Below are 144,179 nucleotides of genomic sequence, written 5' to 3'. Positions count from 1 at the left end.
AGATTGTGTTACCAGCGGACGCCCGACTCCTACTCAAACCCCCGGCGGCAGCCGGAGGACGGAGCTCACTCCGTTTTCCGGGTCCCGCAATGCACTATGGGAGTGACGTCATGACGTCACTCCCATAGTGCCGAGGAGCGGACGCCGGGGACGGAGCTCAGGAATGAGCTTTGTCTTCCGGGTCCTGCAGTGCACTATGGGAGTGACGTCATGACGTCACTCTCATAGTGTCGAGGAGCGGGTGACGGGGCGTTCGGCGGCTTCACAGGAGCGGGGATAAGGTAAGGTTTTTTTTGTTTGTTTTGTGTGTGCGCACGCGCCCGCATGCGTGGGGTGGAAGTCACTGGGATCTCACTACTGGGGGCATTACAGAGGGCTCACTACAGGGGGCTCACTACTGGGGGCAGCTACTGGGGGCTTACTACAGGGGGCTCACTATTGGGGGAAGCTACAGGGGCTCATTACTGGGGGCAGCTACAGGGCTTCACTACTGGGGCAGCTACAGGGGGTCACTACTGGGGGCAGCTACAGGGGGTCGCTACTGGGGGCTCACTACTGGGGGCAGCTACAGGGGCTCACTACTGGGGGCATTACAGGGGGCTAACTACTGGGGGCAGCTACTGGGGGCTCACTACAGGGGGCTCACTACTGGGGGAAGCTACAGGGGGTCACTACTGGGGTTTCATTACTAGGGGCAGCTACAGGGGCAGTTACTGGGGTCTCACTACTGGGGGCAGCTACAGGGGTCACTACTGGGGGCTCACTACTGGGGGCAGCTACAGGAGGTCACTACTGGGGGCAGCTACAGGGGGTCACTACAGGGGGCTCACTACTGGGGGCAGCTACACAGGGCTCTCTACTGGGGGCAGCTACAAGGGGCTCACTATTGGGGGCATTACAGGGTGCTCACTACTGGGGGCAATTACAAGGGGCTCTCTACTGGGGGCATTACAGGGGGCTCACTACTGGGGGCAACTACAGGGGGCTCACTACTGGGGACATTACAGGGGGCTCACTACTGGGGGCAACTACAGGTGGCTCACTACTGGGGGCACTGCGTAAGGGGCACCATTACAGTGGGCATTGCATAAGAGGCACCATTACAATGGGCATTTAATGTTTTAGGGGAACTACTGTGGTTATTGTGTAAGACCTAAGTTAGGGGGGGGGCCTTAAAAATGTTGCTATGGGGCCCAAAAAGTTCTAGTTACGCCCCTGACTATAGGGATGTACTAGTACCCTTAATAGAGCTATTATGGGTGCTTAAGTTCTCTCATTTCAATCCTTTTAGCCACTTTACATGAGTGGTGAAGAATAGCATTATTTATTATTGTTAAGGAGAAACTAACTAGTCCCAGCAAAATAGGGGTACTTTAAAATGGGTGCTCGAATATTTTAAAGTTGCTAAATTGTACTTTTAAAAAACATAAAAAACGCAGCTGCTGAAAACACCTGCAATCCCATAAACACCTGTCCCATACTTGGGGACCACCCAGAAGCCTATTTTGCTAGTTTTTATACTCCTCCCCCAAATTGGTACTTTTTGGCCCAAAAATTAAAATTGTTTTTTTGGGGTGATTGTTATTTATAAGTTTAGTGAATACTAGTCAGTATATCAATACACTATTAGTAACGTTTAATACATGAATTTTTTTTTCCACTCTGCATGTGGAGAAAAAAAACAGGTAAAAGTACTTTGAAATCGGCGATACTTTTTCACCTGTTTTAAATTGAATACCGAACAGGCGAAATCTCATCATTTCCTATGGGGAATGGATGACCAGGCGAAAAGTCAAACCAGTGAAAAGTTTTCGCCGGATTTTTTAGTGAATACGGAATTGAATAGGGCAAAAAGTTTTTTTCCTGTTTCCAGCTAAAAGTTTTTACCAAAAACACGCAAAAATGGCTTTTCGCCACAAATTGAAATCGGGCCTTATTTGGTATCTTGCAACATGTTTCACAGCTGCTTCCTCACAGTGAAACATGTTACATACAGTAAGTAGGACCTTTTAATAAATGTTACATGCATTGTAAAAATTTAAAGTTTACATTATTTAAATATGTATACAAACTTAAATGTTAAACTGCTACAGTGTGTAACGTATTGAAAAATTAACTTAAGACATTTTTCTCAGACAAACACAGGTGTATACTAATAATGCCAGTAGGTGGAGCACCAATCTAGGTTACTGTATATATCAAAACTATAAATACGTTTTTAATATTATTAGGTACAGTACATCCGGAAAGTATTCACATCGCTTCACATTTTCCAAATTTTGTTATGTTACAGCCTTAGGGCCTGGTTCAGAGCCGGACGCTATTTGCACTCGCTCGTTCAGAAAAAAGGGGTGGCTATTCAAATGAACCATTCACTCTTTCCAGTCTGTTCACGCCTCTCTGTCTGAATGAGCGAACAAAACTTGCAGTCGTTTTTTGGGAAACTACGCCCCCTGGCCGCTCGCATCCTACGTCATGTCCGCTATTTATTAGATTAATCGAGTACATCGACCAGCGTATGAACTGCTCGCTATTCTTGTGGTTGGTTTTTCCTACCGCAATCATGCAAGCAGTTCTGACTATAAAATAACCAAGTGACGTGGTCAATGACGCTGCTGTATTAATTATGCATACCCATAAAATGCACGTTTTGACCTTTAAGCACGCCTGCGTTCTGATCTCCACTCCTCGTTTTCAAGCACCTTCCCCTGTTACCACCCACATACGCCTCCTCCTGTCACTCAAAATAGCAGGCATTCGCTATTTAGTGAACAAACGATTTTCGGCCGCATCGACTGGTTTTTGCATGTGTATTCCGATCCATACGCATGCGCAGTTGTGCAAACATCGCTCGGAACGAACGAGCGGCCGCTTACGAGCGGCTCTGAATCAGGCTCTTAATCCAAAATGGAATGAATTCATTTTTGTCCTCAAAGTTGTACACACAATACCCCATAATGACAACGTGTAAAAAGTTTTTTTGAGATTTTTGCATATTTAATAAAAATAAATAAACAAGAAATCGCATGTAGATAAGTATTCACAGCCTTTGCCTTGGAGGTAAATTCAGTTGATTGGACATGATTTTGAAAGGCATACACCTGTCTATATAAGGTTCCACACTTGACAGTGCATGTCAGAGCACAAACCAAGCATGAAGTCCAAGGAATTGTCTGTAGACCTCTGAGACAGGATTGTCTCGAGGCACAAATCTGGGGAAGGGTAGAAAAAAATATCTGCTGCTTTGAAGGTCCCAATAAGCACAGTGGCCTCCATCATCCCTAAATGGAAGAAGTTCGGAACCACCAGAACTCTTCCTAGAGTTGGCTGGCCACCTAAACTGAGCAACTGGGGGAGAAGGGCCCTAGTCATGTAGGTGACCAAGAATCCTATGGTCACTCTGTCAGAGCTACAGAATTCCTCTATGGAAAGAGGAGAACCTTCCAGAAGGACAACCATCTCTGCAGCAATCCACCAATTAGGCCTGTATGGTAGAGTGGCCAGATGGAAGCCACTCCTTAGTAAAAAGCACATGGCAGCCCACCTGGGGTTTGCCAAAATGCTCCTGAAGGACTCTCAGACCATGAGAAACAAAATTCTCTGTCCTGATGAGACAAAGATTGAACTCTTTAGCGTGAATGCCAGGCATTATGTTTGTAAGAAACCAGGCACCGCTCCTCACCAGGCCAATACCATCCCTTCAGTGATGCATGGTAGTGGCAGCATCATGCTGTGGGGATCTTTTTCACCAGCAGGGTTGACTAGTCAGGACAGAGAGAAAGATGAAAACAGCAATGTACAGAACCGTCCTGGATGAAAACCTGCTCCAGAGCGCTCTTGACCTCAGACTGGGGTGACGGTTCATCTTTCAGCAGGACAACGACCCTAAGCACACAGCCAAGATATCAAAGGAGTGGCTTCAGGACAACTCTGTGAATGTCCTTGAGTGGCCCAGCCAGAGCCCAGACTTTAATCTGATTGAACATCTCTGGAGAGATCTGAAAATGGCTGTGCACCGATGCTTCCCATCCAACCTGTTGGAGCTTGAGAGGTGCTGCAAAGAGGAATGGGCGAAACTGCCCAAAGATAGGTGTGTCAAGCTTGTGGCATCATATTTAAAAAGACTTGAGGCTGTATATATATATACACATTACATACACAAATCGTGCATAATAATAAAAATTGGAAAAAATAAACTATAGATTATAGTGAGCTATATAAAATACACACACACATATATATATACATATACATACACGTACACATAGACCCCTAAAAGAATAAAAAGTCACCAGATTCAAAAACAAATATACCACCACCATCAAAAAGGTTTAAATAAAAAAACCAAGAGGATTATGCTCATTAAGGCCATGTGGAGCCACAGTGTCCAACGCATATATCCAGAAACACTCCTTTTTCTTCAATGATGACAGTCTATCACCACCCAACTGTGGTGGGGGAATCCAGTCTATAAGTTTGCACTTTAAACTTGCCAATGGATGCTTCTTCTCCATAAAATGTCTGGCCACTGGTTTGTCTGTGGACTTAGTTTGAAGAGCAGCCCTAATTGAAGAACGATGGTTGGCCATACGATCACGGAACCTTCTTGTGGTCAGACCGACATAATAAAGCCCACAGGGACATATCAAGATATATATAAGATGATCTAAATTACAATGCAACCGATAATTAATTTTGATTTTACGGCCAGTATGAGGATGCGGAAAAGTTGGACCTGTGATCATAGAACTACATGTCACACAATTGCCACAGGAGTAGGAACCGGGTTTTTTTGTCATCAGTTCTATCTTCGTACATTTATACGTGGGAAATAGTGTTGGTCTCATTAATAATTGTTTCAAATTGGGGCCTCTTTTATAGGCCATCATCGGGGGACCCATTTTCTTAAACGGTAAAAGTGGGTCTGAAGTCAGGAAAGGCCAGAATTTATTCAAGGATCTATTGATTGAATATATGAACACCTGTTTGGTAGATATATAGGTTCATGTATTTTCAGATTCACATCAGGTGCTTGCATGACCATGTATGCACGTGTTCACATATATGGGTATATACATGTACATTTATATTTGCATATATCTTCATTTGTTCTTTATAGGTGATGTTAACACGTCCATATCCTCATTGTGCCAGGCAGCGTTTCTGATACAATATGTTGAACATACATATGATTTTGACGTATGTAATGATTATTTGCTCATTATCTTGTAGGATGGGGCCAGATAGACATTGTCACCATTTCACTTATTATGTTTTTTTGTTTATTCATTTGTAGATCTATAAACTTGTGATTTGAAAGACACCAGTCTTGAAAAAGGTCATAAATTGGACCGAAACATCGACACAACCAAATATGGTGTCTGACTTTAACGTCTAAAAGTTTTTTGAAGAAAAATGTCTCAATAAAATCAATATATATATATATATGTATATATATATATATATATAGTTTGGAGCCTACAGCAGTGTCCCCCCCTTTCTCACCCCTCAGGCAAAGTCCACCTTCTCACCCCCCTGCAGCACCCAATTAACAGTGACTCTGCCCATCATACATTAGTGTTCCCCCGTCACAAACCTTTTACCAAAAAAACTCCCATGCGCACAGTAGTGTCCACTCCATTAACTAACTCCTCTCAGTACCACCTCTTCTCACCCCCTAGCACAAATCATCCCCCCACTTTTCAGCTAATACACATACAGTTGTACTTTTAACATTTATAACTGCTACCAGATTCTGTTCCAATAAATCTATATAAATTTTGGAGGAAAAAAAAAATTGTGATACATATGATCTACACCGTTTTTATAATCATACATTTTATTTTGCACACAAAAAATACCAGCAAACATTCACATATTTTATTAAACAACAATACATGAATTGGTAAGTATATTACTGTTTCTGAAGGGGACATATATACTTATAACAGGTTAATGTATATATATATACACACTATATATATATATATATATATATATATATACTTGCACACATACAAACAGACACACATATAAAAATACTATCTCAAGTCACAATAATATGAACTTGTGTCTCCACATTTCATGTAAAAACCACAAACACATATATACACAATGGTAAATATAGATATAAATACAGACACACATACACAAACACATATATATGCATACATATATACAATTTGGGGTTGTATTCAATTTTTTGCAAGCCCACAAAAAAAATTTCAACAGCCACACTTTTCGCCTATATTATGTGTTTTATGTAGATGAAAAAGTATCGCCTGCGCCCCCACTTTTGCCCTTAATCAATTGCTAAGGACGCAAAAACAACATCCGGCAAATTCAAAATAGGCGAATAATGATGTCAGAAATGGGGAAATCAGTCTGGATGCCCCCAAAAAATCACTATAATAGGGAATCACTATAGGCAGTGGCATAACTATGGTGGGTGCAGGGGGTGCGGTTGCTATGGGGCCCGGCGGCTTAAGGGACCCGCCGGCCCAGCGATCGCACCCCCTGCACTTTCCATATGCCGGGCGCCCGCTGAGATTGTGTTACCAGCGGACGCCCGACTCCTACTCAAACCCCCGGCGGCAGCCGGAGGACGGAGCTCACTCCGTTTTCCGGGTCCCGCAATGCACTATGGGAGTGACGTCATGACGTCACTCCCATAGTGCCGAGGAGCGGACGCCGGGGACGGAGCTCAGGAATGAGCTTTGTCTTCCGGGTCCTGCAGTGCACTATGGGAGTGACGTCATGACGTCACTCTCATAGTGTCGAGGAGCGGGCGACGGGGCGTTCGGCGGTTTCACAGGAGCGGGGATAAGGTAAGGTTTTTTTTTTTTGTTTTGTGTGTGCGCACGCGCCCGCATGCGTGGGGTGGAAGTCACTGGGATCTCACTACTGGGGGCATTACAGAGGGCTCACTACAGGGGGCTCACTACTGGGGGCAGCTACTGGGGGCTTACTACAGGGGGCTCACTATTGGGGGAAGCTACAGGGGCTCATTACTGGGGGCAGCTACAGGGCTTCACTACTGGGGCAGCTACAGGGGGTCACTACTGGGGGCAGCTACAGGGGGTCGCTACTGGGGGCTCACTACTGGGGGCAGCTACAGGGGCTCACTACTGGGGGCATTACAGGGGGCTCACTACTGGGGGCAGCTACTGGGGGCTCACTACAGGGGGCTCACTACTGGGGGAAGCTACAGGGGGTCACTACTGGGGTTTCATTACTAGGGGCAGCTACAGGGGCAGTTACTGGGGTCTCACTACTGGGGGCAGCTACAGGGGGTCACTACTGGGGGCTCACTACTGGGGGCAGCTACAGGAGGTCACTACTGGGGGCAGCTACAGGGGGTCACTACAGGGGGCTCACTACTGGGGGCAGCTACACAGGGCTCTCTACTGGGGGCAGCTACAAGGGGCTCACTATTGGGGGCATTACAGGGTGCTCACTACTGGGGGCAATTACAAGGGGCTCTCTACTGGGGGCATTACAGGGGGCTCACTACTGGGGGCAACTACAGGGGGCTCACTACTGGGGACATTACAGGGGGCTCACTACTGGGGGCAACTACAGGGGGCTCACTACTGGGGGCACTGCGTAAGGGGCACCATTACAGTGGGCATTGCATAAGAGGCACCATTACAATGGGCATTTAATGTTTTAGGGGAACTACTGTGGTTATTGTGTAAGACCTAAGTTAGGGGGGGGGCCTTAAAAATGTTGCTATGGGGCCCAAAAAGTTCTAGTTACGCCCCTGACTATAGGGATGTACTAGTACCCTTAATAGAGCTATTATGGGTGCTTAAGTTCTCTCATTTCAATCCTTTTAGCCACTTTACATGAGTGGTGAAGAATAGCATTATTTATTATTGTTAAGGAGAAACTAACTAGTCCCAGCAAAATAGGGGTACTTTAAAATGGGTGCTCGAATATTTTAAAGTTGCTAAATTGTACTTTTAAAAAACATAAAAAACGCAGCTGCTGAAAACACCTGCAATCCCATAAACACCTGTCCCATACTTGGGGACCACCCAGAAGCCTATTTTGCTAGTTTTTATACTCCTCCCCCAAATTGGTACTTTTTGGCCCAAAAATTAAAATTGTTTTTTTGGGGTGATTGTTATTTATAAGTTTAGTGAATACTAGTCAGTATATCAATACACTATTAGTAACGTTTAATACATGAATTTTTTTTTCCACTCTGCATGTGGAGAAAAAAAACAGGTAAAAGTACTTTGAAATCGGCGATACTTTTTCACCTGTTTTAAATTGAATACCGAACAGGCGAAATCTCATCATTTCCTATGGGGAATGGATGACCAGGCGAAAAGTCAAACCAGTGAAAAGTTTTCGCCGGATTTTTTAGTGAATACGGAATTGAATAGGGCAAAAAGTTTTTTTCCTGTTTCCAGCTAAAAGTTTTTACCAAAAACACGCAAAAATGGCTTTTCGCCACAAATTGAAATCGGGCCTTATTTGGTATCTTGCAACATGTTTCACAGCTGCTTCCTCACAGTGAAACATGTTACATACAGTAAGTAGGACCTTTTAATAAATGTTACATGCATTGTAAAAATTTAAAGTTTACATTATTTAAATATGTATACAAACTTAAATGTTAAACTGCTACAGTGTGTAACGTATTGAAAAATTAACTTAAGACATTTTTCTCAGACAAACACAGGTGTATACTAATAATGCCAGTAGGTGGAGCACCAATCTAGGTTACTGTATATATCAAAACTATAAATACGTTTTTAATATTATTAGGTACAGTACATCCGGAAAGTATTCACATCGCTTCACATTTTCCAAATTTTGTTATGTTACAGCCTTAGGGCCTGGTTCAGAGCCGGACGCTATTTGCACTCGCTCGTTCAGAAAAAAGGGGTGGCTATTCAAATGAACCATTCACTCTTTCCAGTCTGTTCACGCCTCTCTGTCTGAATGAGCGAACAAAACTTGCAGTCGTTTTTTGGGAAACTACGCCCCCTGGCCGCTCGCATCCTACGTCATGTCCGCTATTTATTAGATTAATCGAGTACATCGACCAGCGTATGAACTGCTCGCTATTCTTGTGGTTGGTTTTTCCTACCGCAATCATGCAAGCAGTTCTGACTATAAAATAACCAAGTGACGTGGTCAATGACGCTGCTGTATTAATTATGCATACCCATAAAATGCACGTTTTGACCTTTAAGCACGCCTGCGTTCTGATCTCCACTCCTCGTTTTCAAGCACCTTCCCCTGTTACCACCCACATACGCCTCCTCCTGTCACTCAAAATAGCAGGCATTCGCTATTTAGTGAACAAACGATTTTCGGCCGCATCGACTGGTTTTTGCATGTGTATTCCGATCCATACGCATGCGCAGTTGTGCAAACATCGCTCGGAACGAACGAGCGGCCGCTTACGAGCGGCTCTGAATCAGGCTCTTAATCCAAAATGGAATGAATTCATTTTTGTCCTCAAAGTTGTACACACAATACCCCATAATGACAACGTGTAAAAAGTTTTTTTGAGATTTTTGCATATTTAATAAAAATAAATAAACAAGAAATCGCATGTAGATAAGTATTCACAGCCTTTGCCTTGGAGGTAAATTCAGTTGATTGGACATGATTTTGAAAGGCATACACCTGTCTATATAAGGTTCCACACTTGACAGTGCATGTCAGAGCACAAACCAAGCATGAAGTCCAAGGAATTGTCTGTAGACCTCTGAGACAGGATTGTCTCGAGGCACAAATCTGGGGAAGGGTAGAAAAAAATATCTGCTGCTTTGAAGGTCCCAATAAGCACAGTGGCCTCCATCATCCCTAAATGGAAGAAGTTCGGAACCACCAGAACTCTTCCTAGAGTTGGCTGGCCACCTAAACTGAGCAACTGGGGGAGAAGGGCCCTAGTCATGTAGGTGACCAAGAATCCTATGGTCACTCTGTCAGAGCTACAGAATTCCTCTATGGAAAGAGGAGAACCTTCCAGAAGGACAACCATCTCTGCAGCAATCCACCAATTAGGCCTGTATGGTAGAGTGGCCAGATGGAAGCCACTCCTTAGTAAAAAGCACATGGCAGCCCACCTGGGGTTTGCCAAAATGCTCCTGAAGGACTCTCAGACCATGAGAAACAAAATTCTCTGTCCTGATGAGACAAAGATTGAACTCTTTAGCGTGAATGCCAGGCATTATGTTTGTAAGAAACCAGGCACCGCTCCTCACCAGGCCAATACCATCCCTTCAGTGATGCATGGTAGTGGCAGCATCATGCTGTGGGGATCTTCTTCACCAGCAGGGTTGACTAGTCAGGACAGAGAGAAAGATGAAAACAGCAATGTACAGAACCGTCCTGGATGAAAACCTGCTCCAGAGCGCTCTTGACCTCAGACTGGGGTGACGGTTCATCTTTCAGCAGGACAACGACCCTAAGCACACAGCCAAGATATCAAAGGAGTGGCTTCAGGACAACTCTGTGAATGTCCTTGAGTGGCCCAGCCAGAGCCCAGACTTTAATCTGATTGAACATCTCTGGAGAGATCTGAAAATGGCTGTGCACCGATGCTTCCCATCCAACCTGTTGGAGCTTGAGAGGTGCTGCAAAGAGGAATGGGCGAAACTGCCCAAAGATAGGTGTGTCAAGCTTGTGGCATCATATTTAAAAAGACTTGAGGCTGTAATTGCTGCCACAGGTGCATCAACAAATTATTGAGCAAAGGCTGTGAATACTTATGTACATGTGATTTCTTAGGGCTTTTTTAAATAAAATTTGCAAAAACTCAAAAAAACTTTTTACACGTTGTCATTATGGAGTATTGTGTGAAATATTTTCAGAATAAAAATTAATTTATTCTATTTTGGAATAAGGCTGTAACATAACAAAATGTGGAAAAAGTGAAGCACTGTGAATACTTTCCAGATGCACTGTATATTAATAATCAAATAAAAATCTAAAAAGTGTAAAATTAGAATGCAAGTAAAAAAAAATGGCAGACTGGAAGAAAGTGTTTATAATTAATAAAGTTTTACTAATTGTACCTGTTGAAGGAAAAGTTTTGCTATAAAAAGATTATTTCTTTGTAAATTGACTTAAAAGTTTTACAGAATTAGGTCAATATAAAACAGTGAGAGAAGCAATATATGTCTAAAATATAAAGAGGTAATAACAAAATAAAATTCAGCAAACTAAAAAAAATGCATAAAATACATAATTGTATTTGAATTTCTATTTATATAGATGCATATACATAAACATTTTAGTACTGTACTTGCTAAAAACCTAAATATTCATTACATCCTCAAAACATGTACAGTATATGATATATGTTCAAAAGAATGCCAACTTTATTGTTGTTTGCATATTAAATTCCCTTTATACTTCTTAATCTCTTTAATTTCATGAACAAATGGATTTTGTTCCATCACCAATAAACCAACTGAAAAATATTTTACTGGCATCTTCAATTGGAATCAGTTTACATGGATCTAATACTGCTTGGGCAACTCCCCATGGCTTCAATGCAGACTAAAACTTTTCCCTCTACATTGTGATTAAAATAAGGGGACATGTGTGATTGTGAGTGGCAAAAAGCAACAGAGTAGGAAAGTCTACATTTTTTGAAACAACTGATATCTATATTCACCTAAGTTATAAATGAACTATATCAATAAAATAATATATTCTGTTTCTTTGTGTTTATGTAAGATATAAGTTGTTGAATCCAGATGATGATTATATAAACAGATGCAGTAGATCTATTGAGATCATATGGTAGTGGGGGAACTACAGTAACTCCTGTATTTAGGACATGGTAGTGTAATTTAACTAGTTCTATGTAGAATTTAGAACTGAATTTTATTCTGCATAAATTATTAATATTCATTTTTTTTTAATAACTCTTGAGATAGATTTTTTGCCGATGGTCACTGGACCTAGTTATTTTGAAGTGACTGTCTATAATCATATTTTTTAGGGGAAGAGGAAGAGCTTACAATCATGAGAGCATGACAATTGTACTTCACTAACAAGGGGTTTTTTTTACATTTAAGTACAAAAAGCATGTGTGGACACTGTTGTGTGTGTCTGTCATACTGTGTATTTAAAATTAAAAAGTATGAAGACTGAACTAGTTAATTTAGAATTAACTTTCTGAAGAGCAAATAATTATAATATTTATATGGAGTAACCAAAACTGTGTTTAGTCTCAAGAATAGTTCCAATTTATGAAACAGTTTTGGGGGTTATTTACCAAACAATTTACTTCTGTTCCATGGCCAAATGGTGATGCTATCATGGAACTATGAATTTATAACAAAGGACAGGGAAATACTTATATCTATCTGGATTTTAATATACAAACATTTGCTAGTTAAACTCAAATCAACTTTATAACTTGTTAAAAACAAAGTGGGCTATGACTGATTTGTGTATATTAGCAGGATCAGTGTATTAAATTTTTAGCGAATTTGGTGTAAATGGACCGAATGTAGGTATACAATCATTATTCATTGTTATAATAATATATGAAGGAGTTATATGAGGATGTTATATTTAAATGTATTTCAGATGTTTATATTGCTTGTTCCACTTATATCATTTTAGGAGTTATTAACTTATGTAATTTTTTGAATTATATATATATATATATATAGTCATATATTGTCAGAAAGTTGACTTTAACTTGATTTAAAGAGTAATATCCATATATTATTCCAGTAGTTAAAATGACTAGTGGCCCAGTTCTTTGTTGAATTATAGGATATATGGGGAGTTCTTTACAGTATATAGCAAGTGTGGTATTTGTTATATGGGAAAGGTTTAAACTACATAGATTTGTATATACTGTTTTTACAATACAGAATATCCTGTAAGCACTATTTTGGAGTAGTTTTAAAATACATGAAATTGTATAAAGAGGTTTTTGGCTAATTTTAAGCTACATAGATTTGTATAGGTAGGTTTAAAAATATAATATCCTGTGGTTGCCATCTTGTACACCACAAAGGTTATAAATTGTCATTATGGACGGGATGCATCATACATCGCATTGTGAATGTGATGCATCCTGCCACTGATTGCATGCTTAGTGTTGTGTATTAATACTGAATGCATTAAGATTTCAGATATGATCTGTACTTGTGTGGTGTGAGGAATTCCAGGTTAATGACCCAGTTGTCCTTCTGCATATGCACAGCCATCTACCAGCATATGCACAAGCCACGGAGGACAATGGGGAGATCCTATTGGATCCCTCTTTGGTAAAGCACAGAAAAGAATCACAGAGGTTTCTATTAGGAAACGATGAGAGTAAAGAGGGGGTGTGGATTTATAAAGTGAAATTTATCTCCTCAATGGGCTTTATATTGGGCATCAGAACTACATCTAATAACCACATCATCTAATGTCTAAAGTTTTCTTCTGTGTTCCATAGGATATATCTGTCCAGTATCCATTCAAGGAAGGGAGGAGGTTGGTTAAATTCAATAATAAAGTGTATATCCAGTTTAAGAAAGTTGTCTAAAGTCATAACTATCTGTCATTGAACAAGCTACTGTAAGTATCATCTGGCTTATTTTTTGTCTGCTTAGTATTAAGAATACAAATTGCAAATTCAAACTTCATGATATCCTATTATGAGCACTCACTGACTATTTTGTTTAGTTTGGTATTTGGAAACTGAAAAGTGAGTCACAAGCCTTGGAATACTTGTGTCTACCATTCCATGAGAGTTTACGGCCAGAATTGTCTGCCAGACTGGGTAAATTTTAGGCTGGGGGCAATTACAAAACAATGACATGTGAACTGCTGCCTTTTAGAAAATTTAATTGTTCTGTAGGTATAGAATTCAGGGCTGAATTATTAAAGGGCAAAAATTCATTTTGCTGGATAAACAGTTATTATTGTCAGTCAAAAGGACTTGTTCTCACTTTGCCTTATATTATCATGTGGTTAGAGCTTTTGATAAACCCTGTTTATGGAGCATATGTATTTAGCATTGAAGCTGTAACCATGTTTTGTTAAAGTGATCATTAGACTCCTGTATGACCAGTACCATAATAGTGAATAAGCCTTGATGAATACTATGCGTCCAACTTGAAGTCAGCCCCGACAATCAATAAGTGTCTGGTCTTGGGGCACATGCCCCTTGTCACCTGGCCTCTGCTCCCAAATTAACTGATTCAAAGACAATACTATTAAGGCTCAGTGAATAGATATCATATAATGGAGCACCAAATAATTTATTCATGAAAGTTATTTTTTACCTAATTCTGTTATAGCTATTGTTCCTCTGACTCTTTTATAAACACACAATATATAGTTGGAATTGGAGTTGGCACTTTAGGAACATTTCCAATTGAAGTCTGATCTAACTATCAGTAATATGCACTCTAAAGTATATTGTGTTTGAATCTTTAAAATTGGTTTGTATTATAATAGCTTACATTATTTCTAAATTGACATCTGTTCTTTCTTGTAAGCTGTAAGAAATGCAAACTATATATGTAAAAAATTAGTCTTATAGTATGTTCAACTTTAGCTCATGGAATTCTCTATAAGATTGTTTCAAATTGTCATTTTGTTAACTTAGTGTGATTCAATTATTATGTGTGATTCATATCTCTTCTAACTCCTATTCTACTCTATGTCATGACTTATGTAATCTTCCCAGCACACATACTATATGCCACACTTATGCTTTTAATGGGACCTGTGCTGTGCTGTTCTTTTCTATTGTACTCTATTTAAAATTTGAAATAATAACTTATACTTCAATGAATAATAATATTAGTATGGATTAAAACAAGGAACTGCTATGCATACTTCTGGACTATAGATTAAATTAGCTGTCATCATCTTAGAAAATTATTTGAATTGCTAAGATGTCTAGCCAATAAAAAAGGCTTTACTCACTTTTGAACAGCATGAGTAATGCATTTTACTCTTCTCTCTTTTGTATCATAAAAGGCTGGCACTTATTCATAAGAAATTATGTTGCTGCATAAAATATACATGCTTATTTTATTAAAATAACACACAGCTTGGTTTGCATCTTAAATCACAGTACATTGTACATCCATCTGGTGATTTTAAGTGTTTATGTTGAATCAGGGTTAAGCATGCAAAGAAGCTGAGTAGTGATTATGTACCGCTTAATTATACATGCTTGATTTATATTTTCAAAGTAAAATTAATTTAAAAAAAGTTGTTTGAGACTTTTGCACTTTAACATCCCAACCTAATTGGTATTAGAGGGCATTGCAGATATACTAAAAGGTTTCTTTTCAGCTGCAGCAAATAAATAACTACCATTTGTATAATACAATAAAATTTATATATATAGAAATTTATTGGGTCTCATTCAGAGGTGGACGCAGTTGCAAATGCGTCTTTTGCCACAGTGCAAATTTATGCTAATGCCATAGCCAATGGGCTTCCTACTGAGACACCCATTGGTTGCATCGTAAATCTACCACTGTGCGTACAAATACACACCATCAGTCACATATTGGGTGCACCATTTGACACTAGAGCAGCCATATGAAGGTGCAGAATGTCCACTGTAACATGGCCACTGATGCCAGTGCAACTGTATATTTGCACACAGTCACTGGCCATGACATGCTCACATCTGACTAGCTGACACTGTTACCTAACAGGAATGCCCACCAAAATTGCCTCTCTGTGTCCAAATTTGCTCTGCATCCGCCAGCAGTAACCATTGGGATGCATGTGCAGACTTAAAACAATGGCCGCTTGTGACTGAATCATTGTTGCACCCACCCTCTGAATCAGGCCAATTATATATGTGTGTGTATATATATATATATATATATATATATAGTACAGGTTGAGTCTCCCATATCCAAATTGCTTGGGACCAGGGGTATTTTGGATAATGGAATGTTCTCTATTTTGGAATAATTGCATATCATAATGAAATATCTTGGGAATAGGACCCAAATATACACACATAATGCATTTATGTGTTATATACCCCTTATACACACAGCCTGCAGGTAATTTTATACTATATTTTCAATAATTTTGTGGCTCAAACAAAGATTGTGTACAGAAACTAAATTACTTTATGTTTCATAAACACCTTATACACACAGCCTGAAGTTAAGTTTATACAATATTTTAAAAAAATGTGTGCCTTAGACAAAGTTTGTGTACATTGAAACATCAAAAATCAAAGGTTTCATTATCTCAGTCAAGCCAAAATAATTCCGTATTTTGGAATATTCCGTATTTCGGAATATTTAGATTTGGGAGACTCAACCTGTATATGCAAAGTTAATTGATTTACTGCTTTTTCCTACCATAACACCATCTAAAAATTGTGTTAACTTTTAGAGAAAAGTTTTGAGAAAAAACAGTTTCTCTTCTCCATAAATAGCATAACTGATCACTCTCCATTCAAACATTGTATCACTAATAGATGAGAAAAGATAACTCTTCTATATGTAGGGAGAAGAGAAAAACTAATCTTTTCTCCAGCTGAAAGCTGAAGAAAAGAGGATTTTGGGGCTTATTTATCATACCTAAAATGGCCTGTTAACCTTGAGGAAATGCTAGTTTCCACATATTTAAGGTAATGGGCCATTCATCATCAGGGGTCTAATAGGGCCACCTGATATGCAGCAAACTTTAAGTTTTTTAGTTTGCCAGCGAGAACAAATGTCATCTTCAGATGGCCCTTGTTATTGGAGCCCTGCTACTTTGTATGGGAAGGAGCTCCGGGGATGTGAAGAGGGATCTGAGAAGGTCCCTCTGCCTCCTCCTCATGGCCTTCCCAGCGGGTTTGGGTATGCATGACCTCAGATCACACATGTGCAGAAGTTGGTGATGGGAAGAGGTATGTAATGCTGCTACTTCTGTAACAATGCTACTAATCATGGTGACAGCTGCTATTTGGAACAGCTGTCCCTGCATCGGATCAATGATTAATTGTTCTGGTGATAAGTATCCCCCATGGCAAGGTGGATACTTAAGTATCCCCTATTAAACCATAAGGCCCCTAATGCTGAATAGAACCCTTTATGTTTACTAAATAGAGTTCAAAGAAGCCTATTCACTATTGGGGGCTCAATAAGATATATAAGTGTCCAACTGCAAATACAAGTGGTGGATACATAATTACCAAAGCAATTCAACATTTCTCAAGTGCAGATGCAGCTAATCCAAAGATCAGATCTCCCCATGATCCTTATTACTGCTACTTCAGTAGCACTGAAAACTTAGCACTGCTGAATCTGACTTGTTAGTGCGCATGCACGATCTTGGGTTCACGCATGTGCACAATGTACTCTGTGCCTGGCAGAAGGAGTTGAACAAGCACAGGGATTTGAAATGATCTGTCTTTGCAACCCAGGACTGGGTCCAGGAATCAGCATCATCTGAAGGTGGTGAAGGTTCCTGCTGTCAAGTTCTGAAAATTTTGCATTTTTGGAGCTTGATGAATTTAGGTCCCCAGCGGGCCAGATCAGGATTGAAAGGTAAGCAGGAGATGTCCATGAAGTCTCCTGTGTTACCTTTATATTGAATAGCCCTGATGCTTACCTATTTATGTATAAATTAAGGGATAATGAATAAAATCCGTTTTAATTTCAAAATCACTGTTAGAGACAATGTTTGCTCTGATGTGGCTCCGACACTGAGATAGATAGATAGATAGATAGATAGATAGATAGATAGATAGATAGATAGATAGATAGAAAAATAGATAGATAGATAGACAGATAGTAACAAAGCATAAATAACGTGTATCCACACCAATTCAATGTAAGATTCTTCTTTATATAATTATTACATCAGCAGGGGATTAAAAATCATCAGCATATTGATATCAGCCAGCCAGAGACAGTATGCTTGGGCATCAATTCTAAAAGCTTATTATCTTATTACAACAGTTGCCTTATATATCATAGCTCATTACAATACTCATGATTAAATAGTGCCAACAATCTAATGAGTATCTACAGTGTTCGCTTCTTAGGATTTAAAGTGATATAACTTAATTCCTATTACCCCTATGCAAATGTTCTGTGCTTTAACTTATTGTCCATAGGTCAAAAGTCATCTTGACTTCCAGGAATAGTTCCTTCATCATGAAAAGAATAGTGTCTGTAGATTTGGCTTCTCTCCACAATATCAGTAATTGGTATTGCTGGTGACATATGGACCTTCATATATATAACCTGTGATCTTGTACAGCAAGAAATCATTGCAGGATTATTTTAATAGCTTTAATTCACTTCACACAAATGCCTTTACTCATAATATAAGGAAAATCATATTCTCTCCTAAACAATATAGCTGATGTGAGAACCTGTGGCACCATTCTATGGTCAGCAGAGAAAGATAGATAGACAGATAGATAGATAGATAGATAGATAGATAGATTATATTAAAAAATATCAAGTGAACAATAATTACAAAATTAAACAGAACTTACTTATAACAATGTTTAAAAAGTGTACTTATTAATTGATACATTTTAGGGTTTCTTTCTATTTGAATAAACATATATCTGAATGTCAAGCTTTAATTGGAAAAAAGAAAAAAGTACAATTAAAAATAAAATAACACTATTATTATACAGTATATTAGATTATAAAATGTCTCCCCTCCATTATAGCTAGGAGGAGTGGTTAACAAGGTTGAAATAAGATATTTGGCATCCTAAAACTAATGTGCATTACATCATAGAGAAAATGTTATTGATACCCCTTATTTCCTAGCATAATAAAAATTAATCTACAGTAAATATATTTACTTGATTATCATGCCAAAATAAAAGTCACATTTTTTAATAAATAATTAGTAACTTATAAAATCTAAAATACTGTATCATGAAAATGCTAAAGAAAAATAGGGTGTATGTTAGATATAATTCTGGCATCAAGAAGGTTAAAGCGATGTTTTAATTTACTCAGATTAGTTTTTTTTCAAGAGGTTATTAAATTGTAAGAAAAAGCATGTGTTCTAAGAGATGGGTTTTACATTGTTTTTGTATAGGGCTTATCTACTTATGTTTTGTAAAACCTTATTGGATTAGAGAGTTTTAATTACAATTCTAGTGAGGGAATTTCATTAAGATGTAGATAGGTTATATTTTCCATTAACAAAGAAACAGGGGGTCCAACTGTTACTGTGAGTAAAAGAATATTTTATTTAATACCCATTGCTTTGTATGGTTCACGCTGGCAAGGGAAATGGTTGCCATCTGCCCTGGGAAGAGGTTTTATTCTATTGCTTTTCAACATGTTAAAACCTACCTAACTATATTTAAGACTCCAGATTTACTGTTATATTTGAGTCTTAAAAATAATTGTCTTCACAGTATCAAAATGTAAATGTTAGAAAAATAGATGTTGTGGATTTCAGTGGTTTCACAGACTAGATATTTGAATGTATTTATTGTATCTCACCTTTGTTTAATCTGAAACTTGCTTTGTTAACTACACAGCATTTTCCCAAGGAGAAAGTCATAGGTATTATCTACCATAATAATGTGGCTTAAATAACTCAGTATAAAAAAAATCTAATTCCAATAAGGAAATGTGAACATATTTGGTGATTAGTGCAGAAATTTACATTTCTCCCATAAGGTGATGTGAGAACCTCAGATCAGGTGGCACCATTCTAGGGTCAGCATAGACATGCTGATCACCATACAGTACCTCCTGACAGCAACATTCTTATCCTGACCCCTTGTCCCTCTGTTCACTGGCTGCTTATTATGTAATCAAAAGAGAACAAGGTATAGGGAAAGGAGAGAGAGATGATGCATTCTTCCTGTTCTGCTCATACTACTCTCATTGTGTCAGTTACATTTGCTTTGCCTCATAAATTCTGGTATATGTAGCAACAGGATTTGCATAGTACAGTGACATTTATGGTGAGTGAAGTGTACTGAACACCACTGATTCAGGGGCAGGGCCGGAACTTCCATTAGGCAGCTGCCTAAGGGTGCCGGGACCTGAGGGGAGCGGCTCGCGGAGGCTGTTGTGGAGAGGGATGACAGGATCTTGCTTCTCCTCCTTCATATTGGTGAAATGTGTTTATCCCAGCAGTGGCACCTGTCTACACCTGCCCCCCACCCCCCCACAGTCACACTGACACACATAACTAAAAGCCATGGGTCTCTGAGTCTGCAGCAGCTGAGTCCGATGCACTGTGTTACCTGCCAGCCTACTGCTGCTCCACCTCTCTCTCCAATCTGACAGCGGTCAGCATGCCACCATCTCAGCTTCACAACATGCTCTGCAGCTGCCAGACCTTGCACCCTCTTCTTATCAAGTACTGTGTGCTAACCCCTAAACCACAGGCAGTCCAACCTAAAGGTCTGTCCACCATGGGGTGCCACACATAGTCAGTGGGACATCACCCAGAGGTAAGTAGGCTGGGGGAACATAGAAGTCTAAAGGGTGCCATATGTAACTAGAAGTGTGTATAGGTGTATATATATATATATATATATATATATATATATATGGATTGGGGGGTCTTAAGGTGCACCAACACAATTTGTTTGTAATAGTTCAATAACGCCTTATTTGTCCTTAGGCATTTTTTAACTATTATAAACAAATTGTGTTGGTGCACCTTATGACCCCCCAATACATAGAATTTTTTCTTCCTGTCCTGGCAAAGGACTTAACTTGGGGTAGCAGCCTATACTAATATACAGAATTTATTTAATTATTTTGTATAATTTTACTATATTTTAAGCGCATTGCAGGCATTGTGATATATATATATATATATATATATATATATATACATGTAGAACCACACAAAGGCGTCACTCAGAGACTGTGTACCAATGGTATAAACCCCCTCCTGGGGTGTGTGTATTCAATGTTTTGGGGATTGAATCCCCTTCCTCAGGAAACAAACATACTGAACAATGCAATATTCCATGCTGAAAAGTACATATGCAATAAAACATCACACTTACCCCCTCCCCGTGGGTCCACGTCCCATCAGCCGGCATGCCTGACACTCTAGGAAGGCACCGGAGCAGGATATTCATTTGGATATGTGAGTGCCTGCGTTTCCCAAACGTCTATAGATACTGTATATGCATATATATATATATATATATATATATATATATATAGTGTATGCATATATACATATGTATATATGTACAGTATGTGTATATATATATATATATATATATATATACACACATACTGTACATATATACACATGTGTGTGTATATTTAAATATATACATGTGTGTGTGTTTAAATATACGTATGTATGTATATCCATATGTGTATAAAATATATATGTGTTGTGATAGGATCACTGGTAAAGTGGTCTGTGGCAGGGACATTTATCCCAGATTCCCGTCCTATGTGTTTAAAATCCCCAGGAGAAAGTCTGCAGTGTAGCAGGCTTGAGTTTCGGCTTTTTGAAAAGCCGATTTGGGACCTGGGGGTTGTGGGTGAGAGGAGAGGGAGGGCTCCACCCACGGCCACTACAGGTTTTGGTTCTCGCAGCCTGGTAACAGGCTTGATTGGGTTCCCACCTGAGGGTGGCCAATATAAGCCTAGTGTGTTGAGGGCTGATTGTCTCACCTGGGAGAGCAGACAGGGAGTTTGCTCAAAGACACTTGGAAAACCTATCTGTGAGTACTGTGCTGTGCTTTGTTGCTGGTGAGGGTATTAGGCCCTGCCAGGTTCTGGTAGTGAGGGAACTACCTGTGAAGTTAGTGCCCCGACAGGGCTAGGATTTACGTTTATGTTTTCTTTGTGTTATTTCTGACATTGTACAATAAAGACTGGCGCCGACCAGCTTGTACTTGCATCCAGACTGGTGTGCTGCTTCCCTCCTGCTGTGTGTGTGTGTAAGGAAGGAGTCCTCTACCCAGGAGAGGGACCCCCTAACCTAACTGTGTCACAGTGTGTATAATATATAAATATGTGTGTTCTATCTAAGAATAAGAAGTGTGTATTGGGGGGAGTAGACAGAAATTTGGCCCAGGGTGACGATAAACCTTGCCCCGACACTGTTAAGGGGTCTATTCATGTAACTGTAAAATGCAATTTATCAGTGATAACAGGGCTTTTCACTGCTATGTCCCATTCAGAGAAGGGGATACCATGGAGAAATCTCAGGTTTCTCCAGCGGTACTACTGATTAGTGTACATATTACTTCCACATACAGCAGTATGGGGAGAGTGATTCAGAAAAGCTTTCTGTTTTTTCTTCTCAAAAAAATGTCACCAAATCAGTATGGTGTAAAGAGCCTCCTGACAAGAGAATAGCTGTTATCCTGCATCCTCCCAGTCCTCTCCCCCAAACCCCGCTGTCCCGTCTGCTTCCACTACTGATCCAGACTGTTGACTGCACTCACCCTGGTGGTGACTCACTGCCCCATAGCTGATCCAGACTGCTGACTGTTTAACCCCCTCTCTTCCCTCTGTCCCAGTCTGCCCCAACTGCTGATCCAAACTGTTGACTGATGCAACCCTTCTTCACTTCTCCCACTGACCCAGTCTGCCCCCACTGCTGATTCAGACTACCTCCAACTGATCTGACTGCTGGGCTACTCTTCAACCCATGGCACTGCTGGCATATGTGCAGTGATACATATTGGACTGCAGGTAGCCATTTCTGTATCAACATGTATATACCCCTCTGAGTCTTGTATATATTTTTATTATTAGTAATAACAATAGTAATAATAAATGTGAGGAAGGCAGGTGTAGCAATGTCGGCAGGTGCAGCAATGTCGGCAGGTGTAAAATGCTAATTTGAGAATTATATTTGCTTTGGCAGTCCAATTGTAAACATGATGGTAATTCATCATTGTTATAGTTGTTCTGAAGGTGGGTGTAAAATGCTTTATGTAGATTTTTACACTTGCTGCCATTATAGTGTGTACCTTTCAGGGTCCAAATAATGCTGGTCAACATTTTGTTTGTTGAGAAGCACAATACACCACATAACATAGATTAAGGATTATTTTTTACTTATGTAAACTAATTTCAATTTTTATATATATAATCCAGATATTTGACCAGCACTCCAATTACAACATCTTTAAATACTTGGGTGCCCTACTGGGGATAGCTATAGCTTCCAAACACAACAGCGGATACATGAGGCACTCCTCGGTTTTTTCAAAAGAAATCATCACTTGTGGTCACATATCAATTCCAACATTTCAAATGCTTTAATTACATTTCTCATCAGGGATTGCCGCCTGTATTTTAGATTCCATTAGCAGCTCTTACACATATGTCTGTGGTCTCTCCGTGTCCCCGCATGGTGCCCCCAGTGACATCACTTGTTAGTGCCCCCGGGTCAACGGCAGGCGGAGGCATGGATGGTCCTGCAAGTATTTAGGTAAGCACGTTTGTTTGATTCTTCACTTGCACCCTGACGAAAATACCACAATAAAGTATTGAAACGTTGGTCCACCCACAAGATTGAGTCTAATTTTTTCCTGAGTGCCGCCAGCTGGAATATGTATGTGGGGCAATTGATTGATCTTGTGGAATACCTTGGAGGACACCTGCTTGCTGCTTATTGTGATTTATTAATCTATTGAGGAGTACCACATCTTAGAACAGTTGCTTTATACACCTGAGTGCTGGACTGTGGATACTTGTATTTCACAAAGGTGATAAAAAAAATAAAAAAATTGTGCGGTGGCTACACTCCTTGAGAAGAATATATGGGAGGATGCCTTAACCCTTTAATGGATCCAGGATGTCCAGAGTCCATAAATTGTAATACAAAAATCTGCGGTCCGGCAGTCCTCTGGCTCCAGTGCCCTCAGCAAAAGTTCAATTCAAATTGTGGAAAAAGGCTGTGGCACTCAGAGACTGATATCAAATAAATATATTAACAAGTGTCACAAAAAATACCAATGTTTTGGAGCACTAAGCTCCTTTGTCAAGGTGTGAACAAATGAATGTGTGTGAAACCTACCTTAAATAGTGAAAAGTGACCACCCGCTGTGCATGGAAACAAGACCAGCTTCTCCATCTTGATCCATTCCCCGGGGCTTCTGGAGTCACGGACTGATGATGTCACGCATCGCTGGTGCTGGGTTGCCTTGGTTACACCAGACACCATCAGACTGCTTCCCACTACTGCTTCCATCTACTCCTCCTATCCTGCCCCCTGCTTCCCACTACTCCTATCCTGCACCCTGCTTCCCACTACTCCTGCTATCATGTGCCCTGCTTCTCACTACTACTCCTATCCTAAACCCCTGCTTCCCACTACTCCTCCTATCCTGTGCCTGCTTCCCACTACTCCTCCTATCCTGTGCCCTGCTTCCCACTACTCCTCCTATCCTGAACCCCTGCTTCCAACTAGTCCTCCAATCCTGCCCCCTACTTCCCACTACTTCTGCCATCCTGCCCCCTGCAGTGCTTCTTACTACTCCTCCTATCCTGAACCCCTACTTCCCACTACTCCTCCTATCCAGCCCCCCTGCTTCCCACTATTCCTCCTATCCTGTGCCCTGCTTCCCACTATTCCTCCTATCCTGAACCCCTGCTTCCCACTACTCCTCTTATCCTGCCCCCTGCTTCCCACTACTCCTGCCATTCTGATACCGGCAGTGCTTCTTACTACTCCTCCTATCCTGAAACCCTGAATCCCACTACTCCTCCTATCCTGTTCCCCTGCTTCCCACTACTCCTCCTATTCTGCCTCCCTGCTTCCCACTACTCCTCCTATGCTGCCCCCTGCTTCCCACTACTCCTCCTATCCTGCCTCCCTGCTTCTCACTACTCTTCCTATCCTTCCCCCTGCTACCCACTACTCCTCCTATCCTGCCCTGCTTTCCACTAATCCATCTATCCTGCCTCCCTGCATCCCACTACTCCTCCTATCCTGCCTCCCACTACTCCTCCAATCCTGCCCCCTGCTACCCACTAATCCATCTATCCTGCCTCCCTGCTTCCCACTGCTCCTCCTATCCTGCCTCCCACTACTCCTCCTATCCTGCCCCCCTTGCTTCCCACTAATCCATCTATCCTGCCTCCCTGCTTCCCACTACTCCTCCTATCCTACCTCCCACTACTCCTCCTATCTTGCCCCCCTGCTTCCCACTACTCCTCCCATCCTGCCCAAAGCAGCCACGGAGTGTATGGAGCTTGTGCACCAAGTGCTGGCTCTGTTGGGGGGGTAATAGGCTAACTAACCCTACCTCCTGGCCCACCCTAACTACTACATCTGCCTACAAAACATACCTGTAACCCGTCTTACCCCCGCCCCCCTATATATACAGTACCTCCAGCCCAGTGACATACAGTACCCTCCCCCTCCCTGGCCCCAGAGACATACTCTGACCACCACACCCCCAGCCCCGGTTACATACACTATCCACCCTACGACACCCCCACCCCAATAGCTAGGGACATACACTTTCTACCCTACCTCCCCTTGACCCCCCCAACTCAGGGACATAAGCTATCCACACTACCCAGCCCAATTTGCTTGTTTAATTTTTATTTCTGTGGGGGCTAATGTCTTATATTTTCCTGTCGGGGCTAATGTCTTTTATATTTTCCTGTAGGGGCTAATGTCTTTTATATTTTCCTGTGGGAGCTAATGTCTTTTTTATTTTCCTGTGGGGGCTAATGCCTTTTATATTTTCCTGTGGGGGCTAATGTCTTTTATATTTATTATATATATATATATATATATATATATATTTTTTTTTTTTTTTTGTCCTGTTGGTCAATGTGTTTGTTTTTTTGTTTTTTTTACTGTGGGGGCCAACGTGTTTTATTTATTTTTTCTTGTGATGGCCAATGTGTTTGTTTTCTGTGGGGGCCAATATGTTTACTATTTTCTGTGGGGGCTAATGTATGAGTTTTATCTCCTGTGGGGGCCAATGTGTTTATTTTTTTATTTTACAATGTTTTTTGTCTGCGAATGTGAGTTGCACCATGCATGCTTCGTGCATCGTTGCAGTACAGGCACATGCAGTATACTAAATATGTGATTTTGGCAATACTAGGCAGCTACAGGGGGTCGGCTAAGCAGACGCAGTTGTAATGTAGTATGGGTATGTTGATGACGTTGATTGTGTTCAGTATACAGACACTAAATTGCTCACATTGGAGGCCATAGTCAGGCAAGAGATAGAGATTTTTTTTTCCATGGTAGCACTTTGAATTTTTTTTGGGGGGGGCACCAACACTTATCTTGCCTCCGGGCAACTTGATGAAGTGAGAAATGATTCATGTGTCATGGCATTTTTTTCAACAACTCAAAGGAGGCACAATGGGCAGTAATGGTGCACCGTCATATGCAAATGTATATATTATCCCCCTCATTGCCCAATTCATCTTAGTATTTACTAGGTACATACAGTAGATGACCTGTTCATATTATGTACAGGTGGCGAACAGACATATGTTTCACTTATGTCTAAGATCAATGCTGCTGATTCCCCAATCAAATTTACATATCAATTCAGCAAGATTACTTTTAATTACCTGGATGTCCAGGTGACCCTTATGGATGGCAAAATCCACATTGGAGTGTACTCCAAGCCAACAGATTGGAACATGCTACTACTGGCAAGCAGCTACCACCCAAAGCCGCTTAAGAAGGGATTGCCTAAATCTCAGATATTAGAGGTTGCCAGAATCTCCAGAATTAACAAATAATTGGAAATTGAGATTAACAAAATTTTTGATAGATTTGTCTGCATGATTTATCTACCCTAAAGAAGCAAAAGGAAGAGGTCCTATCCCTACACAGAGAGCATCTGTTGCACCCTTCCCTGAGAGAGAAAAAACAGGTGAAAACAGGTGATACCTTCGAAAAAAGAATTTCAGACAGCAAGTGGTGTAGTTCAGAGGGCTACAAGAGCATTTTGGCCCTTAGTGACCACTGATAGAGCCATACCATGCTTTCAAGAATAAAATACCAATAGCCTGTTACAAATTGGACCACAACATTAATGTCCTAGTCGTTCATACAGACTGCACACGATTTGACCCTGCATTTCCCACCTAATCAGCTTTCCTTAAAAGACCACCTGGCTGTTACAAATACCTACATTGTATGACTTGTAGCCACATGCTAAAAGGAATTTTTTTTAAACAACTGCATAAAGATAAGACTTATAGCATTAAATATGTCTTGATGTGCACCTCATCATATGTTGTATACTGTATGTCACCATTAGCCCATGTGGGTATCACTATGTAGTTAAAACCACCAGAACACTATGTGAATATATGGTACTTCATTGCTCCTCAATTAAACTTATGCTCTCCACAGACCTGCCAGTTGCAAGACATTTCTTAGAATTAGGGCATCCACTAACTGCCTTGAAACATATAATTAGTGACCACATTCTGCCCTCTTTGAGGGGTGGTGAAAGGGGTGGCTGCCTGGAGGTGAGATGGATTCATATATTGTATACTTTGTCACCTCATGAACTTTTAGGGCCTGATTCAGAGTTGGGAAAGGAGTAAGAAATAGCAAGTAACTGTGGGACTGATTCAGCAAGGAACGCAGTTTCTTTTATGCATACAATCGGTTGATTAATTTGCACTGTGCATGCATCACAGTGCACGTGTGCAAGCCAGCCACTACATTCGGAACTGCAATCACAGAGGCTACACAGACCCATGGCAAAGTATTTAACAGGAAGTGCCATTTGTGGGTGGTGATGGGGGGGTGGTTGGGCGAACTGAGACTGACCACCCTCCATCACTGAGAGTGAGTTTTTATTCAGAATCAGATGACTCCACAGGATCTGAAAATTTTTCTTTTTCAAAGAAGTGGCCTTCACATTCAATCCATTTTTTGCAGCATTTCAAGAATGATTTAAAGGTGTGCAGTAGACTATTTTGTGACATCTTTTTTAGTGTTGCAGCTGTGGCATTTTTCACTTCATCATCTGAACTTCTTTCCACACAGCTGTCCAATTAATTTCATTCAGTGTTGCCAATGTAACAGCAGCAACATGTGGTCAGGAATGGTCTTGTAGCTAAAACCATTTTTTTTTTCAAATGTGGGCTTTTCTTCCTCATGGCTCCATGCAAAACGACTGTTTCTTCTGCAAATGTGGCCTTTTCTTCCTTGTGGCTTCTACCTCATGACTCTACAGTTTTCAGGGCATTTGCATAGTAGTCACCATTAATTGTCTGTCCACGGGGAACCCAGTGATGTAGGATTATAGGAATCACATGGAATTTTTTGTGTGTAGGAGAATTTGAATGTTTTCATACACTGGACTGTTGTGTGGAATCTGGATCATAATGACAAATCCATGATTCATCACATGTCACAATGAATGTCAGGATATCCTCTCCGAAATTCAAACATTTGTGTTCTTGCATGATTAAACACTTTGTCGCATCTGCTCTTCTGCCGATTACTGTGTACTCACCTGGCACACACACAATTCATTTTCTGTTCCTTTGTCACAATATGCATAACCCATTCGAATGAGATACCAAGTGAAGCCAAAATTTTGCGTAAAGTTACATTCTGTCATTTTGCAACATCTCCACAGCTTTAGTAATGTTGACATCTATAACCACAGTGTATGATTTCCCAGAACATGCTTCATCGGTCACTTGGATATTACCCTCATTGAAGTGCTTCCACCACTGAAATATTGCAGCATGGTTAATTTTTTCTCTACCGTATGCTTGCCATAACATTTCATGAGTTTCTTTCTGCTTTTTCCATCTTTAACACAAAATGCAATCACATATGTCTGATGCAATCTCACAGACGCATCTTCTTAATCTGCCATGACAAAATTTACAAAGATCTTCAACTCGCTGTGACCAAACAAAGTAGACTATGGCAGACCCAGGGGGAATTATCTTTGCCTTCCACTGGATGGATTTGGACAACATCATATTAGGATGAAACTAATGCAAGGTGGTTCAGTTGGATGCTGAATAGGTTTTAGGTGGGTTAGGGTACCAGAAGGACCTCCCATTGGGGTGTGGTGTACACACACACACACACATATATATATATATATATATATATATATACAGATATATGTTTTTATGCTATATAATTTATTTATAAGATCTATGGTACATAATCTGTTTCATTTACTACAGTATGTGATGTTCACCATGGAAACTGGAATATTTAAGTTTTGCCTGAAATAAGTTTTATACAGAGTATAATTTCCATCAGTGTTTTATCCGCTAAATTACAAAATTTATCTTCACATTTTTTATAAATATTGTAAAGCAACAATTTTCTAGTCACTATTTAATTTGGTCTATTACCTCTCTCACCATGCATATCCATCCATACCTGCACTAATGCACTAAAGTCTGGAAAAATACATAGTCTAATTCTGTGTCACACTCTGCTGCAGCTGTTTTAGCATCTTTTGCTGCTGATATTTCTGTGGGCGTAATTGAATTAGGTGCAAATTACAAGCGAGTAAGTGCAGCTAGATGCCACACTTATGATACCTCCAGACTCACACATTTTGTTAACAACACCATAGAGCTGTGTACAAAATGTTGCAAGTCTGGGGTGAGATCAGGCTGCAAGGTGGGTGCCAGTGTTTCTATGCCATTGCAGTGGAAAATTCCCGCTTTGCACCTAGTCAAGTCCTGTGACTACAGATGTGTCATCATAAACCAAGCCTCATTACTCCATATGATATTAGATGCCTGGTGTGAGTGAACCACTCTGAGCAATGTAGAGTCTTTTTAGTAGCTTTTTTGCTAGAATGTGAAACTTAGTTGCAATCCAATGTGACTAATCCACTTCTCGAGACCAGGGGCAGATTTGGCCAATGGGACAGCGGGAATGTTCCCACTAGGCCGGTTTCATATTCCCTTCTGCCTGGCTGGCTTACACTGCAGGCCAGGTTGGCGTACATCAGCCGGCCGGACAGGCTCACATCAGGCAGCTGCTGTACTTCCAGGATTTGCATTCCACTGTGGAATGCAAACTAAAAACTGTCATCTGCTCTAGCTACCGGTCACTTATGGGTGCCACTAGCTGGGAGCAGTGGAATATTGTGCAGAGCAATCTTTAAGCACTGATCATCCCTGTAGCTTTGTCAGGGCAGTTCACGTCATCACACATCGTTCCCTGCCCATGCACAGTCCCTGATAGAGACAAACTGCAGTAATGAGGTGAGGGTCTGAACCAAGGATAATGATTTGAGGAAGGGTTGAGGAAGATGAGGAGGGTCTGAGGAAGGTGATGAGAGTATGTGGACTGAGGAAGTTGAGGAGGGGCTAAGGAAGGTGATGAGGGCTGAGAAAGGTGATGAGAGGCTGAATTAGGTGAAGAGGGACTGGGGAAGGTGATGAGGGATGGTGCACTGAGTATGGTGATGGGGGCTGAGGATGGTAGAGAGGGGCTGAGAATAGTGCTGAGGATGGTTATAAGGGGCTGGTTATGGTAGTGAGCGCCTGATGATGGTTCTGAGGAGCTGATGATGGTTTTTATGGAATGAAAGCTGAGGATTGTGATGAGGGGCTGAGGGCTGAGGATGGTGATGAGGGACTGAGGATGATGATGAGGGCTGAAGATGGTGTTTAGAAGCTGTGGATGGTGGTGAGGAGCTGAATGGCAGAGAATGTGATAATTAGGATGGTGATGAGGGGCTGAGGGGCTGAGGGGCTGAGGATGGTGTTGAGGGGCTGAGGGGCTGAGGATGGTGTTGAGGGGCAGAGGATGGTGCTGAGAGGCTGAGGGACAGAACATGTGTTGCGGCGCAGAGGATGGTGGTGAGAGGCTGGGAGCTGATGAAAGTGATGAAGGGTTGGGGATGGTGGTGAAGGGCAGAGAATGGTGCTGAGGGTAAGAAGATGGTGCTGAGGGGTAAGCATTGTGCTTAGAGGCAAAGGATGGTGCTAATGGGCAGAGGATGGTGCTGAGCAGCAGAGGATGGTGATGAGGAGCTGGGGGCTGAGAAAGGTGATGAATGTCTTAGGATGGTGCTGAGGGGCAGAAGATGGTGGTAAGGGGCCTGGGGCTGAATACAATGATGAAGGGATAAGGATGGTATTGAGGGGCAGAGGATGGTTCTGAGGGGCAGTGGATGGTGCTGAGCAGTAGAGGACGGTGATGAGGGGCTAGGGGTTGAGAAAAGAGATGAAGGGCTAAGGATGGTTCTGAGGGGCAGAGGATGGTGCTGAGGGGCAGAGGTAAGTGATGAGGGGCAGATAACTGAGATGAGGGGCTGAGGGCCGGGTAGAGTGAGGGAGCAGGACCAAGTTCCAACCCACTGGTCTGGTCAGTACTATCTGGAAGTAGACACTCACTGGTCTGAATTTTCTGGAGTGAATGGAGTCACTCACTGGTCTGGAGGATGGTTTCCTGCAAATGGCTCTGCAGTGACAGAGGGGACTGGTGGAAATCAATGTTTGTTTGATTTATTTTTTTCCTGTAGAGGCAATCATTGAATTAATGTGTTTAATGTGTGTTATTTTTACCTGTGGGGGCTTTTGCGTGTTTCTTTTTGAGTGGGGGCCAATGTTTATTGTCCTGTTGGGGGTCAATGTGTTTTTATATTTTCCTGTAGGTTCCATTGTATTTGTTTATTATCCTATTAAGGCCAATGTGTTTCTTTGTTTTCCTGTAGGGGCCAAAGTGTCTACTTTTCTGTGGGGGCCAACATTTTTTTGTGCAATATTTTTCATCTGCACATGCATCTGAGTTGCACCGCACATGTGTCCCGATGGTGTTTGTACAGAGTTGCAGTACAGATCCAGATGCACACACCAAATAGTGTAGTGTTTTAGAAATGTGATGGGCATTCTTAGGCAGTTACAGGATGTTGGCTAATTATATGCTGATGCAACTTAGTATGGACATGTTAATGGAGTGACATGGGCATGTTGCCAAAAATGGTTGTGTAGAAAGATGATGATCTGAACCTAGCATAGGGCTGGTGAAAGTTTTAATAGTCTGACCGATGGTGGTTTCTAATTATGCAGCATCTGAAGACACTGACCATGAGCAACTCAGTTCCTACATAGTTGGGCACACATAGAGCGACATCAGGGAAGGGCATTGTAGTAGCATTAGGATAAAGTTGCAGAAGCAACTGCAGCCAAAGAAGCAAGAAATGGTGCAACTGTGTCCAACTCAGAATTTGTTTTTATGAGGAGGGATCTCACCCCCTTGACAGACCCCGCTCTCATTAGAACTGCTTGTATAAACATTCATGGCTGGTTTTCTGTCACAAACCACATGAGATTGCACGGATTAATTTGTTATGCAACATTGGATATCTGTGTGTGACTGAGTCTGAATTTGTATACAAAGCACAACAGAACTTGGTGTGAAAGAAAGCCACGCAGTACTTTATATACAGATTTTGACTTCAGGGCTTTGCACAAAGATATACAAGTCTTGCATATCAAATTAATCAGTGAAGTCTCATGAAGCAGTTTGCAGCTTAGATGCTCATTCAAACAAAAAAAATGTGAGTAAGACCTTCGGCACAAGTGATGTTGCATGAGACCTGGCACACCGAGAAGGGATGTTTTTTGTGACTGCAGTAATATTGTAACTGTAGTGGGTGTAAGGGGTGTCATTGCTATGGAGAAATGAGACTTATGGGGTCCCAGACTTACCTCATAAAGTTCCTGAAATTGCCTGCTAAGAAATTAGGTCTGGCCATTGCCTGGGCCTGAAAAGGGGGGATCATTAGTGGCAATCTCTGTCTCGCCTTCTCAGTAAAGCTCCACACTAATATGATCCATCTCCCACAACCCTGTTCCATGCTCATAGATATAGCTGAGCTAATTAGTAAGCCCAGCACTTTCGGAGGCTAGACTTCTCCTCATTTACAGCCTTTGTGCAGGTCGGAGGTGGGAATTGAGCTCTGAGATGAGGACTGTCCCAGAAAGGGAAACATCCCCTTAGGAACAAGTTGTTTGGTCCTCACCGCCTGTGTGGCATGCTGTGAACTGGAGGCACTGTGTGGCTTAAATGTTCTGGCAACAGTGCAATGTGGCATATTGTAAACTGTGGGAACAATATGAACTGGTGGCACTGTGTTGTATAGTGTGAACTTTGCGTCCTACGATGGTGTATAAAATGAATTAGGGCAATATTATGGAGCATAAAATTAACAACCACTGTGGAGAGAGGTGTCTCTCTAAAGCATTGTGGAGGACCCCCTTGAAAATGTTGCTATGGGACTCACAAAGTTATGGCTTTGAATCCTTCCTGCAGCAATAGTGTATGATATGTATATGCTAATGCTAGTTAAAGCCCTTCTGGTGGACAGTGCAAGTGTGCATTTGAATGTGCCCACTGTGAGTGTCTTAAGATGCTGTATTACATGTTGCTTCTTTAGAAACTTGCACCAGCACTATAAACTGGGGCATTATGTGACATTATGTGAACTGTGAGCATTGTGTGGCATAATGTGAACAGGGTCCATTGCATGGTACTATGTAAACTGGGGCACTGTTTAACATAATAGGAACTGAGGATATTTTGATGTTATAATGTGAACTTGGGTAACTGTGTGACATAAAAAGAACTGGGGATATAACTTTCTAGAAGAATGTTGGACTCTTGAAAATGTTACAATTGGATCCACAAAGTTCTAGTTACTGTAGAGTCCACAATATTCTAGTAATGCCACTAGTTAGAAAATAACTATATATATATATATATATATATTTATACATATGCAATACTGAAGAATGCAGGGGCACCACATTGTGCTTCAGCAGGATAACATTTATTAGCAAGAAAAACAAGCAGAGCGTGCGTACCACCACAAGCGGTTAACCACTGTGGAGTTTGACAGCAGAGTAATGGAATGGTGCTCACGGCTGGCATCCTGAACGTCTCCAGAACCTCTTCACCAGAGCACTAAACACAGAAAGACAGATAACCAGGCCACACCCTTATGCATTTCGTCACTAGGACTTCATCAGAGGCTGGCTGATGATCAGTTGAGCAGTTAAATAGGACTCATGAACCAATAAAAAATATGCGGCACAACATTATCTCATTACATTAAATTAATTTGTGATATTCTTCATTTATACATATAAAAACATATGCACGCATATAAAAATGCATATAAACGCATAAAATAATACAAATACAATGATACAATGTTTCCATTATACAATCCATACAATAACATATTAACATAATTTTAGGAATAGTAATAAAATTAAAATTAAAAAGGACATATTATGCGGGACACTTTTAGAAAACTAGATAGTATGAATAATGCACTGGGTATAGAAAAGAACATAGAATCATCTATTCCAGGGATTTCTTCTCACATAGTTAGTCTATCTAGATCATAACATAAATTGCTAGAATATAAATTGGTACAATAAAAAACATAACATAATACATTGATACAATTTACAACATAACCAATTTATATGGTACTGTAGCAAAAAACATATTTTAATCTTAAGGAGGCTGAGCACAGAACTTACCTATTAACGTTGGTCAAAAGGTATATTAACTCTTTGAATCTTTAAATAGTAGGAATATTAGCTTTTTAGCTTTTTAAAAACTGAGTAATTTCAAACCCCTCATTAAGTCCATGGGGGTACACAGTATTTAATGTAATAATTCAAAAAGTCTCCCGTTTAGCCAGCAGGTTTTCTTTCTCTTTCTCTTTTTTATCCACTTTAACATGTTCAATGCCCAGAAATCTCAAATTCGCTGGATTACTATCTTGGCAATGCCTGAAGTGTCTAGAAAGACTATAATTCTCAATCTTATTTCTAATGTTATGCAAATGTTCTAAAGTTAAAATTTTTAATAACCTCTTTGTTTTCCAAAAATACATTTTTCCACATCCACAAATCAACAAGTAAACTACAAAAGTGGTATTACAATTGATTAACCCCTTGATTTTAAATTATTTTTCATTAATACTTTTAAAGGTTTTTTCCCTTTTAAACCGTGTGGACAAACATTACAGTTTCCACATGTAAAAATCCCTCTATTGGATTAAAAAAATGATTCTTATTAGAATCCTCTATACTTGGCAATAGACTTGGAGATAAAAAAAGATTTAAAATTTCTAGCCCTTTAAAAAATATCTCTGGTCTATCTGGTATATGTATGGACAGGATTGGGTCCATTTTAATAATATGCCAGTACTTCTCTAGAATATTTTTAACCTCTTTGTGTGAGTTGCTATACTGAGTGATAAAAGCACAGTTAGAAAAAACACTATCTACTGTTTCCTTTTCCTTATTTTTCTGATTCTGATAAGATAATATCTGTTCTCTGTTTAACCCTCTTGCTTTTTTAATCACAGCATCAGTAAGGGAAGACGGATAGCCTTTTTCTCTAAATCTGTCTTTATACTCTATGGGTTGTTCATTGAATTTTTCTAAAGTACTACAATTATGTCATAATCTAATTAATTGAGAGAAGGGAATTTGTTTTTCCATTTATTATGATGGCAACTATTTGAATCTAAATAGCTGTTACTCTCTACTTTTTTGAAAAATGTGTAGGTTTCTAATTCTTTACAGGTATCATTGCACAGTTCTGCACTCAGTACCAGGTCTAAGAATTCAATTTTATTCTCATGAAAATTGGAGTAAATTGAATGTTGATAAGTTAGTGCGCATATTTCGACTAATAACCAAAAGACACCTGTCTGAATTCCACTTGCACAATAGGTGAAAGTCTGTTTAGCCAATATATAGCAACAGAATGTCCCATACATGTTTCACAGCACTGGCCAGTGTAGTATTGTAACCTGACATTTTCCCTGTAATTACCCAAATCCAGTTGGGAAGTATCTAAAAGCAAAACAGAAGAATGCAGGGGCACCACATTGTGCATCAACAAGATAAAATTTATTAACAAGTAAAAACAAGCAGAGTATATATATATATATATATATATATATATATCACTCTAGATAGGAATAAGGCACTTAGAGACTTTCAATGTGATGTAAAAAAGTATTAAGGCAACATTTCCGGGTTCAACCCCCTTTCTCAAGCTACCACCAACACAAGGGGCAGAGGATAGTGGCTTGAGATAGGGGGTTGAACCCCAAAACATTGCCTTAATATACCAAACTTTTTTGCATCGCATTGAAAGTCTCCTAGTGCATTATTCCTATCTGGAGTGATGTGTTTGTAAAATCGAAGCACCGGGGCGTATTACTGAAGTTTGCTGGAGTGCCTGAAGTTTTTTGTATAATATATAAATACATGAAGGAACACATAGATGAGGGTCCCCTCATAGAGAGCTCATTTCATTTTACCTTAAAAATGAACTATGTAAAGAGTTGTTAGTGAGAGATTTATATAACATAGCACTAGTAAAATTTAAGAATAAAAAAATGATTTTTTTTAAACTTTGCATTTACTCTATCCCAAAAGTGCAAATAAATATCCATATAATGATTTTGATTTGATAAAATGCAAGTTTAGTTTGGACTGTTATATTGTACCCTGGGAACCATATGATACATTTAGTATTTTATTCTAAGTAGCAAACCTGCTAAAGTTTCTAAAGAATTGACTACAGGCAGCTCTGACTTTCACCTAGAGACCATATTAGTTTATTTTTTAATAAATACTATAGGCCAATGTGACATGGTCTCAAATGTAGACATGTTTAAAAGATGCTTTTCAAATATTTTATGAATGCATGATGATGTCATTGTGATGTTGGAAGGTTTAATATATAGGCAAAATAAATTTAATATTGATAAATTATGTTTTTGCTCTGTAGATTTTTTTAACATTCTAATGTATATATTTCACTTTGCAGAACTATTAAGTCTGAGATTTATCTATTTTACAAAATGTTACTATTTTACACAGTATACAGGTTTATTAGAGTTTGGGTTTTTGTTTTGTTTTATTGGAATTTAAATATTTGTGGTGGTCAGCTTCGTACAAATGTAATATTTTAAAATATTTTTGGATTGCATCATAGTTAATTATAAGTGAACCAGAAACATACTGTACATTTGTACTGTCCCACTAACAGAATGCTTTGAGTTGATATATCTTAATCACAAGTACCCTATCATGATTTTATACATACTGACAAAATGCCACAACAACTTGTATAGGACTATGTCTCTTTCCCAGACAAATAGAAACATATGTAGTAATGATTTAAATAATTTTCAATTCATGTAAAATTAATTGAAAATTAATCAGAAAAATACCATATATGAATAGAAGTCATCTTTCACTTTGTGTTATATCAGATACTGTAAACCCTATTACCCAAATAATCAAACAGAAAATGTGTTCTAAATTTATTAATAGTGTAGAAATTTGGTTCTAAATTTACTAATACTGTAGATCAATGTAAATAGTTGAAATATATTTCAATAAGACAAGTCATCCAATAAGATTTCTTTCATGCAGCATATGTATTGCCCATTCAAGCATAACTGTGCTGCATAAAATAGTGAGCAAGAATAATAAACGCGATTTAGAGTATTGTCCACATCTTGGGAGTGTGCTATTTGTCCAGATGATCTCTAATTGGAGATTGTAATAAGTCACTTTTTTCAAAGCCTGCTATGAAAGCATTAAAGTACCTTGACCTCAAATCACCAAAATCAACATAATGAAAAAATATACAGTAGAATAAGACTCAGTTACATTAAACCTGGAGAATTAAACATCCTAATATAGTCTTCACTTGCACTGATTACTTTTGTGTATCCTTATATTTTTAACAATGCCAATTTTTTCTGTCATACAGTAAATCCTATATTTGTTTATTTTGCTTTAGTTAAAATAGTTACATATTTCAAAATGGCTATTTTATGGCTAAAGCATAATCAACACCTGCCAAAGTCTAGCAATATTTTTAACTTGGAGATGCCAGTGTCAAATTTAATTTAGTGAGAAAGAATGAAACATAGTGTGACCTGGTTATCCTTTACTGAGAAAGTCACAGCATTTACAGTAACTGTATATATGTGGCCAGAAGATGTTCTTAAGTGTACAATACAGCAAATCATTTTGGGCAGCCACAAACTGTTCACATGGATTTATTACGAAGTAGTTTTATAGCTTTGAATAGGCAGGAACTGCTTCCAAAAAAAACATTGACATAGTTTCTTATCTGACCAATATAGGGAATTTATAAGTCATATCAATTTCTCTACAGCCATCATGTTTTTTGTTACATCATCTACTAATGTTGGAGCATGAGTACAGTGAAAGCACACATCAATTTTGGCACAGTTGGAACTGGTAATGCTTATATATATATATATATATATATATATATATATTTTAAAAAAAAATATTATTAAGAAAAGGGATATGCAGTGAATGTCAGCGAGCAGGTATTATTTCTTTTTTTTATAATTCTTTATTTTAAATGGTCAAATAGAATACCATATAAGACAAAAAGGAGAACAAATACAGGGTCACAAGAATGCCAATACAGGCCATATTTTCAACAATGATAGACAAATAAAACTATTCAAAATAATGCTTGGTAAGAAAGAGGTGGGGTAAAAAGAGGACAGGTGGAAGGGAGAAATGAGGGGGGGAGACACAACATATCGTCTAGAAAATTAATATATCTCAGATATTTTCCGGAGTGTAAACCTCAATCGTTGCCCACGGGTCCATGCACCAAGTGTGTGGAAGGAGAAGGGGGACTGCGCTCAGTGAGCAGCCAGGGAGCCCAAACTTGAGAAAAAGCATGCCCTCGATCATGGAGGTAATAAGTTATCTCCTCCATGGTCGCAATATGCCAAATCTGACTCTTAAGTACAGAGAGGAGTGGGGGGGAGGTCTTTTTCCAATTTAGAGCAATAAGAGACTTTGCTGTTGCTAATATGTGTGCAACTAACTTTTTGGAAAATTTCTCAATATTCGGCGGTGGGTAACACAGTAGAAATATCCAAGGATCTTTTGAGATTGGAGCTTCCAGAAGGGAATTTAGTAGATTATGGACAGAGTCCCAGAAGGGAACAATAATTGGACAGGTCCACCAGATATGGACCATAGTACCCCTACAGCCACAGCCCCACCAACAATCGGGTGAGGAGGATGGGAACATTTTATGAAGTCTCTCAGAAGTATAGTACCATCTGTAATAAATTTTATATGCATTCTCTTTAATTTTGGTTGCAATAGAACTTTTGGCTATCCCCAGTCTCATGTCGTCCCAGGCCTCTGGATCTGGAGGAGAGCCAAGGTCTCACTCCCAAGCATTTTCATGAGGGCTAAGAGAGGGAAGGGCAGCGTCCAAGAGAAGAGCATAAATCTGGGAAATTAGACCTTTAGATAAGGGGTAATGTCTACAGAGATTTTCAAAAGGAGTAAGGTCACGGAGGAGAGATAGTGGAGGTAATGATCGTAAAAAATGGCGAATTTGAAAAAAATTCGAAAGGGTTAAGCATCTGGGATGGAAGTTTTAGTTGTAACATTGGAAGGGATAACCATTGACCCTGGTCAGAAAAGTCAGTGGGGAATCTAAGGCCTGCATTAATCCATCTATGGGACCTCAAAGTAGAGGAACCAGGAGGGAACAGGGGGTTATGCCAGATAGGAGTTAGAGGAAATACCGGAGAAGAAAGATTCATTTTGCGTGAGTGGAGACCCCAGAGTCTAAGGTCAAATTTAATAGTAGGGAGTAATTTGGATGCAGAAGGTCGGTGTGCGGGTAGTGTGCCCCATAAAGAAGTTAAGTCTGGCAGTGTAATATAGGCTGATTAAATATCCAACCATGAAGTAGAACCTGGAGGAGATTATGAGGCAACAATATGGGAAAAATGGGAGGCGAGATAATAAAGTTTAATATTAGGAAGACCTCTCCCACCTCTTACAACCGACCTTTCCAAAATTTTAACCGCAATTCTCGGGGGTCTGTGATTCCAAACAAAACGAATCAGGGCTTTTTGAATATTACTTAGAAAAACAGCGGGAACCGTTACAGGGAGAGTCTGAAAAAGATAAAGCCATTTTGGTATAACATTCATTTTGACAGCTACAATCCTACCCAACCACGAGATAATAAGAAGATTCCAGGAATTTAAATCGGGGTGCATTTTAGATAGGAGGGTTGCCACTTAAAATTAAAATTAATTTTTAGGTTTTCAGCATCTCATGGGGAAACATGGAGAAGCATGGCCTCTGATTTGGAGTAATTGATTTTATACCCAGAGACAGTGCTATAGAACCGAAGAACAGAAAAAAGGTTGGGGAGAGAGATTGCTGGTTGGGTCGGGGATAAAAGGATGTCATCTGTGAAAAGAGAGATCTTAGGCTCCAAAGTGCCAACTTGAACCCCCCGAATATCAGGATGGGATCTAATATGGGAGGCCAGCAGTTCAATTATGAGGGCGAACACCAAGGGGGATAAAGGGCAACCCTGCCTCGTACCATTGCTAATATTGACTGGGCCTGAGGGGGTACTATTAATCAGGACCATAGCAGAGGGGGTAGAGTATAGTGCCAGAAAGCCAGTGAGAAAGTAACCAGACACGCCATAAGCTTCGAGAGCGGCTTTCATAAAAACCCAGGAGATCCTATCAAATTCTTTTTCAGCATCTAGAGAGAGTAAAATAGTAGGGGATCTCCTGGAATTTGAAATATGAATAAGATCAATAGCGCATCTGGTGTTATCCCTCGCCTGGCGCCCCGGTATAAAGCCCACTTGATCGTAGTGAATCAGGGAGGAGAGGAATGGGTTCAGGCGATTCACAAGGATTTTAGCAAATATTTTCAAATCCAAATTAAGGAGGGAGATAGGCCTGTAGCTAGCACAGTTAAGTGGGTCTTTGCCTTCTTTGGGAATCACCACAATTCTGGCTTCCAGCATTTCAGAAGGGAAAGGATCGCCCTGAAGAACCTTATTAAAGAGAGTATAAAGATTGGGAATGCGTAAATCTGAAATGTTTTTGTATTATGCCACTGTAAATCCATCTGGGCCTGGGGATTTTCTGTTTTTTTGAGATTTTATAATATGTTCAATCTCCTCAGCTGATATCTCGGAGTTAAGGAGTTCTATAGCGGTAGAAGATAACTTGGGCAAATTGGAGCTAGCAAGAAAATCAGAAATCAAGTTAGACTGAGATAGAGGAGATGAAGTGGCTGGGGGAGGGAAATTATACAGATCAGAGTAGTAAGATTGAAAGGCATTTCTAATGGCCGCAGGATCATAAACCAGATGGTGGTGAGAGTTACAGATCGAAATAATATTTTTATGAGTCCTGGCAGATCAAAGACGAGATGCAAGAATTTTATCTGCTTTATCCCCTTTCTCATAAAAGGATTGGCGAAGCCATTTAAGATGTTTTGCCACCCGTTTGGAGAGAAGCAAATCCAATTCTGATTTAGTTGTTTAAAGTTCCGACAGGATAGTAGGATCAGGAGATAGTTTATGTTGCGACTCTAGAGGTTGCAGTTTGATGTAAAGTTTATTAATCTGGGTGAGAGATTCTTTTTTATTTTTGGAGGCCATGCTAATCAAATGTCCCCTCATGACTGCTTTATGTGCCACTCATAGGGTAGATCTGGAGATATCTGTAGTATCATTTAGAGCAAACTAATCAGAGATTTGTGCCCGTAGTCTGGATATTATCTCAGGATTATGTAGTAGGGAGTCATTTAGATGCCACGTCATAGGACGAGGATGAGAGAGTAATCCCAAAATATCACAGGATATAGGCAAATGGTCAGACCAAATAAGCGGGTGGATAAGGGCCGAGTGGAGATTGAGAGCAAGCTCATGGCTGAGCAGGATCATATCTATACGAGAGTATGAGTTGTGGGGTGAAGAATAAAATGTATAATCACGAGCGGAAGGTTTTTTCACTCTCCAAGAATCACACAGGAGCTGAGACTTCATGAGATGGAGGAGAGACTTAGAATGTTTGGAAGCCGATGAGGAAGAGGCTGAGGCAGCAGGAGCAGAACGATCCAAAGTGGGGCAACAATGAGTTCCCCTTGACGCACTCGAGAAAGAAGAGAGTCCAACTTGGCAAAAAATAAATTTTGGTGTTGATTGGGGGCATAAATATTTACTAGTGTACATAAAGTATTATTAAGCTTCCCAACCAATATGAGGAAACGGCCTTCTTTATCAACATTGGTATCAATAAGTTCAAAAGTGAGATGGTGAGCACATAAAATTGCTACACCCCGTTTCTTAGTGTTATGATCACAGGCATGGTAAGTATCTGGATATGGCTTACAGCATAATTTGGGGTGAGAATTATACAAAAAGTGGGTTTCTTGAAGAAAAACCAGGTCAGCTTTATGAAGCTTAAGGGTAGTAAAAAGTTTCCCATGCTTTTGGGGGCTGTTGAGCCCTTTTACATTAAAAGAGAGAACACGGAGACTCATGGGCAACCGGCAAGGGCAATATGCAAACATTTTTATATTAGAGACCAAGACATGTTGTGATCATAAGGGAAAAAAAGTAAAGGAAGACAGAGGGAAAAAGGGGAAAAGAGAGGGATCGGTTGGTCAACTGGCAAAATAGGCCAGGACCAGTGGCGCTGACAAAGGGGAAGGATACTACATGTCTGAGTGACACCTAGGTCAGCTAGGGGGCTGAAATCCCTGGAGGGGCACGGCAAGGCATTAAAAAAAGCCATCTCAGTGAAGGTAAGGACAGATCAAAGATCTATCCCTCTTGGGAAGCCTGAGGGAAACAAAAAAATAGAAAGAACACAATACTAAAGGGCAAGCAGAGCAAAAAAGTAAAGGGAAGAAAGGAGAAAGAAAAAATAAAATAAATAAATAAATAAACCACAGCATATATAGTAATCAAAAAAAATACACAAAACTATCCTAAATAAAAAAATAAGAAGTAAAGTAAATAAAAATAAATCCAACTTCCAAGAACATAGTAACAAAGAGGGAAAAGGCACCCTAAAATAACATAGATAAACATATCATAAATTTAGATCATGCAGAAAATTAGTCAGGCAAAAATAATGACCAGTGAAGGTCATTGTATCACCAAAAATTACTGTATGAAACAAATAAGAAACTTGGGGTCGAAAATCAAGTCACGGGGGGCGGAGTTGAGGAAGCCCGTGAAGAGGGGGCAGTGGACAACTCCAAATCAGGAGGAGTCTTCTTCGGTCTCTGCGGGAGTGCAGGTGTTGTACAAGAATCACTATGTTCCTTGTGGATACCCAGTTTAGAGAGCTGAGATTGGGCTTCGTTGGAATATCTGGCAGTGAGCATTTTCCCCTGATGCCACACCAGGATGTTGAAGGGGAAAACCCACCGATATTTGATGTTGTTCTGGCGAAGCAAGGAAGTAATGGGTCTAAAATCTTTGCGTTTGGCTAATGTGATTGGAGAGAGGTCTTGGAAAATTTGTAAGGTGGAATTATCAAAGGATATAGAGTCAAGTCATCGGGCTTCCCTCATGACTGCCTCCTTCGCAGTGAAGTAATGCATTCTGAGAATGACGTCTCTGGGTTGAGAGGTATCTTGTGAACGAGGGCGTAGAGCACGATGGGCACGATCCAAAAGGAGGTGATCCTCGGAAGTTTCAGGAGATAGTTTGGTAAAGAGACGTTTAAGGTAAAGTTCAAGGTGCGCTTGTTCAACCTCCTCTGGGATCCCTCGAATTCTTAAATTATTCCTCCACGCCCTATTGTCCTGATCCTCATGGTCTTCTTGTAGTTGGGATATGTCTTGGCGCATTTGTTGGAAGTCAGTCTCCAAAGATTGCTGGAACGATACCACCTCCTCTACTCGTCTTTCAAGTTGGTCAGTTCTGCCTCCAATTTCTGCAATATTGGCTTTCAGTGAGTGAAGGGCGTGAACCGAGATCTTCACCTCTTTAACTTCTTTAAGTAGGGAGAGAAAGTCTCATCGGGTGATGGGCACACAATCATCCTCCTCAGATTCCGAGCCTAAGTGGTCATTAGAGTGTTCAGGTTTGGTTGGTCTAGGGTGGGCAGAGGTGCTTCGCCTAGTGAGGAATGAGGTGAGGTCACCACCGGGTGTTTTTTTATTTCCTCTAGGCATTGTGTGATAGAGCAGCAGGGGTGGTCACAAAGAAAATATAGAGAGTGTTGCTCCGCAGGCTTAGCTCAGGGCCAAGAGGGATAAGAAATAAACTTTAAAAAAAACATTAGGAGACCGGAGGTCACCATTAGAATAAGATCACTTAAAGCAATTTTAACAACACTGGAGAAACCTTCTGCTTTAATCAAAATACTGGAGTGTAATTACAGAAAATGGACACAAGAGGTAGCTCCAACACCAAAGATGAGCAGCAAAGGCCAGTTACAGATTCTTTGAGGGGGAAGTAAAGGGGCAGGAAGCCCACAAATATAGGGATCTAAAAAAAAAATAATAAAAAAATATATATATATATATATATATATATATATATATATCTGTACAAAAAGTCCGGCACTCTAGTAAATCCACCATCAAAACGGTGCTCAGGTGCCTCCTAATGAAGGAAAATATACTGTATAATGAAGTGGCACTCTGAGACTTAAAAGCAGGTAACGAATGTTGTTTATTCCATAAGCTGGAAAAGCGACCAACGTTTCGGGGCCACACCGCCCCTTTGTCAAGGTGAGTATATATATATACACATACACAAAATAATAAAATAAAGTAATCTTGATAGGAGAAAAATAGTGGGCAGATGAAAGGGAATGTTCCCACTGTCCAGAGGACTCACCACTCATGGCTTATAGAGCAGCTGGTCAGCCATAGTGTAACAGGTGGAGAGGAGCATGCGCCAAGCAGGGGCCAGGCAGGTGCAGGAGCCTTGACAGGAGAGGACCCAGAGAGCAGGTGATTGGGCTCTGAGAAGGGCAATACTGCAGCAGCGTGGACAGTGAGGCTGCGGGCGGACACCACAGGAGGCGGCGGTTCCACACTTCCGGCCGCGTGTATGGGGACAGAGCGCTGCTATGCGCAGGGAGCCAGAGTCCAGCTGGAGGGTCGGCAGCAGCGGTAAGAGGGTCAGCGGGTCAGCGGGAGGCTTGTTGGGGGATGTCCAGCAGAGTTTTCGGAAGTGCCGGCGGCGGCTGGGAGCACGCTGGGCCCAGAGATAAATCAAGGCCCCGGCTTCAATAGGATGTGAGGGCCTCAACCCGGCAGGGGCACAGGATATGCCCCCCGATTCTGAGGGTCACAACACTCAGGGCAGGGAGGTGGCAGGGAGTCAGCAGGGTCAGGTGTGAGTCACCAGGAGCGGGTAGAGGAAACAAAAAAGGGGAAGATTTATGGATGCCAGTTGGGAGCTCTGTAAAGGCACGTCTGCATCCGATGCCTACCAGGCCACACCCCCATGCAGGTATTATTTCTTATGTATGAACTTCACAAAGATGTCAAACTTTCTCAGGACATAATCATTTTCTTAATTTCAAAATATGAGATCAAAGTTATAGTTAGCAACCCCATTAACAGGCATTATTCAGCACTGCAGATGTGTCCACATACACCTATCTTCAAATCGCACAAAATAGCCCCACTTGGTGTGCCACATACTTTGCAACTTTTGCTTAAAATAATCATTTTAATCTGTGACTTTATACCAATTCCTTTTAGATAAAAACACTAATGCCAAGTACCTAGTACAGTACATTATGATACAAAATTAATGCAAAATACGCAATCGCTGTGCCTGCAACTTTATAGCAACTTTATAGCAATTTCTTTGCAACAAAAATACTAATATTAAGTATCTTGTACACTAGGGTGTAAATGTACTAATTGCTAGTTTTTAGAAGTGGAGATGTTGCCCATAGCAATCCACCAAATTCTACATTTATCTAGCACTGAATAGAAGATAATAGCTAGAATCTGATTGGTTGCTACGGGCAACATCTCCACTTCTAAAAACCCGCCCTTTAGTAAATATACCTCTATTTGCAACTTTGTATGTGACTGAGATGCAAAAATTAAGAAAAGTTAGGAAAAAGCATACAAGCACGGGAGTCTCTACCCATAGTGGATCATCTAAGTCACACAAGACATCTTGCCACATGTGGAACAAAAAGGCTAGGTGCATGAGGACACATCTGTATATTCAAATTACTACAGCCTATTCTAGAACAGTACAATAAAGTCTAGCATGATGATGTTGTGTTATGAGTACATGTTCATTGATATTTGTAAGCTCTAATGCTGTTGTAAATAGTTATTAATTATGTGACTATTGCCACATTGTGTCATCTGTCTGCACAAAAAGATCTTCATCTGTAGGTCAACTGCACTTTCTTTGTGTGTAGAGAAATAACTGCAGACTTTTTACAACATGCAGAGTGTTATTTATTTCTAGGACCAGACCACTTCTATTCATACACTAAATTTCATGGCAAGCTTGCGCCAGCTCTATTTCTCAAGCAAAAGTTTGAAGAAATCTCTAAAGCCAATAATAGAACCACAACACTTTCAACATGTCCTCACTAATTTTAGCCTATGTGTGAATGGCCAATTGCTGCCCAGTTACACTCCTTCAGAAATAAGTTGAGATGTGATGAAGTTGCATACAGTATGCTTGTCTCTGCAGTATTCACAGTACAAAAACATGATGTTATGATATCCAATGCTTACGCCATGTGAAAAGTCTAGAACCAGGCTAGCGAAATCTTCTGCCAAGAACAACCGCCTGTTGCTCCCTTTGAACTGGGATATGGTCACTGGTATTTAGGCGGCCGCCTGGACATATTGCTCGAGGTAGTAGAATTCACATGGAGTAGCAAAAAGAATCGATGGTCAGAGCAACAGTAGGAATGGAGTACAGTTATAAGAGTCGAAAAGGTGGTCATGCTGAATAGTTAGATAATTGATTTAGCTTCGAGAGCAGTTGTTGTGACTTGGAGCCCATGCTGAGGAGAGGTAAATAATTGAGTTGGCTTTGAGAGCCGATGGTGCAGCTTGGAGCAGATGCTGAAGAGTTTGACAATTGATTTGGCTTTGAGAGCCGATGGTGCGGCTTGGAGTTGATGCTGAAGAGTATGACAATTGATTTAGCTTTGAGAGCTGATGGTGCGGCTTGGAGATGATGCTGAAAAGTTTGACAATTGATTTGGCTTTAAGAGCCAATGTTGTGGCTTGAACAGTGTACCAGATACAATGTCCTGATAATTAGTATACAGAATTGAGTACTGGTTTGTGTTCAAGTTAGTGTACAAGTTAGTGTACAATAATAGCGTCCAAAGTCCAGACAGAGAGTACATAAGTTTAAATGCAAGCCTTTTTTACAAGTTGTGCAAGTTTGTGTACAGGGTAGTGTACAAAGTAGCATCCACAGTTTTGATGGAATTTACATAGGTTGGAGTACAAGTTTGTGTACAGGTTGGTACAAATTAGCATCAAAAATCCTGATGGACAACCACATAAGTTAGAGTACCGGTTTGCATACAAGTTTGTGTACAAGTTAGCGTCCACTGACCTGCCGAGAATGCCGATTTGGCTTAGAGGGCCATTACTTCCGGTGCAGCTAGGAAGCCACAGGTGGGATTAGGAAGCCAAAGCAAAGTAAAGGAGTTGACTGTGCAGCTACGGAGCCATAGGAGAGGCCACAGGAGCTGGTTGCAGTTGGGAGATAGAACTGTGGGGACGGAGATCCTTACAGCAGAGTCGACAGGATACTGCTAGTGCCGCTGAGCCAAGTGAACCTTCAGGAATGCTATAGTCGGTGAGGTGGCAAAAGTCCATTGTGTACAAATAGGAGATGGAGCAATCATGCTGCACTGAGGATGATACATCACTACCTGAGGCATGCCAATCGCCTAGCAACAGAAGAAACTGGAGTAACCCTGTTATGTCTGGGTAATCTGCTTGAAGGAGACAAGTCATGACCACGACTTGTAACAGTTCCCCCCTTGATGTGGGGTTGAAGAACCCCCAGAACCCGGTTTGTTTGGGAATTCAAGGAAGAAGAGTATCCTGGGAGCAGGTAGAGCCATTTCAGGAACCCAGAATGTTCCTCTGGACCATAGCCCGTCCAATGGACCAAGAAACACAGATGACACCTGGAAATCTTAGAGTCTAAGATCTTTCTACCATGAACTCCTGTTGACCATGGACCAGAACTGAGACAAACCTATATGGGAACTTATGCTTAAACTTGTCGGACCTGAGGACTGGTTTGAACAATGAACAATGAAAGGTGTTATTGATGTGGAGAGACTTGGGTAACAGAAGTTTAAAGGCTACTGGATTTACCTGTGAAATTATGTGAAATGGGCCATTGAACCTTGGGCCCAACTTCTGAGTGGGCTGGCGAAGCTTAATATTCTTTGTGGAGAACCAAACCAGATCACCCTTCTTAAAATTGCATGATGTCCGATGTTTGTCCACAGCCTTCTTGGAGCAAATAGATACCTTCCAAAGGCTTTGATGAACCTTGGTCCAGATGCGACGGAGTTGAGAAACAGAGGGCAACGTAGAAAATCCAGAATCAAAAGAATTGACTCTGGGATGATGGCCAGTGATGCAGAAAAATAGGGAAACTGAAGATGCAGAATGACATGAGTTGTTAAACATGAATTCAGCAAATGTCAGATGGGACACCCAGTTGTTATGACACTTGGACACAAAGCAACGTAAGTATTGGTCCAGACACTGGTTGACTCACTCAGTTTGCCCACTGGACTGTGGATGATATCCAGAAGAAAAGCTGATGTCAATGCCAAAGGAAGCACAGAAGGACCTCCAGAACTGTGCCACTAACTGTTTCCCACGATCCGAGACAATATCCCTGGGTAAACCATGCAGAAGGAAGATATGTTGAAGAAATAGATTATCAAGTTCTTAAGCAGAGGGTAACTTGGGCAAAGGTACAAAGTGCGCCATTTTACGAAAACGATCCACCATCGCCCAGATGCTGGAACATCGATCAGAAACTGGAATATCGACGATGAAATCTATGGCAATGTGAGTGAAAATCCAATAAAATAGATCTTTTGAACCTCTCTGGAACAAAAAGAAGACCAGCAGATCTTTTCGGAGGTGCCTCTGACTGACAGTCACAAATTAGTTCGGCCAAATTTTGGGTGATTGCACAGTGGAAAAATGTATCCGGAAAAATGGGAACCGATTACATTGGTTCAAAGCATCTGGAGAGGGCATCCGCTTTGATGTTTTTTGAACCTAGATGGAAGGAAATTATGAACTTAAACTGGGTAAAAAACAGTGCCCAACGTGCTTGCCAGGAGTTCAACCTCTTAGCAGACTGGATGTAGGAAAGGTTCTTATGGTTAGTAAGAACTGTGATCCGGTGTTTGGCCCCCTCCAGCTAGTGCCTCCAGTCCCCAAAAGCCCATTTAATTGAGAGCAACTCCCAATTTCCTACATCATAGTTATGTTCTGCAGAAGTAAACTTGCGAGAAAAGTAGGCAATTTGTTATCAACAGGATCTTTCTGTGAAAGAACGGCTCCGGCTCCCACTTCAGATGCATCTACTTCCAGAACAAAAGGATAATCAGGGTCTGGGTGATGGAGTACTGGTGCCTGAGTAAATGCGAGCTTGAGTGTTTCAAAGGACTGAACCGCTTCTGCTGACCAATTTAAGGTATACACTGCTTTCTTGGTCAGTTCAACAATAGGTGCCACAATGCTTGAAAACGACTTTATGAATCGGTGATAATAATTGGAAAAGCCAAGGAATCATTGGATTGCCTTGAAAGAGGTTAGCTGGACCGACTTCAGTATGGCCTCAACTTTACCAGGATCCATTGCAAATCCTTGGGGCAAAATTACGTATCCTAAAAAAGAGATCTGGGTGACATCAAAATCAAATTTTTCCATTTCGGTGTACAATTGTTTTTTTTGCAATTTTTGAAGGACCAAACGTATTTGCTGATGATGTTGGTCAATCGATTGGGAAAAAATGAGAATGTCATCCAGATACACAATGATAAACTTCCCTAGAAAATCTTGAAGGATGTCATTAATCAGGTCCTGGAAGACTGCTGGGGCATTGGATAGTCCAAAGGGCATGACCAAATACTCATAATGCCCCGAGTGAGTACTGAAGGCAGTCTTCCATTCATCCCCACTCCTGATATAAATCAAGTTGTAAGCTTCTCGAAGGTCAATTTTGGAAAATATGTTAGCCTGGGGCAGCTGGTAAAATAGTACGGAAATAAGAGGCAGGGGATATAAATTTTTTATGGTGATGTTATTGAGGCCTCTCTAGTCAATACAGGGATGAAGGGTCCCATCCTTCTTTTCCACAAAGAAGAATCCAGCAAACAATGTTGATTTTGAAGGGCGAATGAACCCTTTAGCTAACGCATCTTCAAAGTATTCTCGCATGGCCTTATCTTCAGGTATTGACAGAAAGTATAACCAACCTTTACGTAATTTAGCACCGGGAGCCAGGTTGATTGCACAATCATAGGACAGATGAGGAGGAAGAAAAAACAGCATAGTCGCGGTATTGGAGAGGAATGGTGGGAGATGGTTCAGCAACCACAGGAAGAATTGATCGGACTGGAATGGCCAAGCAATGAGCATGGCAAGCCGGACTCCATTTAATCATCTCTCTGGAGGACCAGTCGATGATGGGATTATGATCCCTTAACCATGGGAGACCCAGAATGACTGGGGCCAAAGGACAATGGAGAAGATAAAATGACAGTACTTCCGAGTTTAGAACTCCAACCATCATGTGGAGAGTAGGTGTTTTGAATTTGATATGACCACATGAAAACAAACTCCCATCCAGTCCACAGACCGGGATATCCTGCTCTAAAGGAATAGCGGGAACACCCAAAGTTTGAAAGAAATGAAAATCCATAAAATTACAAACTGCCCCACTATGTAGAATTGCAGACGTGGCAAAAGTGACAAAAGTGGATTTGAGGAGTTGGACAGTAACCAGGACTAATACCAAATTTTTGGAGGAAATTAGAGCTAGGCCTTAATGTAATTCCCCCTGAACATTTAGGCCTTGCCTTTTACTGGTCTGAGCGGACAGTTGTTTACAATATGTCTCTTGTCTCCACAGTACATACAAAGGCCCAGGGAACGTCGCCTGCATCTTTCATCAGGTGACAATCGGGACATGACAATTTGCATAGGCTTTTCTGGGTCGGATGCCAGAACCCATGAAAGAGAGTGGGGTGACCTTGTGGGGAGCTTTTGTTCCCATCTACATCCCCAGAGACGTCGGTCAATCCTAATAGCATGAGGTCATCCAATGTGTCAGCAGGAGGATGTTGGATGAGGATATCCTTAACAGTGTCAGAAAGGCCCAAATTCAATTGACTGTGCAATGCCGGATTGTTCTATCCAGAGTCAGTAGCCCATCTGCAGAAATCAAAAGAATAGTCCTCCTCTGCCTCCTAACCCTGTTTAAGGGAATGTAACTTGGACTTTGCTAAAGCAGGTTTACCGGGGTCCTCATATAATAGACCCATGGCAGTAAAAAAGGCATTAACTGACTGTAGTGCTGCATGAGTAGAGGGCAACCTGAAGTCCGAAGTTTGTGGATCTCTCTGGAGTAAGGAGATAACCAGTCCTACATATTGTGATTCTGTCCCAGAGGAAACAGGACAGAGCTTGATATATAACTTCCATCTTTCACGGAAGTTGAGGAATTGCCGGTGATCTCCGGTAAACCGATCAGGTAAATTAATTTTGGGTTCACTGGGAGGAACAGATACTGTAGAAGGTCGACTTTCTTCAACACGTAGAGAAAGATCCTGGACCTTCTGGGTTAGGGTTTGGATTTGAGCGGCGAGTGCCTGAGCAATGCCCTTGTTCCATGACTGTACTCTGAAACTGTATTTTTTAGGCCGACTATAATATTATGACATCCAATGCTTACTCCGTGTGAAAAGTCTAGAACCAGGCGAGCAAGATCTTCTGCCAATAACAACCACCCGTTTTTCCCTTAGAACTGGGATACGTTCCCTGGTACTTAGATGGCTGCCTTGACTTATAGCTTGAGGTAGTAGCTATTCACATGGAGTAGCAAAAGGATTCAATGGTGAAAGCAACAGTAAGAATGGAGTATGGTTATAAGAGTAGAAAAGGAGGCCTGAGGCTGAAGAGTTAGATAATTGATTTGGCTTTGAGAGCTGTTGCTGTGGCTTGGAGCCCTTGCTGAGGAGAGGCAAATATTTGACTTGGCTTTGAGAGCCAATGTTGTGGCTTGGGCAGTGTACCAGTTACAATGTCCTGATAATCAGTACACAGATTTGAGTACTGGTTTGTGTACAAGTTAGTGTACAAGTTAGTGTAAAATATTAGCATTCAAAGACCTGACGGACAGTACATAAATTTGAGTGCAAATTTGTATACAAGTTGTGCAAGTTTGTGCACAGGTTAGTGTACAAAGTAGCATCCACAGTTCTGATGGAATTTACATAGGTTGGAGTACAAGTTTGTGTACAGGTTGGTACAAATTAGCATCAAAAGTATTGATGGACAATACATAAGTTAGAGTACCGGTTTGTGTACAAGTTGTGCAAGTTTGTGTGCAAGTTAGCATCCACTGACCTGCCAAGAAAGCCGATTCGGCTTGGAGGGCCATTACTGCCAGTGCAGGTAGCAAGCCACAGGTGGGATTAGGAAGCCTAAGCACAGTACGGGAGTTGATGGTGTGGCTAGGGAGCTGTAGGAGAGGCCACAAGAGCCAGAGGCATCTGGGAGATAGAACTGGGGAGATGGAGATCCTTCCAGCAGAGTCAACAGGATACTGCTCGTGCTGCTGAACCAAGTAAACCCACAGGAATGCTATAGTTGGCGAGGCGACAAAAGTCCAGTGTGTACATAAAGGAGGATGGACCAATCATGCTGCACTGAAGATGATACATCACTTTCTGAGGCGTGCATATCGCCTAGCAACAGAAGAAACTGGAGTAACCCCGTCCTGACTGGGTAATCTTCTTGAAGGAGACAAGTTTTGACCGAGACTTGTAGCACATGACAGATAACATCTACAAAACTTGTGTTCATTTCCACATCAGCTCCCCTTACAGTAAGTGTTTGATTATTTGCTATCATTTAGTGAAAATTATGCAAATATATGAAAATGATAACAAAATATGCCGCATAAGCAGCAACGTATGAGTTGCATTATACTCTAAGCAGAGCAGCATGAAATGGGTCATACTTCCAAACTAAAGAAATGCTGACTATGAATGTGAGCCCTAAAATCTGGACTGTCACTCTGAAATCGGACATTTGGAGTAAATTAAATCTGTTAATATAGTGGGTGTCAGCTAAGGATTAGCATCACTGCATCAGGATACTTCCACAAACCAGAGTACTGAGTGAACCAATGAAAATGGAAATAGAAGTCTAGTAAAGAGTAGTTATTGATAGTATGGAATTCAGTTATTTGTAAGACAGATAGAGTAATTTATCAACATGACCATAAATGTGTAACCTAATGTTCATTTCAATGTTACATGTTTCATATAAATACCAGTAGCGGCTCCAGGCATGGGCACCACTGTATCCGGAGGGCACAGGAAATGCCCACCACCCTCCCGGAGGTAGAGGAAATATATGAGCTCATGGGGAGGGAGCGGAGGAGGGAAGGGGCGGAAACTACATATGGTGCTGGGCACAGCACAGCCTAGTGCCGTCCCTGATAAATACCAGTGACAAAATTAAGAGTTTATGGAAGACCCTCAAGAAACCATCAAGGGTAAGGTGTAAAAAACTGCAATAATTTCAAAACCTATCATAATGTAAATAATAATTGGACCTAACATCTTTATAATAAATGGAGCATATCATTTGGCAATCTAAAGCTTCAAGGGTCACATCAATGAAGGTAATGTGAATCCTATTGTTGGTGTAAGTAAACTGTAAATTAAAGGTGTTAGTGTTGAGAGAGGAAACACAAATTAATACTGTGTCGGGATCCCATTCCAAATAATAAACAGATCATCGTTATAGCAGCCATAATAGACCAGGTTCTAACCAAACTCGCTTTAAAGATATTTTATGTCTGTGGACTAAAACTTTATTAAACACAGATGTTGAATATTAGCTAATAAATGCACATGTATTTACACAGTTCACTGTCAGTGTAGCACTATTACCTCAGACCAAGCCATGGATTGACAACAGGGAAATGCATTTGTTTTGTTTTGTAAGTACTATTCCAGGATACCATATACACGCCACCGAGGCTTGTGTATTTTTCCAGTTTATAATTGGGATTTTACTGTACATCCAGATTTTCCAATCCAGAATCATTCAGGAGCCACTTCATCAAGCAAAGGACATCTTTGCATATGGAACTCCATTTGCCCATATTATGGTAATTTCATCCTTTACCATAATGCTGGATAAACTTAGTCAAGCACAATATTGGTTTCATAGCACTGCATGCATACTTTCACTAATTCCACATATGTGGTAAATGTGGTAAACATTGTGTACATAATTATATCCTGGAAATTCCATCTGTGTACCTGTCTGTTTTGCTGTGACAATTAGAGCATGCTAGAACATAATATTATGTTTTTTTATCAAATGTTAATATTACATAAACTTTAAATTTTAACTGGTCTGCAGAAAGTATAATTTTCATAAATCTAACATAATTACCAATCGCTCTGCTACCCAATTTTTATTATGATGTACTGTAAATAAAAATTATATTTTAACTATATAAGTTGAGTGCCCCTAATCCCGAGAGTACTTTGGGCCTGATTCAGACCCGCTCACAAGTGCATAGCGCTCGCAAGCGGGTTGATGGTCAGCCAGTGCGCAATGCACAATGTGTGTATGCGAGCCCCGGAGCAAGTGAGAACTTCACTCACTTCGGGGCTTGCTACAAAACAGGGTGGCTGTCGATGTTAATTGACAGCTCGCCCCATTTTGTAGGCAGGGAGGGGGGGTGGCTGGACAAACGGAGGCATTCCCGAAGGAACACCGGACGTTTGTTGGCGGTTCTACTGACATCATTCATGATGTCAGTAGTGAACTTCCTGCTCTATTAGACCATATCACAAGTGTCTCGTCACAAGCCCAATGGTCACGATAGTCATGACCATCACCAGGCTACTCGCAAAATCTGTGGGTGGTCACCCACAACTATGCGAGCAGCCTGGAGGTGGATTTTTTTTTTATTCTTGCCTGATTCAGAGCGAGCGCTCACAAATAGCAAGCACCTCTGAATCAGGCCCTATATTTTCTTATGTCATTGCTTGAAAATTACAACTATCCAGCTGTTTCTTAAGAGTCTTACTCATAAGCTTAATTTAAAAGTTGGAGCAGTAGTTGTTCTACAATAAAAACTAGAGCAATGTCAACACTAGCCAAGCCCATTGCAATTGCACTAGATTGCTTGTCCAGCAAATTATGTCACAGTTGATTGACTGTGAAGTTCTTACAGGATCTTCAGAGAAAAGTAGAGTATTTGTCTTTAGAAATTTACTGACACCAATGCCCCTTTCACATCTCCAAAATAACCTGGGTTATTGCCATGTTGAGGCAGCTAAACCCAGGTCGATGTGCAGCCTAAATGCACCACTTTGGAATAACTCGGGTCAAGTAACCCGGCATTTCAAACCAGGTTATAAGCAGTATTAAACACGGGTCAGACTCGGGTCTATGTGCACTTAAAAGTGTCTGACCTAAGTTACTCAACCTGGGACTCAGGGAAAAGTGCTGATTAGATGCTTTTTGTAAGCCTTGATGATGTCAGCAGCCTGAGCCCTGCCAGTGTACTACACAGAGAAAGAGTGAGTGCTCAAATTTTCAGCACCATGGCAAATTGGAGTCCTGATGAGGTGAAGGAGCTTCTGAGAATTAAGGGTGAGGCAGAGATAGCCAGACAGCTGACAGGAACTGTACATGATTCTGTTATATATAAAAATATAGCACAATTGCTGTAGACCTCAGGCTTCCACAGGACTCAGCAGCAGGTAGTAAATAAATTAAAATCACTTAAGAAAAACTACCTAAAATTTTGATGACCGCAATAAAAATAAAAGTGGGGCAGCCAGGCTTGAGTGGGAATTTTTTGACCTTAGTGCTGTTGTTTTTGGGCACACAGCTCTAACCATGCTGTTAAGCCTTTATTCCAGCCTTGCAGCCAGGGAAAGCAGCCAGGCATGTGCCACCTGCCAGCTCTGCCATCCAACCAGTCCCCACCCCTCTCCTTTTGTTCTATTCTGACACCTCATCTTTCTGAGCCTAACAGTCCATTCAAAATGACATCCATGGAGTTTTGTAAAAGGGCCAACCTGGGAATAACCTGGGTCAAAAGTGCAGTGAAAATAGACCAACCCCAGAAGAACCTGGGTCAAAAGTGCAGTGTGAAAGGATTTGACCCTGGTCAGACCCGGGTTCAACATGCCTGGTCACAAGGGGCACAAGTGACCTAGATCTAACATCTTTTTTAAAGCAAAAACAGTTACAGATCAGACATTCTTTTGCAATGACTCACAATATAATTAAACCTCCATATTTTATTTGTTTAGTTACAGATACTCTTGAGGTTCAAATTTTTCATGCATTTTGCTCACTATATGGCACCAAACACCCCACAAATGACTTGCCAGGAAAATTCTGATGGAATTTCTGAAGAAGTTGGGGTGCATGAATGTCTGAAGCCTTGATCCAACAATGCACCTCAGGACAATACCCCTTCCAGTCTGCCAAGAACTGAACAGATCCCCTAGAAATCCTGGAGTACAAGATCTGCTTCACTTCATATTCTTCCTGATGGTCTACAGAAATTTCAGAGGAAGGATTACAGGATGATGAAAATGAATTAAGCACTAAAGGTTTTAAGGAGTGACACATGAAATACATAGGGTATCTTTAGAGTACCAGGGCGTTCAGATGGAATGCCACTGGATTAATCAACTGAAGAATCTGGAAGGGACTGATCTATTGTGGAAATGAACTTTATTGTGGAAACTCTTAATCTCAGGTGCCTGGTTGACAGCCAGACTTTATCACCAGGCCTCAACAATGGAACTTTCCTTCTCTTCCTATCTGCAAACATTTTATACCTTGATGAGGTTTTTCACAGATTCCAGATTTTAAAGAACCAGTTTACTGTACCATGCACAGCTGGAGGCGACACTGATTGCAGACTTGGGACTCTGGTAACATAGGATGCAAACCGAATATAGTAAACAATGGAGAGTGCCCCAGCGCCTCATGATACAGATTATTGTGGCCAAATTCAGCCCATGGTAACAGAGAGATCCAGTCATCCTGATTGGCAGAAACATACATTCGAATGAACTTCTCTAAATCCTGGTTTATTCGCTCTGTCTGGCCATTACTCTGGGAATGGTAGCCTGAGGAGAACCTCAGATTGATGCCAAAACACCTGCATAATAATATCCAAAATCTAGATGTAAACTGAACCCCACGGTCAGAAAAAATGTCTTTAGGAAATCCGTGCAACCTAAAAATGTCTCATAAACACTTTTGCCAACTTCGGTGCTGAAGGTAGACCTTTCAGAGGAACAAAGTGGGCAGTCTTGGAGAACCTATCCACCATCACCAGGACAGTGTTATACTCTTGGCATGAAGGTAGATCCATCACAAAGTCCATAGAGATCTGAGTCCAAGGACAATCAGGCACTGATAGTGACAACAGAGAACCTGATGGAGAGTGTGAGGGCACCTTGTGCTGAGCACAAATTTGACAAGTTGCCACAAAGTCCTTAACATCTTGATGGACTGTTGACCACCAATACCCCCTGAAAATTAGCTCCACAGTTCTTTTGGCTCCTGCATACCCACTAAAATGTAAGGAATGTGCCCACTGAAGTAATTTGGACCGGAGTTCAGGTGCTACGGATGTTTTCCTTGATGGAATCTTGACCTTGGTGGTAACAGCCATGAAACAAGCAGGGTTTAAAATTGGTTTGTCCTCCTTCAATTCCTCCAAAAATATCAGGATATTGTCCAGATATACCACTACGTACTTCTATAACAAATCCCAGAAGATATGATTCATGTATTTTTGGAAAACAACTGGGGCATTGCTTAATCCAAAATGCATGACTAAATACTCATAGTGGCTGTCACGGGTATTAATGGCAATCTTCCACTAATCCACAGACCAGATTCTGATTAGATTGTAGGCCCCATGAAGATCCAGCTTTGTAAAAATCTTTGACCCCTTTACTCAGTTAAAGAGTTCAGAAATCAGAGGTAGGGGATACCGGTCCTTAATGGTAATTGCATTCAGGCCCCAGTATTTGATGCATGGTCTCAAACCTCCTTCCTTCTTCTTAACAAAGAAAAGACCAGCTTTGGTGGGTGATTTTGACTCCATGATAAAACCACACTCCAGATTTTCCTTAAAGTATTCAGTTACTGCCTGGGACTCAGGAAGAAAATAGGAAAAATTCTTCCACGGGGCAGCACTTTCCCAGATAGTAGCTCTATAGAGCAATCTCACTCCCAATGCAGCATTTTTACTAAACATGTCTCCAAAGGACTGATATGAAACTGGAAACTGGTTTTCCGGAGAGATGACTGTACTTTTAATGGCACGGTATGGAGGTGTAACAGATGATAAACAGGACCCATGGCATTGGGAACCCCATGACAAGATTTGTGGTTCTTCCCAGTCTAGAACAGGGGCATGCTAGCGGAGCCAAGGAAGACTCAGAATGACCAGACTCTCAGCTGAGGGAGAATGTAGAATTTTACCAACTCTCGATGAAGAGCACTTATTTGTATGGTGATCTCTGTTGACCGTAGGAAGTTTATTTCCATCCACACCAATGATGCAATGAAGGTTTCACAGCAGCACACTTGAGATGCCTAACTCTTCAACCTTCTTGGCTGTAATGAAATTTCCATCGGCTCTCAAGGCTAAATAGCCTTGAGAGGAATTTCCCATGACTAAAGTTACATTGATGGAGAACTGGGAAGCAGCATTGTCTTTTGGGGTGTGTTGAAAGACACCTAATCTGACTACACCTCAATCAATTTGGCCAAAGTACAGACAAAGTTTATTTTTGAACCTTCTTTCCCTTTCTACTGCAGGAAGGTGAGACTTCCCAATCTGCATTGGTTCCTCTGAAGGCTCAACTGGTGCCATGAAACATGGAGTGAGCTTAAAGGTACAGTGGTAAGATTGTTCCTTTTCTTGTGCTCTCTCTCTATATTGAAGATCTATCCAAATACACAAGGAGATCAAGTCATCCAAGGAAGTTGGCAATTCCCTGGATGCAAGGACATCTTTAATTTGATCTGACAGTCCCTGCATAAATGCAGTGACCAAGGCTCCATTGTTCCACCCTAACTCTGAAGCAAAGGTTCTGAACTGCACTGCATACTATTCTGCAGATTATTTCCCTGTTTCAGATGCAAAATAGCTGACCCTGCAAAGGATACTCGCCCTGGTTCATCGAAGACCTTCCAAAAAGCTTACAGGAACTTGGTGTTGTTGTTGAACAGAAGATCATTCCTTTCCCATAATGGAGAGGTCAAAGACAATGCCTGACCTGACAATAGCGAGATCATGTAAACCACCTTCGTCATGTCAGAAGGAAAGCTTGCCGCCTGGACTTCAAACTGAATCGAGCACTGGTTCAGGAATCAACGACAGCCCTTTGTTGGATTCAGAATCCATAATGGCACGGAAGCACCTGCAGCTTGTACAGTCACCGTAGGAGATGGAACTGGTTGTACTGGAGGTGCCTGAATGACTCTGACTTGCTGCATTAGTGTCTGCAAACATTGCATAATCTGAGCCTGGTCTTGTTCTTGCTTCTTGACTCTGGTGAAGAGGTTCTCAAGCAGGTCGTGTAGTGACAAATTACCAGCAGCATCCATGTTTTAGGGCCAGAGTATTCTGGAACAACTATCGGGTGAATAGTGGATGCAACTCATATTTAGGGATTGGCGTGACTTATTTCTGAGGCGCAGAGTCTAATGTGCCAGTGGTATTCACCAGCAACCCTCGCAAGAAGGTATGGACTTGGCTGCATCTGACACACAGGTCACAGTCCTCAGAATAGGTTCCCCTATAGAGATGCTGGTGTACTCTGGAAGGAGCAGAGAAGATATTAGCATAGTTGAAAGGCTGGGTCAGAACCAAATGAGCAAGACAGTAGCAGGGAGCAGACATATGCAGGTCATGGAGAATAGCCAAGGTCAGAACCAGATATCAAATGCAGTACCAAGGGAGCAGAAAAATTCAGGTCATGGAGGATAGCCAAGGTCAGAACCAGATATCAAATGCACTGCCAAGGAAGCAGACAAATGCAGGTCATGGACAAAGCCCAGGTCAGGAACAGGTAATAGGTAAATCACAGGAATGCTGGAGTAAGTAAATGGAGCCTATACTCTGCCACAGGAGTGCTCTAAGGGACTTCCTAATATAGGCAGGGCTAATAGGGTGCCTTCTGAGATGTCACCCAAAAGTGTGTGTGTCTTTAAATATTATCAGGTTGTCATACACTCCCACAGGGAGCCATGGCTGCCTGTACCATGCCACTGAGTGGAGATACACTACATGGCAGTTGGTCCCAGTATCTCCCTGCCTGCTGCCTTGCCATGGACCAGTGCTGCCGGACTTGGGAAATGCATGCCAGTGTCCAGCGCTGTGACAGTTATATTATAGAAAAAGTTAAAAATGTTAAAAAAATGTGTAGTGTGCCATTCAAATAAAGACAAGACATAGACAAGCCTTGTTATAGTACTTTATTATATTCCCCCTCATTTTCCAATATAATACTCACAAATAACAATGATCACCTCCTCTTTGTTCAATGTAGGCATCCAGGACCTTTTGGTCAAAAAAACAGCCAACGTATTAGCTGTTTGCACAGCCATGATAAAAAGATAGGTCACTTGCAGACACTGCATTAGAAATGAATGTGGACACACTGATTGGCTGAGAGCAGACACTGTCATATAAACCATCCCCACACTGTAAATACAGGAGTGATACATGATTTGGGGTTTGAATAAATCTTTGAACTGTGCAAAGATGAATAAGGTATGCAACTTCAATTTTTAGACTTTCAATAACATAAAGTGCCAAAATTGTATTATTTAGAAGAAGCTTTTAATGTTTAACATGATGAGTGCATTTCACCAGTATTACTGCGCCAAATTACACAGTCAATTATAGCTCTTGAAAGCTTGCTCATGAAGGCATACAAAGTTGAGTGCATTTATATTGATAACTCATGAGGGAAATTAGTACCATTAAAGATCAAAAATGCCAAGAATTATCTTTCCTGGGATGTTGCTGGCTAATGAGCCTGTGAAATGACTTAAGGAGGGAAAGCTATGCATAGTGTCGCTTTTCTGTGCATAGGAATTATATATAGCACATCAGCATGTTAAAGTTTCAAAGTCATTTTATCCTATGTGCATTAAAATTTTATTATTTTTAATTATGGGGGTTATTTAACAAAAAGACTAACTTTATAGTAATGCCATAATGGACAATAAAATATTATTTTTATTGACTAAGAAAACAATTACTATTAACCCTGCATCGGGCACACCTCTGGGACTACCAGGTTCGGGCGCAGTGTGCCTGACAGGCACCTGTTATAAAATCATGATTAGCGCCTAATTAACTCAATTCTAACACTCCAAAAGTGATCAGTGACCTTCATTAGGATGTACAAAGAGATAATATATGGAAACCTGATTCACAAAACCACATTTGTTAACCTTAAAGCAAGTAAAACAAAAAACTACAAAATTTTAACAGATGCAGTGTGCCTAAGAGGCCACCCTGGACAAACCTACATATTTCTAGTTTGTAATTTACATTCATAAAATGAGCAAAATACACAAAATTGTGAGAAAATAAAAAGAAATACGTACCTTCAAAAGTTGGACGAATACGAGCGCAATGAGCCTGAGAGGCCATAAAGGTCACTACTGCACTCCACGCATGTGGCGGGAAAACTGACTAGGGGGGTTTCAAACAGGAGGGGCAGGCCCCTGCGCCATCTTGCGGCGGAGAGGTGAGCAAAAACATCTTTGTGGCGCCTGTCAGGCCAGCTGCGCCCGACGCAGGGTTAAGTCCAATTATTGTAATTACATTTCATGTGTATTGAAAAAAATTATATTTAAGCTACTACATTATATACAGCAATAGTAAATTCTGTACAACAAAACAAATAAGTACAATTTTAATATGAAATAGTATAACATGCTTGCACTCAAATATATTTTCAGGGAGTATTACACAGAAAATTATTTAAATGACATAGATGAGTAACTATCCATATACACTAAGCCAATAACTCTTTAAATATATTTAATATTTATAGTTGACAACAATTTATTCCTTACACTGTAGTAGTAACAATACACCTATAATTCTTTATAATATACAAGTTTTTTATATGCACGCTGAAGAGAGAACATCACTACTTACCTATTAGAAGCAGCAACATACAGTAATTGATTGGATACGTATTCTGATGGCTTGTGGATATTACATACAATATATACAATGCATATGTTTTAATTCTTTAATTATCTTTAAATGTGTTTTTTATCTGCCATCATTGTTCACATTTCCTTGTTTAAACTTTAAAATCTTTGTTGTAGTTTTCTTAAGGCCCCAATACATGGCACGATATACGTGCCAATCCGTCAGCAGTGACAGCATGATCCGTTTGCTAATGGATTGGCAGTCGCCCTACACGGTGCATCGCACCGTGTATGGGCACCATTAGTACTGCTTACTTTATACTGTAAATTTGACTGTTTGGGGGCTTGTAAAATAAAGTGCACAGTTCCATTTATTTATCAGCACATATTTTGTATTGTTGTATTTCTGTCAAATTATTCAATCCATTAGTAGATAAATAGTTGTGTGATATACAGCTATGTTGAAGAGGCCTTTCTTTATAAAAATAGCATTCACATCAAAAATATGGAATCCTTTAATTTGTTTTTCTCTCTGATTATTGACAGGGTGTAATTGATGAAGCTTTTAAAATCTGCAAAAATTTAAATCTCCAGAATAGCACAAGCAGATGGTCAAACTGTAAACTTGAATATTTTAACAATATTTAGCTACTACCGCAGACGACTGTTTCTCTTTCATAAATACATTTGGAATGCTAATTGGAGAAAATTCATCTCACTATTTGTGCTATAGTAAATAGAGAAATATTGTTATTTGTTGTATTTTATTTAAATAAAGATTAAATATTCTATTTATTATATGCAATATTCAGAGCCGTAACTAGACATTTTAGTGCCCTGTGCCAGAAAGAGCATTAGTGCCCTGCTCATTTTTGAAAGGGACATAATGCACCCAAAAAAGGGCCATGGCTTCATGGGGAAGGGCCAGGGAAGATATAGGGGAGGCCAGGAGATGCTGTGGATGAAATAAGAGGAAGCTACAAGCAAGAATGATAATAAACTGAAATTTGACAGGCCCAAACTGCGCCCCCTGACTTGTGGTGCCCTGTGCAATGGCACCGGCCGCAATACCCTAGCTACGGCCCTGGCAATATTAATTTCAAAGTATATAACAACTCTTATCATGATATAAAGATGTATCCATTGTTATCTAAAATACTGTCTGATTAATTTACTTTGTAAAGGAGAATTAATTAACCTGACAAATGTGAGATTAAAGTTTCTTGATATGTAACCCATAAAATTACAGATAATGCAAAAACTTTTCTCTTTAAACAGAAACTCTTCAATTGTTTATTTACTGTATGAATCACCACTTTTTGAGTTTTTAATTTTCTGGTAACAGTTTTTGCTTATATTGTTTTTAATTATAACATAATTGCTCTGTTACATGTATATCTATACTAATATTATAAAATGTTGTGTCTATTTATTCCAAGTTGGCACAAAACTAGTGAACATGCACTTTATTTCATCTTGATCTGTCAAATTAAAGCTGGGCAATAACATAAACTAAATTTATTGACATCAATGCAAGAGACAGGTGTGGCACCATGTGTGTAGCCGATAATGGGTGGGAGAAGTGGTGCTTTGGGCCCACGTTCACTTAAAAAGGATAGACTACAAACTGTGTACAGGGTACACAGTGACATTGGTGTGAGCGGTGGGTGAAGGTGCTGGTCACATGAGCCACTCTTGCTCAGGGCCCCTATGCAAAGCAATACAACCATAACACTTCAAATAACAAAAATCTGTGCAGAAGCAATTTCATTGTGGGTGAAGCCGTGGACAACAGCTAGTTGTAAATAAATATAGACCATTTGGCCTCATGCTTTCAAATTAAACTGAAGAGTTTTTTTAATACCTGAAAATTGCACAAAAAAGTGATCACATTTTTTAATGGCAATTCTGAAGAAAAGAAGTTAAAGCTGGTGAAGCAACTGGTAGGTCATTCATTATTTATATTATACTAATATTACTCTTGACAAAACGATGTGCTTATGGTCCAGAACAGTAAAGCTAATTATGCCACCTCAGGGTCAATACATTATGAACAATATTGTCTCCTTGACTGAGTCAGTAATTGTACAGTTTTTTCAATAGGAACAAACCACACACTATCCACTCTAACACTAATTCTAACACTAAAAGAGAATCAGGGTCTTATAAAGCAGTGCACACTATTGCTGAATGCAGAATCACAATGTTCAGGAATCTGCGCAGATGCCTGACCCGTACTGAGCATTAGCAATATGGGTCCTGCATGTTATCACTCAGAGCGGCAGCAGAACTTCAGTAATTGACAGTCCGCTGCCATATTTCAGCGTGAGGGGTAGCAACAGCCTCCATTTCCTGAAACAGAGACATGCTACTGCAATTGGGGGGGAGGGAAGAGGCCAGGATCTTCATCAGCTGATGGAGATTTCCTCATCTCTTTCTCGCATCTGGCTGCCCAGCGCCATCCACCATGGCGACCATCGACCACCGATGGTAGCGATGATGATCCCAGCACTGCAAACTCCATTGCAGTGCTGAGATCGCAAATGCAGCAGGGAGTATCATACACCTTCTGCTGCAATTGCATTATTACAAGGACGCAATTGCAAAACTGCCTGCGTGCATACATCATATCTATAGCCTGCGTGCAGCTTTGCAATTGCGTTTCTTGCTGAATCAGGGCCAATGATACTAGCAAGCAGGACTCAGTCATTAAGACTTGATGTTGTTATCCTGGGCTGCAGCACCAATAGTATAGAACTCAGACATCTGCTTTATTCATCCATTGTGGTATGCTGCTGATGTGATTGTGCTGATCCCATACATATTGTTTTACATGTTTTATATGTTTTACATGTGTGTCCCCTGTGCATTTTGGGTTAACAAATATACCATATTTCTATTTCTTTATCTTGTGGTCATATGGATTTTCGCACATATTGAGAGGAAGCATATCTGAATCCTTATCCACATGCCATAGAGGTGAAAGATACCATTATATGAATTGCTGCATGAATGAGAATGTAAGTTTACCTTTGCAAGATTTATAAGGGACTCACGCTGTATAGAGGGTGTTGGAACCACAGAGGATAAATAAAACTTTATATTCAGGCAGGTCTGAACACCAATGTAAAGAGTCCTATCCACTAGGCGACCTGAAAGACTGAACATCCAGCTTTCAGACCTACAGGTCGCCGAGGTGCAGTGCCCATACTGAACTGCGTTCACTGAATGTCATTCAGTGAAGGAGCCCGACCTACTATCTCTGAACATGCCAAACCTGATGAGTGTCGTCAGGTTGATGGGAATGTTTAGTAGATAGTTAGGGACGGCATGGACCCAGTGTGTATGTGCATCACTGGTCCTTGCCAGCTATCCATTACCCGACTTTGTGAACAATGCGACCAAAACCTCTTGGTTTTGGTCGGATTGTTCACAAAGTTGGGTAGTGGATAGGCCCCTTAAGTGTCAGGTAACAACAGTACTCATTGATTTGTGGAGACATTTTTATATATTTTTATGTATTCTTATCCCACTATAATTTGGAATTTTCAGAAAATCTAGAGCTAGTTTCACACCACCCCTTTGTTATATATTGATGCTCTAGGGTGGAGTATGCCCTCACAGGTGCAAATTAAGCAGATATTTAGGGTTGTCTGAAGCACAGGCTTTAAAGTTTACTTCTCACCACTGATTGCAAATTAGTTTGCAAAAAAGTTTTACATAAGTGAATTAAATTCTAAGAGAACCATAAAGCAGAAATACAATAACAAAGCTGAAAAGGAAACAGGAAATATTCACTTTATGTAAAACTAACAATGCTCTTTGTCTTGTGGTCCACACAGCAACTTATGTAGTCTCAGATATATAGTCCCTTCTAGTATGATTCCATGACCATACTTACATTGCACTATGTTATAACATTGCCCCAGTATTATACGATACATTACACAGTGTTTAGTGTAATATTCTAGTGGTTTTAATCACTTTATTTATTACTTTGTGGACACTGCCATACACATCACTCAGTAACACTTTGCACACTTTATCTTTCACTCTTCATTCCCAGTCAGCCGGACAGCGCACAGCATCCAGGTTGCCATAGATACGCCACACGTCATAACGGCAGGATGGGTCCGGGCTTTCCCCATTGGGTGCACCAGCTGGCATCTGGGTGAGACCAACATGAGTACACGCGCCAAGCAGACAACCTATACACTATTTAAGGTAAGACACTTTCATAGTTTCACTTTATATACACGAATCCTGAGGAAAAGACCCACCATGGTCTTGAAATGTTGACACATATTGAGTATCATGTAATTGTTTCAATATAAATTTTTTCCACTAATTGGAGTGCCGCCTATACTTTTGCATTGGGGCTTGCATAGCTCCTAAGAGAAAATACACTATTTAAAATCTCTACGGGAAAGGCACCCATCTTCTCACTTTATTATCTAAGTGCCATAATATATATATATATATATATATATATATATATATATGTCTGGCAGTGTCCCGGCACTCACTGGTGGATAAGTGTATAGTTGCGCAGGTGCCTTCCTAGGAACAAGGCTGCTCCAATACATTCAAGGAAAGAAGGACTGGTGACACTCAGCGTCTAGTGAAAAAGCTTTCTTTTAATCCAACAGCATTTCAGACGTATGACCGTTATCAAGGATACATACAATGTGATGCTCAATCCCCTTAAATACTCCACAGGAATAACAATTAGGTCTGCGATCATACTCACCTGCTCAGCGCGGTCACCCGACTGTTCCCGGCGATACGCCTCATAGTCACAGAGGCGCATCCTTGTGATGTCATTAGCCGAACCACTCAGGTGACCACGATCACAGCCTTCCCTTTGTTGCCATAGCAACCTAATAACAATAACAGGACATGACATTCAATTGGCTAAAGCCTAACACTTATTTTTCATATATATTTGGAGCTTTGAAGCCTTTCTCTGACATAATCATTAACAATATGTTTATCTAACCAACCTATTACAAATAGTTAATGACAAGTTCATAACATAAATGTAATTTGTTGTGTTACATACTGTATGCATATTCATACTGTGTTTATACAAGAAAATGTGCAAGCACCTAAGCAGAATGAGACACAGAAGCATAGAAACATAGAATCTGATGGCAGATAAGAACCACTTGGCCCATATAGTCTGCCCCTTTTCATGTATCCTTTAGGCAACTTCAACCCTATTTACTCCTTACATCTCTCAAGGATATTATTATGCCTATCCCAAGCAAGTTTAAAGTTTTCCACCATTTTTGCTCCAACCACATCTGATGGAAGGCTATTCCACTTATCATCTACCCTTTCTGTGATATCATTTTTCCTCAAATTTCCTCTGAGCCTACCACCCTAGAGTTTCAGTCCATGTCCTCATGTTCTTGTACATCTCTTCCTTTGAAGAATGTTTCCCGCCTCTACCTTGTTAAAATCCTTCATGTATTTGAAAGTTTCTGCCATGTCCCCCCTTTCCCTTCTCTTTTCCAAACTATACTTATTAAGACATTTTAGTCTTTCTAGGTAAGCTCTGCGCTGTAGGCCATGCACCATTTTAGTTGTCCTTCTTTGTACCATCTCTAATGTGTCTATATCCTTCTGGAAATATGGCCTAAAGAACTGAACACAGTATTCTAGATGAGGCCGTACAAGGACCTATACAGTGGCATTATCACTTCATTTTTCCTGCTACTGATTCCTCTCCCTATGCAACCAAGCATCTGACTTGCCTTCCTCATTGCTTTGGTGCATTGCTTGCCTGCCTTCAAGTCATCTGAAATGGTGACTCCTAAATACCTTTCCTCCTCTGTATTTTCTATTATAGTGTCCTTGATACTATATTTAGCCTTTAGGTTATTGGGACCCGAGTGCATGATTTTGCATTTTTTTACAGTAAACTGTAGTTGCCATGTTCTTGCCCATTCCTCTAGTCTACCCAGATCCTCAGTCATTTGTTTCTCCCCTCCTGGTGTGTCTACCCTGTTGCATACTTTTGTGTCTTCTGCAAAAAGGCATACTTTCCCTTTAATATTATTTGAAATATCACCAACATAGATATTAAAAAGCATTGGCCCAAGAACTGATCCCTAGGGTACTCCACTGGTTACCTTTACTTCCTGTGAATACACTCAATTTACTACAACTCTCTGTTTCCTATCCTGCAACCAAAATCTTATCCATTCAACAGTCATAGAATCCAATCCCAAGCTTTCCAGTTTGTTTATCTTTCTGTGATGCAGGACCATGTCAAAAGCCTTACTAAAGTCTAGATAAGCTACATCTATGGACCCCCTGGATCTATTACTTTGGTCACCCAGTCAAAAAAGTCAGTAAAATTTGTTTGCCATGATCTTTCCTGAGTAAATCCATGATGTTTTGGATCCTGTAAATTGTTGGATTGGAGATATTCCACCACTCTTTCTTTTAATAGTGTTTCCATAATTTTTCCCACTACTGATATAAGGCTTACTGGTCTGAAGTTACTTACTTCTTCTTTCCTGCCACTTTTGTACAGTGGTATTACATTTGCTCTTTTCCAGTCCTCTGGAATCTCTCCTGATACTAGCGACTGGTTGAATAATTCTGTTAATGGTGTTACCAGGACCCCTTTAAGCTCTTTTAGTATCCTTGGATGTATCCCATCTGGACCCATTGATTTATCCACTTTCAGTTTAGAGAGTTCTGTTAGGACCCTCTCCTCTGTAAATTAAATTTTATGTACTTCATTTTTATGAATGCCTCTGCAACTTAACTGTGGCCCCTTCCCCTCTTTTTCTGTAGTGAATAGTGAACAAAAGTAATTATTTAGATGATCTGCTATTTCTTTGTCTCCCTTGATCATGTACTCACTCTATGTCTTAAGTCTTATTATTCCTCCATTTGACTTCCTCCTTTCACTTATATACTTAAAAAAAGTTTTGCTCCCTTTATCTACTGATTTGCATGCCTTATCACCTTCTTAGCCTCCTTCCTTCTGGCAAAATACACCTCTTTCTCATTATTATTTTGAGTCTGCTTATATTTCCTAAAAGCCATCTTTTTTAATTTCACACTAGTTAATACCTGTTTTGTAAGCCACACTGGTTTCCTTTTCCTGGTGCTTTTCCTAACTGTTTTAATACAAAGGTCTGTAGTCTTCAGTATTGCATTTTTTATTTTTACCCACCTCTCCTGCACTCCTTCCAAGTTCCTCCAATCTGCCACTGACTCAGTAACACATCTTTCCATCTCTGTAAAGTCAGCCTTCCTAAAATCTAACAGTTTTGTTTGTGTATGGCATGAATTGAACCCTGTCTTTATACTAAACCATACTGCTTGGTGATCACTGGATCCTAGGTTCTCACCCACATTTACATCCGATATTCTGAATATCAAGTCCTGAATAGCATTTTTGCAAGTGGGCTCCCTCACTAATTGTTTGAGAGATGCTCCCTGCAGAGAAATTAGAAAGTGGCCACTTCTAGAAGAACTTGCAGCAGACACCTCCCAGTTTACATCAGGTAAATTAAAGTCTCCCATGATTATGACCTCTCCTTTTAAAGCCATTCTAGTAATGTCCTGCAATAGGTACTGACCCTGTCCAGGTGGTCTATAGATCACCCCAGTGTGAATTATGTTCTTGTCCCCCATTTCTATAGTCACCCAAAGGGTCTCAGTTGTTGCTTCAACATTTTGTATTATAGTAGCATTTATGCTGGTTTTCACACACATAGCTACTCCTCCTCCAATCCTCCCCATTCTGCCATTTCTAAATAGATTATAGTCTGGTTTAGTCTGGTATAGATATGTCCCAGGCATGATTTTCATTACACCATGACTCTGTAATTGCTACAATATCTAGTTCATCCCTTGTCATTATTGCAATTAGTTTAGAGATTTTATCAGCTATGCTCCTGACATTTGCACACATAGCACTAAGAGTGTTGCTGGTGTTTATTTTTTTCCGAGACATGGTTTGTGATTATATTACAAAATAACAATGGGCAAGATGATTTTTTGGAATTACCTGGTCTCAGATGATGGTCAATGTTTTCAACTGTTTTTTTTAAGTGTTATTTAAAATGTTTCTACACTTATAGAGGTGGAATAAGGGAAGGAAGGGGTAGTCTAGAACTGTGGAAGTACAATAAGAGCATTTCATGTACCATGTTTACTATGTAGATGTGAAAATGCTTCTTAGGAGCTAAATCTGTTCCATATGTTTTACACTTGGTGATGATGATGGTCATCAGGATGGACATTGCTAGTATGTCAATTAAATTAGTTAAATAAATTAGTAAAAGCACCCCTCCCCAACTGTCTAATGTCAGACCATGGAAAAGCCACACAGTAATAATTATACATGATAATCCATTTCTTTATAAGGAGTTTTTTTCACTCAGATATTGTTAGGATGAATTTAAATAAGAGTGCTTGGATACATTACTATGTCAGATTCTCTATAAATTTTAGGGTTATGAGAATACCAAGTAATGTATTTCATTGTCAATGCTTTTGTTTGTTTTGTATGACAGTGAATTATTTCATTCATTCATTCATTCATTCATTCATTCATTCATTCATTCATTCAAGCACCATTGATTTGTTTTTCAAATGTTACTGTGCTTGCCCTACATGTATATCCAAAATATCAAGCCAGCAGCAGTCATAAATACTGATGTGCCCTCTTGCATCCTTGCCGCTAGAGGTGCAAACATGCGCATGCATTGTGCCATGTGATTTGCTGTGGCTGCATGCAACATGGGTCGTGGGTGCGAATGGAGTGCACATACCCATTCCTGGAGGCATGACTCATGCCATGTGTGTGGAGATTTGCCGCACAAGCGGCAAAAATGCAAGTGGCCATAACCGTAGCAGTATCATGCTTATATGCATTGATATAAACATGTGAAGCCCCTTTTCTGGGGATACACAGAGCTACTGTAGTATCATCATTTATGCAGAACAAACTAACTTAGTACTAAGGGCCTGATTCAGACTTGGGAATAGAGAGAGATATTTCTCTCAACTGATCATCTAGGTAAAACCATGCTGCACTGCAGGTGGGGCAGATTTAAAATGTGCAGAGAGATTTAGATTTGGGAAGAGTGTTTCCAATCTGGCATCTAAATTGTAGAGTAATAATAAAACTATTTGTGGGCTACATGCAAAAGCAGCCAGTATTTACCCTACATGTAAAAAATTTAAGTATTTACACCCCTTGCATTGCAATATGGTTTGTTCAGGTTCACAGTTGAGAGAGATCTGTCTCTCTATTCCCAACTCTGAATCAGGCCCTAAGTCTGCATCAGCCTAATTATATTTACAGTATGTGCAAGATTTCCACTTACCGTTAGCAACAAATCAGAAATGTGCTTACATTTTGTAAAACTGACTTAAACACAAACTGTAGTACTAAACAAAATAAAAACAAAAACTTTTAATTAGTTCACTCACATTTTAAAACCTTAAACTTGTCACAGAGCTCGGTCACATATAGTGCCAGCAATTAGGAAAGTATAAATTCATGAGATATTAAACTAAAGTTTATGTTTTGTCTTTTACAAACAAATATAAGCAAAATTGACAGGGAAAGATTAAAACAGTAGAAATGTGCATTTTCAAGGCAGCAACATATTTTGAAGAATAGGCACTGAAGTTAAAGCAGTTTTATAAGGCAGGGAAAAGCTTATCTTTGGGAACATACAATAGGCAAGTGCTCACAGCTGGAAACTCCTCAAAATGACAGAACATATCTATAAAATTGCTAACTTCATGCTATTTTTTTGCTTACAGAGCTTTTCTGATTTTGTTTCAGAGCCATCAAAGATACATAGAGCTGACACGGCTTCCACTACATTTTCTACCATGATAAAGTTAAGAAATTTAGGACACCAACTGCATAGCATTGTAATAATTAAACCAGTATTTATTCAGATATTAAAGCAATACACAGGTACTGTATACAGAAAAACACATAAAGGGAAAATATTAAAACATAGTTCCTCTTATACTAAACATGTAGTCTTGGCAGGAGGTAAAAGAGGAAAAATGCACAACTAAGTTACCTTGGTTACTTATTGTTTTAATTTGAACTTTTCAGCACATCAGCAAAACACGCGATGTAAGGGAATGGAATAGCTACAAGGTATGGTTGGTTAGAGGGCTTTGAGATTATTCATGTTCACAATTTAGGACCATTCTATTTTGGCTCGACTACTGCAGTTTACCTGCCCTTAAACAGTGACCCTTGATATTGATTTTGTGTTTAGACATTATATTTTGAATTTTGGATTCACAGCTTGTAGGTAAAGCAAATATCATTAACATAAGCTGTAAAGTGTTGCCTGTTTGAGCATAAATAGCTACATTTTATTGTATATTTTTTAAATTTAACAATTACAATAACTGCAATAAAGTTTGACATTTAAGGTTCAAAGTTCACTTGAAACACCTTGAAAATATTTTATGGGAGCTGTGACTTGTGAGCCTATGATGGTCTCCCAGAGCTTCAACAGTGTTTGAGGCAGCTGGTCTATTGCCAATTGCCAAAGTGCCTCAACGGGCATACCCAGACTCACACTTAATAAGTGGTGAAGTGCATATAAAGGTTTCTTTCACATCACAGTTATCAATCTTAATCACAATTGACTCCTTATAGATGTCTATCAAAGATTAAAAATAGGCATATAAAGGTTTCTTTTACATGTGCAGAACTATCAGAGGTAGATACTGTAAGCATACCATCACTCACAGGATCATGGATGGTGCAATGCACATAAAGGTATCTTTAGTCTGGTCATCTATGTAAAAATCACAAGTGTTGTAAACATATCCCTATTGTGTAAAAATCAATAAAATCCAGTGGATAATATTAAAAATGTATTGAAATATAATCCAAAAAATAAACAAATATTCCCACAAGTTTGAACATAAATAGGTAATGATGAAAGTGAAAAATAGTGAAAAAAATAAATACAATAAAACTCTATTTAAAAAGAAGATCATCCAAAGATTGTCCATCAAAGCATAACTTATCTAAGGTGTAAAAGAAATAGAGTTTGGATGTTCACACTCCTTCCAATAGACACATTTTAGTCATAAGCTGACCTTTATCAAGATGTGGTATATGTGGAAAGCCAGATATTTAAAGGATCAATCAGAAATTACCTCATTAATTACCTAGCTCATGTATAGTTTAATGCTAAGCATGTTTAAAATTAATTGAAATGTGCATTATACATGATCCATAGTATATTGCCATCAAGGATACACAAAATAAATTATATAAACATAAACAAACATCCTATTGTTTAACTGTTGCCATGGCAACACGTGGGCTTTAATACAGAATGATAACTCCAATTGGCCAGCCATGAAAGGTTATCCTAAATGCACAAGTGTCATTCTAGGAACACATAAAAAGTCCATGGTTATAAACCCTAGAAACAGACTCTTTGAACTGGATTGTACTCTGAGATGCTGACAAAATATCTATTGTGACTTGCTCTTTCCCCTCATTAACCAATTGGTAGTTCACCATGGTTTATTGTGCATGCATCTTTACTCCCTGCCTTTCCCACTTATCCTGCACTCTCTTTTCTGTAGTTGAATATATTATTGTTATCATGGCATCCAAACCTAAAAATTATGTTGCCAGCACCACTGCTCCTATCTTCATGAGAAATCAATCTCAGATCATTCAAGCTCCAATCATTCCCACTCTTCCAGCCTTGGCCAAACTGACCATCTAGCAGTTCTGGCAAATGTCAGAATTACCGATGGCCAGTTGAGTTTGTCCTGGCAGTGCCGCGAGGGGGTCATGGGGGCAGCAGTGAGGCAACACAGAGGTTTAAGGTGCTGCCAGATTGACCTTCCTGCCAGGCCCAGAAGTGAGAGTGACACTCCGTCACCTTGTGGAGCGGCTCAACCCCGGAGCTTCTGCAGCTTCTTGACTACTAGATGGGAACTATGGCTGATGTCCTTCCAGTGCCCCCACCTGCTCAACCTCCAGCTTAGCAGGGCCTGCTCCTCTCAGCTGCCCTCCTGTAGCTCCTCCACAGTGGCTAAATGGTCATTTGAGCCAGCGAGAATGAGTCAGAGAAATACTGCTAGTTTGTGGTAATCTGGCTCTGCATGCTTTGAAGAGCCAGATTACCACAAACTGGCAGTATTTCCCTGCCTCTCTGGATCGCTCTCACCAGCTGAGCTCAATTGACCATTTGACTGCCCTGAGGGAGCGACAGTATAGGTCTCGAAGGATGCTGCATCAACATCTCACGAGACTTGCATCCAGGACTCTGTGCACTGCCTTCCTCCCTGCATCCCAAATCCATCTATTTCCTTCCCTTCACTGAACCCCAACTTCCATCTGCAAACCCTCCTCCCCCTGCAGTTCAGCACAAAATAATTCCCACTGCAGACTGAAACCCACTTTCCCTATGCAGCCAGAAATATAGAAAGTTTTGTATTTTACAGTTGAACTACTAGTGCCAGCATGCCTGCCCTTTGGCACTTGTGGAACTACAAGTGCCAGCAGGTTGTTGGCACCCGTACCTCCACTGTAAAATAAATAGTTTAAAAAACACAGTACACACACCATCTAAAGTAAAACTTTATTACATTCACCTACCTCACTCACACATACTTACCTGCTGCCAGTTGATCTGTCCACTTCTAAATGTAGAATCCAATTGGAGTACCTGAAATAAAGATGCCATAATCACCTCCTTCTTGGCATTGTTCTCTGTTGCATCCCCGTACTTGGTAAAATTACAAAAGAGTGAACCAATCCAAGGTGGACAGGTGTAAGTATATGTTGTCACATATACTTACACTACGCAAAATGACAGATAATCACTATCATCTGTATTTCACATGGACTGCTAGCCAATCAGTGGCCGCTTTACATGTAGTGGCCACTCATTGGCTTGTTACACGTGGGAACTGTCAGGAGCCAAAGCCAATCAGCGGGCACTCTACAGTTAGGGGCTGCAGATTGGCTGCTGGCTCCTGACCATTCACACTGATCAGTCAGAAGCCGGGTAGCGGTGTATATGGTCACACACATACACCGTTACAGTAAGTATATGGATTGGGTTTTTTATTTTGGATGCCACGGAGACCAGAGTGAGGATGGAGGTGAGTATAGGATCTTTATTCCAGGTACTCCAATTGGATTCTACATGGGAGAAGTGGACTGACCAGCTGGCACAGGTAAGTATGTGTGAGTGAGGTAGGTAGCTGTGTAATAAAGTTTTACTTTAGACGGTGTGTGTGTGTACTGTCTTTTTTAACTATTTATTCTACAGTGGAGGTATGGGTGCCAGCCTCCTGCTGGCACTTGTAGTTCCACAAGTGCAAAAGGGCAATAGTTTAAAACTATTTGACACATTATTACCCCTGTGCCCACAGCCCAGGAGTGCTGGGAAAAGCATCGGGCTTCAGTCTAAGCCTGAAAAGGGGGACTCATTCTTGGGGAGATCCCACCTCCCCTGAGATCCCCAGCTTGGGATGACCTGCTTGAGGTGTTAATGCTTTGGCCATGGAGACATGGTGATAGGGTCTCCTGGCTGTGGCATTACACTCTGGTTGGTTTGGGCCTAGTGTTGGTTTTTAATATAGGGGGAACCCTACGCATTTTTCCCCCATATATTTAAAACCAGGACTTGCCCTGCAGCCAGATGCTGGTTACTAAATTCCAGGGGAACCCTACATGTTTTTTCCCTGTCATTTTAGGAACCAGGACTGGCTGGCCAGGAACCAGGACCAGGACTGGCTGAGCAGTCCAGGGCTGGTTTTGCTTTTGGGGGGGACCCTACATCATTTTTATAAATATTTAACCCTTTTATTACAGATATAACACAAGCAGCCTTTACATATCCTACTGATATGTGTAGACTGCTTGTTCGGCAGAGTTAGGCAAAGAGAAAACACTGCAATCTTGGGTGAGTAATCTCCTTCAAAACTTGCTACTCAGGGGAGAAATCTTGATCTGCTTAACCATCGGCCAACTTACTCTCAGCTAAACTCACTTCTTAGTAAATTTGAGAGTTTCACATGCCTCGAATCACCTGAGTTTTGGCAAGGTTAATCGAGTTGAAAAAAAAACTTGATCAGACTCGATTCTTAGTAAATTTAAAACCTAAAAGTCTTAAGCTGGGTACACACTAAATGACTGTGTACCAAGCGATGCAATCCACAGCACTGACAGGCCAACATACTGTATCGGGCAGTACATACACACTGGGCGATCCGGTGCACTGCCGCCTGATATGTTGGCCCCTGCTGCAAAGTGCTGCATGGGATCATCAGCTGCATCGCCTTATTTTACTGCATGCACAAAAGATCAGGTGATGCGGCTGATGACCCCACAGGAGCCGACACACTGCACAATATTGACAATTTGTCATTCCGATGCAGCGAAATTGGCCAAATTGTTAACAATATCGTGTAGTGTGTACCCAGCTTTAAGCAAAGTCAGTACATTATTGGTCTAGCATACCAATGTGTTAAGACCAGTTCTGTGTGGCTTTGCTTAAGACTCTGAATTTCACCATATTTTTTCCATTCTCTCTCACATAATATATATATATATATATATATATATATATATATATATATATTATTAAAGAAGGAATAGGCGGCACTTGTGTGTGCAACTAGCAGGTTTCCTGTTCCTTATTTGACAAGTCATCACGAGTGCCGCCCGTTCCTTGTTTGTTTATTTCTCTTGGATGAAGAGTTAATTTTGAGGGCACCAGACAAACTACAAATTCAACTAGCACAGGAGTACTGGCTCTACATGATATACAGTCAGGTCCATAAATATTGGGACATTGACAGAATTTTCAGATTTTGTCCTCTATTCACCACCACAATGGCTTTGAAATGAAACAAACAAGATGCGATTTAACTGCAGACTTTCAGATTTAATTTGAGGGTAATTAGATCCAAATCAGGTGAATGGTGTTGGAATTACAACGGTTTCTATATGTGCCTCCCACTTTTTAGGGGGCCAAAAGTAATGGGACAAACTAAACAATCCTAAATCTAACTTTCACTTTTTAATACTTTATTGCAAATCCTTTGCAGACAATTACAACCTGAAGTCTGGAACGCATAGACATCACCAGACGCTGGGTTTCATCCCTGGTGATGCTCTGCCAGGCCTCTACTGCAAAAGTCTTCAGTTCCTGCTTGTTCTTGGGGCATTTTCCCTTCAGTTTTGTCTTCATCAAGTGAAATGCATGCTCAATCGGACTCAGGTCAGGGGATTGACTTGGCCATTGCATAACATTCCACTTTTTAGCCTTACAAAACTCTTTGGTTGCTTTTGCAGTATGCTTCGGGTCATTGTCCATCTGCACTGTGAAGCGCCGTCCAATGAGTTCTGAAGCATTTGACTGAATATGGGCATATAATATTGCCCGAAACACTTCAGAATTAATTCTGCTGCTTTTGTCAGCAGTCACATCATCAATAAATACAAGGGAACCAGTTTCATTGGCAGCCATACATTCCCACGCCATGACACTACCACCACCATGCTTCACTGATGAGGTGGTATGTTTTGGACCATGAGCAGTTCCTTTCCTTCTCTTCTCTTCCCATCACTCTGGTACAAGTTGATCTTTGTCTCATCTGTCAATAGGATGTTGTTCCAGAACTGTAATAGCTTTTTTAGATGTTTTTGGCAAACTCTAATCTGGTCTTCCTGTTTTTGTGGGTCACCAATGGTTTGCATCTTGTGGTGAACCCTCTATATTCACTCTTGTGAAGTCTTCTCTTGATTGTTGACTTTGTCACATATACATCTACCTCCTGGAGAGTGTTCTTGATTTGGCCAACTGTTGTGAAGGGGTTTTTCTTCACCAGGGAAATAATTATTTTGTCATCCACCACAGTTGTTTTCCATTGTCTTCCGGGTCTTTTGGTGTTGCTGAGCTCTCCGGTGCGTTCTTTCTTTTTAAGAATGTTCCAAACAGTTGATTTGGCCTCACCTAATAGTTTTGCTATCACTCTGATGGGTTTGTTTTGATTTTTCAGCCTAATGATGGCTTGCTTCACTGATAATGACAGCTCTTTGGATCTCATATTGAGAGTTTACAGCAACTGATTCCAAATGCAAATGTCACACCTAGAATCAACTCCAGAACTTTTACCTGCTTAATTGATAATGAAATAATGAGGGAATAGCCCACACCTGTCATGAAATAGCTTTTGAGTTGATAGTCCCATTACTTTTGGCCCCTTAAAAAGTGGGAAGCACATATTGAAACTGTTGTAATTCCTACACCGTTCACCCGATTTGGATGTAATTACCCTCAAATTAAATCTGAAAGTCTGCAGTTAAAGCACATCTTGTTTGTTTCATTTCAAAACCATTGTGGTGGTGAATAGAGGCCAAAATTTGAAAATTCTGTCAATGTCCCAATATTTATGGACTTGACTGTATATATACATATATGAAATATATATATATATATATATATATATATATCTCAAATGTGTCCTGCTATTAATATCGCTGAGTGCCCGCACAGCACATAACACAAAATATCCACAAAGTGCAGCACTCCAGTCATACAAATGAAACTCAGACTGCAGTAGTGTAAGCGGCAACGTTTCAGTGCCTATGTATTCGTGGCACTTTCATCAGAACAAAGAAATACAATAGTGTCTTACCTTAAATACATACAAGTATAGAAAACTTAGGCCCTAACCATCTATTGACCAACATCCTAGGGACATTATTGTTCAACTCTACTACTTTACAAGGAAAATATCATGGCTGTTGTGCAGATCTCGTACATTATTTGGTTCCACGATATGCACTTGAAGATTTTCCAAAATTTGGCTCCATCACTATTCAAAAGTACAGAGCTCTGCAACTGATCACTAGGTTCCTATGTCAACATGATTTTGAATATCATTGGGATTTCACCCTATTGACTTTAACTATTTGCGGGCAATACATCTCATTCTTTAAAGAAGATTCATCAGGGTCAAGAGCTTCCTGCTTGTCTTGGAATCATCCCTATACCTTTTCCAACTCCCAACTTGACCCTGTGCCTAAACCTCAACATGTGAAGACACCTGCCCCTGAGTGATCTAAAGTTGACTGCTGGGGGATGCAGGATTATGACCCACCCAGGGCCAGATTAAGGTCTGTGGGGGCCCCTGGGCAACAAACTTGTTGGGGGCCCATATATACCACCATCCCCTATAGTAATGCTCCTTATGCAGTGCCCCCTGTAGTGGTCCCCCTATGCAGTGCCCCCAATAGTGGACCTTATATAGTGCCCCCAGACCCAGTAGTGGTCCCCCCTATGCAGTGCCCCTTATATAATGCCCCAGTAGTGGTCTCCCTATACAGTGCCCCCAGTAGTGCTTCCAGACCCAGTAGTGGTCCCCCCTATGCAGTGCCCCTTATATAACTCCCCAGTAGTGGTCCCCCTATAAAGTGCCCTCAGTAGTGGCCCCAGACCCAGTAGTGGTCTCCCCATGCAGTGCCCCTTATATAGTGCCCCTAGTAGTCCCCCCTTATGCATTGCCGGCAGAAGTAGTCCCCCTTATACACTGCCCCCAGTAGTAGCCCACCCCTATGCAGTGCCACCAGTAGTTGTCCCATGCATTGCCCCCAGTGCCCCCATGAAGCACCCCCCCTATGCAGTGCCCCTTACACACACAAAAGAAACACAACTTACCTGAAACCCCGCTCCAGACACGACCGCCACTGTCCGCTCCCACTCCTCTTCTCCTGCAGTATGGGAGAGACATCAACGTCATGACGTCACTCCCATCTTCACCCAGGGGGGAGCTGGCTCCCTCCGTTGAAGCAGCAGCCAATGAGAGTCTGTGTGACTCTCATCGGCTGCTGTGACAAACACACAGCTGCCGACGGTGGCTGTGTGTATGTCACTGTGTATTATGGCCACGCTCACTGCATGGTCTACACTACACTAGCGGCGGGGACACTAGCGGCGGGTAAAGCCACCGCTGCTAGTGTGGGCCCCTCTGTATGTGGGGGCCCAGGGACGACCGCCACTGTCACCCCCCCTTAATCTGGGCCTGGACCCACCATGACTGTCATGTTAAGTTTACCTTAAGGCCCTTCTTTTATTACAATGTTTTTTAGTCAAAATACCCTGGATTACATACCAATTTGCAGGTTATTATTGCTCCACATAACCATTTTTTTGTTTTATTATTTTGTTTAGCTGGATTACATCTGTAGCACTGCAGGTTTACTTGGGCCCAATTTTGCACTGCTTCCATATTGGTATCCATATTGCTGGCCACATTTTTTGCTATTTTTGTTGATTCCCAGTCTGTGTTAGTATCAAGAACCTCCTTTTTCCTCATCCTACTTTCCCTCGCCTCCTTTCCTTTTCACTTTTACCTCTTCCTCCCTTTTATTTATCTTATGCATATCCTATAGTGAGAGTGATTTAAAAATAAGATTCAATTATCATGGCACAACATAATTCTTTACCTTCTGAGGATCTCTTTGCTCAGATGTCAACTCTTAAAAGCCAGCTGAATACTCTTTTTTCTCGCAAAGTGGCCAAGTATCTGAAGAAGTTTTTCAGAGGTTTTTTGACAAGGCTGACACGTGGACTCATGGCCTGATTCAGAGCCGGACACTCTGGCAGAGCGCTCGCTCTGAATCAGGGCCGGCCCTCTTTTTTTTTTGAGTGCCTTCCTGGCAGCTCGCATAGCTGTGGGTGACCACCCACAGCTATAGCAAGCAGCCATGATGATGGTCACAATGGTCAAGATCATCGTGCCCATCGGGTTTGCAATGAAACCCTTGTGGTAGGGTCTCATTGCCGCAAGCCCAAGAGTGCTTTTGGCTCAAACAGAGCCGAAAGCACTCCCACTGACATCACTTGTGATGTCAGTGGGGCCGGCCCCAGACGGTAGGCATTCCCATGGGAATGTCCTTGGCAGCCATGCCCCAGGCCTGCCCGCCAAAGTGGGCATGCTGTCACTCAACATCGACAGCATGCCCCCTTTGGTACGAGACCGGGAGCGATGGATTGCCCATCGCTATCTTGGTCTCGCGCATGTGCACGATGGAGCTGGCTCCGTCATGCACATGCGCACTGGGCCACCATCGACCCGCTTGTGAGCACATAGCACTCGGAAGCGGGTCTAAATCAGGCCCTCAGTGCTGGCAAGTAATCAAAAAAGTTTTTTTGGCCAACTCACGTAAGACCTATCAAAAATAGTTGATTAATTTAAGAGATATTGCAAATCACTGTATAACATGCATCCGCCTGTGCCACTCCCACTTGCAGCCAAATGATCTTGACCCTTTCCTCACAATGTTTTCTGTAGATGGAATAATAACAATCAAAGAAGACCAGGCTGCGATCAAAAAGTTATCATCAGCTCCCTACCCTGAAATACTCAAGAGGTATTGGTTCCATTTCTAAGGGATTTCTTTAATAAAATCTTAAATGAGTCCACATTTTTAAAGTGCGAAGACTCTGGTCAACATCATTGTTCTTCCCAAACTTGGAAAGGATCCTACATAATGTTCAAATTAACACTTCATGTCCCTTTTAATTGTACATTATGTAAACAAAAGTGGACACTGACAGCAAATAGATCAACCTGATTTTAGTGAAGTCATAACTTTGTAGGTCCACCATGTGCAGTGATTACTACAGACCCCATTCTTGACAAACTGTAGACAAGTTCCTGTACAACAGTAGGTGGTATGTTTTGACACTCTGCCTTAAGTTCAGAGACCAACTGTGACACTGAAGTAGGTTGAGTCGGTCTAGAATGCACCTGTCGCTCCAGTTTGTCCCAGAGGTTCTTAGTGGGGTTAAGATTTCTACTCTGTGCTGGCCAGTCCATCCAGGTATCCAAATTTTCTGTAAACAAGTCCTGTTTTGCTTTGGAAACATGACAGGTGAGACTGACGTCCTGATGAAAAAAATTGTTGTTTCCATATAAATGCAAGTACATGGGCCTCCCTATGAAGTGTTCTTGTTGAAACTGCCACATTAGCAGCCATTTGGAACTGTGTGCAATGGTATGCATTGTTTGCCTTTTGCTTGCGCAAGGGTGTCCAATCACTTTTTATCCAAAAATATATGGGATTATACATTATGGTTGGCTTTCCCCTTTCTCCCAGAAAAGTGAGTTTTTGTGTTTTGATGGGTAATACTAGGTGTGTTGTAGACCTCATCCATTCTATATATCCATTCTAATAAAAGCAACATTGTCCTTTGTTAATTACAGCATTAGATGCAGATAAAGCTTTTATACTGAATTTTGTGGTCATTTATATCAGGAGTGCTTGGGTTAATCTGCTTCCTTAAATATGTTGTCACCAGTATGCAAGTATTATATCATTCTTCTATCACTACAGTTTTGACCAATGGCTTTACATCCCTTTTTTCGAAATTACAAATTGTACTCACCAGGGTTGTCCACTTTCCCTGTGATTTCTGACTTCTTTATAGAGCCATTTGCAGCTGGGCTACACTGTTGTGCTAATTCTGGTTATACACTTAGGGCCTGATTCACTATGGATCGCAATTCTGCTTACACGCACGCAACTGCATTGCTAATATCAGTGGTGCTATGTAACTGTTTTGCATTTGTATTGCGATCGCAGCCTGACATAAGGATGCCCATTTCCCAGGGCCAGCCCAAGCCCAATTTTGTAGGTAAGCGAATAGTTTTTTCCGCCACCCCGAGGGGTACTGTTGCGCACACCAGAGGCATGTGACCAAAAATACAAAGAGGCGTAGTCTTGTGGGAAAAGCCGTTACCATACCTAAAGCATGTATTCTGCTCCCCCATGTCTCAAATTGACTTCTCCCAACCATACAGTATCTTGTATTGTACCCCCATGTCTTTTATTATTCTCTCCCCCTCTGTTTTATATTGTCCTTTACCCTCTCCATGCCTTGTATTGTGTTCCTTGTGCCATGTATTTTTCTTGCCAACCACCCACCCTCTGTCTTATATAGTCCTTCTCCATGTCTAATATTGCCCTATGTTCCTTTCATACCTAGTATGGTCTTTCCTTTCTAATGTTTTTTCCACTCTCCCTCACTCCAGCTAATTTGCCACTGCCTTCAGTCCTCTCCATGCTGCTCTGTCTCTCCCATCACTCTTCAAGGTACTACAGAGCCACAACAGCATCATTATGTAATCACTCGGTGCTGCTGCCTGGGTAGTGTCTGGAGGGTGCATATCTGCGCCAGTGGTCATAATGGGAAATCTGAAGTGGGGTTATGGATGCTGCCTGTGTGTGTGCCATTGGCGAGTGTGCAAAAGAATATGTGTGGCCATATGTGACAAGGTGCATGGCCACTCAAAATGGGTTTGTGTCAGCATTTTCTTAATGTTTCATGCCACCCCAGCTCATCTTTCTCCTTCCTTTACTTACCCCTTGAACCACTCATACTCTCTATCCCTCTTTAACTCTGCACTTTTCACTCCCTGCTTCTGGTGAGGAAAACAGGGGTGGAGGGGTACACAGAGGAGGTGAGTTACACAGGGTTGGTGGGGTACGCACATAGGGACAGTGAGGAAGGACAACGCACATATTGGAGAAGTTATGGAGGACAGGGGGACAGGTAGGGAGGACAATGCACACAGGGGGACAGGTAGGGAGGACAGTACATACAGGGGGACAGGGTGGGAAGACAGTACACACATGGGGACAGTGAGGGAGGATAGTACACACATGGGGACAGTAAGGGAGGACTGTACACACATGGAGATGATGAAAGAGCACAGTACACACACAGGTACAGTGAAGGAGCACAGTACACACATGGCGACAGAGAAGGAGGTCGGTACACACATGGAGACAATGAATGAGGACAGTAGACACAGGAATAGGGAGGGAGTATGGTATATGCACAGGGAAACAGGGAGAGAGGACTGTATATACACAGGGGGTACAGGGAAGGGGGAATGCATATACACTGGGGGTATAGGGAGGGAGGAATACATATACATGGTGATAGGGAAGGAGGACTGTATATACACAGGGGGGCAGGCTTTACATATACAGGGGGACTGGGAGGGGGACAGTGCCTGTACAGTAAGTGATAAGCCTGGGATATACATATATATGTCACCTTTTTCCTCCTCCTGCTGTGGCTTCTACCAGTCACTCTCCCATGGCTCTGCTCCATCCTCTGGCTCCTTGTAGTCCTGGCTGAAGTCTATGCACTGCAGCAAGTGGGCCTAGTTCTGGGATATGGATAGCAGCTGCACATAGGTTTCTGAGCCATCCAGCCCAAACTCCAGCTTCTCTGCACAGGACGCACATAATTCACACCTCTGAAATGCTGAGCCACCGGCGCTGTGGCCCCTGTTGTTCTGCAGCTCAGCTGCCTCTCCCCTGCTGGCAGACGTCCAGGTCCATTACCTGAAGGGGAACTAGGCTCAACTGGCAGGCATCAATCCCCATGTGGGTGGCGGTAGCAGCAAGTGACGTCACATGTTCATCCTGCTGCTCCAATCTCTGTGCCAGGATGCACTGTGTCTGTCAGTGTGCAGATTCTGCACACTGTGGGAAGACCAGAAAGGAGGGGAATCAGTCCCAGCCATGGGCCGCCGCCTAGCACTGTGACAGTGCAGCTCCATGCAGCACATACTTGCCCTCAGGGTGCCAATTGGGACAAGTGACTAACCCCCTTGTTATGACTGCTGTGGTGCCCTCCTCAGGTTGGCACTCTACGCAGCCGCGTACCCAGTGTATTGGTCTGGCTGGCCCTGCCACTTCCCCTTACTCACATCTGTATACTTTGTCAACATAAGGAAACAATCGATAACATCAGACCCATACACACAGTTAAGGCAGGTCAGACCTCACTCAGGGATTGCTAACTCCTGTGCACACTATGAGACCTTAGGCAGCATCTAAATTCACAGTGGCTAATTTATGCATGCCCATGCAATGGTGTTCTGAATGTAGCATCTGGCTCACGTATGCGGACTGCTATGCATATGCATACGCAGTGTGAATTAATTGGCTGATTATGTGTGTATAAGCAACTGCGTTCCTTGCTGAATAAGGCCCTTAATTATCATAAAACTAAAGTTCTTTATTTATATCTTCCTGATTCTGATAAATTTAAATTTGTGCAATACTTTCCTATTTACTGGTACCTACTGAAAAGAAAAGAACATTTCGGGGAGTTATCATTATTTAGTTGTTTCATGCTAACTTTCCCTGACTCATTTTTGATCAGATCTTGACAACTGGGATCACCACTACATTTCATGGTTGAACGTGGTCAACAAATTATTTTACCATATGTTATCAGTCACCAGTTGCCAAATTACTGTGGATTGCTGAAGTGCACACCTCTCTCAGAACAGACGATTATAAATCATACATTGTATGCGTTTCAGAAGGAGCATATAACTAGCATTTTGCATAATTCGGCTAAGTTCTTTCCTAGGGTTTGGGAACCATAGTCTGTCTTGCCATTGCATTTATATCCCCCTCTCCTGCTCTTTTCTCTATTCTCTACATTCCTTCCTTGCTGCTTGCCACACCGTCTCTTTCTTTTTCTCTTCTCTCTTTCCTTTAATTTTATATTTCTATTCTTCATAAATTAAAATGTGACATGCAAACTTATGGTATCTTGATATGTTTTATTTTGTCAGTTGATTTTGCTGTATTCCAGTCTTGTTTTTTGACACATTGTTTGTACTGCTTTGTCATTTATACGTCCTCTATAATATGTATAGAAAGAAAGATGCTTTAAATAGGAGAACAAGGTTTATTATATAACATAATAATGTCTGTTTATATCATAAAACAATATATACCTATATTTACATGAATTAAACATTCCACTAGTAATAGAAAATAAACACACATATATCAAAAAGTTAAATGGCAAGCACATATAAATCAACAAGACAGAAACTGTTATTCGATCAACAGTATATAAGTCACCCAGTGGGTTTATTATTACATATAATTAACCTAAACATCTAACTAGAAATAGCTACACAGACAACAGAAATACAATTTAAAGAAGTTACAGTCACTTTATTACATCAGATTGGAATTGGAATTATGTAATGGTGGCAAGTAAAAAACAGTTTGAACCTCAGCTACAGCTCAATAAGGTATTTAAATAAATGAAGTGGTATCCACACCAGCTCAATCAGTATTGGGCAGTACCACTCCTCCTTAACTGGCATAGTGCAACATCTATTGTGGCAAACAATGGAGAACCTTTCATTCCCTCAAAGTGGAGGGTAGAATATGGTCATGAGGGGCCGTTCAAGTCAAAATTACAGCTTTCTGGATATCATATACCTAAATTATTGCTTTCTGGATATGACGTATGCTGAAATGTATATGACGTATGCTGAAATGGATATGACGTATGCTGAAATGGATATAACATATACTGAAATGGATATAAGATATACTGAAATGTATATGACGTATGCTGAAATGGATATGACGTAAGCTTAAATGGATATAACATACACTGAAATGGATATAACATATACTGAAATGGATATGACGTATGCTGAAATGGATATAACATACACTGAAAAGCACATGACAGTGCCAGCCAATCACAGCTCTCCTATATAAGCAGTACTCCTGAGAAGGAAGAGCAGGAGAACAGTGTGGCAGAGCTGTAAAGTGGAGGTGAGTGCTAACACTATAGTCAGTGGTGTAATAACTTTTGCTGTGCTGATGATGGTAATGTAACACATAACTACTACTGCATGTACTATTAGTTATAGCTGCAGATAGGAGACTGTCTCTTTTCAGCTTGTTTCTCCTGTGAGGATCGTGCTCCTGCTGCAGGCAGGTTATGTATAAATGTTACTTTCACTTTCCTTTCTGTCCTCATTCTCTCTCATCTCAGCTCTTTCTTTACTCTCCTTTCTCTTTTTTCTCTATGTCTGATTTCTTGACAGTGCCCCAGGTCCCTGCTCATGTTAGGGAGTGCCCAGACTCCCAGCAAGATGGCTCCTTCATAATCCAGCAGGTGGGGTAGGATTCTCCTGTTGTCTGGCAAGATGTACTGTTACTGTATGCAGGCTGCTGGGTCAGACAATCGGCAGTAGGCTGTGGTTTTCACACCCCACACGTGCCAAGCATTATTATAACCATACCACCCAACTGTCCCACATTCAGTGGGACAGTCCTGTTTTTTTGGGACTGTCCCGCTGTCCCACCCATGGGCTGCAGTGTCCCGCAGTTGGGGGGGAGTTGGGGAAGCATACACTGCTGCTCTGCATAACAAAGCAGCATGTACGCAGAGCGAGAATAGATGTGCGCATGCGCACAGTATCTTTCTACTTCAGGGTCCATAGGGTATCCACAGGATACCTTGGGGTGTAGGTGGATGATGTCAGACATTGGGCACCACAGAGTTAAAGTTTTCAGCCTCCCAGGATGCACTGGGATCCCCCTCCTATACCCTGCTCTGAGCCAAGACAAACTAGTTTCGTAGGTGCACGGCTCGGAGTCGGATCACCATTTAACAGAGGAGGGCTGTAATGGCCCCTGAAGTTTTTCAAGGCAGCTGTGGCTGCTCAAGATGAGCTGCACAGCATAGACAGTCAGTACTGACATCTATGCTGTTGCTTCTTCACCCCGCCAAACCAGAACGCCGGTACTGATCCGGGGATGCTGGTGGGTGTCTGGGGTCACAGCTAGCGGTGACCCCGAATTATCCAGAATGTGGCCGGAATCAAGGGGGCAGGTAAGTGGCGGGGTCCCTTGGATGGTACACGCTGAAACACAGTCCAAAGTCCCCAGGCAGGGGACTCCCTGGGGACTGTCTGCACGTGGAGCCAGGTATTAACTTGCGCTTCCACTAGACAACCAGGGACAGCGGGCCGCGGCTGAGCGGCAAAGGTCTGCATCCCAGGGGTTAATTGCATGTCAGGGGAGTGGCCTTCCCTGTCTCACAGCTGGCGCCTCCCCTGCTGCACAGTGGCTCCCCATAGCGGTCTGGCGGGCTGTGTCAGCACTCCTCCCCCTGGCCCGCCTCCTCTCTGCTCCTCGGCGGCCATTTTCTAAGAGTGTGCAAATGCTGCTGGACGCTGAATTCAAGGTGGCATCGTGGTCCGGGTCCCCCCGCATACCTCTCCTGCGATTAAGGTCAGAGTATGCAGCACTGTTTCCTACCAGGCTCTGTGTCTGTGTAGTTGATCTCTGTGCTGGTACTGCATGTGATTTATTTCTGCATAGTATGTGACTAACTGCTAACGCTGCTGCCTGTACTTTCACTTCTGACTGTCAGACATTTTACTATCCCTGTTCTTCCTCTGCTAAAGCTCTTGCGGTGCGGTGTTGCAGGGTGTTCATTGCCTCACTGTAAAAGCATTTATCTGTGAGGGGAGTCACATACACTACGGGTATACAATCGGGAAGCAGGCTGCCGAAATCCCGACAGCCGGCTTCCTGTCTGCTTTATCACGGCATGGGATAAATGACCGTTGTCTATATCTAGATGCCTGTCATTTTCCCGATGCCGGGAGACTGGCGCCCGGTATCCCAATCAAAGGGATGCCAGGAGCGCCACAAGCAGACAGCCGCAGGAGGGGAGGGTTAGGTTTAGGGTACCCGGGGGGGACTTAGGGTTAGGCACCCCCGGGGGTCTTAGGTTTAGGCAGCGGGGAAGGGGAGGTTAGGGTTAGGAACTTGGGGGGGAGGTTAGGGTTAGGCACCCTAAAGGAGGGATAGGGTTAGGGGGTTAGGTTAGTATAGAATATACTTACCTTTAGGATGATCGGGATTTCCAGCGCTGTCAGGCTTCCTCTGCCGGGCTCTGCTAATCTTTCGGCCTGCCGATGTCGGGAATTGAACTGCCAGCCATGCGGCCGGCGGTATTTCATACCGATTCCACACTACATTACACTCATCATGTCTGAGAGTAAACGTGATTTTCCTCTTCAGCTAATGTGTACCACATGTAATGTACCATTAGCGGAGGGTGATGGAAACACTGAGGGGTTATGTAGGGCGTGTTATCTTATATCACACCCGATTTCTGTCACTGCACCTGTGCAGGAACCGCCCTAGGCTTGTTTTGCTAAGGCACTTACAACCCTTGTGGGCCAGCTAGTGACTCCCCCTACATTCCCTTAGATGGGGTTATCACAGCAGTCGCTTGTGTTGTCACCCATGCAGGGGTTCCCCAGGCAGTTGCTGGTACCCCATTGTCTCCCGCTTTCGCCCCCCAGGTCTCGCAGGAGCCTGCATGGGTGAATTCATTGTCCAATACGGTGCAACACCTGTCGGATGTTTTACAGGGGTAGTCATCATTGCAGCCTCCTAAGCTGCCTTTAGTGTCTCAGATGGCTCAGTATGATGTTGTCTGATGACAATGAGATGTTTGACTTTTTAGACCAGGAGCCTCTCCATAATAATAAGGCGGAGTCTAAGTCTAAAGTGTATATACCTGGCCTTATATGGGCAGTCCGTGCGGCCTTGGTCATTGAGGATGATAATTCCCCCGTGGCTAAATCTAAATAAATCTTCTTTAAGGATATTAAGGGAGATGCCACTGTATTTCCTCTATCTGGTCAGTTAGTGGATCATTTAGAGGAGGCGTGGAAAAATCCGGGTAAGCGGTACCAGCCTTAAAAACATTTGGCCTTTCCATACCCTTTTGCGGATAATTATTTTTTCAAGTGGGAAACTCCTCTGCAAGTGGACTCTCATGTCACATGCCTTGTGAAGAGTGATACATTGCCCATGCCCTCCATGTCCTCCTTAAAGGATGCTACAGATCGCAAGGTGAGAATATGCCTTAAATCCATTTATTCCCTTCCTGGGGGGTGTCCAGACTGGCTATGGCTGTGTGCTGGGTGGCCAGAGCCATGGAGTGTTGGGCTGATAGCTTGGAGGCATCTCTGGACACTGACTCTTCACCTGAGCAGGTGGAGTTAGTGGGTAATCTCAGAAACTCAGCCACGTACATTAATGAGGCAGCCTCAGATATAGGTCTCCTCACTTCCAGAATCTCCTCGGTAGTGGTGGCGGCTCGCCGCACCCTATAGTTGTGCTCTTGGAAAGCCGACACAAATTCCAAAAAGGTTTGGAATGCTTGCCTTTTAATGGACAGGTCCTGTTTGGCCCTGATCTGGACAAAATTGTGGCCACTCTGGCAGCAGCTAACTCCGCATGTCTGCCATCGGCTACAGTCCCATCAGGGTCGGGTTCTTTGTCCTTTTGGCCCTATAGGGCCCTGGGTAAGTCCAATGTACAGTTCTTTCAGAGACAGTCAGGGGCCAATAAATCTGCCAAGCCTAAGAAGCAGGCTTGGAGTACAAGATGTCCTGCTTCCAAATCGGATGATAAGCCTTCCGCCTGACAGGATGGGCCTCTCCTTGGGGGATCCCAAAGTGGGAGGCCGGCTTCTTCAGTTCACACAGTGCTGGTGTCTCACCACCATGGACACTTGGGTAAAAGAAGTGGTCTCTCGGGCATACGCCCTCTCCTTCCGGCGGAGGCCACCCAGATGATTTTTCACCACGGGCTGTCAGTCTGATCAAGACAAGGCCCTGGTATTCTGGAAGGTGTTACACTCTCTGCTCCAGGCTGGACTTATAGTGGCGGTTCCATTGTCCCAGAGGGGATCGGGGTACTACTTCAATCTTTTTCTGGTACAGAAACCCAATGGTCTTACTTGCCCATCCTCAACCTAAAATCCCTCAACAATTCTTGAGGGTTCCTCTGTTCTGGATGAAGACCCTGCATTCCATCATTTTAGCGATGGAGCCTGGGGATTTTATGGTGTCGCTAGATATTCAGGACGCTTACCTGCATATCCCCATTGTTTCAGCACACCAATGTTTCCTCAGGTTTGCAGTGGCTGACCAACACTTCCAGTTTCAGGCACTGCCCTTTGGTCTGGCCACGGCACCTCGAGTGTTTACCAAAGTCATGGCAGTTATGGCAGCCCACTTGCGGATGCAGGGGGTCCGCTTGTTGCCCTATCTGCACGACCTGTTGTTGGCAGGGTCTCCAGAGATACTTCAGTGCCATCTCCAACTGACAGTCTCTGTGTTGCAGACTCATAGCTGGCTGGTAAACTGGAAGAAGTCCTCCCTGGTTCCCTCACAGAGGATGCTCCATATCGGAGCCCTGTTGGACTCACAACAGAGGATCGTTGTGACAGAGGAAAAGATCTCTGCATTACAGGCAAAAGTACGCAGTTGCCTGCAGAGTTGCTGGGTGTCTAATCACTCGGCAATGAGGTTACTGGGATCCATGGTGTCGATGTTTGACATGGTGGAGTATGCCCAGTTTCACTCCAGACCTCTGCAGAAGTTGATCCTCTCTAGATGGAATGGGTTTCCCCATTGGATAAAGACACAGACAATGGTGCTTTCCCCGGAGATACGTCTGTCTCTGGCCTGGTGGCTGCACACTGCTCACCTGAACAAGGGGCACCCCTTTTGGATTGCAGACTGGGCCCTTCTGACAATGAACGCCAGTCTCCGAGGCTGGGGAGCGGTGATGGGTCTGCACTTCTTCCAGGGAAGGTGGATACCAGCAGAATCTGTGCTTCCGATAAACATCTTTGAACTTCGGGCAGTATTCAAAGCTTTCCAGCAAGCAAGACATGTCCTGCACGGAAAACCCATGCAGGGGTAGTCAGACAATGCCACCACAGTGGCTTGCATAAACCGCCAAGGAGGGACCTGCAGTCAGAGAGCCCTGACGGAGGTGTCACGCATTCTAGCTTGGGCGGAAGGCAATCTCCCTGCCATTTCGGCAGTGTTCATACCAGGAGTCCTCAACTGGGAGACAGACTATTTCAGCCATCAAGACGTGCATCCAGGAGAATGGTCTCTTCACCAGGAGGTGTTTCAACTCCTGGTGAACAAGTGGGGCCTTCCAGAGATAGACCTCATGGCCTCCCGACACAACAACAAGCTACCTGTGTATGGGTCAAGAACAAGAGATGCAGAGGCACTTCTGGTAGAACCTCTGTTAGTCCGGTGGACCTTCCAGTTTGCGTACCACTTCCCTCTGTTCTCCCTTCTTCCTCAAGTGATTCGCAAATTCAAGCAAGAAGGTGGCATGCTGTTGCTGATAGCTCCAGCTTGGCCCAAATGGCACTGGTACTCAGATCTTCAGAGTCTCTCCTTAGACACTCCAATGCTGTTGCCTCTATGTCCGGACCTGTTGTCTCAAGGTCCTTGCCATTACCCGGACCTGGGTCATTTGTCTTTGACAGCATGGCTGTTGAGACTTAAGGTCCAGGGGTTTTTCCAGGTCTGTAGTTAACACCATGCTCAGCGCTCGGAAGCCTGCGTCTGCAAGAATTTACCATCGAGTATGGCATACTTTCTTTGAATGGTGTCACCCTAGAGCCTTTGATCCTCAAGTGTTCCGGATATCCAGGGTGTTGGCTTTCCTGCAGGTGGGCTTAGATCACGGTCTTCGCCTTGCTTCTCTGAAGGTGCAGGTTTCTGCCCTGTCAGTGTGGTTTCAGCATAGGATTGCTACTTTTCCTGATGTCCGCACCTTTCTGCAAGGTGTACTTCGTGTTCAGCCTCCCTTTTTTCCTCCAGTGGCTCCTTGGGATCTTGCTGTGGTCCTGAGGGCTCTCCAAGGACCGCAATTTGAAACACTGGGCTCAGTGGATTTGAAATGGCTTACAGCTAAGACTGTATTTCTTCTGGCCATTGATTCAGCCAGAAGGGTTTCAGAATTGGGGGCTCTCTCATGTCGGCCTCCCTTTCTCATTTTTCATAGGGACACTCGCCCTGGTTTTCTCCCAAAGGTGGTATCTAGTTTCCACATTAATGAGGAAATCATAGTGCTGGCCTTTAATTCTCCAGACCTCTCGGTTGGTGAGGCCACCTTAGATGTGGCACTGGCTCTAAGGTTTTATGTTGACGCTACCAATTCTTTTAGGAAGTCGGACTCCTTGTTTGTCCTCTATAGCTTCCGTAAGAAGGGAGGGCCTGCCACTAAGCAAACTTTGGCAGGATGGATTTTCATGGCTATTTCTAAGTCTTATATTCATGAAGGCCTTCCTGTTCCATCCTCTGTTAGGGCTCATTCCACTAGGTCTGTGGGTCCTTCATGGGCAGCTCTATGTGGTGCCTCTGCTGTTCAGCTTTGCAAGGCAGCCACGTGGTATTCTGTCCATACCTTTTAAGGTATTATGCATTCGATACCTTCGCCTCTCAGAATGCTTCCTTTGGGCGGTGGATTTCCCTTTCAGCACAGGAGCATCCCCTCCCTTAAAGGATACTGCTTTGAGACATCCCCAAGGTATCCTGTGGATACCCTATGGACCCTGAAGTAGAAAATATGAGATATGGTAAGAACTTACCCTTGTTATCTCTATTTCTACAAAGTCCATAGGGTTCCACAGGACTCCCGCCCTGTCTCACCTGTACTGCAGATGGGCTTTGTTCTGGTCACCGGTTTTTCCATCTCCTTCTGGTGAGAATGTGATTCTTGTGTGTTCCAGACTTTTTCTCCTCCTCCGGCCTATGGCTTGTTACATAACTGGTTTGCCTTGGCTTGGGGGCGGGGTATAGAAAGGGGATCCCAGTGCATCCTGGGAGGCTGAAAACTTGAACTCTGTGGTGTCCTATGTCTGACATCATCCGCCTATACCCCAAGATATCCTGTGGAACCCTATGGACTGGGGTCCCCCTTCTATAACCTGCCCCAGAGCCAAGGCAAACCAGTTATATAACAAGCCATAGGCTGGAGGAGGAGAAGAAAGAGAGAGAAGAAAGTCTGGAACACACAGGAATCACATTCTCACCAGAAGGAGACAGAAAAACGGTGACCAGATCAAAGCCCATCTGGAGTACAGGTTCGACAGGGCGGGAGTCCTGTGGAACCCTATGAACTTCGTAGAAATAGAGATAACAATGGTAAGTTCTTGCCATATCTCATATTATTCACAGTAGGGGGGGAAGTCCGGGGGCAGCCCAGCATCTCGGAGATGCTGGGCACACCCCTTAGCAATGTAAACAGGGCATGCTGCTAGGTCACGCCCTTTTTTCACATAGGTCACACCCCATTTCAGGAAAGCTTTGCCGCGTAGTTGTCCCGAGTGGAACTCTGCAAAAGTTGGGAGGTATGTTATGACACATACATGGCTTTGTGTGTTTATTTAGTGCATATACTGTATAGGTACTGTATGTGCATGTCTACATGCAATTCTATGTCTAGGGCTTTATATTGTGTATGTATGTATGTATTTATTCTTCTGCTACTTGTGAGTGGCAGAATAAATACATACATACAGGGCCGTAGAGAGCCTGGCCAGTCCCGGGTAAAGGAGGGGGCATGGCCTAATCGCTGGACGCATGGCCACGCCCCCTTGGAAAAAACACAAAAATATATCAGTCCAGCGCTAAGCAGGGGGGGGCGTGATCAGTGTGATCGCTCCCCCCCACAGCCATAGGAGACTGCTCTGGCTGCTGCAGCAGCTGCAAGCAGTCTCACACTGCAGCCGAGCACAAGCTGTGTGCTGAGCTGCTGTGAGGGAGGGGGGGGCATGCCGGGCTCCTCTAGCAAGCCCAGGCCCAGGTAAACTGTACCCACTCCCCCCCTCTCATTGCCCATGTATACATACATACATACATACACAATATAAAGCCCTAGATATAGAATTGTATGTAGACATGCACATACAGTACCTATACAGTATATGCACTAAATAAACACACAAAGCCATGTAATTGTTATAATAATGCTGTGTATGTATGGGGTGTGAAAACCACAGCCTACTCCCAATTGTGGCAGACTATAAATCTCAGACCCAGCAGCCTGCACACATCTAGCCACACAATAGAGGAATCCCACCCCACCTGCTGGATTATGAAGAAGCCATCTTGCTCGGAGTCAGGGCACTCCCTAAGATGAGCAGGGACCTGGGTCACTGTCAAGAAATCAGACATAGAGAAGAAGAGAAAGGAGAGTAAAGAAAGAGCTGAGATGAGAGAGAATGAGGACAGAAAGGAAGTGAAAGTAACATTAATACATAACCTGCCTGCAGCAGGAGCACGATCCTCACAGGAGAAAAAAGCTGAATAGAGGCAGTCTCCTATCTGCAGCTATAACTAATAGTACATGCAGTAGTAGTTATGTGTTACATTACCATCATCAGCACAGCAAAAGTTATTACACCACTGACTATAGTGTTAGCACTCACCACCACTTTCCAGCTCTGCCACACTGTACAAGTAAGAGGGGTGGGCTGCGCTTCAAATTATTATTTATATTATTATTAATTTATTTATATGGTGCCACAAGTGTTCCGCAGCGCCTTACAAAGTACATAGACAAATAAGTAACCATTGACTTACAATACAATACAATACAATACAGGACATGGATAAACATTGCTATATTAGCAACCTTTATGCCCGCATAAGCAGCCAAGTGTTAGTTGCCCTAGTGGGGAGTAAGAGATAAATTAAATTACAGTAGGGAGTAGCACAAGAGGGTAGAGGGCCCTGCTCGAAAGAGCTAACATTATTTAAGGGAGGGGATGACAATCAGGAGTGACACAGATGGGGTAGGCGGGGAGGAAGGAAGATGTAGCAGCAAGTTAGGATGAGAGCAGGAAGGCTTTAATGAAGTAGTGGGTCTTAAGAGCTCGTTTGAAAGATTGTAGAGAGGTTCAGAGTCTGATGGGGAGAGGGAGGGAGTTCCAAAGGTGAGGAGCAGCATGGGAAAAATCTTGGAGGCAGGAGTGGGAGGAAGTAATCAATTGGCATAAAAAGTGGCGTGTACTAAGTGAACAAAGAGGGCGGACAGAAGAGTGAAGGGAGATGAGATCAGAGATATAAATGGGAGAAGATTGGGTGAGGGCTTTGTAAGTGAGTGTGAGAGCCTTGAATTGGGTATTGAAAGGGAAGGGGAGCCAGTGGAGGGCTTGAAGGAGAGGGGAGGCAGATGTAGAGCATTTGGAGAGGAAGATGAGCTGAGCAGCAGCATTTACCACAGACTGGAGAGGAGAGAGATGGGATTTGGGGAGGCCAGCTAGGAGAAGGTTACAGTAGTCCAATCTGGACATGACCAGTGAATGTACAAGGGTTTTGGTAGCATCCTGGGTGAGAAAGGGTCTGATCTAGGAAATATTCTTGAGATGGAAATGACAGGACTGTGAGAGGTTCAGAATGTGTGGCTTGAAGGAGAGGGAAGAGTCCAGGATGACTCCAAGACAACACACTTTGGGACTAGATGAGATAGTTATGCCATCTATTAATAAAGAAGTAGTGGGACATGATGTTATGTGGGAGGGTGGGAAGACTATCAGCTCAGTCTTAGACATATTAAGTTTGAGAAATCGCTGGGACATCCAGGAAGAGATAGCAGAGAGACAGTTAGAGATACGAGTCAGTAGAGAGGGGGACAGATCAGGTGAGGAAAGGTAGATCTGAGTATCATCAGCATAGAGATGATAATGGAGGTCAAAAGAGCTGATGAGTTTACCTAGAGAATACGTATAGAGAGAGAATAGGAGAGGTCCAAGAACAGAACCTTGGGGAACACCTACTGTAAGAGGCTGTGGGGGGGAGGAATTGTCATGAGAGGAAACAGAGAAGGAACGTTCAGAGAGGTAGGAGGACAGCCAGGAGAGAGCAGTGTCACGTAGACCAAGGGAGTGAAGAATATGCAGCAGTAGAGGGTGGTCCACAGTGTCAAAAGCAGCAGAGAGGTCAAGGAGAATGAGCAGGGAGTAGTGGCTCTTGGATTTTCCAGCAAGGAGGTCGTTGCAGACTTTTCTGAGGGCAGTTTCAGTGGAGTGGAGAGAACGGAAGCCAGACTGAAAAGGGTCAAGGAGGGAGTGGGAGGAAAAAAATGTGGTGAGGCGGTTATAAACAATACGCTCAAGGAGTTTGGAGGCAAAAGGGAGGAGAGAGATTGGTCAGTAGTTAGAGAGAATGTTAGGATCAAGGTTAGGTTTTTTAAGAATGGTGGAGACAAGGGCATGCTTGAATGCAGAAGGAACAGTGCAAGAAGAGAGGGAGAGATTAAGGAGGTGGCCAAGATGGGAGCAGGCAGAAGGAGAGAGGTAGCGGAGGAGGTGGGAGGGGATAGGGGAAAGTTGGAAGGGGGGGAGGACTGGATAAGGGCCTTAACTTCCTCTCCAGTCACAGGGGAGAAGGATGTCAGAGTCGGTAAAATGGATGGGATGGGGTGATCCAGGAAAGGAGGAGGTGGAGAGCTGGGGGACTGGATGGATATGATGTCCTGACGTACAGAATCAATTTTAGATGTGAAATATGTAGCAAACTCAGTGGCAGAGACCAAGGAGGGGAGGGGAGGAGGGGGTGGGCAGAGGACGGAGTTGTAGGTGGAAAAAAGACGCTGGGGATATGAGGACTGGGAGGAGATGAGATTCTTGAAATATGACTGTTTAGAGAGGGAAAGGGCAGCACTGTAGGATGACAGCATGAATTTGAAAGTGAGAAAATCTGCCTGAGAGCGTGATCTTCTCCACTGTCACTTGGCGGTTCGTGAACATTTTTGCAGGGTATCTGGTGCATTTGGAATGCCAGGGTTGAGGTGTGGATTTGCGAGGGTGAGTAGTGATCGCCAGAGCAACAGAGTCAAGAGCATAAGTAAGGGAGGCATTGTATAGGGAAGCAGCTTGTTCAGCACAGGAAAAAGAGAGGATAGGGGAGAGAAGTGAGTCAAGTAGGGAAGAAAAGAAAGCAGTATCAATAGCTTCAATGTTACGCTTAGTGATGGTGGCTCTGGGAGGTAGAGGAGGGGAAGGAGAGAGGGATCGGTTAATTGAGAGGAGGTGATGGTCAGAGAGGCGGAATGGGGAATTGGAGTAGGCAGAAATATCACAATGGTGAGTGAATACCAGATCAAGCAAATGCTCACTCGCATGGGAGGGTGAGGAGATCCATTGGGAGAGTCCAAATGAGGAAGTGAGGGTGAGTAGTTTGGAGGTGGTAGATTCTGTGGGGATATCAATAGGAATATTGAAGTCAACGAGGATAATAGAGGGAAGGTCTGAGGAGAGAAAGTAGAGGAGTGATGGGGTGAGGATTGGGGACTGGCAGGAAGTGGACAGGTTCAGCAACATGCTATTAACAGGAGTACCAATGCCTGCAGGTAGAATATGAGGAAAAAGGGGTACACGTACGCTCCTGCTGGGTGTGTGTGATACAATGGTGTGGGGGAATTGGCTGGGGAGGGGGGGCAAGGGGAATGTGGGGAGGGGAGATGGAGAGGAGAGGGGTTTGTATATTGGGGCTAAATGGAGGCTATGTTAGTGGGTGTGTGGGTGAGAAAAAATGAGGCAGACAGTAAGTGTGGAATCTAACCTGTTTTATTTGGTAAGACACAGTGCTTCCCTATGTGGTTCCATTATGGGGTGTGGGGATGAGCAGATGGCTCTGTGCAATCCTCGGTTGGGGAGTGGGTAGACCATTTGAGGGGGCTCCTATCCGAGCGGTCCTTACTCCTGCACATTCCCCTGCTGGACCTATGGTCACAGTCTTCCAGAACCGGGATGCATGGGGTGTTGTTCAAGTCCTGTAGCTTGTGCAGTTGGCGGCATCCCGCACTGTCTCTGGGACCTGTTTGACCTACTGGTAGGTGGAGTGATGTCTGTTGTGCTGTGCAGCGCAAGCTGTGGTCCCAGATGCTGGCCAGGTGTTGCGTTGCACCTCTGCGAGCCCGCGGGGTGCCTGGCAGATGGGCGCCCATCGATGTCCTGCTGTGGGCTGTAGAGTGATGCGGAGAGCTGCGGTGTTGTGCTGCCCCATGGTCCCGTGGAGTCAGTCTACTGTGCTGTATGCACAGCCAGGGCGGGCAAGGGGGACCCAAGGTTTGCTGGGTTGTACAGTGCTGGATCCTCTGTGGCCTGGATTCGGTGCAGCAATAAATGGTTGATTAAAGTTCTTGTAGTGGTGGTGAGTGTGGGTGGCTTGATCTTCAACGCATTTCGGCCTCAGTGCCTTTTTCAAGGAGTCATTGAAAAAGGCCCCGAGGCCACCCTGGCAGTGCATATAGCACAGTAGGCTGACCCCACGGGACTGTGGTACAGCACCACACTGCAGCTCTCCACATCACTCTACAGTCCACAGCAGGACATCAATGGGTGCCCATCTGCCAGGCACCCTGCGGGCTTGTGGAGATGCAACACAACACCTGGCCAGCATCTGAGACCACAGCTTACGCTGCATAGCACCACAGACATCTCTCCACTGACTGGTAGGTCAAATAAGTCCTAGAGACAGTGCAGGATGCCACACTGTACTCCTGCTTTTCCTTCCCAGCAGCCCTGCTTATATAAGAGAGCCGTGATTGGCTGGCACTGTCATGTGCTTTTCAGTATATGTTATATCCATTTCAGCATATGTCATATCCATTTTAGCATACGTCATATCCATTTCACTATATGTCATATCCATTTCACTATATGTCATATCCATTTCACTATATGTCATATTCATTTCCCTATATGTCATATCCATTTTAGCATATGTCATATCCATTTCAGCATAGGTCATATCCATTTCAGCATAGGTCATATCCATTTCAGCATAAGTCATATCCATTTCAGCATTTGTCATATCCATTTCAGCATTTGTCATATCCATTTCAGCATTTGTCATATCCATTTCAGCATTTGTCATATCAATTTCAGCATAAGTCATATCCATTTCAGCATAAGTCATATCCATTTCAGTATAGGTCATATGTCATATCCATTTCAGCATACGTCAAATCCATTTCAGTATAGGTCATATCCATTTCAGCAAACGTCATATCCATTTCAGCATACGTCATATCCATTTCAGCATAAGTTATATCCATTTCAGCATAAGTCATATCCATTTCAGCATAAGTCATATCCATTTCAGCATAAGATATATCCATTTCAGCATAAGTTATATTCATTTCAGCATAAGTCATATCCATTTCAGCATACGTCATATCCATTTCAGCATACGTCATATCCATTTCAGCATACGTCATATCCATTTCAGCATACATCATATGTCATATCCATTTCAGCATACGTCATATCCATTTCAGCATACGTCATATCCATTTCAGCATAAGTCATATCCATTTCAGCATAAGTCATATCCATTTCAGTATAGGTCATATGTCATATCCATTTCAGCATACGTCATATCCATTTCAGTATAGGTCATATCCATTTCAGCATAAGTCATATCCATTTCAGCATACGTCATATCCATTTCAGCATAAGTTATACCCATTTCAGCATAAGTCATATCCATTTCAGCATAAGTCATATTCTTTTCAGTATACATCATATCCATTTCAGCATAAGTCATATCCATTTCAGCATAAGATATATCCATTTCAGCATAAGTTATATTCATTTCAGCATACGTCATATCCATTTCAGCATACGTCATATCCATTTCAGCATACATCATATGTCATATCCATTTCAGCATACGTCATATCCATTTCAGCATACGTCATATCCATTTCAGCATATGTCATATCCATTTCAGCATACGTCATATCCATTTCAGCATAAGTCATATCCATTTCAGCATAAGTCATATCCATTTCAGTATACATCATATCCATTTCAGCATAAGTTATATCCATTTCAGCATAAGTCATATCCATTTCAGCATATGGCATATCCATTTCAGTATACATCATATCCATTTTAGCATAAGTCATATCCAGAAAGCAATAATTTAGTTATATGACATATCAAGAAAGCTGTAATTTTGACTTGAACGGCTCCTCATAGATTTCGCAAAAATGTTTGCAGGAAGCACCTTTACTGTAACTATACAATTTATCCCTCTGCAAATAAACCTTATAAGCTCCCAGCTTTTTAATGGATTCACTAGAGGACTCTGCAAGTGCCACATAAGTGGCAGCCCCAATTCTAAATTAGTGTTTACCATTATAAACTATTGACAAATCTAATGCACTCAAACACTTCAGAAAAATACTAGTCAACTGAAATTTGGTCAAAGGAAGCAATCAACATGAATTGGCCAGTGAAACTGGCTAGCCCAGGGATGCAAAAGTGACAGGGCAAACTAGTGAATCAGCATGCAAAAGAACTGACACCTAATGCCCCTCCCAAACTGATCCATCTTGGACCTATGAATTTTACAAAACACAAAATCAGATTTGACTACAACATTACTAATTAGCAAACCTGATGAGACAGAACATTTAATGGTCACAAGTCCCAAAATCTAAATGCCCCAAAAATACCAATGAGAAACTTAAACAAAAAAGTCCATCTCATAAACAGATGCTACCACTCTAGAAACCATATCCACCAATGCCTTCAAAAGGCTTAAGTCAATGGGTTTATGGGTATCCCCTGATAACTCCAGTTCCCTGACCCAACCTTTTAAGGCCTTCATTAGTTGGAATGACTTTGTTGGCTCTGCCAACTCATAAAGATTGCAAAAATAGGATATGATCACCAAAACCCTGGTCATAGCTGCTTTTGAATGGCCAAGCTCATGCCATAGCCAAACATATGCCAACATGGACTTTACGCCCTTAGCCAGTGTTCTCAAGGACAATTTTCCAGTCCCCCCAAGCTACCAAATCAGTCCACTCTACCTGGAGCCCTAAAATGATCCCACTAAAAATTAGATATAGCATCCACTATCTAATTTTTACTCCCAGTACATGTTCAGCCTAAAAATCAATATTCCTCCAATGGCAAAGCAGGACTAGATGCCACAGCAAATTGAGAGCAGGAGCAGATTCCAATCATTGGTTATTGATAGCCTGAACAATGCCCATGTTATCATCAAAAATAAATGTGTCTATTACTAAGGTTATGCTCTCAAAGCTTGACAGCCATCACAATGGAAAAAACTCCAACAGTAGCATGTTAGTGGTCAATCCTGCCTCTTGCCAAGCATCCAGCCATGGTTGAACACACCACTCATCTTCAAGAAATGTGCCAAAATCTGCACTATCCACAGCATCAGCTGCAGCTCTGAATTTGCTACCAGCTTGGAAGCCAAATAAACACACAGTTGAATGACTCCAAAAAAATTGCCAAAACATGCAACTATAGGCAACTTCTATGCTTGCATCCAAAATGCTGTACTAAGTAATCCATAAATTTGCAGTGCTTATCTAAAAAACTAGAGAAGTTGCTGGTATCACTAGACAAAAGCAGGGTGGACAGGGGGAACAAGTTGCTTATTAGAGCTGGACTTAGATGGATCTGCCATATAAAGAAGCCACAGCTAGTTGGCTGGGTGCAACCATCTCAAGGCCATAAATTGGGGGGCCCTGCTGAGAAAAATAATGTGACCAAGAAGGTGATATGCATGTGGTGGGGTAACTGCAGGAGAAATTCCACTTGACACCAAGTCAGCCGCAAAACCTTGCACAGCCTGTGCAGTGGGATGTGGTGCAGGACTGTGTGAAACTAACCCTTTGGTCATTATGCATAACCCAGGGAAGCTTTCAGCAGTGGTGGTATTTATTACATGCAGTTGGTCTCTGTGACTAGCTGCAGTGCGTGCTGATGCCCCCATTTTGAAAGGTTGGTGACCCCTAGTGCACTGTTGGGGGCTGGAGTGGAACTGCAGGCATCTAAAATTGAATGTACAGAAACCAATAATATACAAAATGTAAACCTAAATGTTTTTTTTTTATAAAATTGTATTATTGTAATTAATATAATATACTTCTTTTTTCCTTTTTGTTTATTAAAACCCTTACCGGTTTATCCTGTTGAATCACCATACCACCTATACTCATCAGTCTTATTACTACAATTTACTAGTGAAATATTACTTTTACCTGAAATCATCAGTTAATTTTTTTTAGCACACTGTAGCTTTCATTTCATAGATATGAATAACTGACATTCACAATATTGATTGACTTGATTGATATAGTTCTAAGAAATTCCCTGTCATTTATGATTAAAGTGAGATTACATTTATATAAAATGATAAGGTAGTATTGAGTTTAGTCAGAAAGTAAAATTAATGTTTACCATGCCAAGATAATGTTGAATTTAGACAGAGAAACAGCATTATAACTATAGTATTCAGTTATTTATTATTTACTGTTAATGATGCCCACATTAGACATACAGTATCATATCTCTTCACCTACCATCCCTAAGTGAAGATAAATGCTTGGTACTGTACTCACTCACCAGCTCTATAAGTGAAACAACACATGGATCCTCACATCTGTAGTGCTGAAATAATCCTCCTTGGTACACAGTTGACTGTCCAAGCCTAAGAAGAGACAAGGACTTGTGGCCAGTTTTTAATTGGCTGATTTTCCCATGCTTGTGCATACCACATGGCACAGTAGTATACATGATGGTAACACTGACAAATGAGAAAGAAGCAGGCAGATGGCAAACCAGGCAGCTGAGGATTTTCTACCTGCCTGCTAGAGCCTAGAAATGCATCCATGGAGACAGGAAGGATGACTCCAGAGCATTACAATTACAACACTGTGGTTACTGTCCTCCTGAAGCCACAATCTGAGCAATGTTATGTTAGGCTGAGCAGTTGCTCAACTTGCTCTCACCCTGGCTGTGCCATTGGCCCGAATATGCCAGTGTGATGTTACACTCTTGTCACTGTCGGAAAAGTCAGAGAGGAGGTGGGCCATGAGCGGGAGAATTAGAGGAAACAGGTCCCATTGTGAGCTGGTCATTGGTCCTGGTGGCTGCACTGTGCTCTCAATGGGGTGGTGCCCTTGAGATGACCCTGATGATGGCTGCTCTTCTCTCATAACTTTTGGAGTTGCTCCAAGTTTAAAAATGAACAAAGTTCTTAAATTTATTAATTCGACCTTCCGCCTCCATTTACATTTAGATGCATTGGCTTTTCTTTGTGCTGATTTCAGCAATTGGCAGCCTTTAGCCTCTTTCAAACATTAAATACCTATCTTAACTATAATAGTTACTATAGGTAAAAAAGTGATTAGTTAAATTGGAGCACCAAAAAAACTGCTCTGTTACATAAAGTCAAACTCTTACTACTGAAGACCCTTTATTTTGAATGGCAATCAACTCTACCTGATGTTGAGAAAGGAGTTCTTCAATTCTCTAAGAAGTGGGATCAATATATAGAATCCCTAGTTTTTACAGCCCTATGTCTCAATCTATTTGAAAATAACAATTGTTACCTCTATAGCAGTCTCTCCTGATAATAATCCACTTAAATGCACAATGTGCAGTGTATATTATAATGCTGACATAATGATATATAGCTAAATATCAGTATTCATTGAATGTAGCAAAACATCTCCGAATGTTTTATTTTTTTCTCCCTTTTGTTCTTTCCTTCCCTTATTTTGTCTTGTCTAGTCACATATTTTCTTGTACTTTAAGGTTTTGTATGTGGGAAATTATACTGTTTTTTTTTGGTGTTCATCTTCATTTTGATACATTTGTGATAGTGTTTATTTGTTATCCAGGTTGATGTACACTGATTTGCTTTAAAGGTGTTACCGCTGATCTCCATTGAAACTCCACCAATGTTCTTATTTTCACTCTACATCAATGTCTAATTTCACTATACATACTTTTGTTACTCATTGAATGTATTTTCTTTATTTGTTCTGAAAATCCAATAAAATACATTTTTTTTTTAAAAATCATAATTTTCTTATATATATTTTGTGTAAGATTGTCATTTTTTTTAGCTAATATATCAGGATCATATTTTCCAAATTCTTATACAGTTGCCACCATGCAAAAGTACAGGGGTGTCCTAAACTTTTTTCTTAAAGTACCATATTAAGAAAATTACTTTGATCGGAGTGTCACATTGTTTTATTATAGATTGCCTCATCTTATTCTAAGAAACACAAAAGCCAATATAAATATATTGAAATAAACATATTTTTTACTCACATATTAGTTTTTACTCACCATGATGATATGCTATATTAATGCAAACACTGTAGTTGTGATTTTAATTGCATGATATATCAACTGAGAACCACATTCTCATGCCCTTAAATGCAAGCCTAGGTCCCCTTATGAACTTGTATGCCAGTCCAAAGTACCCCAGTCCATGATTTAAATTACTTTATATGTTAGTCTAGAGCCTCTCTCATATCCTTAACTGCCAGCACAGAGATGCCTTAATGACCTAATATGCCATTGCATAGCCTCCTCATGTTCTTAGATGCCAGTCAGGAGGCGCATTCCCCTCCCTCTCATGACCTTATACTGTATGCCAGCCTAGAGTACCCCTCATGACCTTGACTTATATCATTCACAAAATATCCTTCCTCCTATTTGATGTCCTTCTCTGCCTGTCTCCTATTCACTCCATGTCATTGACTCCAGTCATGCAGCATATCTGTGGATTAGAAAAGAGAGAGGCCGGACAGAAAGGAAGTTTAGCTGTAGAGCGAACTGATGTGGCAGTAACATTGCATGACTGCAGCACACCAAACATATACCACCTCTGGACAATGGACAGAGATGCATAGAGCTGCACAGAGGAGTTTCAGATGGGGGGTTAAAATTTCAGCAGTATTTGGTCAATGGTAATTGTTTTCTCTTACACTTTTCATCATCTAAAGGCTATCCATTTTAAATTAAAAACATTACATGGAAACTATTTTGTTTGAATTTTTATTCACAAAGGCATATAGTCTGGTTATTCAAAGTTTATGAAATTTATAGACTATATAAAAAAAATAAGTACTTTGTCCATTACTTGTGTTGGAGTAGTTGGGGGGGTTCTATATGGGAAACTTAAATCCAATTAATGTTAAAGAGAAATGCAAAATTTTGTGGATAATTGCAGAATAAGGTAAACATTCAGTGTAACAGATTTAGAAATTGTTATTATCTCTACTGGAAATTGGTATAGTATAGTATAACTAGCACAAGTACTATACCTATTGAAACTGAAGTGTAAGTAAATCTCTTCAAATCCCAAAACAGACTTGCCCCATGAACTATGGTGTGATTTCCTCTCTATAATCAGATGTATACATTACTGCCCCTACCTTTCCATAAGGGTGAGAATGCACTGATACCAACAGGGAAGGAGGGGAGATCTCTGCTAAGGATAGACCTAAGTGATCTGAATTCTTTTAGACAATTACTTTGAATTAGAAAGTTATAGACATAAGAGTGGTAAAAAAATCAGAATACATTATTCAGGTGAAATTACTGTAAAATAGTAGTAAAGCAACTATTTGAAAAAATAATACATTAGCAATTAAACCAGGCATTAAATTATTAGTCTCAAGGCTAATCCTTTGTGTCCAGTGAGGTAGAGCAGCTAAAAGCTGTGCACAGATCAAGCACCATACTTCTGTATTCTCTGGTAAAGGTTCTGCTGGCTATAACAGAGACCCTGGCCAGGCACTATCATTGTGCAGTTGTGAAAATAGCCACTCAACCTAATATATCTAACTTGACTCCAGAAAACTGCAACATTTATATCAAATGGAACAGAATTTATAAAGTAGTGTCATTTGATTAATCCAGAGGACAAGGATTACATATATTTTCAAATACAATACTCTACTATAAAACAAGCCCCTTGAATAAGTCTGAAAATAAGATGAAATGCTTTGGAAGCTCCATTATCTTGCCTCTAATTAACTTACCTTATTAAGAACCAGATACTTTATTTTATTTATTTATTTTATACTCCTTATTATTCAGTTTTTAAAATATATAATTTACATTGCGTGTTATCTGTTGGTGTTTACAGCACTATATTAGTGATGTTCTATATCTTAATTGTAATTCATTAATTCGTTTTTTTGCTATATAAATCAGTGGTTGTGAGTTTAATGGTATTATGGTATGTTTTGTTTCATTTATGGATGATATGTTTATGCAACTAAAGCAATAATTTATATTTTAAATAGATTAAAAAAAAATAATAATTTTGTCCTTCAAACTGCTTTCATCAAAAAATGCTCCTTTTGCAGCAATTACAGCATTGCAGACCTTTGGCATTCTAGCTATTAATTTGTTGAGGTAATCTGTAGAAATTTTTCCCCACGCTTCCTGAAGCACCTCCCACAAGTTGGATTGGCATGATGGGCACTTCTTGCATACCATACGGTCAAGCTGCTCCCACAACAGCTCAATGGGGTTGAGATCTGGTGACTGTGCTGGCCACTCCATTACAGACAGAATACCAGCTGCCTGCTTCTTCCCTAAATAGTTCTTGCATAATTAGGAGGTGTGCTTTGGGTCATTGTCCTGTTGGTGAAGATAATTGGCTCCAATCAAGCGCTGTCCACAGGGTGTGGCATGGCATTGAAAAATGGAGTGATAGCCTTCCTTATTCAAAATCCCTTTTACATTGTTCAAATCTCCCACTTTGCCAGCACAAATGCAGCCCCAGACCATCACATTACCTCCACAATGCTTGACTGTTGGCGTCAGGCACACTTCCAGCATCTTTTCACTTGTTCTGTGTCTCACAAATGTTCTTCTGTGTGATCCAAACACATCAAACTTCGATTTGTCTGTCCATAACACTTTTCTCCAATCTTTCTCTGTCCAATGTCTGTGTTCTTTCATGGACAAACATCATCACTCCTGGTCAAAAGGCAAGGAATGATGATGTTTGTCCATGAAAAATTACGTTTTGCCTCTGTCTGAGTCCCGTTCCTTGCCGTGAAAAATCCGAACTCGGCATGGAAATCCGAACTAATCCGAACCCGCTCATCTGTTTTTTTATACTGCAATAGTGCATCAGTGCTTTTATTACATTTAGAATTATAAAATCATAATCACAATTAAGAATTATTTTATTATTATTACTATTATTATTATTATTATTATTATTATTATTATTTTACTCAAAAACAGGATTAACAAATACAATATCCAAATTACCAGTAATGAAAATTTCAACAGGAAAGCAAAGTGATATTATATGTTACGTTACAGAATTTTAGAACCAGTTTTGTAAGAGGCAATTTTATCTTTGTGTTTTCCTAAAATTGCATTTACGATTATTACACCAAAAATATTATATTGGTTTCTAAGAAATCCTGGTATGATTGGATCTTTTTAATATGTGGATTAATTTATTTTACTTTTTTTTGCTATTATTTTTGCTAAAACAAACTTATGGTTTTTCTCAAGTAGTGTTCATAAGAACAGAATCTTGCTTTGATACTTTAACATTTTAAGATATTTTGTTTCTAATTTGTCTGTATTTATTGTAATAAAATAATGAATTTCCCCCCTTTTCAGAAAAGGATCCTACACTTAAAATATTTGTCATATTACATATTCCTTGTTTAGGTACTAAAATATAGGTAATCTGTTATTGCTAGGTGTGTGTTTTTTAGCATCTGTGATTAGCTTATCTTGGCAGTCTGTATGAAGAGGTCTTCCTCTCCAGTGCATTTCCACCTTATCCTGAACACCTTACCTGGACAATTGTCTATCTGTGGACAGCAATTTCTGCTCTCATAATCTAAAGTGCACAGGTTTCTTATAAGTGGTGAAAATAATCTATCCACCACTTGCAGAGAGGGTGATATTGAGTTAGTTTATAGTTTTGAAACTAAATTAATATTTAAAATAATCTCATTCATGTGTGTGATCTATAAATTGAGAAATAGAATTAACATCCAAATCTCAGATATAAAAATAAATATTTTATGGACACCAGATTTGCACTGTAGAGGCCACCTCCTTATAAACATTTGTGAAACTTGGTATAAATCTGGTACTCATGACCATACTTAATAACTTTAAATTAAAAGTGAAGTAAAAGAAAAAATTATTGTGAGTTAAAAAGAAAAGATTAAACTTTTTAGACTTCTAGAAGAAAGTCATGGTGTCTCCAAGAGATCACCTTACAACTCAATAATATATTTAATATTGTTCTCATGCAGGCATGATGTGATATCTTAGTATAGAGAGGTGTCGAAGCTGGATAGTTGGCTGAGACCTAAATTGTGAAATTAATATCTGAAGATGCCATATTTGCATTGTCTGCAAGAAGCCATCTGGCATAGTCAGTATAATATCATTGTGCATGGTGCTATTTTAGCGTTGTGTACATCTGCCGTGTTACTACACACTGTTAAAGTCTGTATATAATAAATGCCATGGATACAAATATATAAATATATTTTAAAAGACTTCATATATTCAGTGATGACAGTCAAGTCTTGTGGATATGTTTGTGACAAATAATTAAGAATACACAAAGATACTGTGAGTGTTTGCTCCGCATACAGATACAGTGTGTCTGTGACAATTGAAGTATAACACAGACACTGATATGCTCAGAGAGAGAGTTCTGAATGTGGATTCAGAAACAATTGTCAGACATTTAGCTATCATTAGAAATTGTAGGCCTTGTGTCCCATGCTGAAGTGGTTAAGAGGGACTGACAATTTTATTCTGAATAAACATATGAAAGCCTTTTCTTAAAGTTATCAGACTGTTTGCCAAAGCTTGCTCCATCTATGAACAGGACAAGCTCCATTGTCTGTCATTATTTTAGTTCAGACAGAAGTAATATCACTGTTTGAAGTTATGTATATATATATATATATATTTATATAACAATGTGTCCAATGAGGACAGAATCCAGCACAAAATTCATGGTAAAAAAAATCCATTTATATATTACCAACAGGGTAAAACAAGCCATGAAGAATTTGCCATACTTAGCATATTTTGAATATCAACAGTCTGCAAAAGACCCCGGAAGCCATGCTCTGAACCCGTCTGGTTCCAACAGCCGTTTCGGGTTGGCTTCCTCAGGGAACCATAAAGCACAATCAAACCATAAGCATGTTATATACCCTTCAAATAGTGCATGAAATAACCTCACCTGTGCCATGTTATCTGAAGTACCAACACCCCCGACAGGACCACGCCATCTCCGTGCATCGTGAGGCACACCTGCTCCATCCATCACACTGGAAGTGACATCACATGGAACCAGTGCACCTCAGCCAGGTAAGTTCATTGCCTCCAAAAGCATGTTCTTATTGGTCGGCTTTTTGGATATTTCAGTTGAGAATTGACCATCAACAACCCACACACAGACATCTAGATAGTCAATTCGTTCTGTGCTATAGGTATAAGTAAACCTGATAGAGCCCGGCAGTTGGTTCAAACCCTCTATAAACTCTTTGAGAGCCTCCTCTCCTCCAGTCCACAGCATAAACAGGTCATCAATAAACCTCACATAAAATAAGATAAACTGTGAAAAAACCTGATTAGCCATATTGTGAAAATTTTCTAAATAATACATAAATAAATTTGCATAAGCTGGGGCCATATTAGACCCCATCGCTGTTCTTTTTAACTGCACATAAAAAGCATTGTTGAATAGAAAATAATTTTTATGCAAAATAACCTCCATTAATAATTAAATAAATTCAATCGGAGGACCAACATACTGTGGACTGGAGGAAAAAACCTCTCTCATTGCCTGCATTCCTTCAACATGTCCTATATTTGTATAAAGACTGGTGACATCTAATGTCACCAGTAAACAATCTTTGGGTGGCAGGCAAATACATAACTTACACAAAAAATCAGATGTATCTTTAAAAAAAAGGTGTATTTTGAACTACTGGTTGAAGGTAGTAATAAACAAATTGGGATAAACTTTTGCATAGGGACCCACGAGAACTGATTATAGGCCTTCCAGGTGGCTGTATAAGCAATTTGTGCACCTTGGGCAATATGTAAAGTAGTGGTATTTTAGGGAACTCTTGTAATAGAAAGTGCAACGTGTATTCATCAATCCAGCCATTGGAAAAGCACATTTGTAAAATAGAATCTTTTTCTTTTTTAAAATTCTTCTCTTACGATTCCCCCACCTTTAGCGGCGGGGAGAATCACAATAGATGAATTGTCTCATAATGCGTTAAGGGCATGACTTTCAGCTCTAGAGAGATTCAAATGAAAAATTCTGGCTTTTTGGATATGGGGAACGGTATCAGACTTAACAAGCCTCATAAAAGTTTCAATTAATGTAATGTTTAGTTAGTATTTGCATTTTCTATTGGTTTTGTTTTGTTTTGGTGAGCTGTGCCTGCCGGCATCACTTCTGGTCCCTAGGAACCGATATGCCTTCCCCAATGCCTGGCTGAGGTGCACTGGTTCCATGAGACGTCACTTCCGGTGTGACGGACGGAGCAGGTGTGCATCGCGATGCACAGAGATGGCGTGGTCCTGACTGGGATGTTGGTGCTTTGGCTGATGTGGCACAGGTGAGTTTATTTCATGCACTATTAGAAGGGTATATAACATGCTTATGGTTTGATTGTGCTTTATGGTTCCCTGAGGAAGGCAATCTGAAATGGCTGTTGGAATTAGACGGGTTCAGAGCATGGCTCCCCGGGTCTTTTGCAGACTGTTGATATTCAAACTATGCTAAGTATTGCAAATTCTTCATGGCTTGTTTTACCCTGTTGGTGAAATATAAACAGATTTTTTTACCATGAATCGTGTGCTGGCTTCTGTCCTCATTGGACACATTGTTGCATAAGAAATTATCCTGGCACCTGCAAAGCAATATTGGAGTTTTGTGTGAAACCTGTCAGGCTATATATATATATATATATATATATATATATATAAATATATTGGTATATATATATGTATATATGTAGATATACACTTAAATGATCACATGGGTATCCACAATGCATGCACACATATATATGCAGTTGCAATTATAAATAGAAACACATACAGCGCATGTTTTGCGCTGTAACACAAATCATGCACACAGCGCACCTTTTACGCTGCATGTAGACACACAAAGCATACTTACATATAATCATAAATATACACTCACTCATTAAAGGTTCCTGCACATTATGGTTTATATTAAAGTTATTAATTATGATGTAAAATGTATGTATTTGATATTAATGGTATACAACAAGATAGACATGGCATGTTTGGTCCTAAACTGACACAATGTTTATTTCCAGATATCCAAATCTATCAGTGAGGGAGTCGCATCTTGCGTTTGATAGTTATGGAATATAGGAAATTATTGGTTAGAATGTTTACACTATAATTTAGTGTCGCTATCTAGTTTAATTCAATTAAAGAAAGACAATGTAATCTGGAGGATTGGGACATACCCCTAGACAACAGTCCTGTGAACTACAGAGTACTACAAAGACCAAGAACCAATGGAATTATGTTTGTCTGTCTACATTGTTGATATCAATCATCTGTTAGGGTATGTAGCCTGTGTCCCAGTCCCAGTTAGTAGCCATTCTCATGGATGACCACAGACCTCAGGATTGATGACTGTAACTGGGACTGGTGCACTTGCATATGTATCGACTGTACCTTGTTTTTGTATAATCTTTTGCACTAATTGTATTTAGATCACAGCATGTAACTAAATGCTTTTTATGTGAATAATAACTTTTTGTGCTTTGGAACCACACTCAAAGGCTGGATAGCAATTATTTCATGTGCGACTTACAACACTAAATAGCAACATTTAGGTATATAGATCATTATTTATTCATAGTTGAGGGCTCATAGAGTGAGGTCACGCTACCACAATTTACACAGTAACACATGTTTATCGGTCTCTCACCAAAGGGTGGAGGCTCCATATGCAGGAAAGAACGCACTGTCTTCGAAAACCTGCTACCACTTGATGCTGAGAGACCGCTGTCCGTTATTGTGTGAGTTAAAGGAGCGCTGATTAAAATCCAGGGACAAGGAAGGAAAAGTTTGTTTTCTTTCATTGATAAAAGTTTGTGTTAGAGGGGTAAGTTGCACAATAGCGAACACATATTTCCTGTATTGCTGCCACATGTTCAAATAGTCATACTATGCATAGCGTGATTGCTTGTTAATCCTCTGAATTATACTGCTATATTAAGGGAAAAGGTTGTATTTGTTTTCTGCGCAGAAAAGGTGTATATAATTGAAACATGTGATTGCAAAGCGGAGGTTACACTCTGGTTAAGCCTAAGTGTAAGTGGAGGCTACTGTCTGTTAAGCCTAATTGAAACTCGGTAGGTGCCTGACGGGGCCGTACAAACTGCTGGGCCAGTGTACAAAGCAGGTACATTGTGGTTGTCGAGAAACTAAGGGGTTTCTTGGTCCGGCACCAATTAATCATAAAGTTCATTGATCAATTAGGTTCTTTGGGCAATGCGATCGAACCACATAGTTATTTAAACTGTGATTGTGAAGTTGGTTGTTGTGAGAGTGAAACTTCTGGCAAGGTTAGGAGTTATTGGAACTCCTAGATGCTACCAGCTGGGAGTAAACTCAAAGTAGGAACCGAGTGGTTAAGCTTGGAGTTAAATTCATCACAAGTAAAATAATTCACTAGGCGATTATTTTACTCCTCTTTTATGCATTCGGATCATATTGCCTAGTGGGAATGTGGTGCAAAGCGCAAAGAAGCGAGCGGCTGAAGCTTGGTTTGAATTTGCCGCATGTAGAATAATTTACAATAGGCAGTTATACTGCTCCTCATTGTGCAAGCCCACTGTAATGCCCGGCGGGCCGATTGTGCATAACGGGTGGGAGTGCGTGAACATAGCTCTCTGAAAATCATTCACTAATCGAAATTATGTAGAAATTGCTAAGCGTTTTCTCAGATGGGTGTGAGGCAATCTCTAGTAATGGTCAATGATATGCTGCTGGTGGAAGGGCCGCTTGGGTCAGCCAGGAATGTTATGTTTAAAAAGTATGGTGCGTACGCTACAGCGTACTGTGACATACGGGTCAAGATGACCAAGAAATATAGAACACCTTTCCCTAAGATTGGTAGCTTTGATTTGGAATTTCTGAATAATGCTAGAGAGAGTACAGTATATGTTTAGTGAAATCTCTAAAGAAAATTATAAAGTTTAATGATTGCTTAAAGTTATGGCAGCATGAGGGGAACATGTGGCTTAGCAGTGTGCACTTGATGCAAACTAGCGTTGTGCACATGACGCAAAGTAGCGTACATGCACAGCAAAGTAACATTGCAGAAGGTAATGTTAGTAGCGCATGCGCACCACCACCGCCCTATGCGGATGGTGTGAAGGTACAGTTTATCTCAAAATTCATAAAAATGTAACAAGTAACTTGTACCCTCTCCTAACAACTATAAGGAACATGTTTTTGATGCAGATGATGAGCCTGTTGTATTGTCAGCTTTTTCCCATGTTGCCTAAATGTTAAATGTACCATCACAGCAAGCACAGGTAGCTGCCCCGCTAGTACCAGAAATGGAGGTAGCCCCATGAGTGCAGGAAGTATTAACATCCACTTTAACAGTAGCGGAGGTTGCTAATACCATATGTAGTAGTAGTAGGCTGAACCCTCAACTAGGTAATCAGGCCAAAAGTAGCAGTGTGGCAGGCATCCATCCCGTCTGTACAATAACTGTTCCCAATTGGAGTCCAGATGCACATGGTGTAATGGCCACAAGGAATGTAGCAATGCATTGTCCATGGACAAGAGCAGAGCTACATTCCATAATGACAGATTTCCCTGACCCTGGGAAAGAACTAGCAAAGTGCCAGAGATTTGTAAAAGATTTAGGCAATGCTCATGAGCCAACCATCATAGATTGGCGAGTGGTATTACGGGCCTGTGTTCCACACAATACCAATGTGAAAAAGTTTATCATGGCCTGTGTATTGGATGGAAATAGTCCCATAACTGATGAAGGTAATCAAGACAACATAGCCCACATTGTCACCCAATTGGCCATATATTTCCCAGTAGTGGTTAACTGGAGTAAGATTTTTATAATTAAGCAGAAGAGAATGAGTCTGCAGCAGATTATTTCTCCACAGCACTGCAGACTATTACCCAATATACAGGTATAGACAATATAAAAGACAACACACACCACAGAGAAATGACAACGCAGTGCTTATGGATGGTCTTAAAGACACTCTGAAGGCCAGGGTTCAGACCTCACTTCCTGGTTGGAGGGGAGTTACGGTAGACACACTCAGGGAATCTGCAATTGAACATGATAAAAACATCCTTAGGAAGAGAAATGCAGAGCGAGAAACTAATGGCTGTTAGTATTTAAGCTCTGGAAGGAATGCAAATAACACTGCAGCACTTTTATCATACACAGCCACAATACACTCATCCCACACAACCTCCAAACCCTTATCCCCATACACAACCACAATCTTTTCATACTCCCCAACCCACACAACAACAACTTTTCAATACACGTACACCACAAAGGTGTTATAGATGTAACAAGGAGGGGCACATAAGTAGCTTTTGTAAAGCTAGACAGTGGGAAACCCCAAACCAGGGAACACCAAGATACCCACAGAAGGGACACCCACCACCATCAGGACAATTCCAGCCATCACCTGCTCACATCGTAGCAGTGAATGCTTTGCTGGAAGTAGATAATCAGCTCTAGGGGTCAGGTCACACTGTAGTCTATAGCCAGTCATGTTAACTTGGAGTACTAGGGAAGAACCTGTAAAGATGGTTGATGTAGCTGGTACTAAACATTCTTTTCTTGTAGACACAGGGGTGACCAGATAAGTGATAACATCTCCATCTATTTTACAGGTGACCAGCAAAACAGTACCAGCAATGGATGTAACGGGTAAAGTGCAATATTATCCTTTAACCAAATCTGCAGAGGTTACTATCGGTCCATTGCATACCAGGCATTCCTTTATTCTAGCAATAGCAGACCCTACTAACCTACTGGGAAGGGATTTGTTATGTAAAATGGGATGTGTCATTTATTGTACCCCTGATGGTATATTTTTAAATATCCCAGAGAGAGTTGCGCATGGAGTGAGGGATATATTGGACACTCCCCAAAGGTTAATGTTTCACTCTACAGTTTCAGATGAAAATCCATCTCAGGTATAGCAGATGTTATCTCAAATACCAGGTTCACTTTGGACCAAAGATGGACAGGACACTGGATTGATGGCAAATGTATCTCCTGTAATGGTAAATCTAAAAAATGGTAGGCAAGCTCCAAAAATTCCCCAATACCCATTAAAACCAGAAGTAGAGATAAGGGTTTATCCCATAATTGAACGGTTATTGCAACAGGGAATTTTAGTCCGTACAGCAAGTGTAGTCAATAGTCCCATTTTTCTAGTGAAGAAGGCTGGGGGAAAGGGCTATAGGTTAAAGAAGTTAATAAGGTAGATGAGAGTCAATTTCCCATAGTGCCAAACCCAGCTGTCATCCTCATGCAAATCCCACCATCTGCAACCCATTTTACTGTCATTGACATCTGTTCTGCTTTCTTCTCTGCCCCTATTCATCCTGACTGTCAGTACCTATTTGCATTTACATACAGGAGGTACAATACACATGGACACGGTTTCCCCAGGGCTTCATAGACAGCCCCAATATCTTCTCCCAGGCCTTACATGACTGTTTACAATCTTTCCAACCTGCCAATGGATCTGTTCTAATACAATATGTAGATGATTTATTGTTGTGTTCTGATTTGTTTATGTCATGTTTAAATGATACTAAACTACTGTTGCTTCATCTCTCACAGACAAGGTTGCTAAGGACAAATTACAGCCATGCCAGACCAGGGTTAAATACTTTGGACACTGCCTAACCCAGGAGTTACAACATCTGACTAATGACAGGATACATACACACAGAGGAAACAGAGCAGACATTCATTAACCTTAAGGACAGTCTGACAAGAGCACCTGCATTGGGAATACAAGATTATGAAAAACATTTTGATTTATACTGTATGGAATCTAATGGTTGCGCAGCAGGTGTCCTCACACAAAAACATGGTGATGCCAGTAGGTCCGTAGCATACTACAGTGCACACTTGGACACTGTGGCAAGATCACTCCCAACATGATTAAGAAGTGTTGCAGCGACTGCTCTATTGGTTGGTAAGAGTGAGGATGTAGTATTAGGCCATGATATGACTCTTTATACACCCCATGCTGTATCTGCTTTGCTGAATTCTGCCCAAACCAGACATGTTTCCTCAGCTAGGTTCACAAAATGGGAACTAGCTCTAATAGCACCTGCAAACATCACCATTAAACAGTGCAGTACATTAAACCCAGCAATGTATTTACCATATGTGCCTCAGGATGCACAAAGAGTGGAGAGAGGTGAGTTGCTAGTGGAAGGTGAGTTCTGCAGGTATATTGATGTACATGATTGTATGGAAAATTTGAATCAGACCTTTACTGCAAGACCTGACATACGTGATACACCTAGAAAATGTAGATGTGATATTTTACACAGATGGGAGTTGTCATAGACAAACTGACACTGGAGAGTTATGTACAGGTTATGCTGTTGTAAATGACGAAGACATCATAGAAGCTGAACCCCTTGGTCCACCTCACTCGGCTCAAGTAGCGGAGCTGGTGGCACTAAGAAGAGCAGTGAATTAGCAAAAGGCAAATCTGCTAATATCTACACTGAATCTAGGTACACCTTCGGGGTAGTACATGATTTTGGTGCTCTATGGTGTCTAAGAAATTGTATGACAGCAGCAGGCACACCAATTGCACACTCAAAACATATAAAAGGACTATTGACAGCTATCCAAATACCTAAGGCAGTGTTCATCATTAATTGTAAAGCCCATACATGTGAAGATGATCCAGTGTCACTGGGCAAAAACAGGTCAGATGAAGCTGCCAAATGGGCAGCAGGTTTAAGAGTGAACATGCCAATTAACCAAATGATGATGTTTGAAACGATTGATATGCAGAAATTAATTGAGATTCAAAATTTGTGTTCCATGCAGGAAAAGGCAGTCTGAAGATCCAAGGGATGTGGGCAAGAGTCCTCTGGACTCTGGAGAGATGGACAAGGTAAGCCGGTGGCACCCAAGGCATATTACCCAAGCTTGGCTGAGGCAGCGCATGGTCTGACTCACCTGGGAAAGCAAAGTATGTGCAAATTGGTCAGGGCATAATGGTGTGCACCAGGTTTCTGTTCCAAAGCCGAAAAGAGGGCAATGTCCTGCTTGACATGCTTGAGGAAGAATATTGGAAAAATGATACCAACTGAGCCATCTCACATCCCTCTGACAGACGGACCTTTTCAGGTAATACAAATTGATTTAATCCAATTGCCATGCTGCAGGAATCTCACATATGTATTAGTTTACACATATCTGTTTTCTAATTGGGTAGAGGCATATCCAGCTGCCACTAATACTGCTGGGTTCACTGCTAAAAAGATTGTACAGGAGTTTGTATGCAGACATGGTATCCCTAGAATGATTGAAAGTGATAGGGGTACTCATTTCACAGGTGATGTCTTCCAGAGTATGTGCAAGTTGATGGGTATTAATAGTAAACTTCACACCCCCTACCGATTCCAGGCCAGTGCCAAGGTGGAAAGGGTAAACGGTACTATTAAGAATAAATTGAGTAATATCTTGGCAGAAACTGGACTGGGATGGCCAGAAGCATTACCACTAGTTCTTCGTAGCATCAGGACAACTCCTAGACCCCCTCTTAATCTGTCCCCCTTTGAGATACTGTTTGGTAGACAACCTCATTTGATTGTAAGTCCACAGGAAGATTTGAAGAGTAACAATGAGGTTACTGTGAAGTATCTTATAAACAATGAGTAAACAGTTGAAACAGCAACAGCAGAAACTGAAATTGTTGTCACCTGATATGCCAGTAACAAACTGTCATGATGTTGAACATGGAGAATTTGTTATGATCAGAAATTTCTTGCGTTCAGGTTGTCTGACAGATTGGTGGGAAGGCCCATATCAAGTGTTGCTGATGAGTTCAACATCCTTGAAAGTTGCAGAGAGAGATACCTGGGTACATTCCACTCACTGCAGGAAGTTCAATATACAAGGTGCAGTCGAGGCAGATAACGAAGACCTGTCAATCACAAGCTTGTGTCGGGAGAGTTAAAGACTGCCGTGAGATAACCTGAGTGAGGGGAAAATTGCAGCCCGTTGTTCCAGCAATGGAGTGGCAGACTGGGTTTGTGTTCTTACTTTCTTCCACAGTTCTCATAATCCTTGTTTGGTTTGCGAGGTCCTGTTTCTGTAATGGTGGGCAGATGATGGAGAGAGAGGTCGAAGGTGATATTGATGAGGTAGTGGAGTCAGAAAAAGTAGTACAAAACCAATCAGGGGGTTTCTGACCAAACCCAGTACAGTAACTGCTAAGAGATCTGTTATTTTGGAAACTCGGAGACAGTGTGATGGTCAATCATCTGAGGACTATTGTATTTGTGAGTTTTGTAGGTCCCTAGTCAATGAGAGATGCATCCAGCGGTGTAAGCCTAAGTGTAACCCGTATTGGGATGGGTATCCTTTAGAGGGTTATCATACCATGGTGGGAAAAGTTTTATACCAAACTGACTGTTGGGTGGGCTCTCACGTGCCTCAAGGACATCATAATGTAGGGTTAGTGCCATTCCCATTGAATGTCTCTGAGGTTTTATAATTGCAAAGAGGGAATGCACTGGATGGAAAATTTCTTATGTTCAAACCACCCCATTTTAAGCTCCACCAGTACCAAGTAGATAGATCACTTTTATGTTTAAACATCACCAACTCCAACAAACCAGGAAGTTGGGAGGTGACTGGGAATAACCAAACGATGACCTTCTCACTAAGAGCTAATAATGAACCTACAAATTTTTAAATTTTACGCACAATTAGACCAGGTGGAAGACACTTCCGGTATAAATATATATTTAGTTCTACCAATGAAATGGTTGGTAGGGTACCAGAAGGGTACTGTGCCAGGGTTATACAACCAGAAAAGAGTATTAGTCAAATGGGAAAATCTGAAGTAGGATTTTTTGTTAGAGAATTATGTTCAACAATAATGATGTGTTCTCTCCCTTATGTACTCCCAGATGATGTGTATTTTATATGTGGAAGAAAAGCATATAAGTGGCTCTCTCCGAGTTCAGAAGGTTTATGTTATTTGGAAAGGATACCCCCAGAGGTTATGACCCTTACACATGATGAAATTCTTGGTATTCATAAAAACACACCATCACCATATCTTCACACACAGTATGAACACAGTGACAAAAGAAATATGATACCTGGTGATGTACATACAGCCACACAGTTGATTAGCGAAACAACTGGCTGCCAAATTTTGGTAGCATTAGATCCCACCAGGATCGCTCGGGGTACTTTAAATTTTAGATACATCCAAGACCTTGCTAAATTAATAGATAATATCAATGAGATGGGTTAGGATCCTTGGTCAGATAATGTGTTTAATGGTAATGATGCATTCTATTCCTTATGTACTCCCAGATAATGTGTATTATATATGTGGAAGGAAAGTGTACAAGTGGCTCACTCCGCGTCGTGAAGGTTTATGTTATCTGGGAAGGGTACTCCCAAAGGTTATGACCCTTACACATGGTGAAATGCTTGGTATCCATAAAACACACCATCTCCATATCTTCATACGCATTATGAACACCGTGACAAGAGAAACATGATACCACCATGATCGCTCGGGGCACTCTAAATTTCATATATACTCAAGACCTTGCTAAATTAATAGATAATATCACCGAGATGTATGAAGTCAAATTCAGGTATATTGGTAGGGAGTTACAAGCTTATAAGAATGAACTTGTGCAACATAGGCTAGTGTTAAATTATTTAACAGCTGTCACTGGAGGGTACTGTGTAACTTTGGCCACCCAATTTGGTGTAAAGTGCTGTACATATACGGTGTCACTGATAACACTGATGACCCCAGGGAGGTGATAGACCAGAAGATGGATGAAATTCTGCAATTAAAATGGGAATTTCAGAAGAACCATAATGCTTCAGTGGCTGAAGTAGAGGAAAAGGTAGAAGAGTGGTTCACTTGGTTGAACCCTGTGAAATGGTTCTCCGGTCTAGGAGAATGGGTCCAGGAATTGGTTGCTACTATGGGTAAGCTCCTGATCCTTATACTGATTGTCATCTTAGTAATTGGCTTATGTGTCAGGTGTGTTCCTAATGTATTGAAGTGTGGAAAATGTACAAGGGTGAACAGAGAAACCGAGATGATGGTGGTGAGCAATGATATTATGGATACCAAGGTCAAGGAAGACCTGTATTACAACCCTGACTTAGAGTGTACCATTAGATGATGTATAGATTAGCCATGCATGAAATGTATTATTAAATGTTATTTTAAACATCCTAAATAGTGTAAGTCCCTATCCCCTTCAAGACTTCCTTTATAGGATAGATGCATCCCCACATCTTTCCCATGATCTTCCAAGATCCACAGTGTGCATATAAGGGTAGTTTTATGTCCCTCACAGAGACACATTATTGATGGTTTAATGACCACATTGTGCCATCCCATAATATAACATTAAATAATATTCCATAGTTTAAGACTAAAAATAAAAATTAAGACCAGACTGTGATAGCGTATTGTTTGCTATCAAAGGGTGGACTGTCAAAGCTGGATGGTTGGCTGAGACCTAAATTGTAAAATTAATATCTGAAGATGCCATGTTTGTGTTGTCTGCATGATGCCATCTGGCATAGTCAGTATAATATCATTGTGCATGGCGCTATTTTAGCGTTGTGTACATCTCCCATATTACTACACACTGTTAAAGTCTTTATATAATAAATGCGCACAAATACAAATATATAAATATATTTTTAAAGACTTCTTATATTCAGTAATGACAGACGAGTCTTGTGGACATATTTGTGACAAATAATTAAGAATACACAAAGATACTGTGAGCGTTTGTTCCACATACAGATACAGTGTGTCTGTGATAATTGAAGTATAACACAGACACTGATATGCTCAGAGAGAGTGCTCTGAATGTGGATTTAAAAACAATTGTCAGATGTTTAGCTATCGTTAGAAATTGTAGTCCTTGTGTCCCATGCTAATGTGTGTAAGAGGGACTGACAATTGTATTCTGAATAAACATAGGAAAGCCTTTTGTTAAAGTTATCAGACTATTTGCCAAAGCTTGCTCCATCTATGAACTGGACAAACTCCATTGTCTGTCACTATTTTAGTTCAGACAGAAGTATTTTTACTGTATGAACTTAATATTATGTATTATGTATGTGTATATATATATATACATATATATATATATATATATATAAAGAACCACAGCTGATCCGGCACTCCCATTTAGGGATATAAATATACCTGCTCAAGGTGCCTTCCTTACAGAGAACAATGCCCCCGATCTATATGGCACATAGAGGCAGCACTCAGAGACTTGCAAATGAAGTATGCAGAAGTGAAAAGTTTAATCCATCAACATTTCGGAACCTCCCGTCCCTTCCTCAGGATGTACAGTACAGAATAAAAAACATACATGCAAACATTGACTTTAAGTAGCTTACCAATCCTCTAGACGCATGGTGTTCCTCCCACTCTGCACGCCGGGGACCAGACCGGAACAAGCGCAGCAATGTCAGCCGGAAGTTCTGAGCGTGTCACGCACCGGAAGTTCTCCGCATGTCATGTGCCCTTGTGGTCACCCCTGATGCGGCGGCTATTGGGGGCAGCCCACTGCCCACTAGTAACCATGGCAATATGCTAATAATAACAAAAACAAACAAACACCAAAATATGAATGACAGTGATCACAAGGACTTAAAAATAACGGACAAAAAAGGTCTGTTAATAGTGAGTGTAGGTGAACTTAAAAAGTATACAATATCTGGGAAATTAATATTAATAATCATAATGAAAATGAATAAAAAATGACCTGACACAGTGTTAAAATGTAATACACAATCGAATATGACAGCATGAGTGCAAAATTAAGAAATATGAAGGAATACCAGTGAAAAAATTTTTTTGTTGAGTGAAAAAACAATACGTGAAAAAACGTGAAAAAATGAATGTGTATGTATACATGGAGTGACGAAAAAATAAAAAAATAAAAAAATTTAAAGTGCAAAGCTCGATGTATCGATGTAAATGTGACCTGGTATATTAGAAACCAGTAAAGTGAAAAAAGCTTGAGAAAAACCGAATCAATCAATAAAAAATGCTTAACTGTCGCGAAAGTGCAATGTAACAAACAGTGTAAATGGCACTCATACCTACATACATTTGGAAACGTAATCACATTGATAAATAAAATCAATATGCAAACCTATCAATACATATATTAAATACAATACAACACATAATACAAAACTAACGTGCCTTAAAATGATTACTATACCCGTGCAGGCTCTAAGATAGAGCAGCGGGTGATACGATCAAGGCACCCTTTCACTTCAGTTAACCAGTCCAGGAGGCTATTTTTTTGTTTTACTTTTTTGTTATTTATTTTTTTGATTGATTGACACAGTTGACAGTTTCCTAATATATTTGTGGAGCTGTTTTTTACTTTGGCAGTTCTTTTTCACTACAACGTATAACCATGGCCACTGCTCCTGATCCTATTGAGATTACATCTCATATGTTACAATGTGATACATCTGACACCTTCAGCTTCTCTGATGCGGAGGCTGAGGGAATTTTACTGAAAGAAGCAGTTTTTGATGCGGTTGGTAATATATCTAATGATGAGATTTTTAGAGATTTGCTTAAAATGAAAAATAGAGAATTGGATTATACCCTACATGGACGTACATTATCGGGTTATTACAGAGCTAAGCAGATCCCCAGAGGGTTACGCATCCACAACACTCCGACTATAGGTAGAAACAGCATTCCTTTCTGCAAACGATGGATATCGATTTTGAACAAATGCTCGATGGACTTGATGCTGTTAATCATCGAGGAGTCCACACGAGAGGTAAACGCTGTCCGTGATAAGATGATCACATTTGAATCGGAATACAAATCAATTCTTCTTGTTGATATCTCCGTAGATTGGTATGAGAATCTTGTCAGACAAATGGAACAATACAAGATCGATTTACTTAAGTATAAGAAACAAAAGCTTACCAAAGTACAACAAGATTATGAGTTTCATAGAGTGTATTCGTGGCTAGTATCCAGTACCCACACTCAGAGAACTGGTTACAGACAACAGCAACATCAATATCGAACAGGCAAACAACACTCTAGTACCTCAGCCAGTGAAACAGAAGATTCGAATCAGTCTCAGAGATCGTCCAACACACAAGAATCCTCTTTGGGGGTTGGCCCCATGCGGGGTATGACTACAAGAAGAAGAAAATACCTAATCAATGGGGAGGCCAAACATGGAGGCAGAAGTGCAGGAAGACCTCCGAGAGGAAGGAGGATTTAATATTCAATCTCTCTTCAGTGGTTCTGTCCCCCACTGAGATCAGTGTGCTCAGCAAAGGTCTCTCATTCATCCCCACGAAGGGCCTGGATGATTTCCAATGGAAAATTGATAACTATAAATTTCAAAGGACACTAAAAGTAAAAGAACATTTCAGTAAAAATCCGTCCGGCGAAATGAGAACATCAGATTTAGATTCTCTTCTCAAGATTGGTACCAGATCCACGTTTGAACCGAACTCGAATAATGCCTCCATAAAGACATTCCATAGAATGATGGAGTCCCTGCCATCAGAGTTGCATAATTCTGTCCCTTATGTTCATTCTAATTTGTCCAATGATGAGCGTAAGGCTCTCAAATTGTTGGGAAAATGACAAGACATAGTCATAAGAGGAGCGGATAAAGGGGGTTCCATCGTGGTGATGGATATTTAATTTTACAGAGAGGAATGTCTTAGACTGTTGGGAGATGTGAATACATATTGTGTTTTGCCTGGTGATCCCACGGTGGAATATAAAGGTCATATTGATGCTTTGTTGTCACAAGCCAAATCGGAGGGAATTATTTCTAAGGTTTTGTGGAAAAAATTAGTAAAGGAGTTTCCTGTGATGCCTTTATTTTATGTCATGCCCAAGATCCACAAGGATCCACAGAGACTGTTTGCTGTTTATGTTGACTCATATTTACAGCCATGTATCCAAAATATGCCTTCGTATTTAAAAGATTCTACAACTTTATTGAGACACTTTGCTCTGATTGAGTCACTCCCACCCGACATAGTGCTGGTCACATGTGATGTGACCAGCCTATACACCTGCATTCCACATGAGGCAGGCATACGGGCTGTGGAAAGATTATTGGTGAATAACAACAAGTATACCGTCCCAGATTTAAAATTTTTCCTATCTTTGTTGGAATTTACGTTAAATTACAACTATTTCTTGTTCGATGGTGCGTTTTATAGGCAAAGGGCGGGATGCGCCATGGGCTCTGCAGCAGTCCCGTCCTTTGCCAACGCCTTCATGGGAGAGGTAGAAAATAATTTGTTATTTTCTGATCCAAAGATATCGAAACACATTTTTATATTACCGATACATCGATGATCTGTTAAGTTTTTGGCAGGGTGACATTATGGTATTGTTAAGTAACATTGAGAGCCACAATAGGTCATCTAGTCCGGTTAAATTGACAGTTCAATACAGTGATAATGAGATTCATTTTCTTGATATTTCCATCAAAATCGAAAATGCTAAAATCCTTACCTCATTATATGTAAAACCCACAGATAGAAATAATTTGCTGAGATATGACAGTTTTCACCCTCGTAGTACCATCTATGGGTTACCATACTCCCAATATTTGCGAGTATGCAGGATCACCAGTGATGTAACTGAGACTTGCAAACAGTTAGATATCATGACCAACAAATTTTTGGATCGGGGCTATCCTTTAAAGATACTCATGAGGGCAAAAGCAAAGGCCCTTGCATGTAATAGGGATGATTTATTACAGCCTAAAAGCAAGAAACATCTTGTGCATAAGATTCCTTGGATTAATCAATTTAACTTAAAGATTAAAGTTTTGGCTCCAAGAGCTAAGAGATTGTAGCCTATGGTTGCCTTAGATCAAGACATAGCTTTACTTCGAGATACTAATCTGATGCCTAGTTATACCTGTAGCGCCAGTATCAGGGACATTGTCGCTAAATCTGACATTTCAACATTTAAGACATCTGTTTCAAATTTTCTTAGCAAAAAAAAGGGTTGTTACAAATGTTTGGGTTGCACCACCTGCAGTTATATGCAGGTAAGCCCTTACATATTACATCCTTATTCAGGTAAAAAAAAATTCATCAATTGGTTGTTATCTTGTCATTCCCGTTTTGTGGTGTATATTCTGTCTTGCCCATGTGGGTTACACTACGTGGGCAAGACGGAGCGCCAATTTAAAGAACGGATGGCACAACACCGTGCAGCCATCAGGGCAGCTCTCACATCTGGCCATAGCGAACAGCCGGTGGCGAGGCACTTTGCCTTAATGAGACACAGTATTGCCACTGTTCGCTATAAGGCCATTGATCATGTGCCAGCCTCGTGGAGGGGTGGCAATCATTCTAGAAAACTCCTGCAGCTTGATTCGGCATGGATTTATAGGTTGGATACTCTATCACCACGAGGGCTTAATGAATCCCTGGGACTTAATTGTTTTTTATAGATTTTGATATATTTTTATGCAAATTCAGATATAGATTCAAATTTGAACTCAGTTCTGATTGTCTAGTTCATTATAGGCAAACAACTGGGATGTTATATATAGTCATCTGATGGCGCCATGTATACAGAATATTATCATTTTAAGGCACGTTAGTTTTGTATTATGTGTTGTATTGTATTTAATATATGTATTGATAGGTTTGCATATTGATTTTATTTATCAATGTGATTACGTTTCCAAATGTATGTAGGTATGAGTGCCATTTACACTGTTTGTTACATTGCACATTCGCGGCAGTTAAGCATTTTTTATTGATTGATTCGGTTTTTCTCAAGCTTTTTTCACTTTACTGGTTTCTAATATACCAGGTCACATTTACATCGATACATCGAGCTTTGCACTTTAATTTTTTTTTATTTTTTTATTTTTTCGTCACTCCATATATACATACACATTCATTTTTTCACGTTTTTTCACGTATTGTTTTTCCTCTCAACAAAAATTTTTTTTCACTGGTATTCCTTCATATTTCTAAATTTTGCACTCATGCTGTCATATTCGATTGTGTATTACATTTTAACACTATGTCAGGTCATTTTTTATTTATTTTCATTATGATTATTTATATTAATTTCCCAGATATTGTATACTTTTTAAGTTCACCTACACTCACTAATAACAGACCTTTTTTGTCCATTATTTTTAAGTCCTTGTGATCACTGTCATTCATATTTTGGTGTTTGTTTGTTTTTGTTATTATTAGCATATTGCCATGGATACTAGTGGGCTGTGTGCTGCCTCCAATAGCCGCCGCGTCAGGGGTGACCACAAGAGCACATGACATGCGGAGAACTTCCGGTGCGTGACACGCACAGAACTTCCAGCTGACATTGCTGCACTTGTTCCGGTCTGGTCCCCGGCGTGCAGAGCGGGAGGAACACCACGCGTCTAGAGGATTGGTAAGCTATTTAAAGTCAATGTTTGCGTGTATGTTTTTTATTCTGTACTGTACATCATGAGGAAGGGACGGGAGGTCCCGAAACGTTGATGGATTAAACTTTTCACTTCTGCATACTTCATTTGCAAGTATCTGAGTGCCGCCTCTATGTGCCATATATATATGTGATGCCTTAATTCCCGCACATCCTGTTGTACCATTGCTGTATTGTACGCCGAAGATCCATAAGAGTCTGGTGGATCCACCAGGGCGTCCCATAATTACTGCTAGGGGATCTTTACTACAGCCGACAGCCATATACCTTGATTCATTGATGCAACCCTGTATACGGAGCCACCCATATTACCTTTTGGATACGTCAACCTTGCTTAGGAAATTGGTGGAACTCCCCACATATAATGAAGAAATTTGGCTATGTAGCCTGGACGTGGGGAGTTTATATACGATTATCCCTCATGGGGAAGGTCTTGCAGCCAGTAGACAGTATCTGACTAATCTTCCATTGTATCAAGGTCCACATATTGATGTTGTTATTGAACTGTTGAACTTGATTTTGACTCATAACTTCTTCCTTTATGACAATTAGTATTATTTACAACAAGTTGGATGCGCGATGGGGTCCAGTGTGGCCCCATCGTATGCAAATCTGTACATGTTTGCAGTAGAGGAGGAAGTGTTTTTAAAAACAACAGAATATTGCTAATAGGATTGCGTTTTACGTATGCTATATTGACGATTTGCTGTTGTTTTGGTTGGGACCCAAACAGGACCTGATTGACCATGTTGAGTCACATATCATCAGTGACAGCCCAGTGAAATTTACGTACAATATTAGTAATGAATATGTCAATTTTTTGGATGTAAATATTTCGATTAAGCAGGACAAAATTACAACCCAACTGTATCAAAAGGCTACTGATAAAAACAATTTACTTAGGTTTGATAGCTGTCATCCCAGGCCGCTAGTGAAGGGGCTACCCTACTCCCAATTGATGAGGATTAAGCGTATTACATCTGACCCACAATTGGTTGAAGTGGGGATGGTTGATATGATACCTAAATTTATTGCTAGGGGCTATAACCCTATAGAGTTGGAAACAACCAAACAGAGGGTGCTTAATCTTGATAGAAATGCAATTTTGGCACAAGGTCAGCGCACTAATAAATCTGAATGTGTACCATGGGTTAACCAATATAATTGCAATAGTCATTATGTTAACAAAACATCTAAAAAGCTATGGCATATTATACAAAGTGACCATGATTTGAAACGAAAGGACACGCGCATTATGTCATGTTATAGACGTGGACGTAGTCTTAAAGATATTCTCGTTAAAGCAGATATATCGAGCCCTGTTCCCATGGCAGATAATAGGTCTGACGGTAAACTAGGATGCTTTAGATGTACGTGCACTACTTGCAGATACATGATCCCTGGAGATATACCATTAGGCATAAACTGACATGCAATTCACAATATGTAATCTATCAAATTATATGCCCGTGCGGTCTTTCATATATTGGTAAGACCGAGCGGACATTCAAGGAACGCATGGCTGCACATAGAAGTGCCATTAGAACGGCAATCAATGGAGGTAGAAGTGATCAGCCTGTTGCAAGGCATTTTGCCAGTGCTAGACATGCTTTGTCTGTGCTTAAGTATCGCATGATTGATCACGTTCCCCCCCTATCTAGAGGTGGTAATAGAAGTAGATTGTTAATGCAGCGTGAGACTAGGTGGATATACCGTCTGGGTACTATGGCACACAGAGGGCTCAATGAGCAACTGGGCTTAAGTTCATTCCTGTAGAATTGATTGAATAGGTATATGTGGGCTAGATCTATAGCATAGGTCTTTATACCTATTAATATAGCCAGCGTCTTTGGGCACGATATGTGCCGTTATAGATGTGAGTAGGCAAAATACATGTAGCGCTTCTACACTATATTGGGGGCTAATGCACTTAATGTTGCTAACATCATTGCAAAATGTATGGTGCAGCGTTGTTTGTTTGTTGTATGTTTAGTCTGTGTATTTTGTTATTGTGTTACCATGGTTATGGGAATGTGTCACTCTTGGAGCGACGTGATGACGTCATTAGGGAGCTGCTGGAGTTTGGGCGTGTGGTCGCTCCTTAGCAAGCATGCTGATTATCACTGGGTGATTATGCTTATGTATATTAGGTATGTTTTTTACACTGTGAATTTGTTCTGACGAAAATGCTGATGCATTGAAACGTTAACCGTTTCCTACAAGCCGTCTCCTGTGTGTTTATTGCGTGGAGTGCCACACTTTGCAGAGTCATATATCTCACCAATCCAGTGGGGGCAACCAGCTAAGTAACCATGTTATTTTGAGTGCCGGACCTTGGTATATATATATATATATATATATTAATATATTGCTATATATATATATATATGTATATATACACTTAAACGATCACATGGGTATTCACAATGCATGCACACATATATTTATATACAGTCGCAATTATAAATAGAAAAACACACAGCGCATGTTTTGCACTGTAACACAAACCCTGCATATAGCGCACCTTTTACGCTGCATGTAGACACACAACGCATATTTACATATAATCATAAATATACATGCACTCATAAAAGGTTCCTGCACATTATGGTTTATATTAAAGCTATTAATTATGTAAAATGTATGTATGTGATGTTAATGGTATACAACATGGCAGACATGGTATGTTTGGTCCTAAACTGACACACTGTTTATTTCCAGATATCCAAATCTATCAGTGAGGGAGTCGCATCTTGTGTTCAAAGGTTATGGAATATAATAAATTATTGGTTATAATGTATACATTGTAATGTAGTGTCTCTCTCTAGTTTAAATCAATTAAAGAAAGATAATGTAATCTGGCAAATTGGGACTTACCCCTAGACAACTGTCCTATAAACTACAGTGTACTACAAAGAGCAAGAACCAATGGAATTATGGCCCTCATTCAGAGCCACTCGGCAGCGTTCCGAGCGATGTTCGCACATCTGCGCATGTGTACGGTTTTTAGTACGCATGCGCGAACCAGTCAGTGCGGCCGAAAATCATTTGTACGCAATATAGCGAGTGCCTGCTATTTTGAGTGACAGAATGAGGCGTATGTGGGTGGTAACAGGGGAAGGTGCTTGAAAACGGGGAGTAGAGATCCGATCGCAGGCGTGCTTAAAGGTCAAAACGGGCGTTTTAAGGGTGTGCATAATTAATACAGCAGCGTCAATGACCACGTCACTTGGTTTTTTTTAACTCAGAACTGCTCACAAAATAGCGGTTGAAAAAACCAACCACAAGAATAGCGAGCAGTACATATCCTGTTCGATGTACTCGATTAATCTAATAAATAGCGGACATGACGTATGGTGCGAGCGGCCAGGGGGCGTTTTTATCAAATAAACGAGCGTATGTTTTGCTCGCTCGTTCAGACTTAGAGGTGTGAACAGACTGCAATGTGCGAACGGATCATTTGCATAGCCACCCCTTGTTTTTGAACGAACGAACGCAAATAGCGAACGGCTCTGAATGAGGGCCTATGTTTGTCTGTCTACATTGCTGTTATCATGATCTATTAAGGTATATAGCCTGTGTCCTTGTCCCAGTTAGTAGCCATTCTCATGGATGACCACAGACCTCAGGATTGATGACTGTAACTGGGACTGGTGCACTTGCGTATGTATCGACTATACCTTGTTTTTCTATAATCTTTTGCACTAATTGTATTTAGATCACAGCATGTAACTAAATGCTTTTTATGTGAATAATAACTTTTTGTGCTTTGGAACCACACTCAAAGTCTGGAAAGCAATTATTTCTTGTGCGACTTACAATGCTAAATAGTGACATTTAGGTATATAGATCATTAGGTATTCATAGAGGATTGGATCTAGGTTAAAAAAACATATCCCAGCCACCATCTAAATCTTTCTGCCAAGTTTAATATGTATAAGGTGCCTTAGATTGTCCTCTGGAAGACAATATGATCCTAAAGAAAGTTTTTAACATAAAAAAGATAGATTCAAAGTTAAAAATTCAATTCCTAAAATTATAGGTCAACATAGTGTGTTTTGTGAATTTGTGACAATAATTAAACACAAGAGTGATAGGGTGTTGAAAAAAATCAAAAATAGATAATTCTTTATGATTGTACCCCTTCTGCAAGGTCAAATTTCAATAGCTCTTTTTACTTATTTTTGTAAATTCCTCATGTGGTCTCAAGAAAGTATCATATAAACAAATCTCATCTTGGAGCTGTGTCAGGATTTTATTTCAATAACATCGGTCTAATATGATGACACCTCCTCACTTATCATTTGGTTTTAACACTTTGTAAAAAAAATAGTTTATTCAGATCTGTATTAATATTGTCACTGTACAACTCCTGAAAATCCATGAATGTATCTTTATGCAAAATCTGTATTATTGTATTCTTATAACTCACTGGGCAGAAATCATATCTTTTAAAAATGGCTATTTTTCATTACTATAACATTTTGAGCTTAAAATTGTTTGCTTGTCCTCACCCATATTTGGCAGACAACATTCATCTTTATGTTCACAAGTTTTTGAAAAACATTTTGTAGTAAAGTTCTGCCTGGATAATATAATCACAGAAGTGAACACAAACGAAGAAAAGGCAGATTATCTCTTTTGGCACCTTAACAAGGTATACATAATAATAGGATAGACATTTTGATGAGGTGGCAATTCACTATTTTACATATCTAAATGTAATACATTTACTTAAATACAGTATCTTATAATTATGAAGTATTAGAATGAAAGATATTTAAAAAAATAGTCTCTTTAAAAAATCTGTTAGCCTTCTGCTTCTGTAAAGACTCAAACAATAAGGTTCTGGATCCCTTAGAAGCCACATGAATATTTCCATTATAATCATCCTAAAGCCTTCATATGTAAATATACGGAAAATAAAGAAAAAAAATAACTTTAATAAAAATATTGTTTTTCTTGTTCAATATTCTTATCTTGTGGATTACAAAATACAGGATGAACTGCACATATGCTCAAAGTACAGTAAGTTTAGTAAAAATGGGTTTAAAATAATAGCTCTACAACTGCACAGTGTATCATGACATAGTAAGCCTAAATATTTTTCAATTGTAGGGAGAGGATTATATGTGCTTTTTAGCCACCTAGTATTGGTCCACTTAAATCAAGTTGAGAAGAGGAATAATTATATAAATGATTTATTTGATAATATTTTTAAATAATCTGTTATCGTACCCATTTACAAATATATTCTATGGAATGTATGATAATATTATACACTTTTTATATGCAGCATTAATTAAATAATGGGGTAATAAATAATTATTTAATACTGTTTCTCACTGGAAAGTGTAAATTATTTAAACATTTTTTTATATATTTAAAAAGTATTATAAGTATTGATACTCCTATATAATTATTATTATTATTTTAATATGATTATTAATGGTAATATTAATATTATCCTAAAGTAATCCTTTGATTTGAGTATAATATTATTAAAATCTCTTTCTTCTATTTCTAATTTTCTAATTACTTTATTACTTTTTTGGCATGTATACTTCAACCAATGTGGCTAAATTTGTTGAAACCAACATAGTTATTAAAAAGTTAAAGATTATATTTAAGGTTATCCCCCCTTAGAATATATATAGACTGAAAAATATAGGATATCTATATGGCTTGATAAAGTCTACACTTGTAGATGAAATGTATTGTGGGCAGTAGTTTTCTTATTCTATGTAGTACTGCATTTAACATGTGAGGAACTACTATTGAGAAACCTTGTTTGATCCCAGACAGCTAAGGGAGGTGGACTTATACAGGTGGAAACTGCAGCACATTGTGGAAGTGTAGGATAAGGAGAAATTTGTCTGGCAGCCACCATTTCAAAACCAGTATTGTGAGTGCTGATTTATAATGTATTTGCCTGACTGAAAGCTCTGTTGTTATCAAGACTAATACTTGATTGTGAAAGTTGTCAGGACCATTATATAAGTACCATTTTGTGATGAACAACTTTAGAAAAGTTTAATTTTGTATTGGGTTACTTCCTCTAAGTTTATAAATTATTTATTAACTGGGACTGATAAATTGTTTATTTGAGTTGAGGTATTATGTTACAAAGTTCTTTAAAGACTATCAATCAGATAATTTTGAAAAGTAAGTGCACAAATGAACTGATATGAAATCTCCAAACCAAACACTATGCATATTTTTTGTGGATACACACATATAATTATTAGGATTAGGAGTGCTTTCTATATTTGTATATGTGGAATATGTGCAATTTTAATATGCTGCTGGTCTATAAATGTTTTCTTTATACAATATGTACTGTATATTTGCTTGCAAACTAATGGTAAACACATAGCAATTTAACCTGTTTCTTGTTTATAAGTCCTCAAGCCAGCAAGAGAATCATAGAGACTGCATTACACATAATCTTTAAAGCTGCTGGGGAAGACACAGAGGAAAGTCTGAGTAAGTACCATGAATATGAGATTCTAGTCACCAGATGGCATAGGATAAATAAGTACTTTAGAATGGCAACATGCCCTACAGACTGAGGTACCAGTCTCATAAATAAAGCTGTCATAGCAACAGTCTTCTATATAAACAAGAAGAAGACTACTAGGCTGTAAGGCAAGGCTGTAAGACTTACATATATGTTAAAATAATTAGCGCTAAATGCCAATGGCATTGAAAACTGTCATAGCTAAAAAAAAGTCTGCCCAGAATCCTGTACAAGCTGCAAGAGAGGCAAAGAACATCCAGTTTATATTTAACAGAAAGAAAAAAGCTAAATATTAGCTCAGTATTGAAAAGAAAGCAAGACCGCCATAGAGAAGGAACAACATGTTCTATACACACCCCAGATATACAGTGGAAGTCCAAGAGTTTCTCTGCTTTTGACTGTTTATCCTACTTCTTTGCCATTATAACTAGTTCCTTTAGCTAACTTACTAGAGAATATAAAATATATTTTTGTTAAACAATAGTTTTTATTGGATTTTTTCAAACAATAAGAGATACAGAAAATAAAGTAGGAAAAGACATAAGGGGGTACAGGCAAATAATTCTCAAAAATCAAAGCAAAAAATTAAGAAGAAATCGAAATCAGTGTATAACATACAAAATTAGCAGAAAACACCATTTATCTTTAATAGACAATTGAAAATAAAAACAAAATATAAAAATAATATAGAGTATCAATGTGCATTTACTGGAAGGCATGGACCCTTCGTGGAGAACTCATGCCAGCTGGACCACTTTAAACAGTGAGTAAGCGGAGGTGGAGTAAGGGCAACTCAGGGTCTACATTAGGAAACTCTGATTAATTTTGGTCTTAATCAATGTAAGAGGGGGAGGTTTATCTTGCTTCCAGAACTGAACAACAGCTGCACTGGCATAAATAAGAACATGACTTATAAAATATCTGTGGTAGACTGGAACATCATCATGGAATATATGTAAGAGTGCAGTGGAGGGGGACAGGGCCAACCGTAGGTCAGTAACCTTTAAGATTAAATCTTCAACCTTTAACTAAAGGGGCTTATAACAGGGAAATTCCAAAAACATGAAAAATCTCATGCATGCCAACACATTCTAGATTGGGAAGGCCATATTTTGTGTATTCTCTCAGGAGTCAAATAAATGTGATAGAACAATTTCATATACATTTCAATATGCAAAATACATTTAAACATTTTAAAAATTAAAAAAAAATAATTGGGACCATGCATACGAGTCTAAACATAAATTTAGATTTTGTTCCTATTTCAAAATGTCTTGTGATATATCTGGTTCTCCTGTTGTCAATTAAACAGAATACCAGAAAGCTATTCCTCATTTGCAAGAAGTTGATGTAATGTGGGAGAGAACCTGAGGGGGGACAATACCAGTCAAGCCTACCATGGGTGGAAAAGATTGGATCCAGTGCCTGATTTCAAGAAATTTATAGAAATCTCTGGAGGTTATTGAGAAACTAACTTGTAGTTGGGTGAATGACATAAGAGTATTATTTATAAGCAAAGCATGAACAGTGCAAATACCATTTGAGGTTCCAAGAAAGCAGATTCAAATTTGGAAATAAATATGACAGAACTTGGAAAGAGAGGTTAAAAGATGGCAGTTGAAACTGTAAGACAGATAAGCCTTCCCATGCTTTAAGGGAATCCAGTGTAGCCCTGGACAATGATTTTAAAAAGACACTAGAGCTAGATGGAATCCACAGGAGGTCACAAAGGGGAAATTTTCCCAACATGTCACTCTCCAGCTTGACTCAAGGTTTAGGGTTAAGGACTGTCAACCAATCACTAATTTGATCAACCTAGCATGCAGTTTGATAAAGTGCTAGATTTGAGAAGGATAAACCCCTTAACAATCTAGACATCATAAGATATTTTTTAGCAAGTCAGGCTCTCTTATTGTTTCATATATATTTTTTCATTACTGCATAAAATCTATTTAGCCAGGAGCAGGGGAGGGTCCTAGGGATAGATCTAAATTAATACATGAGTTTGGGAAGAAGTGTCATTTTGACAGCCGCCATTCTACCCATCCAGGAAACCTCATGATCCATCCAAGTTTTTGTGAAGGCAATAAATTGTTTTAACAGGGCACTGTAAATATATTCAAGGAGAGTTCATTCTTAAGCTGACAAAGAGATAGCCAAATAACAAAAGAGAAAGTGGTTACCAGTTATAATTATGGTGTAATTTAAGAGAAGACAGCAGCTTAGGTGGAACATTTAATACCAGAACTTCCATTTTAGAAATGTTCAATTTATAATATGAGGCCACAGAATAGTCATGAAGCAACTGTTGTATATTTGTAAGAGAGGTGTCCAGATGTGTAATAAGCAAAATAATGTTGGCTGCAAAAAGACAAATTCTATTTTGTGACCCATTAATAAGGGGACCATGAAGAAGGGAAGAAGTATGGATATGTTCTGCTAAGGGTTCTATTGCTAGGACAAAGATCAAGGAGATAGGGGGCAATCCTGTCTAGTACCATTGCTAATAGGAAACATAGAAGACAGGAAACCATTGATAAATACACAGGCCCCTGATCTACTGTAAAGTGCAATAATGGTTTCTAGGAACCATGCTGTGAAACCAAATTTGAAGAGGACAGCCATCATATTTCCCCAGTGTAACCTTTCAAAGGCAATTTCAGCATTTAATGAAAGTGCCAGCAGAAGGTCCCCAGGGGCTGGCTGGCAACTTTCAGCCTGGGGGGCAAACCAGAGCAAGTGGCCCTGCTTTTCTACCGGCGAGTGCAATTTTAAAAACGGGCATGAAAGTAATGTTGGGGGTGTGTACCACAGTAAACTACTACATGCCTGATGTTTGAACCTATATAATACACATCATAATTACCTTTATTTACTTCAATGACATTGAATATATTACACTATAAGGTTCTTGTTTTTCACCTTCTGACAAAAAATATATATATATATACATTGCTTGAAGTGTGTGGGTATGAAATGGTATGTCATGCCGTCACTTCACTTCGGCACCCGTCCGGCACTTGGATTGTCCCAGTGCCGGTCAACAAGCGGCTGCTCTCTGCTTGTTTAAATTTATCTCCGACAACAAATCAATCATGGCTCGCGGAGCAGCAGCCAATCAGGGGAGGCCGGGGCTGGGACTATCACTGTCTCAGTGCCGGTCACCAAGCAGCTGCATGTTTAAATTTGGCTCTGGCCACAAGCCAATCATGGTTAATGGACCGGCAGCCAATCGGGACTGGCCACGTGGCCATCCAATTGGCTGCCGGTCTGCGGAGCTGTCATTTGCTCACAGCCGGCGCTGAATTCAAAATGCCAGTACCACCAAGGAGAAAGATTTGGGAAGGGCCCTGGGAAGAGAGCATCAAGACCCCGGTCACCAGAGCAGAGCAGGCGGAGGTGGGCAGTGTGCTGTGGTGTGAATTATGCTATGAGCTATGGTGTGTGGTGTGCTGTGACTGTGAGGGAATGTGTGCTATGTTTAAGAGGATGTGGGGGTATGGAAATATCAGGGGGCTCAGGATTTGGGCCTGCCTAAGTAAAGCCCCCCTGATATTTCCATACCCCCACTTCAAAATGTCTACTTCGACCACACACAGATTATAAATAAATATATATATATATATATATATATATATATATATACACACACACAATCGCACAAAGGCACACACACACATTCACACTTAGGGGGTCATTCAGACACGCTCACGAGTGCAGGACGCTTGCAAGCGAGTCGATGTTCCCCCACTGCACCTACCGTCTGAAGCCGGCCCCACTTTCATCACTAGTGATGTCAGTGGGAGTGATTTTGGCTCTGATAGAGCCAAAATCACTCCATGGCTTGCGGCAGCGAGACCCTACCACAGGGTCTCCATCGCAAGCCCAATGGTCACGATGGTCAAGACCATCGCGACCATCATCATGGACGCTCGCATATGCTGTGGGTGGTCACCCACAGCAATGCGAGCGGCCAGGAGGCCGCTCCATTTTCATGGAGGAGGGCACTGATTCAGAGCGAGCGCTCTGGTCAGAGCGTTCAGCTCTGAATCAGGCCCTTAGTCTGCACACAGTCACACTTAGTCTGCACAGTCACATACGGTCACACTTAGTTTGCACAGTCACATACGGTCACACTTAGTCTGCACACAGTCACACCTAGGGCCTGATTCAGAGCCGCTCGTAAGCGGCCGCTCATTCGTTCCGAGCGATGTTTGCACAACTGCGCATGTGTACGGATCATAATACGCATGCGCCAACCAGTCATTGCGGCCGAAAATCGTTTGATCGCTAAATAGCGAATGCCTGCTGTTTTGAGTGACAGGAGGAGCCGTATGTGGGTGGTAACAGGGGAAGGTGCTTGAAAACGGAGAGTGGAGATCCAAATGCAGGCATGCTTAAAGGTCAAAACGGGCGTTTTAAGGGTGTGCATAATTAATACAGCAGCGTCATTGACCACGTCACTGGGTTATTTTATAGTCAGAACTGCTCGCAAGATTGCGGTAGGAAAAACCAACCACAAGAATAGCGAGCAGTTCATACGCTGGTCAATGTACTCAATTAATCTAATAAATAGCAGACATGACGTAGGATGCGAGCGGACAGGGGGCGTAGTTTTCCAAAAAACGACCGCATGTTTGGTTCGCTCGTTCAGACCTAGAGACGTGAACAGACCACAAAGAGCGAATGGTTCATTTGAATAGCCACCCCTTTTTTCTGAACGAGCAAGCGCAAATAGCGTCCGGCTCTGAATGAGGTCCTTAGTCTGCACACAGTCACACTTAGTCAGCACACATACAGTCACACTTAGTCAACACACACATACACACACAGTCACACTTAGAGGGGTATTCAATATGAAACGTTAACTTCACTATCGAAGTTAACGTTTCATATATGAGTTTTTACCTGCGTTAAAGTATCGGGCGCACTCCCGTATCGCTCCCGTATCGCTCCCGTATTCAATATAAAATTAACGAAAACGGGAAACTCCGAAGTTGGATTTGCGTAAAGTTACGAATTTTTCCTTAAAAAAATTGTAAGACCCCCTAAAGTAGTAAAAACATGGAGGAAAACTGTGTACCCCCGTTTTAGCCTTTAATTGAAAGTCCGGGATTTAATTAGCCACAGCAGGTGTTTTTTTCCCGACATTGAAGAAGTGATGCCGAAGAGCACTTAGGTTATTTTTTTTTCGCTTTTGTAAGTGGGGATCAAATTTGGGGTACATGAAAATGGGTACTAGCATATTTTTATGTCCCTAAAGTAAGTTTTTAAAATTTCAGCATTTGTGCACCTGCCGCTATAATTCTATTCTAGAAAACACCTGCCACATACTTGCAGAAAAGCCCTGAACCTATTTCCCTATTGTTAAACATTTTTTTCCCATTTTTTTTTTTCACCCCAATTTGTAAATTAATTTTTTGGGGTGTCCCTATTTTTTTAAAAAAACTTTTTTGGACACAGTTCTTTTTTAAATGTCATTCCCAGGGGTGCAGGCTATTTTTTTTAAGCCTGCACCACTAAACTCCAATTCTGCACTTTTTTTCGACACCTATTCAATGGTGAAAAGTTATCCCCGTTTTTTATCAAAGACTTTTCAAACTGCGATAAGTCTTTGAAATTGAATACAGTGTAAAAGTCAAACCTGCGATAATGATGTCAAAAGTATGATATTAACGCAAAAACAATGTTATCGCTCCCATATTGAATACCCCTGTATGTCTGCACACAGTCACATACAGTCACACTTAGTCAGCACACATACAGTCACACTTAGTCAACACACACATACACACACAGTAACACTTAGGACCTCATTCAGAGTCGCTCGCAAAATGCGAGCGCTCGCTCTTAATGAGGGCGGCCGCATTTTTTTTTTCGACGGCCTCCTGGCCGCTCGCTAAGCTGTGTTACCACCCACGCGACCATTGGGGCTTACGACGAGACCCTTGAGGTAGGGTCTCAACTGCCGCAAGCCCGAGAGAACTTTCGGCGCTAACAGAGCTGGAAGCTCTCCACTGACATCAATGATATCAGCAGGGCCACCCCAAACGGCAGGCGTTCGCATGGGAATGCCTCAGTTTGGCCAGCCCCACCCCCCCCGGCCCACCTACCAAACTGGGCAAGCTGTCGGTCACCATTGACAGCCACCCCGTTTGTAGTGAGCCCCGGAGCGAGGGCACAACATCAACCCGCTTGCGAGCCCTCAAGCGCTTGCGAGCTGGTCTGAATGAGACCCTTAGTCAGCACATGCACACACACAGTCACACTTAGCCCACACACACACAGTCACACTTAGAACACACAGTCACACTTAGGGGGTCATTCAGACCCATTCGCGAGCAAAGGACGCTCGCAAACGGGTCGATGTTGCCCCACTGTGCATGCGTGCGATGGAGGGAGCTCCATCGTGCGCATGCGTGAGACCCGGACTGCGACAGCCAAGCTGTCGCTCCGGGTCTCGCACCAAAGGGGGCGTGCTGTCGATGTCTGAAGCCGGCCCCACTGACATCACTAGTGATGTCAGTGGGAGTGATTTTGGCTCTGATAGAGCCAAAATCACTCCAGGGCTTGCGGCAGTGAGACCCTACTGCAGGGTCTCCATCGCAAGCCCGATGGTCGCGATGGTCAAGATCATCACAACCATCATCATGGACGCTCGCTATAGCTGTGGGTGGTAACCCACAGCTATGCGAGCGTCCATGAGGACGCTCCAAAAAAAGGTAGGAGGGCCCTGATTGAGAGCGAGCGCTCTGGTCAGAGCATTCAGCTCTGAATCAGGCCCTTAGTCAGCACACACACACAAACAGTCGCACTTAGTCAGCACACACACATACAATCACACTTAGTCAGCGCACACACACACAGTCACACTTAGTCAGCACACACACATACAGTCACACTTAGTCAGCACACACATATTTTAAATAACAAGAAAACACAAAGTTTATGCCACTGTGACACCCTTCACTTACCTGGTATGGGTGTAGAAGACAGGAAGCAGGCACTCCTCATCTCTGCCCTCTCTCCTCCATGGGTGTGATAAACAGCTCCTCTTTAGGCTCTTCCCACTCCCCCGATAGGCCATGCCCCCTTTCTCATTCTGCAGCCTCTTCGAATTGTGGGTAGGGAAACTTGGCTCCCCATTGTTCGACAGCGGCCATCTTTTTGTAGCCTGATATGGGGGCAGCCATTTTGTGTTAGCACCTGTTACTTGAATCGGCTCTCTCTCTGGGCAGTAGCAGAGAGCAGTTGCATCGCATCCTCTGCCTGCCTGCCGGCCCTGACACACTAGAATTGTACCTGCCTGGGGGGCAGATGGCACCCTGCTCCCCGGCCCAGCCCACCACTGAAGGTCCCCCACCTGCATAAAATGCTCAATAACATGAAGGGCTGTACATGTATTGTTGGGAGCTTGTCGACCCAGTACAAAGCCCACCTAATCTGAATTTATCAAGTTGGGTGGCAACAGGTTTAATCTATTAGCTACCAATTTAGCATATAGTTTAATGTTCAGCAGGGCTATGGGTCTATTATTTTGGGCATATGATGGATCCTTGCCTAGCTTTAATATGGCAATAATTTGAGCCTTGAGCATTTCAGGGGGGAATGAGCCTAAAGAGTTACCAGTCTCAAACACCTGTACCAGCTCCAGAACAAGGTCCGCTTGAAAAGCTAAATAAAAATTGTTAGAAAATCAATCTGTTCCAGGCACTTTATCGCATTTCAAGGATTTTATGGCATCCCTCACTTCCCCATCTGTCCAGGGAGTATTAAGGTAGTCTAAAGACTGATCAATAATGGCGGGCATGGAAATATATGAAAGGAAAGTAGAGATAGTTTCTGAACTGGGTTGTAATGTGTTTACATCATCCTTCAAATCATAAAGGTGAGAATAATATTCTGCAAAAGCATTGGAAATGTCCAGTGAATTGGTCATTTTTAGCTATAGAAAAATTATACAGGGCCCTAACTGAAGTACCAGCCTCTTTCCCTCTTAACTTCCATGCCAATGGGGGATGCTCTATTTCCATCTGTGTAGAAACTTTGATTCAACCTGTCAATCATGGATTTTATCTGTTTTAGAGTATAAACCTCCAGCTCGTCCCTAACTTTTAATATTTTTTGAAAAAGCATATAATTCAAGGGGTCAGTTTTAAGCTGATATTCCAGAGGTTGATGTCTAACTGCCAAATCTTTATGTGTTTGAGATTCTTGGCATCTAATTCTTGAGGCTACCTGAATAACTGATCCTCTATGGGCCGCCTTAAGGGCACACCAATGTTAATTGATGAGGTATCTGTGGACTTATTATTTTTCACATATTCTAAAAGGGTTGATTGGATGGCCTGTTTGCTTCCACTGAGGATAGGAGAAAGTTATTAAATCTCCATGGTCTGTTGAAGGGAAGAGACCAGGTAGGGTCCCATGTACTGTAAGTGTTAAGGGGGCATGGTTAGACCAAGTTATAGGGAGAATGTCAGAGCATTGGACCTGTTGCAGAGATAATTTATCCAGTAAGGCAAGATCTATTCTGGAATATGATATGTGAACGGTGTATTTCCTGCCACACATCACACAGACCATACTCCAGAACCAGCTGACCAAAGGCCTTCAAGGCATCAGGAGGATCAGCAAAAATACCACCAACTGTATTATTAGATTTATCTAACTGAGGGTCCAGGACTAAATTAACATCACCAAGAATGATAACCTGGCCGAACACACTTTCTGAGTAATTGTAAGGAACTTTCTAATAAAAGAAACTTGACCAGTATTTGGGGCATACACAGATGCTATAGTAACAGCATTCCCCTCTAACTCCTCAATCAGAATAAGATATCTACTGTACATAGAGCATTGGCTACTTGGTATTTTTAAATAAAATTGCAGTGATGGTGAAAAAGAATTGCTACCCCTCTTTTTTAACAGGACCATTAGTGAAATAACCAAATGGGTAGTGAGGGTCAGAGAAAGTAGGGGAGGCCGCTTTAGCAAAATGGGTTTCTTGGATTGCTATAACATCCATTTTGTAGGTTCAGAAATAACGCTGGGCAACTTTTCATTTCTGAGGAGAATTTAGACCTTTAGCATTGATAGACATAAAGTTCACCATCTAAACAAATCTGAAAAAATGTGGAGGCTAGACAAAGGCAACATTTCTGTACTGGGTCGCTCAACACTGACAACAATAAATGCAGAAAACATAAACATCACATAGCCTGTAGGCATAACGGGGAGAGTGAAAAACATATAAGAAAAATAAAAACCAAAATGATTCCACATTGGGAGTCAGAGGAGCCATGGAATAGAGTGGCAAAAATTGTAGAACAGTGGGGGAAGTGACATAGTTCCCACCACCTGGGAACAAAATAACATATAACATTAAACAGAAATAACACACCAAATATAGCCTAAATGGCATACAAAACATAAGAATATTAAAATATGAAAAAGACTGTTTATAGCAAATGTGAACACAAAAAAAATCACAAAATTGAAGTATTGTAAAAAATTAGCATAGGAAAATAGCAGTACGAATATACATTGCAGCAATCAAGATTAGTACAAATATACATTGCAGCAATCAACATTGAAAACCAGTATATAGTTATAGTGATCTGGATCTTCGTGACTTGTGTGAGAGACAACTGGAACCATAGGGCACTGTGAGAACTATAAGGCCTCAAGGAAAGTTCCAATGACACACTAAAGGGGGTACACCTCAATCCTTTAAACAATTAACCAGGATGAAGAAAGGCATCGCAATCAACAAGACAGTCAACCGTTAGTGCCCATTAAGGACCAATCCGACCTAATTGTAGGGATGGGCTCAGCAGAATTGGCAGCATATAGGATCTATCAAAGGTCCAGTGCTTTCATGCCATCATCCAAAGAGCACTTTTGTAGAGCCGGCATAAGTGATGATAAGTTTCATTTGGAAACCCCATTGGTATGGGATTTGTGCTTGCCATAAGGCTGATGTAATTCAAGAGAATGATCATCTTTTATTTAGTGTGGCTGGGGAGAGATC

The sequence above is a fragment of the Taudactylus pleione genome, unplaced genomic scaffold (assembly GCF_031769625.1).
Source record: "Taudactylus pleione unplaced genomic scaffold, aTauple2 ptg000026l, whole genome shotgun sequence".
NCBI lineage: Eukaryota > Metazoa > Chordata > Amphibia > Anura > Myobatrachidae > Taudactylus > Taudactylus pleione.
Note: the sequence above shows the minus strand (reverse complement) of the source record.